The sequence below is a fragment of the Oncorhynchus mykiss genome, chromosome 9 (genome assembly GCF_057628025.1).
Source record: "Oncorhynchus mykiss isolate SJ-2025 chromosome 9, ASM5762802v1, whole genome shotgun sequence".
Taxonomy (NCBI): domain Eukaryota; kingdom Metazoa; phylum Chordata; class Actinopteri; order Salmoniformes; family Salmonidae; genus Oncorhynchus; species Oncorhynchus mykiss.
Window position 1 is genome coordinate 18,991,400 of NC_143030.1, and position 121,896 is coordinate 19,113,295.

Below are 121,896 nucleotides of genomic sequence, written 5' to 3' on the forward strand. Positions count from 1 at the left end.
TAAATTCAGAATCTATTGTCTACTCTTGTTACTGCTAGAGCTTATTTTCATTTTCAGAAACCCCATTGTGATAAATCACTGTATATCATTATGTATAACTTTGAGAAAATTAAAATGAATATATTTTGTCTCGTTTAAAGTGTGCGCAGGACTTGTTTGTCGACACATGTTGGTATCGTGTTTGTTAGGGATGGGCATTTGAAATTATTTCACTCTTCGGATAATATGACATTATTTCTGCTATCAGGATAGTCGACATTGAAAAACGCAGTTAAAAAAAAACACTTGACAAGTCAGAATGACACAAACGTCAAAGGCAGGCTACCACAACGGACAGGCTGCAATTCTCCAGTAGTTTTTGGCTAACAGCAACGGTGAAAGAGAAGTCTGATTTTCGCCATGATTGATGAATTCTGTTTGAAATTACCTTTCTGGTCAGTGTTTTGCATTGCTCTGGGTCAGGTTTTGTGGAACCGTGGCTATGTACGCGACAGTAATTTCTATTTGAAGTGGAGAAAATAGGTTGTCAGAGTTTACTGGAGGACTAAATGCGCTAGCTCCAAAAAATCAACAGTTCAACTGTTGTTTTATTAAATAAAGAATTTCAATTGTCACGGTGTATCCCTGTATGTAATAATGTCTCAATGATCATTTAATTTAGAAAAAAAAGGTCAAATGAACACGCACACAAGTAAAGGAATACTGAGGTTTGTTCGGATTTTTGAATATTCAAATAACCGTGATAGTCTGTTGTGTGTGTATGCGTGTCTAAATGTGTACTTTTACTGACAACGAAGGGGATGCTGTTGCTTTAACTGAAGTGATCTGTATAGGTAGGAATCCAGCATAGACTCAGTCCTCGTTAGTATAGTGGTCAGTATCCCCGCCTGTCACGCGGGAGACCGGGGTTCAATTCCCCGACGGGGAGGTAAGATTTTTATTTTCGTTTTACTTCTGCTTGTGAGAGAAGCCTCATTGTAAAATGACCTTCAGTACTTGTCTTTACTCCACTATAGCTACTCTACAGTGTCGTTTAACCCACTTGTAAAATGGATGGTGGTGGCAAAGGTCTGTTGTTTTATTACTGTAGATCTTGACCGTTCTGTTTTGAAAATATAAATCTCACTCAAAGGACCATGTCATTGTTATCGATCTGGCTAACGGACCTTCAATTAAGAATCTATAATAGATGACCACAGTATGAGTCATAATACCCATAAAACCTAGCAGTCAAACATGAAAATGGTTACAATTGTTTTTCGACCATACATTTTTCCCAATGGGGATTTTGGTAACACTTCAAATGAGGTGAGTGTTTTGCGTAAGCTTACCCCGGCGTGACATTTTTATAACCGTGTAAATTTCTCCCAGACAAGGTGACTTTCATGAATATATTCACTTGTATTTACCCATCCCAAAATGAAATAGAGGCGACACTACAGACACCCTGGTTTGAATCCAGGCTCTATCACAACTGGCTGTGATTTGTGAGTCCCATAGGGTGGCGCACAATTGGCCCAGCGTCGTCCGGGTTTGGCCCGTGTAGGCCTTCATTGTAAATAACAACTTGTTCTTAAGTGACTTGCCTAGTGTAATTTAAAAAATGAATATGGATGAGATACAACCAAGAGTGGTGCGGTCTGCACTAGCAATGGTCACAGCAAATTAACGCTCTTATTTCATCAACACATTACTATTAAGGTTATAATATTATAGAGAACAATCTAGATTCATTATATGTGATTTATAATGTAATAGGGCAAAGAAAACAACGTTTTGGCATTGCTTTCTTAGCACCCCTCTTGAATTGCCATGTTTTTCCCTAGATTCTAGAGTGGATAGCCGTATACTGTATAACTTTGTGAAATTTTGAATTAGTGTATAGAGTCAATTTAGCGACTTTGACGCTGAGTATTCAGACCCTTCCAGCGTCCGTCTTTTATTGGTAAGAGGCTAACGAAAAACTCTGCTACTTTTCAGGCTGCCTTGGGAAGTTTTGCCACGGGGAGTTTTTTGGTTTTGATAGCATTTAAAGATAACATATATCTTTAAGTTAAACCATGTAGTATATACGTCTGTTCAGATCTGGATGTTACCCCTCTGTTTTGCTATACAATTATGACCGAAAGCTGAATATTTCTCTGTCTGGATAAGATGATAGAATTCTTGCAACCATGTAACGGCGGAGTGATTGCCATGAAATGAACGTGATCCTTGTTCCACGTGTGTCCTCCTCCTAGCAGCTTAGTCTCTGTGGCGCAATTGGTTAGCGCGTTAGACTGTTAATCTAAAGGTTGGTGGTTCAAGCCCACCCAGGGACGAGTGTTTTCCATTCGTTGAGCTCTGTGATGTCAGAAGACTTTCCTCTAGTGTAAATTTGACTCCGTGTGTGACTGACTTGTCCTGTATTCTGTTTTTAGACGTGATTGGTGAGCTGTTAAATGTAAAAGAGGAGGAGTATGATATTTTCCATCCTAGTAAAATGGGTGTCAGTGGCCTTCACCATATATCTAAAATCCATATAGAATGAGATCACAGACAGCCAGGGGTCAAAGGTCAGCTTTCTACCAACTCCATGTTTGTGGCGCTATTGCTTTGAGCCTTAGACTGTTAATCTAAAGATTTGATTGATGTGTTTGAACATACAACATGAGAACAGTTGCATTGAAACCACTGGTAAAAATGGGAGACGGTGGCCCGATTGGGTATATAAATAACTACAGAGGGTAGGTAGTGCGTACGGCCCAGTACATCACTGGGGCTCAGCTGCCTGCCATCCAGGACCTCTACACCAGGTAGTGTCAGAGGAAGACCCTAAAAATGGTCAAAGACCCCAGCCACCCCAGTCAAAGACTGTTCTCTCTACTACCGCATGGCAAGCGGTACTGGAGTGCCAAGTCTAGGACAAAAAGGCTTCTACCTTGTTTTTACCCACAAGTCATAAGACTCCTGAACAATTGTTTCTAGCCTGTCTTTTTACTGTTGTTTTATTTCTTTATTTACCTATTGTTAACCTAATACCTTTTTTGCACTATTGGTTAAGAGCCTGTAAGTAAGCATTTCACTGTAAGGTCTACTAGATCTGTTGTATTCGGCGCACGTGACAAATAAACGTTGATTTGATTTGATTTGAAAGCAAAGGCCTGTGGTTTTATTACTGTATATCTTGACCGTTCTGTATGGAAAATCTGGCTCAAAGAAACATATTTTTGTATATAGATAAGCATCCTGCTCCAAGGACCATATCATCATTATATATTACCAGTGGTGGAAGAAGTACCCAATTGTCATACTTGAGTAAAAGTATAAATAACAGTAGTAGAAAAAGTACCCAATTTTCATACTTTAAAGTATTTTTACTTAAGTACTTTACACCACTGTATATTAATCTGGCTCGACAGACTATATCATTTAGTTATACATTTAGTTATATACATATATATATATATATATAAATTAATAACTAAATCTATTGTATATATATATATATTTATATATATATATATATATATATATGGACACACCTCCTCATTCAAGGGTTTTTCTTTATTTTGACAATTTTCATCATTTTAGAATAACAGTGAAGACATAAAAAACATGAAATAACACATATGGAATCATGTAGTAACCAAAAAAGTGTTAAACAAATTAAAATATATTGATGTTTGAGATTCTTCAAAGTAGCCACCCTTTGCCTTGATGACAGCTTTGCACACTCTTTGCATTCTCTCAACCAGCTTTATGAGGCAGTCACCTGGAATGCCTTTCAATTAACAGGTGTGCCTTGTTAAAAGTTAATTTGTGTAATTTCTTTCCTTCGTAATGCGTTTCAGCCAATCAGTTGTGTTGTGACAGGGTAGGGCTGGAATACAGAAGATAGCCCTATTTGGTAAAAGACCAAGTCAATATTATGGCAAGAACAGCTCAAATAAGCAAAGAGAAACGACGGTACATCATTACTTTAAGACACAAAGGTCAGTCAATCCAGAAAATTACAACAACTTTGAAAGTTTCTTCAAGCGCAGTCGCAAAAACCATCAAGCGCTATGATGAAACTGGCTCTCGTGAGGACCGCCACAGGAAAGGAAGACCCAGAGTTACCTCTGCTGTGGAGGATAAGTTCATGAGAATTACCAGCCTCAGAAATTGCAGCCCAAATAAATGCTTCACAGAGTTCAAGTAACAGACACATCTCAACATCAACTGTTCAGAGGAGACTATGTGAATCAGGCCTTCAATGTCAAACTGCTGTAAAAACAAAAACACTACTAAAGGACACCAATAATAAGAAGAGACTTGCTTGGGCCAAGAAACACAAGCAATGGCCATTAGACCGGTTGAAATCTGTCCTTTGGCCTGACTCCAAATTTGAGATTTTTGGTTCCAACCGCTCTGTCTTTGTGAGACGAGGAGTAGGTGAACGCATGATCTCCGCGTGTGTGTGGTTCCCACCGTGAAGCAAGGACAAGGTGTGATGGTGTGGGGATGCTTTGCTGGTGACACTGTTGGCGATTTATTTAGAATTCAAGGTACACTTAACCAGCATGGCTACGACAGCATTCTGCAGCGATACGCCATCCCATCTGGTGTGCGCTTAGTGGGACTATCATTTGTTTTTCAACAGGACAATGACCCACACACCTCCAGGCTGTGTAAGGGCTATTTGACCAAGAAGCAAAGTGATGGGAGTGCTGCATCAGATGACCTGGCCTCCACAATCACCCGACCTCAACTCAATTGAGAGAGTTTGGGATGAGTTAGACCGCAGAGGGAAGGAAAAGCAGCCAACAAGTGCTCAGCATTTGTGGGAACTCCTTCAAGACCGTTGGAAAGCATTCCAGGTGCAGCTGGTGGAGAGAATGCCAAGAGTGTGCAAAGCTGTCATCAAGGCAAAGGGTGGCTACTTTGAAGAATATAAAATATCTTTTGATTTGTTTAAGACTTTTTTGGTTACTACAAGATTCCATGTGTTTTTTCATAGTTTTGATGTCTTCACTTTTATTCTACAATGTAGAAAATAGTAAAACAAATGTAGAAAAACCCTTGAATGAGGAGGTGTGTCCCAACTTTTAAATGGTACTGTATATGTGTATGTATGTATATATTAATCTGGTTTGAGGAACAATAAATTCAGAATCTATTGTCTACTCTTGTTACTGCTAGAGCTTATTTTCATTTTCAGAAACCCCATTGTGATAAATCACTGTATATCATTATGTATAACTTTGAGAAAATTAAAATGAATATATTTTGTCTCGTTGTTTAAAGTGTGCGCAGGACTTGTTTGTCGACACATGTTGGTATCGTGTTTGTTAGGGATGGGCATTTGAAATTATTTCACTCTTCGGATAATATGACATTATTTCTGCTATCAGGATAGTCGACATTGAAAAACGCAGTTAAAAAAAAACACTTGACAAGTCAGAATGACACAAACGTCAAAGGCAGGCTACCACAACGGACAGGCTGCAATTCTCCAGTAGTTTTTGGCTAACAGCAACGGTGAAAGAGAAGTCTGATTTTCGCCATGATTGATGAATTCTGTTTGAAATTACCTTTCTGGTGAGTGTTTTGCATTGCTCTGGGTCAGGTTTTGTGGAACCGTGGCTATGTACGCGACAGTAATTTCTATTTGAAGTGGAGAAAATAGGTTGTCAGAGTTTACTGGAGGACTAAATGCGCTAGCTCCAAAAAATCAACAGTTCAACTGTTGTTTTATTAAATAAAGAATTTCAATTGTCACGGTGTATCCCTGTATGTAATAATGTCTCAATGATCATTTAATTTAGAAAAAAAAGGTCAAATGAACACGCACACAAGTAAAGGAATACTGAGGTTTGTTCGGATTTTTGAATATTCAAATAACCGTGATAGTCTGTTGTGTGTGTATGCGTGTCTAAATGTGTACTTTTACTGACAACGAAGGGGATGCTGTTGCTTTAACTGAAGTGATCTGTATAGGTAGGAATCCAGCATACACTCAGTCCTCGTTAGTATAGTGGTCAGTATCCCCGCCTGTCACGCGGGAGACCGGGGTTCAATTCCCCGACGGGGAGGTAAGATTTTTATTTTCGTTTTACTTCTGCTTGTGAGAGAAGCCTCATTGTAAAATGACCTTCAGTACTTGTCTTTACTCCACTATAGCTACTCTACAGTGTCGTTTAACCCACTTGTAAAATGGATGGTGGTGGCAAAGGTCTGTTGTTTTATTACTGTAGATCTTGACCGTTCTGTTTTGAAAATATAAATCTCACTCAAAGGACCATGTCATTGTTATCGATCTGGCTAACGGACCTTCAATTAAGAATCTATAATAGATGACCACAGTATGAGTCATAATACCCATAAAACCTAGCAGTCAAACATGAAAATGGTTACAATTGTTTTTCGACCATACATTTTTCCCAATGGGGATTTTGGTAACACTTCAAATGAGGTGAGTGTTTTGCGTAAGCTTACCCCGGCGTGACATTTTTATAACCGTGTAAATTTCTCCCAGACAAGGTGACTTTCATGAATATATTCACTTGTATTTACCCATCCCAAAATGAAATAGAGGCGACACTACAGACACCCTGGTTTGAATCCAGGCTCTATCACAACTGGCTGTGATTTGTGAGTCCCATAGGGTGGCGCACAATTGGCCCAGCGTCGTCCGGGTTTGGCCCGTGTAGGCCTTCATTGTAAATAACAACTTGTTCTTAAGTGACTTGCCTAGTGTAATTTAAAAAATGAATATGGATGAGATACAACCAAGAGTGGTGCGGTCTGCACTAGCAATGGTCACAGCAAATTAACGCTCTTATTTCATCAACACATTACTATTAAGGTTATAATATTATAGAGAACAATCTAGATTCATTATATGTGATTTATAATGTAATAGGGCAAAGAAAACAACGTTTTGGCATTGCTTTCTTAGCACCCCTCTTGAATTGCCATGTTTTTCCCTAGATTCTAGAGTGGATAGCCGTATACTGTATAACTTTGTGAAATTTTGAATTAGTGTATAGAGTCAATTTAGCGACTTTGACGCTGAGTATTCAGACCCTTCCAGCGTCCGTCTTTTATTGGTAAGAGGCTAACGAAAAACTCTGCTACTTTTCAGGCTGCCTTGGGAAGTTTTGCCACGGGGAGTTTTTTGGTTTTGATAGCATTTAAAGATAACATATATCTTTAAGTTAAACCATGTAGTATATACGTCTGTTCAGATCTGGATGTTACCCCTCTGTTTTGCTATACAATTATGACCGAAAGCTGAATATTTCTCTGTCTGGATAAGATGATAGAATTCTTGCAACCATGTAACGGCGGAGTGATTGCCATGAAATGAACGTGATCCTTGTTCCACGTGTGTCCTCCTCCTAGCAGCTTAGTCTCTGTGGCGCAATTGGTTAGCGCGTTAGACTGTTAATCTAAAGGTTGGTGGTTCAAGCCCACCCAGGGACGAGTGTTTTCCATTCGTTGAGCTCTGTGATGTCAGAAGACTTTCCTCTAGTGTAAATTTGACTCCGTGTGTGACTGACTTGTCCTGTATTCTGTTTTTAGACGTGATTGGTGAGCTGTTAAATGTAAAAGAGGAGGAGTATGATATTTTCCATCCTAGTAAAATGGGTGTCAGTGGCCTTCACCATATATCTAAAATCCATATAGAATGAGATCACAGACAGCCAGGGGTCAAAGGTCAGCTTTCTACCAACTCCATGTTTGTGGCGCTATTGCTTTGAGCCTTAGACTGTTAATCTAAAGATTTGATTGATGTGTTTGAACATACAACATGAGAACAGTTGCATTGAAACCACTGGTAAAAATGGGAGACGGTGGCCCGATTGGGTATATAAATAACTACAGAGGGTAGGTAGTGCGTACGGCCCAGTACATCACTGGGGCTCAGCTGCCTGCCATCCAGGACCTCTACACCAGGTAGTGTCAGAGGAAGACCCTAAAAATGGTCAAAGACCCCAGCCACCCCAGTCAAAGACTGTTCTCTCTACTACCGCATGGCAAGCGGTACTGGAGTGCCAAGTCTAGGACAAAAAGGCTTCTACCTTGTTTTTACCCACAAGCCATAAGACTCCTGAACAATTGTTTCTAGCCTGTCTTTTTACTGTTGTTTTATTTCTTTATTTACCTATTGTTAACCTAATACCTTTTTTGCACTATTGGTTAAGAGCCTGTAAGTAAGCATTTCACTGTAAGGTCTACTAGATCTGTTGTATTCGGCGCACGTGACAAATAAACGTTGATTTGATTTGATTTGAAAGCAAAGGCCTGTGGTTTTATTACTGTATATCTTGACCGTTCTGTATGGAAAATCTGGCTCAAAGAAACATATTTTTGTATATAGATAAGCATCCTGCTCCAAGGACCATATCATCATTATATATTACCAGTGGTGGAAGAAGTACCCAATTGTCATACTTGAGTAAAAGTATAAATAACAGTAGTAGAAAAAGTACCCAATTTTCATACTTTAAAGTATTTTTACTTAAGTACTTTACACCACTGTATATTAATCTGGCTCGACAGACTATATCATTTAGTTATACATTTAGTTATATACATATATATATATATATATAAATTAATAACTAAATCTATTGTATATATATATATATTTATATATATATATATATATATATGGACACACCTCCTCATTCAAGGGTTTTTCTTTATTTTGACAATTTTCATCATTTTAGAATAACAGTGAAGACATAAAAAACATGAAATAACACATATGGAATCATGTAGTAACCAAAAAAGTGTTAAACAAATTAAAATATATTGATGTTTGAGATTCTTCAAAGTAGCCACCCTTTGCCTTGATGACAGCTTTGCACACTCTTTGCATTCTCTCAACCAGCTTTATGAGGCAGTCACCTGGAATGCCTTTCAATTAACAGGTGTGCCTTGTTAAAAGTTAATTTGTGTAATTTCTTTCCTTCGTAATGCGTTTCAGCCAATCAGTTGTGTTGTGACAGGGTAGGGCTGGAATACAGAAGATAGCCCTATTTGGTAAAAGACCAAGTCAATATTATGGCAAGAACAGCTCAAATAAGCAAAGAGAAACGACGGTACATCATTACTTTAAGACACAAAGGTCAGTCAATCCAGAAAATTACAACAACTTTGAAAGTTTCTTCAAGCGCAGTCGCAAAAACCATCAAGCGCTATGATGAAACTGGCTCTCGTGAGGACCGCCACAGGAAAGGAAGACCCAGAGTTACCTCTGCTGTGGAGGATAAGTTCATGAGAATTACCAGCCTCAGAAATTGCAGCCCAAATAAATGCTTCACAGAGTTCAAGTAACAGACACATCTCAACATCAACTGTTCAGAGGAGACTATGTGAATCAGGCCTTCAATGTCAAACTGCTGTAAAAACAAAAACACTACTAAAGGACACCAATAATAAGAAGAGACTTGCTTGGGCCAAGAAACACAAGCAATGGCCATTAGACCGGTTGAAATCTGTCCTTTGGCCTGACTCCAAATTTGAGATTTTTGGTTCCAACCGCTCTGTCTTTGTGAGACGAGGAGTAGGTGAACGCATGATCTCCGCGTGTGTGTGGTTCCCACCGTGAAGCAAGGACAAGGTGTGATGGTGTGGGGATGCTTTGCTGGTGACACTGTTGGCGATTTATTTAGAATTCAAGGTACACTTAACCAGCATGGCTACGACAGCATTCTGCAGCGATACGCCATCCCATCTGGTGTGCGCTTAGTGGGACTATCATTTGTTTTTCAACAGGACAATGACCCACACACCTCCAGGCTGTGTAAGGGCTATTTGACCAAGAAGCAAAGTGATGGGAGTGCTGCATCAGATGACCTGGCCTCCACAATCACCCGACCTCAACTCAATTGAGAGAGTTTGGGATGAGTTAGACCGCAGAGGGAAGGAAAAGCAGCCAACAAGTGCTCAGCATTTGTGGGAACTCCTTCAAGACCGTTGGAAAGCATTCCAGGTGCAGCTGGTGGAGAGAATGCCAAGAGTGTGCAAAGCTGTCATCAAGGCAAAGGGTGGCTACTTTGAAGAATATAAAATATCTTTTGATTTGTTTAAGACTTTTTTGGTTACTACAAGATTCCATGTGTTTTTTCATAGTTTTGATGTCTTCACTTTTATTCTACAATGTAGAAAATAGTAAAACAAATGTAGAAAAACCCTTGAATGAGGAGGTGTGTCCCAACTTTTAAATGGTACTGTATATGTGTATGTATGTATATATTAATCTGGTTTGAGGAACAATAAATTCAGAATCTATTGTCTACTCTTGTTACTGCTAGAGCTTATTTTCATTTTCAGAAACCCCATTGTGATAAATCACTGTATATCATTATGTATAACTTTGAGAAAATTAAAATGAATATATTTTGTCTCGTTGTTTAAAGTGTGCGCAGGACTTGTTTGTCGACACATGTTGGTATCGTGTTTGTTAGGGATGGGCATTTGAAATTATTTCACTCTTCGGATAATATGACATTATTTCTGCTATCAGGATAGTCGACATTGAAAAACGCAGTTAAAAAAAAACACTTGACAAGTCAGAATGACACAAACGTCAAAGGCAGGCTACCACAACGGACAGGCTGCAATTCTCCAGTAGTTTTTGGCTAACAGCAACGGTGAAAGAGAAGTCTGATTTTCGCCATGATTGATGAATTCTGTTTGAAATTACCTTTCTGGTCAGTGTTTTGCATTGCTCTGGGTCAGGTTTTGTGGAACCGTGGCTATGTACGCGACAGTAATTTCTATTTGAAGTGGAGAAAATAGGTTGTCAGAGTTTACTGGAGGACTAAATGCGCTAGCTCCAAAAAATCAACAGTTCAACTGTTGTTTTATTAAATAAAGAATTTCAATTGTCACGGTGTATCCCTGTATGTAATAATGTCTCAATGATCATTTAATTTAGAAAAAAAAGGTCAAATGAACACGCACACAAGTAAAGGAATACTGAGGTTTGTTCGGATTTTTGAATATTCAAATAACCGTGATAGTCTGTTGTGTGTGTATGCGTGTCTAAATGTGTACTTTTACTGACAACGAAGGGGATGCTGTTGCTTTAACTGAAGTGATCTGTATAGGTAGGAATCCAGCATAGACTCAGTCCTCGTTAGTATAGTGGTCAGTATCCCCGCCTGTCACGCGGGAGACCGGGGTTCAATTCCCCGACGGGGAGGTAAGATTTTTATTTTCGTTTTACTTCTGCTTGTGAGAGAAGCCTCATTGTAAAATGACCTTCAGTACTTGTCTTTACTCCACTATAGCTACTCTACAGTGTCGTTTAACCCACTTGTAAAATGGATGGTGGTGGCAAAGGTCTGTTGTTTTATTACTGTAGATCTTGACCGTTCTGTTTTGAAAATATAAATCTCACTCAAAGGACCATGTCATTGTTATCGATCTGGCTAACGGACCTTCAATTAAGAATCTATAATAGATGACCACAGTATGAGTCATAATACCCATAAAACCTAGCAGTCAAACATGAAAATGGTTACAATTGTTTTTCGACCATACATTTTTCCCAATGGGGATTTTGGTAACACTTCAAATGAGGTGAGTGTTTTGCGTAAGCTTACCCCGGCGTGACATTTTTATAACCGTGTAAATTTCTCCCAGACAAGGTGACTTTCATGAATATATTCACTTGTATTTACCCATCCCAAAATGAAATAGAGGCGACACTACAGACACCCTGGTTTGAATCCAGGCTCTATCACAACTGGCTGTGATTTGTGAGTCCCATAGGGTGGCGCACAATTGGCCCAGCGTCGTCCGGGTTTGGCCCGTGTAGGCCTTCATTGTAAATAACAACTTGTTCTTAAGTGACTTGCCTAGTGTAATTTAAAAAATGAATATGGATGAGATACAACCAAGAGTGGTGCGGTCTGCACTAGCAATGGTCACAGCAAATTAACGCTCTTATTTCATCAACACATTACTATTAAGGTTATAATATTATAGAGAACAATCTAGATTCATTATATGTGATTTATAATGTAATAGGGCAAAGAAAACAACGTTTTGGCATTGCTTTCTTAGCACCCCTCTTGAATTGCCATGTTTTTCCCTAGATTCTAGAGTGGATAGCCGTATACTGTATAACTTTGTGAAATTTTGAATTAGTGTATAGAGTCAATTTAGCGACTTTGACGCTGAGTATTCAGACCCTTCCAGCGTCCGTCTTTTATTGGTAAGAGGCTAACGAAAAACTCTGCTACTTTTCAGGCTGCCTTGGGAAGTTTTGCCACGGGGAGTTTTTTGGTTTTGATAGCATTTAAAGATAACATATATCTTTAAGTTAAACCATGTAGTATATACGTCTGTTCAGATCTGGATGTTACCCCTCTGTTTTGCTATACAATTATGACCGAAAGCTGAATATTTCTCTGTCTGGATAAGATGATAGAATTCTTGCAACCATGTAACGGCGGAGTGATTGCCATGAAATGAACGTGATCCTTGTTCCACGTGTGTCCTCCTCCTAGCAGCTTAGTCTCTGTGGCGCAATTGGTTAGCGCGTTAGACTGTTAATCTAAAGGTTGGTGGTTCAAGCCCACCCAGGGACGAGTGTTTTCCATTCGTTGAGCTCTGTGATGTCAGAAGACTTTCCTCTAGTGTAAATTTGACTCCGTGTGTGACTGACTTGTCCTGTATTCTGTTTTTAGACGTGATTGGTGAGCTGTTAAATGTAAAAGAGGAGGAGTATGATATTTTCCATCCTAGTAAAATGGGTGTCAGTGGCCTTCACCATATATCTAAAATCCATATAGAATGAGATCACAGACAGCCAGGGGTCAAAGGTCAGCTTTCTACCAACTCCATGTTTGTGGCGCTATTGCTTTGAGCCTTAGACTGTTAATCTAAAGATTTGATTGATGTGTTTGAACATACAACATGAGAACAGTTGCATTGAAACCACTGGTAAAAATGGGAGACGGTGGCCCGATTGGGTATATAAATAACTACAGAGGGTAGGTAGTGCGTACGGCCCAGTACATCACTGGGGCTCAGCTGCCTGCCATCCAGGACCTCTACACCAGGTAGTGTCAGAGGAAGACCCTAAAAATGGTCAAAGACCCCAGCCACCCCAGTCAAAGACTGTTCTCTCTACTACCGCATGGCAAGCGGTACTGGAGTGCCAAGTCTAGGACAAAAAGGCTTCTACCTTGTTTTTACCCACAAGCCATAAGACTCCTGAACAATTGTTTCTAGCCTGTCTTTTTACTGTTGTTTTATTTCTTTATTTACCTATTGTTAACCTAATACCTTTTTTGCACTATTGGTTAAGAGCCTGTAAGTAAGCATTTCACTGTAAGGTCTACTAGATCTGTTGTATTCGGCGCACGTGACAAATAAACGTTGATTTGATTTGATTTGAAAGCAAAGGCCTGTGGTTTTATTACTGTATATCTTGACCGTTCTGTATGGAAAATCTGGCTCAAAGAAACATATTTTTGTATATAGATAAGCATCCTGCTCCAAGGACCATATCATCATTATATATTACCAGTGGTGGAAGAAGTACCCAATTGTCATACTTGAGTAAAAGTATAAATAACAGTAGTAGAAAAAGTACCCAATTTTCATACTTTAAAGTATTTTTACTTAAGTACTTTACACCACTGTATATTAATCTGGCTCGACAGACTATATCATTTAGTTATACATTTAGTTATATACATATATATATATATATATATATAAATTAATAACTAAATCTATTGTATATATATATATATTTATATATATATATATATATATATGGACACACCTCCTCATTCAAGGGTTTTTCTTTATTTTGACAATTTTCATCATTTTAGAATAACAGTGAAGACATAAAAAACATGAAATAACACATATGGAATCATGTAGTAACCAAAAAAGTGTTAAACAAATTAAAATATATTGATGTTTGAGATTCTTCAAAGTAGCCACCCTTTGCCTTGATGACAGCTTTGCACACTCTTTGCATTCTCTCAACCAGCTTTATGAGGCAGTCACCTGGAATGCCTTTCAATTAACAGGTGTGCCTTGTTAAAAGTTAATTTGTGTAGTTTCTTTCCTTCGTAATGCGTTTCAGCCAATCAGTTGTGTTGTGACAGGGTAGGGCTGGAATACAGAAGATTGGTAAGAGGCTAACGAAAAACTCTTCTACTTTTCAGGCTGCCTTGGGGAGTTTTGCCACGGGGAGTTTTTTGGTTTTGATAGCATTTAAAGATAACATATATCTTTAAGTTAAACCATGTAGTATATACGTCTGTTCAGATCTGGATGTTACCCCTCTGTTTTGCTATACAATCATGACCGAAAGCTGAATATTTCTCTGTCTGGATAAGATGATAGAATTCTTGCAACCATGTAACGGCGGAGTGATTGCCATGAAATGAACGTGATCCTTGTTCCACGTGTGTCCTCCTCCTAGCAGCTTAGTCTCTGTGGCGCAATTGGTTAGCGCGTTAGACTGTTAATCTAAAGGTTGGTGGTTCAAGCCCACCCAGGGACGAGTGTTTTCCATTCGTTGAGCTCTGTGATGTCAGAAGACTTTCCTCTAGTGTAAATTTGACTCCGTGTGTGACTGACTTGTCCTGTATTCTGTTTTTAGACGTGATTGGTGAGCTGTTAAATGTAAAAGAGGAGGAGTATGATATTTTCCATCCTAGTAAAATGGGTGTCAGTGGCCTTCACCATATATCTAAAATCCATATAGAATGAGATCACAGACAGCCAGGGGTCAAAGGTCAGCTTTCTACCAACTCCATGTTTGTGGCGCTATTGCTTTGAGCCTTAGACTGTTAATCTAAAGATTTGATTGATGTGTTTGAACATACAACATGAGAACAGTTGCATTGAAACCACTGGTAAAAATGGGAGACGGTGGCCCGATTGGGTATATAAATAACTACAGAGGGTAGGTAGTGCGTACGGCCCAGTACATCACTGGGGCTCAGCTGCCTGCCATCCAGGACCTCTACACCAGGTAGTGTCAGAGGAAGACCCTAAAAATGGTCAAAGACCCCAGCCACCCCAGTCAAAGACTGTTCTCTCTACTACCGCATGGCAAGCGGTACTGGAGTGCCAAGTCTAGGACAAAAAGGCTTCTACCTTGTTTTTACCCACAAGCCATAAGACTCCTGAACAATTGTTTCTAGCCTGTCTTTTTACTGTTGTTTTATTTCTTTATTTACCTATTGTTAACCTAATACCTTTTTTGCACTATTGGTTAAGAGCCTGTAAGTAAGCATTTCACTGTAAGGTCTACTAGATCTGTTGTATTCGGCGCACGTGACAAATAAACGTTGATTTGATTTGATTTGAAAGCAAAGGCCTGTGGTTTTATTACTGTATATCTTGACCGTTCTGTATGGAAAATCTGGCTCAAAGAAACATATTTTTGTATATAGATAAGCATCCTGCTCCAAGGACCATATCATCATTATATATTACCAGTGGTGGAAGAAGTACCCAATTGTCATACTTGAGTAAAAGTATAAATAACAGTAGTAGAAAAAGTACCCAATTTTCATACTTTAAAGTATTTTTACTTAAGTACTTTACACCACTGTATATTAATCTGGCTCGACAGACTATATCATTTAGTTATACATTTAGTTATATACATATATATATATATATATAAATTAATAACTAAATCTATTGTATATATATATATATTTATATATATATATATATATATATGGACACACCTCCTCATTCAAGGGTTTTTCTTTATTTTGACAATTTTCATCATTTTAGAATAACAGTGAAGACATAAAAAACATGAAATAACACATATGGAATCATGTAGTAACCAAAAAAGTGTTAAACAAATTAAAATATATTGATGTTTGAGATTCTTCAAAGTAGCCACCCTTTGCCTTGATGACAGCTTTGCACACTCTTTGCATTCTCTCAACCAGCTTTATGAGGCAGTCACCTGGAATGCCTTTCAATTAACAGGTGTGCCTTGTTAAAAGTTAATTTGTGTAGTTTCTTTCCTTCGTAATGCGTTTCAGCCAATCAGTTGTGTTGTGACAGGGTAGGGCTGGAATACAGAAGATTGGTAAGAGGCTAACGAAAAACTCTTCTACTTTTCAGGCTGCCTTGGGGAGTTTTGCCACGGGGAGTTTTTTGGTTTTGATAGCATTTAAAGATAACATATATCTTTAAGTTAAACCATGTAGTATATACGTCTGTTCAGATCTGGATGTTACCCCTCTGTTTTGCTATACAATCATGACCGAAAGCTGAATATTTCTCTGTCTGGATAAGATGATAGAATTCTTGCAACCATGTAACGGCGGAGTGATTGCCATGAAATGAACGTGATCCTTGTTCCACGTGTGTCCTCCTCCTAGCAGCTTAGTCTCTGTGGCGCAATTGGTTAGCGCGTTAGACTGTTAATCTAAAGGTTGGTGGTTCAAGCCCACCCAGGGACGAGTGTTTTCCATTCGTTGAGCTCTGTGATGTCAGAAGACTTTCCTCTAGTGTAAATTTGACTCCGTGTGTGACTGACTTGTCCTGTATTCTGTTTTTAGACGTGATTGGTGAGCTGTTAAATGTAAAAGAGGAGGAGTATGATATTTTCCATCCTAGTAAAATGGGTGTCAGTGGCCTTCACCATATATCTAAAATCCATATAGAATGAGATCACAGACAGCCAGGGGTCAAAGGTCAGCTTTCTACCAACTCCATGTTTGTGGCGCTATTGCTTTGAGCCTTAGACTGTTAATCTAAAGATTTGATTGATGTGTTTGAACATACAACATGAGAACAGTTGCATTGAAACCACTGGTAAAAATGGGAGACGGTGGCCCGATTGGGTATATAAATAACTACAGAGGGTAGGTAGTGCGTACGGCCCAGTACATCACTGGGGCTCAGCTGCCTGCCATCCAGGACCTCTACACCAGGTAGTGTCAGAGGAAGACCCTAAAAATGGTCAAAGACCCCAGCCACCCCAGTCAAAGACTGTTCTCTCTACTACCGCATGGCAAGCGGTACTGGAGTGCCAAGTCTAGGACAAAAAGGCTTCTACCTTGTTTTTACCCACAAGCCATAAGACTCCTGAACAATTGTTTCTAGCCTGTCTTTTTACTGTTGTTTTATTTCTTTATTTACCTATTGTTAACCTAATACCTTTTTTGCACTATTGGTTAAGAGCCTGTAAGTAAGCATTTCACTGTAAGGTCTACTAGATCTGTTGTATTCGGCGCACGTGACAAATAAACGTTGATTTGATTTGATTTGAAAGCAAAGGCCTGTGGTTTTATTACTGTATATCTTGACCGTTCTGTATGGAAAATCTGGCTCAAAGAAACATATTTTTGTATATAGATAAGCATCCTGCTCCAAGGACCATATCATCATTATATATTACCAGTGGTGGAAGAAGTACCCAATTGTCATACTTGAGTAAAAGTATAAATAACAGTAGTAGAAAAAGTACCCAATTTTCATACTTTAAAGTATTTTTACTTAAGTACTTTACACCACTGTATATTAATCTGGCTCGACAGACTATATCATTTAGTTATACATTTAGTTATATACATATATATATATATATATAAATTAATAACTAAATCTATTGTATATATATATATATATTTATATATATATATATATATATATATGGACACACCTCCTCATTCAAGGGTTTTTCTTTATTTTGACAATTTTCATCATTTTAGAATAACAGTGAAGACATAAAAAACATGAAATAACACATATGGAATCATGTAGTAACCAAAAAAGTGTTAAACAAATTAAAATATATTGATGTTTGAGATTCTTCAAAGTAGCCACCCTTTGCCTTGATGACAGCTTTGCACACTCTTTGCATTCTCTCAACCAGCTTTATGAGGCAGTCACCTGGAATGCCTTTCAATTAACAGGTGTGCCTTGTTAAAAGTTAATTTGTGTAATTTCTTTCCTTCGTAATGCGTTTCAGCCAATCAGTTGTGTTGTGACAGGGTAGGGCTGGAATACAGAAGATAGCCCTATTTGGTAAAAGACCAAGTCAATATTATGGCAAGAACAGCTCAAATAAGCAAAGAGAAACGACGGTACATCATTACTTTAAGACACAAAGGTCAGTCAATCCAGAAAATTACAACAACTTTGAAAGTTTCTTCAAGCGCAGTCGCAAAAACCATCAAGCGCTATGATGAAACTGGCTCTCGTGAGGACCGCCACAGGAAAGGAAGACCCAGAGTTACCTCTGCTGTGGAGGATAAGTTCATGAGAATTACCAGCCTCAGAAATTGCAGCCCAAATAAATGCTTCACAGAGTTCAAGTAACAGACACATCTCAACATCAACTGTTCAGAGGAGACTATGTGAATCAGGCCTTCAATGTCAAACTGCTGTAAAAACAAAAACACTACTAAAGGACACCAATAATAAGAAGAGACTTGCTTGGGCCAAGAAACACAAGCAATGGCCATTAGACCGGTTGAAATCTGTCCTTTGGCCTGACTCCAAATTTGAGATTTTTGGTTCCAACCGCTCTGTCTTTGTGAGACGAGGAGTAGGTGAACGCATGATCTCCGCGTGTGTGTGGTTCCCACCGTGAAGCAAGGACAAGGTGTGATGGTGTGGGGATGCTTTGCTGGTGACACTGTTGGCGATTTATTTAGAATTCAAGGTACACTTAACCAGCATGGCTACGACAGCATTCTGCAGCGATACGCCATCCCATCTGGTGTGCGCTTAGTGGGACTATCATTTGTTTTTCAACAGGACAATGACCCACACACCTCCAGGCTGTGTAAGGGCTATTTGACCAAGAAGCAAAGTGATGGGAGTGCTGCATCAGATGACCTGGCCTCCACAATCACCCGACCTCAACTCAATTGAGAGAGTTTGGGATGAGTTAGACCGCAGAGGGAAGGAAAAGCAGCCAACAAGTGCTCAGCATTTGTGGGAACTCCTTCAAGACCGTTGGAAAGCATTCCAGGTGCAGCTGGTGGAGAGAATGCCAAGAGTGTGCAAAGCTGTCATCAAGGCAAAGGGTGGCTACTTTGAAGAATATAAAATATCTTTTGATTTGTTTAAGACTTTTTTGGTTACTACAAGATTCCATGTGTTTTTTCATAGTTTTGATGTCTTCACTTTTATTCTACAATGTAGAAAATAGTAAAACAAATGTAGAAAAACCCTTGAATGAGGAGGTGTGTCCCAACTTTTAAATGGTACTGTATATGTGTATGTATGTATATATTAATCTGGTTTGAGGAACAATAAATTCAGAATCTATTGTCTACTCTTGTTACTGCTAGAGCTTATTTTCATTTTCAGAAACCCCATTGTGATAAATCACTGTATATCATTATGTATAACTTTGAGAAAATTAAAATGAATATATTTTGTCTCGTTGTTTAAAGTGTGCGCAGGACTTGTTTGTCGACACATGTTGGTATCGTGTTTGTTAGGGATGGGCATTTGAAATTATTTCACTCTTCGGATAATATGACATTATTTCTGCTATCAGGATAGTCGACATTGAAAAACGCAGTTAAAAAAAAACACTTGACAAGTCAGAATGACACAAACGTCAAAGGCAGGCTACCACAACGGACAGGCTGCAATTCTCCAGTAGTTTTTGGCTAACAGCAACGGTGAAAGAGAAGTCTGATTTTCGCCATGATTGATGAATTCTGTTTGAAATTACCTTTCTGGTGAGTGTTTTGCATTGCTCTGGGTCAGGTTTTGTGGAACCGTGGCTATGTACGCGACAGTAATTTCTATTTGAAGTGGAGAAAATAGGTTGTCAGAGTTTACTGGAGGACTAAATGCGCTAGCTCCAAAAAATCAACAGTTCAACTGTTGTTTTATTAAATAAAGAATTTCAATTGTCACGGTGTATCCCTGTATGTAATAATGTCTCAATGATCATTTAATTTAGAAAAAAAAGGTCAAATGAACACGCACACAAGTAAAGGAATACTGAGGTTTGTTCGGATTTTTGAATATTCAAATAACCGTGATAGTCTATTGTGTGTGTATGCGTGTCTAAATGTGTACTTTTGTTGACAACGAAGGGGATGCTGTTGCTTTAACTGAAGTGATCTGCATAGGTAGGAATCCAGCATAGACTCAGTCCTCGTTAGTATAGTGGTCAGTATCCCCGCCTGTCACGCGGGAGACCGGGGTTCAATTCCCCGACGGGGAGGTAAGATTTTTATTTTCGTTTTACTTCTGCTTGTGAGAGAAGCCTCATTGTAAAATGACCTTCAGTACTTGTCTTTACTCCACTATAGCTACTCTACAGTGTCGTTTAACCCACTTGTAAAATGGATGGTGGTGGCAAAGGTCTGTTGTTTTATTACTGTAGATCTTGACCGTTCTGTTTTGAAAATATAAATCTCACTCAAAGGACCATGTCATTGTTATCGATCTGGCTAACGGACCTTCAATTAAGAATCTATAATAGATGACCACAGTATGAGTCATAATACCCATAAAACCTAGCAGTCAAACATGAAAATGGTTACAATTGTTTTTCGACCATACATTTTTCCCAATGGGGATTTTGGTAACACTTCAAATGAGGTGAGTGTTTTGCGTAAGCTTACCCCGGCGTGACATTTTTATAACCGTGTAAATTTCTCCCAGACAAGGTGACTTTCATGAATATATTCACTTGTATTTACCCATCCCAAAATGAAATAGAGGCGACACTACAGACACCCTGGTTTGAATCCAGGCTCTATCACAACTGGCTGTGATTTGTGAGTCCCTTAGGGTGGCGCACAATTGGCCCAGCGTCGTCCGGGTTTGGCCCGTGTAGGCCTTCATTGTAAATAACAACTTGTTCTTAAGTGACTTGCCTAGTGTAATTTAAAAAATGAATATGGATGAGATACAACCAAGAGTGGTGCGGTCTGCACTAGCAATGGTCACAGCAAATTAACGCTCTTATTTCATCAACACATTACTATTAAGGTTATAATATTATAGAGAACAATCTACATTCATTATATGTGATTTATAATGTAATAGGGCAAAGAAAACAACGTTTTGGCATTGCTTTCTTAGCACCCCTCTTGAATTGCCATGTTTTTCCCTAGATTCTAGAGCAGTGAGTGGATAGCCGTATACTGTATAACTTTGTGAAATTTTGAATTAGTGTATAGAGTCAATTTAGCGACTTTGACGCTGAGTATTCAGACCCGTCCAGCGTCTTTTATTGGTAAGAGGCTAACGAAAAACTCTGCTACTTTTCAGGCTGCCTTGGGGAGTTTTGCCACGGGGAGTTTTTTTGTTTTGATAGCGTTTAAAGATAAAATATATCTTTAAGTTAAACCATGTAGTATATACGTCTGTTCAGATCTGGATGTTACCCCTCTGTTTTGCTATACAATTATGACTGCAAGCTGAATATTTCTCTGTCTGGATAAGATGATAGAACCCAGGTTAAGAACCACTGCCGTATACTGTATAACTTTGTGTATATAATTAGTGTATAGAGTCAATTTAGCGACTTTGACGCTATATTTAGCGAGTATTCAGACCCTTCCAGCAAAATGAGAAGTCTCACTCTCTCCAAAATCGGTCCAGGATAAGCCCAATGCGTTTCTATTCAAATAACGAATATTCAAATAATAGTGATCATCCCTAGTGTGTGTATGTGTACTAATATGGACAACCAGTGGAACAAGGGATGCTCTGACATCTTTAACTTATGTGCATGGGTAGAATTCCAGCACACACAGTCCTCGTAAGTATTGTTGTCAGTATCCCCGCCTGTCAGCGGGAGACAGGGGTTGGGAAGGACATGGAAAATCTATTTTTTTAAACGCCTGTCTTTGAGATAAGCCACGTATTAAACATCTGTTCAGATCTGGATGTTACCCCTCTGTTTTGCCATACAATTATGACTGAAAGCTGAATATTTCTCTGTCTGGATAAGATAGTAGAATTTTTGCAGCCATGTAACGGAGGAGTGATTTCCATCAAATGACCGTGGTCCTTGTTCCACGTGTGTCCGAGCCCTATCAGCTTAGTCTCTGTGGCGCAATTGGTTAGCGCATTAGACTCTTAACACAGGTGCATCCTGTTTAAGTTTCTGCCTGTAGGAAGGGAGGAGCAAAATGGAGTGGTGGTCAGATTTGTAAAAAGGACGGGGGAGGGCCTTGTATGCATTGTGGAAGTTAGAGTAGCGGGGATCCAGAGTTTTGCCAGCAGGAGTACTACAGTCAATATTCTGATAGAATTTAGGTAGCCTTGTTCTCAAATTTGCTTTGTAAAAATCCCCAGCTGTAATAAATGCAGCCTCAGGATATGTGGTTTCCAGTTTGCTTAAAGTCCAGTGAAGTTCTTTGAGGGCCATCGTATATGACGTATATGAATCCGGCTCGAAGGACCAGATCATCAATATGTAATAATCTGGCTTGACGGCCAGAAATAGGCATGGGCAAAAATTTGCTTTGTGGAACAATACATTCAGAAAGTTCAAATGAATGTATTTGTCTCATTGGATGTGTGTTTAAAGTGTGCGCTGGACTGGTTTATTGGAAAATGTTGGTATTGTGTGTGTTTGTTAGGGATGGGCATTTTTAATTATTTAACGATTCAGATTACTTTTTTTCCCCTCCTGGTATCCGGCTAGTCAACGTTCAAAAAACGTAAATAATAAAAATAAAAAACACTTTACCAGTCATCAAAACTAATTTCAAAAGTTTGTTTTATTAAATAATTTCAATTGTCATGGTATATCCCTGTATGTAATGTCTCAATGATAATGTCATTTAGAAAAAAACTTGAATAAACTCAAATACCCATGACAGTCCCTAGTGTGTACTTAAATGGACAACCAGGCGGAACAGGATGATGTTGTGTGATTAACTGATGCGCATTGGTTGAATTCCAGGACACGCTCAGTCCTCATTAGTAATGGGCAGTATCCCCTCCTTGAACTGTATGTATTTTCCCCCCTATCACTTCAAAACTCAGTAAAAAAAAAAAAAAGATTCAGACAACTTTTGTTTTTTTCAACAATTTATACAGCATTCAAACATAGAAATAAAGAATAACAATCTTCAAATACCGATTTTTATCAAGTCTTCATTCTAAGTCTTCTAGACTCTGTCTACCATTGGTTAAACCTGCCAGTCGAAGTCTGAAATAATAAACATATTCATTCTCATTCAAATTAAGACTAATTTGATTATAGCTGCTACAGTGATATACAGTGTCATTGTCACACTTTGCATATGAGCTTGTTTTGTTCTGTAGATGTAAGCTTGAGTATTTATGGTTGTGTGTGTGTGTGTCTACAGAGACAACCAGTGGAACAGGATGTTGCATTGTAAACTCCATGTAGAATGAGATGACAGACAGCCAGAGGGCAAGGTTCAGTCATTAGATTCTGGAACTTGAAATCTTTAGAGAATCAAATGTTGTTGTACTTCAGTTCAACTGCCTCAGTTCTGGGACAACCCTTTTTTTGGGGTCTCTATTCATCCACACCAGTCTGGTCCAGGGACGTGTTCAGCAGGGCACAACATTGTGGCATTTTCTGATATAAATATGTTACGTAGAACTAACACCCCTCTCTGACGTAGAATAATTAATCTCGGGTCCATTCATAACAGTTCTATATGCATCTTTCAACAACATTTAGGCTTCTGAACATAGTCCTGATCCAGACTCTCCTCTCATTGGGAAGATTTCAATTGTAATCTCATGTCCTCTCTCATCCCCTCCTTCTCAAAACCCATTGGGAGAAGGTCAGAGGGAAGGGACCTCTGGTTTTCTCATCCAATGGGTTTTGAGAAAGAGAATTGTATACTCCTCATGTCCTCTCTCGCCTTGAGATCTTCCTCTGGTATCCCCTCTGTCCCTGTCCCAGCAACTCAGTCTCTGTGGTGCAATCAGCTACTTTCGATAACGTTTAGACTACGGAATGTGACCCTGGTCCTGACTCTCCTTCTGTCCGGGTTCTCCCTCCGTCTCAGTTTGTATAGTGGTGGTGGTCTGGGGGGCCTGGTCAGTAGGTGTGGTGGTGGTCTTGGGGGCCTGGTCTCGTGGTTGTGAGGTATCCAGGGCTAGCTGCATGGCCCAGATGCTGAGAGGCCTCATGTAGGCCAGGGAGCGGTAGATGCCCTTCTCACAGTAGGCCTCCGGGGTCTGAAAGGCCATGCCCAGACGCTCCCACACCGTCCGGTAGCAGCCCTCTGCTGTACGTAGACCCTCCTCCAACATACCCTGACACAGAGAGAGGGGTTCAGAGGTGTGATATTGGTTTTCCATGATTGGTAAATTGATAAATCGATTGGATTGACATAGTACATAGAGGTGGGTTTAGAGGTAAGATATTTTGGTTTGAAATGTGTAAGATGGGAGAGGATTGGATGTCATATCTGAAAATGTTAAATTTTGTATTATTTGTTGATTTTACTGATATGACAGACTGAGCAAAAAGAAGTTTGTAATAACGTGAACTAACTCACTTGTATATCGCGCTGGTCCGTAAAATTGACCTTATTTTAGCACACAAAAAACATAATACTTCCAGATCAACTGTAATTATCAATACCATTGTAAAGCACAATTTCTCCCCTTTCCAACAAAATCAATGACGAGACCTCCATGATGGAGGTCGACCGATTAATCAGAATGGACTGTTAAATAGGGCCGATTAAGTTTATTTCAATCGGTAATCTGCATTTTTGGACACCGATTATAGCCGATTACATTGCACTCCACAAGGAGACTGCGTGGCAGGCTGACTACCTGTTATGCGAGTGCAGCAAGGGGCCAAGATACGTTTAATGCTAGCTAGCACCTTATCTTATAAAAAACAATCAAAACCATCACTAGTTAAACTAGTAATATCAACCATGTGTAGTTATCTAGCTTGTCCTGCGTTGTATATAATCGATGCCTGTTAATTTATCGTTGAATCACTGCTAACATGAATTTATTTTAACTAGGGAAATTGTGTTACTTCTCTTGCGTTCTGTGCAAGCAGAGTCAGGGTATATGCAGCAGCACCTGGCTCATTGCGAACTGTGTGAAGACCATTTCTTCCTAACAAAGACCGTAATTAATTTGCCAGAATTGTACATAATTATGACATAACATTGATGGTTGTGCAATGTAACAGCAATATTTAGACTTAAGGATGCCACCCATTAGATAAAATACGGAACGGTTCCATATTTCACTGAAAGAATAAACGTTTTGTTTTCGAAATGATAGTTTCTGGATTTGACCATATTAATGATCTATGGCTCGTATTTCTGTGTTATTATATTATAATTAAGTATATTATTTGGTAGATCAGTCTGACTGAGCGGTGGTAGGCAGCAGCAGGCTCGTAAGCATTCATTCAAACAGCACTTTCCTGCATTTGCTAGCAGCTCTTCGCTGTGCTTCAAACACTGCGCTGTTTATGACTTCAAGCCTATCAACTCTCGAGATTAGGCTGGCAATACTAAAGTACCTATTAGAACATCCAATAGTCAAAGGTATATGAAATACAAATGGTATAGAGAGAAATAGTCCTATAATAACTACAACCTAAAACTTCTTACCTGGGAATATTGAAGACTCATGTTAAAAGGAACCACCAGCTTTCATATGTTCTGAGCAAGGAACTTAAACGTTAGCTTTCTTACATGGCACATATTGCACTTTTACTTTCTTCTCCAACACTTTGTTTTTGCATTATTTAAACAGGTTTCATTATTTATTTGAGACTAAATTGATTTTATTTATGAATTATATTAAGTGAAAATAAAAAAGTGTTCATTGTTAATTCAGTATTGTTGTAATTGTCATTATTATTATTATTATTATATATATATATATATATATATATATATATATATATATATATATATATATATATATATATATATATATATATATATATATATATATATATATATATATATATATATATATATATATATATATATATATATATATATATATATATATAAAAAATCGGCATCGGCTTTTTTTGGTCCTCCAATAATCGGTATCGGCGTTGAAAAATCATAATCGGTTGACCTCCACTACATGATGCCCGTCACTGCATGATTCAAGAAGGCAATGAGCTCCGTCGGGTCTTTTTAAAAATGGCAGGTGGGGAAGCGAAACTAATGCGTGATAGTGAGAAGGAGAGATGTCGTGTGGGGAAACGAAACTAATGCGTGATAGTGAGAAGGAGAGATGTCGTGTGGGGAAACAAAACTAATGCGTGATAGTGAGAAGGAGAGATGTCGTGTGGGGAAACGAAACTAATGCGTGATAGTGAGAAGGAGAGATGTCGTGTGGGGAAACGAAACTAATGCGTGATAGTGAGAAGGAGAGATGTCGTGTGGGGAAACAAAACTAATGCGTGATAGTGAGAAGGAGAGATGTCGTGTGGGGAAACAAAACTAATGCGTGATAGTGAGAAGGAGAGGTGTCGTGTGGGGAAACAAAACTAATGCGTGATAGTGAGAAGGAGAGATGTCGTGTGGGGAAACAAAACTAATGCGTGATAGTGAGAAGGAGAGATGTCGTGTGGGGAAACAAAACTAATGCGTGATAGTGAGAAGGAGAGATGTCGTGTGGGGAAACAAAACTAATGCGTGATAGTGAGAAGGAGAGATGTCATGTGGGGAAACGAAACTAATGCGTGATAGTGAGAAGGAGAGATGTCGTGTGGGGAAACGAAACTAATGCGTGATAGTGAGAAGGAGAGATGTCGTGTGGGGAAACAAAACTAATGCGTGATAGTGAGAAGGAGAGATGTCGTGTGGGGAAACGATACTAATGCGTGATAGTGAGAAGGAGAGATGTCGTGTGGGGAAACGATACTAATGCGTGATAGTGAGAAGGAGAGATGTCGTGTGGGGAAACAAAACTAATGCGTGATAGTGAGAAGGAGAGATGTCGTGTGGGGAAACGAAACTAATGCGTGATAGTGAGAAGGAGAGATGTCGTGTGGGGAAACGAAACTAATGCCTGATAGTGAGAAGGAGAGATGTCGTGTGGGGAAACGATACTAATGCGTGATAGTGAGAAGGAGAGATGTCGTGTGGGGAAACAAAACTAATGCGTGATAGTGAGAAGGAGAAATGTCGTGTGGGGAAACGATACTAATGCGTGATAGTGAGAAGGAGAGATGTCGTGTGGGGAAACAAAACTAATGCGTGATAGTGAGAAGGAGAGATGTCGTGTGGGGAAACTTTTTTTTTCACTCGATCTGTCCAACTTATCCCCTCTAAAATGTAAATAAAACATAAGACTTTATAAAGACTACTATAAATATATATTTATAAAGACTACTATATTTGGAGGTTTGAATTGGGTTTTTAGGGTGGTGCTAAAATGATCTTCAGAAGTAAACAGCGGCTTTTGAGAGTCATGACAGCTTGCAGTGATGACGCAAAAAATGACTACCCTGTCCCCTTCTTGTTTTTAAATGGTGAGAGAAGTGCTTCACCTGGTGGAGAGAGGCTGTAAGACAGAATTAGTTGCTTTATGCGTGCTATACGTTACGCCATGACACGTTACATTGTGACGTACAGCGTCAGAGGGGTCAGTTTTTTTCAACTTTTCTCCAATACTATAGTGCCATTACCATGTCAATCAACGCTTAAATAGTTCACACACCAGATTTTGATGTCAACACAGTCCCATTAGTTTTCATTGCAGCCTCGTTACTTAAAAAAGGTTTGTTGAAAAGGTCAGGAGGCTTCCCTCCCCTCTCCCCATACTGACTTTCTCACTCACTCACCTCATGGATCATAATAGCAGCCAGTCCGTACACCACTCCGATCCACACCTCGTCTGACTGGACACTGGAGTGGTCAGGTACCCCCTCCGGCCTCATACCGTTGACCGCACCCATTTGACCCCCAGCGAAACTCATCACGTTCAGGTCAAACACAGACTTCAGTGCACTGCAAATCTTCTCCTTAGGAAAGGCCTGGGGGAGAAGTAGTTCATTGTTTTGTTTGTGTAGTTAGATTCAATCAGTGTGGTCAGAATGCTATGTTGAGTCAGGATGTCATTAACAGTAATAATATTTCAAGTCATTTTAAGCACTTTAAGGCATTGTCACTTTACATAATCAGCCAGATAAAAAAGGAATGCGCGATAATGTAAGCAACAAAGTCACATTCCAATCAGTAAGAGAAATCTGATAAAAATCCTAGTACAATCATTACTAGACCAATGGAGGTTGAAACATCAGTCTGATCAGGATCAAAATGTTCCTCTGTTTGCCCAGTTTGTGGCGCTTGTTTGGTCAATCGTTTTTTATTAGGGTTTTAGTAGTCAACAATAGTATTACTATTTATGTCTTGGCTTTGTGTCTGACCTGAAACTGGCCATCTCCCAATCCAGATGCCCGCAGGAACCACTGGCCAGCACACTGGTCTGACATCACACTGTTGGAGAGATCCTGCCCACTACTGTCGTAGTTGTAGTACTGGCCTGAAGAGACAGCGACATAGTCAGCTTTTAGTCTTAATTATACAGCTAAATTAAAGCCAGGCTCTGAATGGTGTTTTTACTACGAGGCTTATCTCAAATACAGAAACAAAAACTGTTTTCCAATCCGTCAGGGAATTGAAGCCCGGTCTCCCTGGCTCCCGCATGACAGGCGGGGATACTGACCACTATACTAAACGAGGACTGAAGTCATTTATTAAGAACACTAACTATAACATATCTGACACAGATCCCAAGCATATAAAACTCTGGTATAATGACCATAAATGTATGGTTGTCTATGATTCAAGTACAATATAATTAATTAGTAAGTTGTATTCCAGAAGTTTAGTTGCTTACTACAGAATTGTGGCTTAATTTCAAACTATAAAAACACATCACAAGAACACACTTCTTAGCAAATGTGTGACATTGCTGAAGAACGTGTAACACAAAACAATAATTGCAGCATTACTCCATATTCATTACTGAACGTGCGCCCCCTACAGGCAGAAATAAGGTACCGACCATTCCACAGCAGCTTGTCGAAGGCGGCGCTCCCCCGGTCTAGTATGTCTCTGAAGCGCTGGAAGGCAGCCTCATTGTTCACCAGCCTGGCCATCTTACACATCACACACACAGAGGCCAGCCACAGACCCCCACAGTACGCACTGAGAGAGGGAGAGAGCAGATTAGAATTCCTATAAACGAACACTAAAAAAGTAACACGTGGAAATCTTTAAATTACAAAGTGTGACCTCGCCTCATACATTAAAACACGCATGCAGTATAATTCCTGGTCGAAAACAGGAAGTTGAATTCTTTGATGTGACCTTAGAACACAGTCTCACCTCCCTGGGGTGGGTCCGGAAAGCAGCTAAAAATACAACTCCGTCAACGGACTTAGTCTTTTCCTGTTCGCCATCAGTGGGAACCTCTAGTACAAGTTATGTCACGCCATTTACCAGCTCCCTCCCTTTTCCTTAGCTCTCACCTAGGTCCTGTTGCGGTCCATCCGTCGTAGGTCTGGTCGGCGTAGCCCGAGTTCTCTATCAGACCGTCTCCATCCGTATCAAACTTCATCTCTGACTCCATCACGGCCTGAAGGGGGATATAATAACATTTATTAAATAATACAATCCTTATTATTGTAAGTGATCCTATCAGCACTCATCCCGTGAGACTCCTTCCTACCTGGCAGATGGGCCACATGTCCTGGAGGTACTGTGTGTCCTGGGTCAGGTGGAAGTCTCTGTAGACCTGCAGGACAAACTTCAGGTTCAGGTCCTTCCAGTCAGCCGTGTCGTGGATTAGGTAGGCGTTGACACGCTGCCACGGCTCATCATCTAGATCAAATCAAAACTTGATTTATATAGCAGATATGACTAAATAATGGTTTGAATAACCTTATTTACTATTAAGTATTGATTTTTATACTCTATGCAATGCTCACTGCACAGAACACAGGAACACAAATTATCAGTGAATTATTGTAATGTTTGTTTGTGTCAATTAATCCCATAATTGATGGGTTGCCAACTGGCGATTTGACACAAATTCATTCATGCAGTGCTTCACATACATATACAATAAGTGAGAAAGAAAAACAATATTAGATAAATAAGTTAGATAGACAAGATACATAAATCTCCCTGGAGAACACAACTGATGCGCTCATTCTTATCCAATGGCTACCTCTGTACAGAAGGCAGACATGTTATTTAACGTAAGACAATGCAGATTCACTAAGACACAAATCACAAAAGCCGAAAGGGTCCAATTCTTAAATAACATGAAATCTGAACTCATAACTCACTGTGGTCATAACTCAATGTATGTCTCAAAATCCAAGTTACATGCACATATCTGAATTCAGTGCCAGTATTAAACCCAATGTCTAATTGAACAAACAAATTCAACATGTAAAGTGTTTGTCCCATGTTTCATGAGCTGAAATAAAAGATCCCAGAAATTTCCATACGGACAAAAAGCTTATTTCTCTCATGTTTTGCAAACAAATTTCGTTACAACCCTGTTAGTGAGCTCCTTTGCCAAGATAATCCATCTACCTGATAGGTGTGGCATATCAAGAAGCTGATTAAAAAGCATGATCATTACACAGGTGCACCTCGTGATGGTGAAAATAAAAGGCCACTCTAAAATGTGCAGTTTTGTCACAACACAAAGCCACAGATGTCTCATGTTTTGAGGGGGCGTGCAATTGGCTTGCTGACTGCAGGAATGTCCAAGAGCTGTTGCCAGAGCTGTTCCCAATTGAATGTTAATTTCTCTACCATTAGCTGCCTCCGTTGTTTTAAAGAATTTGGCACTACATCCAACCAGCCTCACAACCGCAGACCACGTGCATGGCGATGTGTGGGCGAGCGCTTTGATGATGTCAAAGTTGTGAACAGAGTGCCCCATGGTGGTGGTGGGGTTATGGTATGGGCAGGCATAAGCTACGGACAACAAACACAATTGCATTTTATCGATGGCAATTGAATGCACAGATATACAGTGACGAAATCCTGAGGCCCATTGTCGTGCCATTCATCCTCCGCCATAATGTTTCAGCATGAAAGCTGAAAATGTCCCCGTTCTTCCATGGCCTGCAAACTCAGACAAATCACCCATTGAGCATGTGTGGGATGCTCTGGATCGACGTGTACGACAGCGTGTTGCAGTTCCCACCAATATCCAGCAACTTTGCAGTCATTGAAGAGGGACAACATTCCATAGACCATAATCAGCCTGATCGACTCTGAGAAGGAGACGTGAAGCACTGCATGAGGCAAATGGTGGTCACACCAGATACTTTAAGGTTCTGATCTACGCAACATTTTTTAAAAAGGTATCTGTGACCAACAGATGCAGATCTGTATTCCCAGTCATGTGAAATCCATAGAGTAGGGCCTAATTAATTTATTTTAAAACATTTACTTATTTTCTTTAACTCCGTAAAAACTTTGAAATTGTTGTATGTTGCATTTATGTTTTGGATCAGCACACACACACACGCCCTTTAAAAAGTTGCAACGTACTGCAGCACAGTTTGTGTGATGCCTCAGAATTCTATGGCATGTTATTTAAGTGCCAATCGCAGGTACTATTAATGCTAGTTTGACCACAAGAGGGCATCGTTGAGCAGCATTTAATAGCCTTCAATAGTGACTGTACCAGAGAATTTAAAACCTTTTATTGTAAGAACATAATGGGACTGAATAAGACATTTTGCTTAGTTAATTTGATTAATATTATGGCGTTTCTATTCCAAGAAAAACAAAAACCTCTGGGTTTCCATTAGGATGGAACGGAAAATATGGCGCTGTGCGTGACAGTCAGGAGTAAGCTGGGCTATTTAGCTAAAGAATCCCCGTGTCACGCGGGAGACCGGGGTTAAATTTCCAGACTGGGAGGAAGGAGTAGGCTGTCCTTGTAAATAAGAAATTGTTCTTAACCTCTTGAAACTAGGGGGCACTATTTTAATTTTTGGAAAATAACGTTCCCAAAGTAAACAGGCTATTTTGTCAGGACAAGATGCTAGAATATGCATATAATTGACAGCTAAGGATAGAAAACTCTAAAGTTTCCAAAACTGTCAAAATAGTCTATTGAATATAACAGAACTGATATTGCAGGCGAAACCGAGGAAAATCCAATCAGGAAGTGCCTCTTATTTTGAAACCTCTGCGTTCCTATGCACCCCTACTGGCCATTGAAAGGGATATCAACGAGATTCCTTTTTATACGTATTCCCTAAGGTGTCTACAGCATTTTGACATAGTTTCACGCCTTTATGTTGAAGAATGAGCGTAAACGACTACATTGCGTAAGGGGCCAGCTGAGGGCTCAGAGTGATTCTTGCGTAAAAAACACAAAGGTAGTAATTTTCTCTCGCTCCTACTGAAAAGCCAATTATCCCGATTGATATATTATCGAATAGATATTTGAAAAACACCTTGAGGATTGATTATAAAAAACGTTTGCCATGTTTCTGTCGATATTACGGATCTAATTTGGAATATTTTTCGGCGTTGTCGTGACAGCAGTTTCCGGTGGATTTCTCAACCAAACGTGAAGAACAAACGGAGGTATTTCGGCTATAAAAATAATCTTTATGGAACAAAATGAACATTTGCTGTCTAACTGGGAGTCTCGTGAGTGAAAACATCCGAAGCTAATCAAAGGTAAACAATTTAATTTGATTGATTTTCAGATTTGTGACCAAGTTGTCTGCTGCTAGCTGTACATAATGCTATGCTAGGCTATCGATAAACTTACAAATGCTTGTCTTGCTTTGGCTGTAAAGCATCATTTCAAAATCTGAGATGACAGGGTGATTAACAAAAGGCTAAGCTGTGTTTCGCTATATTTTGGCTAAAGAAACAGAGGATACTACAATGATCACCTCAGCAAGGTTTTATCCGTGGTCGTGGAGCAGGGTGGAAGTACATCTAAAATGTAGTTTAAATAATAAAATACATAAATGCAGATGGTTAACAAAAGCATAAAGAAATACTATACCACTGTTTTGAGTTAGAAATGTAACACTTCAGCGTACTTAAGCATTGAATACATTACAGGTTGTTCACAGGATGTTCACACCTACAGTAGCCAGGCTATAAAGAGTCGATTGTACTGATAACCAGTGTGTTTGAAAACCTGTTTTCAAAATGTCCCCAGCTGTCCGTCACTACTGTAAATAAAAACAGTATCTTATTTACATTCTTTATTGTAACTACAATGTCACAAATGTGTATCTACCTTTCCAATTACTTTTAGAGAGTTTGGGATTAATTTGATTAATATTATGGTGTTTATATTCCAAGAAAAAGTGAAAAACCCTCGGTTTCCGTTAGAATGGAACGGAAAATATGGCGTTGTACAACGTGACGGTCAGGAGTAGGCTACACAGTACTGGGCTATTTAGCTAAAGAATCCCTGTGTTGTGCGCGGACACACGGGAGACCGGGGTTCAATTCCTCAACTGGGAGGAAGAAGTTGGCTATGTTTGTAAATAAGAATTTGTTCTTAACTGACTTGCCTAGTTAAATAAAAGGTTACACACTAAGAGGATAACATTTCTACACCATCATTTTAGTCTAACCAATACCCAAACAGAGACAGAGTCAAAATGAAAATCTCATTGATTTATCAAGACCAGTCCCCATGCTTGTCTCAGAGCAGTACGAAACGGTGCCAAAATAGTTGTAGGCTAATGCTTCAAATCCTATTGCGTCGAACTTCAATATGCTCTTACACAACACTAGACACAGCACATTACACAACACTAGTGAGACTCATACTGTAGGCGACATATCGAAAAATATGGCGCGACTCTCCGCCAATAATTACATATAGAGGATTCTAAATTAAAACCCAAAAGCCGCTTTATGAGTCTCCCGGTGGAGGCCAGCACGGGTATCTGTAGCAACGCATTTTGCATTGCGGTGACTTAGACAGCTGCGCCACTGGGGAGGCCCCATCCACAAAGTATGAAAATACAGAGAGGTGTTGGTAAAGGTATATTGTCCTGCAAACAGCCATAATGGGCTATTATAATACTGTACATGGTGTCCAGGTCAGGATAACCAAAACATTTCTTTATTAAAGACTATCAGAAAGAAGGTTGGTACTTAATTATTTTGATGAATGAGTGACTCAGCTTTATGTAGGTGCCAGCTATACGACTGTGCAATCAAGTTGATAATATATATAACGATATTTGGGAGGTTATTTAGTTTTCAAATAAAACAAAAAGCGATTGTAATCTGAAAAGGCCAAAATAATATTTGTAAAGGCCAAAACATTTATTTCTGTTTTTATTTGTTTTTAGAGGGAGAGAGGTACCTGCTAGAACAGCGGGAATGTTTCCCTAGTCAGCGCCATTATTAGTGCAATGCCCCTTAAAGTGTTGCTCTGTACTACCCAGGGGTCCACCCTGTCACACTGAACCAGCATCTGTAGCAACACAGCTTGCACAGCAATGCAGTGTCTTAGACCGTTGCGCCACTCAGGCGCTGTACAACATGACCGGTCGGGAGTGGGCTACAGTACTACAGTAAGAGCAAAATAAAATAACAAAAACCTTAGTGTAACAGTTTTAGTAAGTAATACTGAAGTCGTGCACAATTATCAGTTTCTATTTAGGTTTATATCCAACATTCATTTTCAGTTAGAGATACAGTAGGACCCAAAAGTAAGTCCCCCTTGCGCTGGTCTGGAGCAATGAAGTGGTGACACAGTACCGTACCAAACCACAAATGACCTCTAAGTACCGCAGCATAATCACAAAACATTCAGTGGAGCAACCACTGTATGGGATAATATAATTTATATGAATCCGTCTCGAAGGATCACAATTTATGAATATGAATCCGGGCTCAAAGGACCATATCTTTATGAATTGTTGGTAAATATTGGTACAGTATGTGTGTGTTTCCTCTATACCTGGGTCTCCTATGTCGTGAGGGACTACGTTCTTAACCTTCACAGGAGAATTTCTGCCACTCATCAGATGTAGTCTTTCAGTCGGGTCACACGAAACAACACTGCCAGCTGAAAAAGAATACATAAATAATGAACACGCACAAGCACATATGCTCCAGGACAGGAGCGAGCTACCACACACACACAATAACATTCAGACCCTGAATTACTCACCAATGTCATATTGCAGGCTGAGGGCTAGTTTGGGCCATAGCATGATAAGTGCAAAGGAAGCGTAGAAGTGCACGTCGTACGTGTTATACATCCTGTACTCCTGACCTATGAGAAGAAAAGAGAACATTCAACATGATTGAACTCACACACTTCAGAGAGGAGTAAAGACAAGTGTACTTCACAATGAGTCTTCTAACAGACAAGTGTTTCCTCCCAGTCGGGGAATTGAACCCCGGTCTCCTAGCCCCCGTGTCATAGGCGGGGGATACTGACCACTATACGAACGAGGACAGTGTCATTTTGGAGTCTACCTATTTATAAAGACCCCCCTCCAGCCACCTCGTTGATTACAAAATTTGCCTAACAAAAAAAAAAAGTCAAATTTAATAGGCGGTGCAGTCATCTACATTACATGGCACAAGTGTGTGTGTGTGTGTGTGTGTGTTTGTTGGGCTATTCTCTATGGTCTACCACAGTATGAGTCATAATACCCATAAAACCTAGCGGTCAAACACAGAAATGGTTCCAATAATTTTCTCACCATACATTTTATCCATTGTGGATTTTAAAAACACTTCAAATAGGAGCTGTGTTTCATGTGGGCTCACCCTGGTGTGACGTTTTGATAACCATGTAAAATGTCTCTCGGACAAGGTGACAATTCCAATATATCCGACTGCATTTATCCCCCAAAAATGAAATGCTAATTAGCAATAATACAGATCTATAAATGCCTGTCTCTTAAGCTTTACGTCACTCACCAGGGACATGATTATCTGGATGAGACTGCTTAAAAATTGAGGCAAAAGGTAAGAATCTCTGGATGAACTATAGACTAATTAATAAATTGGTTGAAGTTATTTAAATGAACAATTCAGTGAACAGTCTTGGGAATGTTTAATTGAAAATGCCTGTTGTTATCTAGCAACATTAGCCTGGATAGAGGACTACATTAGCAGTTTGTCTAGCCATTTAAATACTTGAGAAAATCCTAAAAACGAGTTTACCTTTAATAAACCAACAGTCTAGCTTGCTAGGTAACTAGCTAGCTAACTTATATGGTGAAGCCAGGGCCAGGCATTCTTGATAGTTTGTTTGCGTCTGTGGGTGAGGTGTGGGTAGCCTACTTCAAGTACTAAACTTGTAGCTACCCTAGCTAACTGTATTATTTTAGTCTGGCTTTTTGAGAGGTCTCAGATGGACTGATTAGCATCCTCGAGTCAACACTGTATTTTATATACTGATACTATACTGTATAAACGCATGCTCCACTCAAGTTGAAGTTGTTGACTGATTCCATGGAGGCGGCTAAGGAGAGAGTAGCTGCGAACTAAGACTGCAGCCAAGGCAGCACCTGCCCATCGGGGTGAGTATTATTGGTTGGTACTGGATGTGCCTTTTAGGTTCCTCTCCGTGTGTAGTCTGTACCACACAGGCCAGTGCAATAGTCTTTCATATGTGTAGTAGTGTGTTGCATCACATTTATCATTTGTGTCAACTTTGAATTCAATCTAAGCCACAGATGATTAATTCCTCCATTGTGTACTTGACCTTTATAGATGCAGACTCGAGACTCAAAGACATTCAAGCAGCACTTTGAGAGCAAGCATCCCAAGTCTCCACTGGTCCCAGTACTGGTTGATGTGCAGGTCTAAGTGACCCCACAGACTCAAATGGACCTACAGCCTAGGTAAGATTCTTCTATCATTCGCACCCAGTAGACATGGGGTAAATCACCATGTTGTCAACCAAATGCTATCCTCAATACTTAAGTTGTATTGCTCATGGTCAATGTGATCACTCAGTCTTTAATGTTGTGATTCAGACACGATGACCTCGATTTGAATGCTGCAACTGACAAAATGATGTTGGGGGACCCACGCTGAGAACCCAGGGCATGGGCCAGATATGTGACAATTACCTAAAAAAAAGGGGGTAAATAAGCACACCATTTTATGTTTATTCCATGGCCAACCATCCCTCTAGCTACCGCCTATTCCAAACAGTATTTTATGCCCCCCATGGTCCCTCAACTTCGGACACGTCGGACCTCTCCATATTATCTCGTTTATAAACCCACGTCCCCTTTGCTGCTTCCTTCACTTGTTCTTCTCCTGATTTGATGACATCTAGACTCAGAAACACGTTCAAGTGTTTTAGCTACCTTTTTTCACCCACCGGTGTAATGCTGTCCTCCTGCTTATTCTGGGGTTCAAACTGAATGCAGTAGTAAATGTGCTGCTCACAGTTGACAGCAGCAACACGGACCAGAAGGGTGTTGATATAGCTGTGTTTAGGCATGGCTTCCTTGTTCAGTGTGTTTATCATTCTGGTCACCTAGTATTTTTATACACAACCTACCTTACACAACCAGTTTTTTCATTTGTAACTCACCCACCAAAATTACAATATGCCGTTTACATTTTGTTCTATTTCTGCCGGTCTAATTCCTAAAGTGGAAAAGCAGAAGATCTGTGCACTCTCTGATAATAATTGTGAATGTAGTGCTCATCAATGTCCCAGATTTGTGGCATTGATTTTAAAAAATCATTTAAATCTTTACTTCAAAGTCAGATGTTTACATGTTATGTATTAAAAGGTATATGTATGCATTGTTATCCATTTTGACTTCTTCATAATAATGTAATCACTGGAGTTCAGGTGTTGATGGGTGACTAGGTGCATTCTTGTCAAATAAATATGCTTACTCATTCATGATAAATATATTCTGCAATGAATTCATCTGGTCTTTGAATCTGCAACAGAACATGTCAACGAGTTAGTTCTGAATTGCTTTAATACAGCAGTGCATTCAGACATTATTTATTGAAGTAGATTTCACCTTGTTCATATATACTGAACAAAAGTATAAAACGCAACATGTAGTGTTGGTCCCATGTTTCATGAGCTGAAATAAAAAAAGATCCCAGAAATGTTCCATATGCACAAAAAGCTTATTTCTCAAAAATGTGCAAAAAAACTCCTACTTTAAAAATAAATCAATTTAGGTATCTGTGACCCAACAATTGCACATATGTATGCCCAGTCATGTGAAATCCATAGTTGTGTCAAATTTCTTTCTTTCAATTGACTGATTTCCTTATATGAACTGTAACCCAGTAAAATCTTTGAAATGGTTGCATTTATATTTTTGTTCAGTGTAGTTGGCAGAAATAAGGGGTTAAATAGACTTCTACCAGTTGATGGAGAAGATGACCTGCTAAAATAAGTATATGTTGGTAATACCATTTCGCTAGCTAGCTATATGACTTCTTTGCAAAATACTAGCCTAGTATTCATGGCACATTATAAATATCTGATTCCTACTAGGATAGTATTCTGTACATGACAAGACCAAATGCATAAATAAAACAAATTAGTTAAATTATATTTACTGTTCCAAAATTTTTTTCAATATATATTTCATTTTGGATCAAGGTAGTGTCATGACGTTGGCCTGGGGGTAGGTTTATGACAGTCATAAATACCTCTCCCCCCTTTTTCCCCTCTCTACCCTACTGATGTGACATTTGAAAATCCCTTGGTTAACAGAGATTCTGGGAACATCAGAAGGTGGGGGGGGAAATGAACCATATTCTGGTTATCCGACCAGTTGAACATATGCGGTGGTACTTAATGAATATGATGTCAGTTTGGTTGTCATCTGAGACATTCTCATCAATGATAGGATGACAAACTCTACAGTGGAAAGTCTGCACATTGTAGTTATCGGATTCACATAGAATTGTTGTTCAATTTAAATGTTTGAATATAAAGTTATTGGTGAAAAGATTAAATGTAATTTTAGCTTCCAAATGAGATGTGTTTTTATAAGGTTAGGGCTCTGCTTAATCAGTGACCCGCCCCTGTGAAGAGACATGGGCTGTAAACTATGAAAACACACCACTATTTAAAGCCTTGACGAAAATGTAACCTCCTGTTCCGAGGATGTGAGGACGACGGTCCATACGTTAAAAGGACTAACATGTCAACTGTTCCGGGTACATTAGGATGACGATCCAATGTCAGAATGGTTCAGATGTCAACTACAGAACGAAGCCAACATCAGCGTGAGCTTTGGCTGCGAATGGTATGAACTTTGAACTCTTATTCACTACAGAAGTGATACCTCCTAGCCGTTGAGTTAGCAAGAGCAGCTGCAAACGTGGGCTAGGAAAGAACAGACAGAGTATGCCGTCTACCACACAACAATGTTACTACAACGTATCCAATTTACAAGCAGAGACATCCTTCAAAGGACAAAGGACTCTGTTGGGCAACATGGCCTTCCATCTACCACCAACCTACCGAAGCGCAGCTCTGAGTAAATATTTATTGCATTTTCCTTTTCCAAATGGGTGGTAATTTAGAATGCATAAGATTCTGTATTTACGATAGACACAATTGCTTCTCCCTTCGTTCTTCAGTCTTCTGGCTCTTTCACTCAAAGCCAGCCCCCTTTTCTTTTGTGTAACCAGCTGTCATATCTGTTCCGTCCACTAGGGAAGTTTTCCTTTATGATATAATTTGTAATCAAGGTATGATTCATTCTGTGTATATGTAATTAGTTAGGTATTTAGTAAATAAATCATTAAACCCAATTTTGTATTGCTGATTCAACTTGTTAGCCAGGGTTCGTGAAGATAACCAAGAATTTACAACTTTCAGATGAGACTGAAATAAGGTGACGATTGCTATTGATGTAAAATATTACTAGGTCATTAAGAGTTTATTCGGAAGATAACAGCTCTATAAATATTATTTTGTGGTGCCCCGACTTTCTAGTTAATTGCATTTACATGATTAGCTCAATCAGGTAATATTAATTACATAGAATAGCATGTCATATCACTTAATCCGGCATAGCCCAAGGCACGACAGTAGCTAGTAGCTAGTTGATGGCAGAAGTGTCAGCTAGAGATGTGCAGGAACTTGCAGGGATTTGTAGTCTTTCACTCTGTCTACTTTTATGTTAATTAGGATTTTTAGAATCAGAGTAAATAGAGATAAATATTTTGATAAGTCTCCTTGTCCAAGAGAGATCTACACTGTTATAAAAATGTCACGCCAGGGTAAGCCTACAGGAAACACAGCCCCTATTTCTAAAAATCCACAATTGATAAAATGAATGGTGAAAAAAAAAAAAAAATGATTGGAACCATTTCCATGTTTGACCGTTAGGTTTTATGGGTATTATGACACGTCCACTGTGAGGCTCAATGATTCTCACAAACATGCAGGGGGATGCAGAGTGCCAACTGCTTGAACTTCAGTTGTCTAAAAACACTCAAACACCTTAAGTGTGTGTGTGTGTGTGTACACAATACTGTATTTATTCCTTTGTATATAATTTCTCAACAGGAAAAGTTAACAGAATAGCTGGAGGGGGACTTTAAAATTTGGCCCAAAACCCACAACTTCACCAACAGTAACACACACACACTATTACTGTCAGTTAAATTATTACCCCTTACCCTCTAAGTAGGCAAAGCGACCGTACTCCTTGATGATGGCAGGCTGGGCGGGTAGCCCCCCGTCTTCACTCCGCAGCCCCCCACTGACATCGCTGTCCTCAGGCAGCTCCGTCCACACCGTCCCCCCGTCCACCACGAAGTATAGCTCGTTGAACAGAGCCGATTTGTACCAGGGCGGGAGAGAGCTACCACACAGACAGATAGTTGACTACCATTGCAGATGTTGCGACTTTTCACATGTAAAAACACACATTCATTGTTCAAGTTGAACATGTGAAGAAAGCTATATGTTTGTTATTGAACATATATTACAAGGTCTTCAGAAAATGTACAGTTCCTTCAGAGAGTATTCATACTCCCTTGACTTATTCCACATTGTCTTGAGTTACAGCCTGAATTCAAATTGGATAAAAAAAAAATTTAAAAAAATAATCTCACCATATACACCTGAACAAAGTGAAAACATTAAATATTTGCTCATTTACTGCAAATTAAATATAAAAATCTCTATTTTACATAAGTTGTCACACCCCTGAGCCAAAACATGGTAGAATCACCTTTGGTAGTGATTACAGCTGTGAGTCTTTCTGGGTAAGTCTCTAAGTGCTTTGCACACCTGGATTATACAATATTGCACATTATTATTTTTTTAATTCTTCAAGCTCTATCAAGTTGGTTCTTAATCATTGCTAGACAGCCATTTTCAAAGACGATTTAAGTCCAAACTGTAACTAGGCCACTCGAACATTCAATGTCGTCTTGGTAAGCAATGGTTGACCTTGTGTATGAGGTTATTGACCTGCTAAAAGGTGAATTTGTCTCCCAGTGAAAGCAGACAACCAGGTTTTCCTCTAGGATTTTGCCTGTGCTTAGCTATATTTGCCCCCCAAAAACTCCATTGTCCTTGCCGATGACAAGCATAACATGATGCAGCCACCACAATGCTTGAAAATATGACGAGCGGTACTCAGGGATGTGTTGGATTTACCTCAAACATAATGCTTTGTGTTCAGGACAAAGTTAATTTCTTTGTCAAATGTTTTGCTCTTTTAATTTAGTGCCTTAGTGCAAACTGAATGCATGTTTTGGAATATTTGTATTCTGTACAGGCTTCCTTCTATTCACTTGTCATTAAGGTTAGTATTGGGGAGTAACTACAATGTTTCTGGTCCATCCTCAGTTTTCTCCTATCACAGCCATTAAACTAACTGTTTTAAAGTCACCATTGGCCGGCCTCATGTTCAAATCCCTGAGCGGTTTCCTTCCTCTCCAGCAACTGAGTTTGGAAGGACGCCTGTAACTTTGAAGTCACTGGGTGTATTAATACACCATCCAAAGTGTAATTAATAACGTCACCATGCTCAAAGAGATATTCAATGTCTGCTTCTTTTTTTTTTTTTTACCCATCAACCAATAGGTGCCCTTCTTTGCAAGGCACTGGAAATCCTCTCTGGTCTTTGTAGTTGAATCGGTTTGAAATCGGTTTGAAATTCACTACTCAAACATTTTCTAAACATAATTACACTTTGACATTATGGGGTACTGTATGTAGGCAGGTGACACAATCTCAACTGAATACATTTTAAATTCAGGCTGTAACAACAAAATGTGGAAACAGTCAAGAGGTGTGAATAATTTGAAGGTACCTGTCCTGCAGTATGGGTCTCTGCCACTCCTCGATACTCCTCTCCCACAGTCTGTAGTGTGTCAGCGCGTGGTGGCTGAGAGAGGGAGCCGCGTCCGCCTTGGTACCAAAGAAACGCGTGTACCTCCTAGAACACATACACAAAAGACATTGGCTGTGTGCAAAATGGTACCCTATTCTCTCTACAATAGTGCACTACTTTTAACCAGGACCCATGGGCAGCCATCAAATATATTACATTACTTATCCAGAGCAGACTTAAAATAACAGCATTTAAATAAGGAATGCGAGACAACATTCCATGATCACTCATTTAAAAATAGCTGTTACCAAGTAGCAGGAGAATACAGTAGTCTACAAGGCCCATAATAACACAGTGATGACGCATTGTCATGATTAAGTGCACACAGAAGTAGTCTTCGTAGGGAGTAACATTAAGCGGTAGTGAACATAAGATATGCACGTATCCTCGTGATGTTCTTTTATTCCTTAAAGACCCCAGGTTCAAGTGTACCTAGACTGACGTACACAAGACCCAGTATGTACAGTTGAAGTCGGAAGTTTACATAAACTAGTTTTAATGACTCCAACCTAAGTGTTTCAACCACTCCACAAATTTCTTGTTAACAAACTATTGTTCTGGCAAGTCAGACAGGATATCTACTTTGTGCATGACAAGTAACTTTTCCAACAATCGTTTACAGATATTATTTCACTGTATCATAATTCCAGTGGGTCAGAAGTTTACATACACTAAGTTGACTGTGCCTTTAAAACTCTTGGGAAATTCCAGAAAATGATATCATGGCTTTAGAAGCTTCTGATAAATTATGTCAATTAGAGTGTGTCAATTGGAGGTGTACCTGTGGATGTATTTCAAGGCCTACCTTCAAACTCAGTGCCTCTTTGCTTGACATCAAGGGAAAATCAAAAGAAATCAGCCAAGACCTCAGAAAATAAATTGTAGACCTCCACAAGTCTGGCAATTGCTCCCAAGGATGAACCAAACACCAGAAGGTACCATGTTCATCTGTACAAACAATAGTACGCAAGTATAAACACCATGGGACCACACAGCCGCCATACCGCTCAGGAAGGAGATGCTTTCTGTCTCCTAGAGATGAACGTACTTTGGTGCGAAAAGTGCTAATCAATCCCAGAAAAACAGCAAAGGCCCTTGTGAAGATGCTGGAGGACACCGGTACGAAAGTATCTTTATCCACAGTAAAACAAGTCCTATATCGACATAACCTGAAAGGCCGCTCAGCAACGAAGAAGCCACTGCTCCAAAACCGCCATAAAAAAAGCCAGACTACGTTTGCAACTGCACATGGGGACAAAGATGGTACTTTTTGGAGAAATGTCCTCTGCTCTGATGAAAAAAAAATAGAACTGTTTGTCCATAATGACAATCATCATGTTTGGAGGAAAAGGGAGGAGGCTTGCAAGCCGAAGAATATCATCCCAACCGTGAGGCACGGGGGTGGCAGCTTCATGTTGTGGTTGTGCTTTGCTGCAGGAGGGACTGGTGCACTTCACAAAATAGATGGCAGCATGAGGAAGGAAAATTATGTGGATATATTAAAACAACATCTCAAGACATCAGTCAGGAAGTTAAAGCTTGGTCACAAATGGGTCTTCCAAATGGACAATGACCCCAAGCATACTTCCAAAGTTGAGGCAAAATGGCTTAAGGACAACGAAGTCGAGGTATTGGAGTGGCCATCACAAAGTCCTGACCTCAATCCTACAGAATATTTGTGGACAGAACTGAAAAAGTGTGCGAGCAAGGAGGCATACAAGCCTGAGTCAGTTACACCAGCTCTGTCAGGAGGAATGGGCCAAAATTCACCCAACTTATTGTGGGAAGCTTGTGGAAGGCTATCCGAAACATTTGAACCAAGTTAAACAATTTAAAGGCAATGATACCAAATACTAATTGAGTGTATGTAAACTTCTGACCCACTGGGAATGTGATGAAAAATAAAAGCTGAAATAAATGATTCCCTCTACTATTATTCTGACATTTCACATTCTTAAAATAAAGTAGTGATCCTAACTGACCTAAAACAGGGAATATTCACTACGATTAAATGTCAGGAATTGTGAAAAACTGAGTTTAAACGTATTTGGCTAAGGTGTATGTAAAATTCTGACTTCAACTGTAATTATACCCCACAGGAAGAGCTGAAGAGCAGGTAGAACAACTTCCAGTGGACCTCTTCATCCATTAAATATCTTGGTGTAAATCTACTGAAAGACACAACCAGACTTTATGACATGAAATACGTTCCCATCAAAATATGATGACCTGGACAGGTGGAATTCATTTCCTTTGGCTCTTAGTAGAAGTGAAACAAATCTAAATGTATATGCTGCCGAGGTTAACGTATTTGTTCCAATCACTGCCCATAGAAATCCCACCTAAACAGTTGGGGGGTGGGGGTTTGGTGCAATTCAGAATACGAATCCAAGTGGAAAGCCATCGAGACTACTTTGACAGATGCCTATACAGTCAGTTTTGGGTAATAGAAATATACAATATACAAAATAAGTGGATACATTTATCTTTTAATATATGGTTTAGGATAGTAAAGCAACTTCATTTAGACAGAGGTCAAACTGCTGCGTTGGCTCACATAAGACCCCTACAACAGTGGAGGCAGAGAGGGATCACATCATTAAGGACAATTAAGGAATGGGGATCTAGAGTTTCATTGACCTAAGTAAAAAAAAATATATATATGGCTTGAATAAACTAGATTTTTTACAGGTACCTGCAGGTTCAACACGTTTGCTTTTTTTTTTATTCCCCAATTTCGTGATATCCAATTATAATCCTGTCTCCTTGCTACCACTCCGACAGGCTTAACAACCGCTCGTTTAACCCGGAAGCCAGCCGCACCAATGTGTTGGGAGGAAACACTGTTCAACTGACGGCCGAAGTCAGCTTGCAGGCGCTAGAGAGCGATGAGCCAAGTAAATCCCTTGTGGCCAAACCCTCCCCTAACCCGGACGACGCTGGGCCAAACCCTCCCCTAACCCGGACGACGCTGGGCCAATTGTGCACCACCCTATGGGACTCGCAGTCACAGCCGGTTGTGACACAGCCTGGCTGTAGTGACACTGCAACACTGCGATCCAGTGCCTTAGACCGCTGTGCCACTCGGGAGGCACCTTCGACTACTTTTTTAAATAAATAAAAAGTGATTGACACTTGGGCACCTCAGAAATTGATCCAAGTATTCACTAACACATAACTTGGGGAGTATAATTATTATGATTTTTTTCTATAAAAAAAAAAAAAAAAAAAAAAAAAAAATCTAATCTTTACCTGAGTATTCTATCATCAAAGAAACACTCTACAAACTATATTAAACAGAAATGGGAGGAGGAACGTAACACTGAAATAACTGGGCAGATCAGTCTCATATATTTTGGTCTTGCCCCGCAATTAAAACTTACTATATGGGTTTTGACATTCATTTCTTTGTATTTGGATGAAATGCCTGATAACTTACAATAGACAAGTACCTGTTGAAGGTCCTACTGGCAGCCCCCCCCCTGTGAAAATGAACTCAAGCTTACGGACAACGTCAAATGTGATATAGCGAAGCACCTGAGCGAGTTGGGTACGCAATTATGCATGTAATTTCCTGAAATGGATGACAAACTGGATTCGTTATCCCTTTCATGCCCTGCCTACAATCCACTTACTGATATCTGAACAAGAGAGCCTCGTCAAAATTGCAACAAGCAGTTCTGTGAAAATTGAATTTCAAAATCAGAAGCAACTGCCAGATTTCTGGATAGGGCTGCACTCAGAGTATCCTGCCTTGGAAAATCGTGCTGTTAAGACACTGATGCCCTTGGCAACCACGTACCTATGTGAGAGTGGATTCTCGGCCCTCACTAGCAAGAACACTAAATACAGGTACAGGCTGTGTGTGGAAAATGATTTAAGACAGACTCTCTCCAATACAACATTGCAGTTATGTGCATCCTTTCAAGCACACCCTTCTCATTAAGCTGTGGTGAGTTATTCCCAATTTGCCCAGTGTCGTCCGGGTTAGGGGTGGGTTTGGCCGGCAGGGGTGGCCTTGTCCCATCGCACACCAGCGACTCCTGGGGCGGGCCGGGTGCAGTGCACACTGACACTGTCGCCAGGTGTACTGTGTTTCCTCCGTCACATTGGTGCGGCTGGCTTCTAGGTTAAGTGGGCACAATGCTAAGAAGTAGTGCGGCTTGGTTGGGTCTCCCGAGTCTGTACGGGAGTTGCAGCGATGAGACAAGACTAACTACCAATTGGATAATACGAAATTGGGAAAAAAAAAAAAAAAAAAAAAAAAGAGGTAATTAATTTGTATTTTTTAAAGACCTGACTAACTTGAGGTGTAGCATGCAGTGTACGTTGTTGAAAATTGAGCTGAGACACAGAGGAAAGTAGAACAGATTGAGAGGAATGGGGGAAAGCAACGGATGAGGAAATAAATTCAGTCCATTAGTCCAATTTACAATAAGGCTCATCTCACTGACATGTCATAAAAACAAGTTGTTCCTCCCAGTCGGTGAATTGAAACCCGGTCTCTGTCGGGACAGCTTTTAGTCATATTGCATAGAAACAGAGAGCGGTAAATTCAAGATCAGAATGGCCTTTTAATATAAAGCTTATTAAATTAAAACATTAAGTTGTTCCTCCCAGTCTGGAGATACGGACCACTATAATAAACAAGGACAGATTGTCAATTTGAATTCTACCTATTTTTTTTAAATGTTACCTGACGTGTTCCCTCTCCCTGGAGCCAAATGTGATGTTAGGCATGTCCCACGCCAAGCTAAACTCCAGATCGTTGTGGCCCTGAGCCGGCACTGGACAGCCCACTGCCAGGGCTGCTGCCACCTTCTCTCCCTTCTGGGTGGGAGGACTGGAACCTGGGGCACGAGGCGGAGGGGTGGGGAAGAAGGAGTAGAGTGAATGTCAAGGCATTGTTAGGTTCTTCTTTTTCAGAGTAAATAACCCACGGACACTAGAGAAGCTTTAACCATGTTTCATCCTTCCCAAAGGTTCGGTACAGCTGAAAATCAGACAGCTAAAGATTTCAGACATCACAGTTTAAATACATCCTACTTAAACTGTAAGGAAGAGGAGTGTCTTATGGCTCCACAGGAAAGGTGGTAACCAGATAGCAACCCTGATTACTCCCCTAAGACTCACCCCTCACCTCCTGACCCACAGATATCCACTGGACTTCCCTATATCTAAACAATTATTTTCTCCATTAAACACATTCCAAAGGTTTATGGCTTTTTATAAACTCTTTCTATTCAAGGCTTTGTCTCTGTCTTTATTTAATATCTCAATGTTCAAAGTTTAGCCGATCCCAACAATGTCAATAAAAGACTTGACTATGACCTGGAAAAGGAATCATGTGGGTGCTGTCATTCAAACCCTACGACCCTTACAGAGGGTTGTCTAACAATTACTAATATATCCCTTCTTTTCCTGTACCCAAGGATGTTACATTATATGACAATCTATAAGAATATTTGAACTGCATAGGTTTAGTAAAAAGTGCCTAATTTCTAGATTTCGCTGACTACAGATCGTTGGTTCAACGCACGGTCGGCTCCAGCTAGCCGTTTTAACAGAGCTTTAAAAAGATTTGTGGGGGGGGGGATAATGTACAAAAAAAATGTGATGTGATCGCCAGTTGATACCACTGACCAGTGGGGGAGTCCAGCCGTCCATCAGCGATGAGGTCACCCCACAGCACCCCACAGGTTCCCTTTGGGCTGAACGCTGTCTGGTGACTGATCTCCCTGTCAGACTTCTCACACACACATTTCACACAGTTAACAAGGTGATAATGGTTCTGCCATCTTCAAATGGCCAGTGTTTTTTAATTGAAAGGAAAGTGTCAATAGCAATGAAAACAAATGATAAATCATAAACAGAAACATTACCAGTGCACAACTGCAAAAACATATTGTGAATTTATGACGTCTACCTGTTCGCGCGCTGCCATGCACAGAGTGTAGGGGTTCACTGTGGTGCAGTGATGAAGCAAAACTCCAGACACGGACTCCCCCGCCTTCTCCAGGTGGAATGGTTCGTTCCAGTGGCCCCCACTCTTGTCGTCCTTGTGGCCTGACCCATTGACCAAGGTGAGCATGATTGAGACGTCCAGCGGGTAGTCATTCTTGTTCTCTATGTCCCACACAAACACCGCCACTGGGAGACTGGAATCCTGGAGGACGACAGAGAGAGGAGTCAGAAACTGACACATAAAACTTAGGTTTTCAAATCAAATTGTATTAGTCACATGCGCCGAATACAACCTTACAGTGAAATGCTTACTCATGAGCCCCTAACCAACAAGGCAGTTTCAAAATACAGATAAGAATAAAAGATCGGTTAGGGTTAAAAAAAGGTACATTTATGACAAGGCTGCATGACACGCTGGCGTAGGCATCATGTACCCTATTCCCTATATAGTGCACTACTTTTGGCCAGAGCCCTAGTCAAAAGTAGTGCACTACATTGGGAATAGGGTGCCATTTGGGGGGGACACTGTCTCTGCTTCAGCCACATTGGATGAAGTAGAAACGACATGACTGAAACCCAATGCTAAGTCAAGTCATTGGGGGACATTCCCAGCTACCTGGTAGTCGTGGGGGATGACGGGTGACACCTGTCTACAGGTGAGGGTGACGTTCTGCCCAGGGAGGGGGTAGACTGTCCAGGCCCGGGGGTACAAGGCGTGGTAGAAGGCGTACTCTCCACAGTAGCCCCAGTTCCAGCCCTGCAGCGTGGGGGGGCGCTCCACTGACAACACCTGCTGGTACACCGTCTGACCGCCCCGACGCAGGCACACCGTGAACTAGGAGACAGAGAGGAGGGATATGGGAAGACAAAAGGACAGGAAGAGATCTGAATATATAGTATAATGCATGTGCCACAAAGTGAACTTCATATTCACCATACTCCCACTAGACTAAATAGAGTGGACTTTAAATATGAACTAGGAGCGGTAGAGGTGGAGTCCTCAACAGGTCCTGTCGACACAGTGGATTGGGAAGGAGGTCTGTTATTAACCAACAGTTAAGAACTGGAGCTAAGAGGCTTTTTCCCTATTTGAAAATATTATTTGTTAAAGGCATAACCCGTTTAGAAAACTAAGATAATTAGTAGTCCATGTGTACAGGACTTATAAACTGGACATTCTCACAGTTAATTTCTTCCATAGCGTGTTACTAGGTGCTAGGCAGTCTTTTCCCAAGCATACCTGGTTAGCGATTACAGTTTTGTAGTGGTACATCCCAGGGTTGAGTTGCCACCTGCAGAACTCCCCCCGCCAGCCTCGCGTGATGGTACCTCCTCCAATACCGCCAAGAGGAGCACCTGCAAAGGAGGGTGTTTCAGTACAGCAAATGTGTTTACAAATGTTTCAATACTCATGAGTTTTAGTGATATTCATTAATACAGCTATTGATACTAGTTCATTGGAACATTGTGGTGTGCCCACCTACCATAGATCTGTCTCAGGGGAATGGCTCGGAACATATCAATGAAAGGAGCCTTCTTCTCTATTTGAGTCTTCTTATACCACCACTTGAGATACCTACACACACACACAGTTAATAATAAGCTAACATTGTTTGAGAATCCACATGAAAATGGGGACATTAACATGCACAAGCAGGTAGAGTAGGTGTAATCAGTAAACAAACTTTTATTTTTAAATACCTCATTCCAAAGAATCTATCACTGAATAACATCCTGAGAGGGAGGGGGGTGCATAGCAGAAAGAGGACATTGCACGAATGGCATGTTCAAACACAAGTTCAACCCCTACATCAATGAACAGTGAGCAGCTGGCTGTATTGTGTTGTTTTATGGGACTGTTCAGGAAGAGTCCTACAGTATGTAGCCATGTAGATGGTATGATTAAGAATGATTCTTATTGGTTAGGCCGAGATGAAGCGGGTCACTGTGCAGAGCAAGTGTCACTTCATTAACAAATACACAGCAACAGCAGACTGAGGAAAAATGACATTTCTCCTTATCTCGATTTCGCTCCCTCTCTTACTCCCTCACTGTACTTCTCTCCCTCTCTTACTCACTCTCTCACTCCCTCTGTCCATTTCCCTATTGATCTTTGTCCATATTCCTCCCTCTGTCTATTTCTCTCGTTCATGACCTGTTTTGAATACAGGCCCAGCTGCTTACAAGCATTCAGCACTCTGAACAAAGGCTGGGTCAAAACAGAACACGCCCCACACACGGAATTGTGGGGGATTGGCCGGATAAATGGAGGAATTGTCTGTCGTGGGCTCAGAGACTGGCAGGACAGAGTGGTGGGGGTCAGATATGTTTGATGTTGGGAGAGGCCGGATGGAAGTGCTCATTTCAGAAGTGGGTTGCTCTTTTGACTCATACATGGAGCAGGCCTTTGCTCACAAGTTGCTGAAATACCAGCCCTTTGTGTCACACCTGAACAGCCTTGGTTATCAGGGAAAACTTGTAATGCTGGAGTCTCTACCATGTATAGAGGCTGACAGTAGGTGGCCTTCAGTTTGCAGGCCTGCATAGGACAAAGGCAAAGCAGCTAGAAAGGTACTACTCTGTGTCACCTGTCATAGGCAGGCAGCCTTTCTGTATGGAGAATGTGCTTTCTGTATCCACATATCCATGACCTATGAAATGTTTGAATATTTGACGAAAATGTAATTTGTGGATTCAAATAAAGTATTTCAAATGTGTGTGTGGGGTGTCACACAGAGGCACAGTGTTGGTAATTGATTAGACGATCGACCTAAGGCCGTTAAACCATTGGGCCTTAGGCCTAAACCTGCAATTAACGCTAAAGACGACAGGGTGCACATGCTAGATTAGAACACACAGACTGCCACAAATCAAATACAGAATAGCCGATTAGCTCAACACGGTCTTAAAATCAGGGGTCAAAGAAAATAAGTTGCCACCATAACAGCCAGTTCAGAAATACTGACAACTTTACTGTAGACATTGGCATTTGGCCTGCTGAATTTAGTCACAAAATGGATACAAATGGGCAGAGTTACAGGTCTGCTCGACTTCAAATAGGATCTGAATAGGACTTGTTGTAGTTGTGGGAAAATGATGGCCACAGACACAGGTAATCAAAGAGGAGACCCTCTTCAATGGATCCTTGTGAAAAATGTCAGTCAGTCCTGCTTTAACTCTATTGAGCGACAGACAGACCTCTGAATCAGGGCTGGAGACAAATCGAATTGAAGGCAGTCAACTCAGGAAGTGATTTTAATTGTAAAATGTAAAAACTTGTGAAATAACTTCTACGCCTCAGTTTATTGAGAAGTCATTGAAAATAGACGGTGTTTTTTCAAATTTGGAATAGTTACTTCAGTTTACATCCTGAATACCTATCCTTCAACTCGAATTGACCCCAGCTCTGAATATAGGGCAGGTTTAGACTACCTGATAGTAGCCTTCTTACCTGCAAACTGTTCAAAGAATATAGGCTAAACAGTCAATGATTAACTGACGTTGCCACGGTGACCGACTGTGGGGGGAGACAACGTAAAATAGACTGGCAGCCCACACCTTTAAGGATAACACCCTCATTTTACTGTTGTTAGGCCTATAGGCTAAGCCATCTTGTTTTGTTAAGACAGCTCAAGGAAGAGGCAAAGTCCATGAATGTGAGGTTGAGTAGAGTTCGTTTATCATTTCTTTGCTGTTTGCCTAGCTCATTCACTTTAGGCACCAGAAGACTGTTTAATGTGAAAGAGAGCTCAACAGCATTCAAAACATACACACCACACCAGTAAATGGCCAGCCTCCACCCAGTACCCTGACCTGAACCTTAGAGACTGCTGCCCTATGTACATTGTCATTAAACACGGGTCACTTTAATAAAATGTTTACATACTGTTTTACCCACTTCATATGTACATACTCTATCCCAGTCAAAGCTCATCCTATATAACTACTGGTGTACAGACCTTTTCTATTCACACGCTGTCTACACACACTGGACACTGACATTTTTCTTGACATGTTGGGGATTTGTGTGTATTGCTAGGTACTGTAAACACAAGCATTTCACTGTACCTGCAGCAACATCTGCAAATACACTACCTTTCAAAGGTTTGGGTCACATAGAAATGTCCTTGTTCTTGAAAGAAAAGTACATTTATCATTTTTTATCCATTAAAATGACATTAAATTGATCAGAAATACAGTGTAGACATTGTTAATGTTGTAAATGACTATTGTAGCTAGAAAGTGCTGATTTCCAATGGAATATCTACATAGGCATACAGAGGCCCATTATCAGCAACCATCACTCCTGTGTTGCAATGGTTGCTATTCCAAGTTGATCATTTTAAAAGGCGAATTGATCATTAGAAAACCCTTTTGCAATTATGTTAGCACAGCTGAAAACTGTTGTTCTGGTTAAAGAAGCAATAAAACTGTCCTTCTTTAGACATGTTGAGTATCTGGAGCATCAGCATTTGGGGGTTCGATTAAGGCAACAAAAAAATATATATATATAATTTTTTTTTAAATTCGCCAGATACAAAGACCTTTCTTCAGAAACGTGTCAGTCTATTCTTGTTCTGGGAAATTAAGTCTATTCCATGCGAGAAATTGCCAAGAAACTGAAGATCTCGTACAACACTGTACTACTCCCTTCACAGAACAGCGCAAACTGGCTTTAACCATAATTGAAGGAGTGGGAGGACCCGGTGCATAGCTGAGCAAGAGGACAAGTACATTAGAGTGTCTAGTTTGAGAAAGACGCCTCACAAGTCCTCAACTGGCAGCTTCATTAGATGAGACTGGTGTTTTGCAGGTACTATCTAATGAAGCTGCCAGTTGAGTACTTGTGAGGCGTCCGTTTCTCAAATTAGACACTAATGTACTTGTCCTCTTGCTCAGCTATGCACCGGGGCCTCCCACTCCTTCAATTATGGTTAAAGCCAGTTTGCGCTGTTCAGGAGGCTGAAGAAATTTGGCTTGTCACCAAAAGCACTCAAACTTCTACAGATGCACAATCGAGAGCATCCTGTTGGGCTATATCACCGCCTGGTACGGCAACTGCTCGACCCACAACCCTAAGGCTCTCCAGAGGGTAGTGAGGTCTGCACAACGCATCACTGGGGGCAAACTACCTGCCCTCCAGGACACCTACACCACCCGATGTCACAGGAAGGCCATAAAGATCAAGGACAACAACCACCCGAACCACTGCCTGTTCACCCCGCTATCATCCAGAAGGAGAGGTCAGTACAGGTGCATCAAAGCAGGGACCGAGAGACTGAAAAACAGCTTCTCTCTCAAGGCCATCAGACTGTTACACAGCCACCACTAACATTGAGTGGCTGCTGCCAACATACTGACTCAGCTCACTTTAATAATGGAAATTGATGGAAACTGATGTAAAAAATGTATCTCTAGCCACTTTAAACTACACCACTTATGTTTACATACCCTACATTACTCATCTCATATGTATATACTGTACGCGATACCATCTACTGCATCTTGCCTATGCCGTTCTGTACCATCACTCATATGTCACCATCATTCATATATCTTTATGTACATATTCTTTATTCCTTTACACTTGTGTATAAGGTAGTAGTTGTGGAATTGTTAGGTTAGATTACTCATTGGTTATTACTGCATTGTCAGAACTTGAAGCACAAGCATTTTGCTACACTCGCATTAACATCTGCTAACCATGTGTATGTGATAAATAACATTTGATTTGATTTGACATCATGGGAAAAAAAATCAAGAAATCAGCCATGACCTCCACAAGTCTGGTTCTTCCTTGGGAGCAATTTCCAAATGTACCACGTTCATCTGTACAAACAATAGTACGCAAGTATAAATACCATGGGAACACGCAGCCGTCATACCGCTCTGGAAGGAGACACGCTCTGTCTCCTAGAGATGAGGGTACTTTGGTGCAAAAAGTGCAAATCAATCCCTGAACTACAGCAAAGGACATTGTGAAAATGGAGGAAACAGGTACAAAAGTATCTATATCCATAGAAAAATGAGTCCTATAATCGAAAGGCCGCACAGCAAGGAAGAAGCCACTGCACCAAAACCACCATAAAAAAGCCAGATCACGGTTTGCAACTACACATGGGACAAAGATCATACTTTTTGGAGAAATGCTCTGCTCTGATGAAACAAAAATAGAACTGTTTGGCCATAATGACCATCGTTATGTTTGGAGGAAAAAGGGGGATGCTTGCAAGCCTGACTCAGTTACACCAGCTCTGTCAGGAGGAATGTGCCAAAAATTCTCCCATCTTATTGTGGGAAGCTCGTGGAAGGCTACTCAGAACATTTGACCCAAGTTAAACAATTTAAAGGCAATGCTATCAAATACTAATTGAGTGTATGTAAACTTCTGACCCACTGGGAATGTGATGAAAGAAATAAAAGCTGAAATAAATCACTCTACTATTATTCTGACATTTCACATTCTTAAAGTAAAGTGGTGATCCTAACTGACCTAAGACAGGGAATTTTTACTAGGATTAAATGTCAGGAATTGTGAAAAACTGAGTTTAAAATGTATTTGGCTAAGGTGTATATAAACTTCCAACTTCAACTGTAGTGCTGTTGGCATATTATTTAAAGCATTATTGTATTACTTTGTTATTTAAAGCTAACAGATGTTCATTTTCCAGTTGATCTAGTTGCAGTCGGTCTGCAGTAGTTGTCATGTTAATACACCCACCAGCCAGGTCAAACCAAACAGTGACATCACCTCTCTGTACCACTCTGAGGATATCTTTTCACATGTGATTAATCTAAAACACTGTGTGTGTGTGTGTGTGTGTGTGTTCTCCGCATGATTCCCAACTCCAATAGCACAGCTGAAAACAACCCAGGTCCAACAGGCTGTTTTTATCTTCTGCTGGTAATCCTTACTTTCATTGTTTTGTTACCAGAAGCACTCCAGGCCTACAGTAGATCAATATCAGCTTTGTATCAAGCAAGCCACCCACACCTGATTAGCCTACTCTCAGGAATGCAGGATTCTGGGCTGGCAGCAGTACAAGGTCTAAGCTGGCATGTCCTGAATGTAATATTATGAGTCTCAAATGGTTTCAGAGGGGGAGCAACAACAACAACCAATCAGTCCACAGATGTTAGAAAACCATGCAGGATAGAATTAGGCCTTGGTGTCAAACACAGACTGAGGCAAGTCATTTCCACAACAAAGCTAGCTTTTGTGTTTCTATGTCAAGTAAGTGAAGGATTGAGGTGTGAGAGACCAGTGTGGAGAAGAAGCTGGGTTGTGTGTTTCTTTACCCACTACCAGTCACAGCACCTGCATATGTACATGTCTCACACACACCTGCCCTTTTGGACAAGCAAAGAAACATGAGACTACACCTGGCACCCTGGCAGGTAGGCTGCTCTGCTGCACCATAGGGACCCATGCCAGAGAAAAGTGATAGGCTACATACCCTTGCACTGAAAAATGCCTCCCCTTGCCACTATGTAGAATAAAGATACATTGTGCTCAACCATAGAACACAAATCTCTCTCCTTTAAGTATAAATACTATGAATAACACAGTTTGGCTATAGTAACTGGCTGGCTTGACACGATGAGAGGTGGTGTTCAGGGGGCTCACCTGACTCCAAGGCCAATGTGTTCAACGATGTTGGAGAGGGACACATCTTTGGCTTGAAAGGGCTTCCTTTTCTCCTTGAACTCATGCGCCAAGCAGATCCGCCAGCCGTCCTTCGGTACCCCATAGCCGAGTTCCAAAGACACATACCGACTCATGAGCTCGGCTGTTGAGCTGTTGTCACCCGACTCCATGTTCAGCCGGTAGTCAGATAGAAACGAAAGGGAGCTCTTCTTGCGAACGGGAACCTGCCCGGTGTCTATTCCGCTGAGTTGGAACAACCCCTGTTAAACCTGTTGGAAACAAGATAATTGTCTGGGTTGTGCAAGAAGAATCCATTTGTCAAGTGCCCTAGAGCCATTTGAGTGACAGTAAAACAAATACATTTCTCAACTGAACTTATTTTTATTCACGTGTGAGGATTCCTAAATGACAACTTCAGATACCTGGGCAACAGGTCCATCAGGTGAGGACAGGTATGTAGTTCTCAGATAATTATTCCTCCATCTTCATCAAGTGGGAGGACAACTTTCCATAATAATATTAAATAATAATAAGAGATTCAATTTACCACAAACTATGATCTGTTGAATAATGTATATGCCTTCAAGAGCGATAATTTATCTGAGATGATATAAGGTCTCAAGCCAGCTCTCTAACGAAAAGTGATGTTTGGAAATGTCAAAGATAGTAGAGGCATCAGTAAGGAAGGTAAACTTCAACTTGCTCTCACCGTTGTTGACGCAGGTATCTATCCGAGACCCTGATAGCCCAGTGTGGTAGAACGGACACTGGCACCTATCGAGGCGTGTGTGCGCAGGTGGTTTAGCCAGTGGTGTCTACTGTCGCCAGTTAATGTGTCCAAGTAAACAAAAACGAGCTATTGAAATACCTGCATTATGCAGAGCATGCACAGGTAGCTAGCTACGCATGCAATGAAGGACAATGGATACCGGTCGCCCTGTTAGCTAGCTATAGGTTTTCAACGAATATTGAAGCTAACTAACGTTAGCATCTCAATATACGTGGGTTTGTCGTCAGACAGAGAGCTTCTGCAAATCCGTAGACACCCGGTTTTGATTTCAGAGTCAGATTCTTGGTCACGTAGGCTGTATCATTCTGTTCAAAATACAGTAGCAATGTCAGATTAACGCTTTCGCACGGCTACTCTCTGGTAGATGTCCAAATGCAATTCTAAACGGACAGCCGACCTGAGTGACAAGTTGAAATAGTGCTAGGAGAGCGCCCAATATGCAAAGTCTTACAGTAGGCTACACTATTGAAGTTCATTTTGTGAGACTGGGCCAACTCACCAGAAAAGGGGGGGGTTATTTATACCGTTCCTCCAATTTGTGCAAAACGAACTATATTTTTCCTCTATATGCAGTAAGGTTGATTGCATAAAGTATGTGAGTGTCATATTATGGCTGTTATTAAATATATTAGCACTGTTATGTCCAATAAATGTTCCCGAACACACTATAAACCCACACTAGCTACTTACAATATAAATAGCTCCTCCCATATGCCACGGAGCTCCTTTAGATGGCCAACAAAATGTTATTCCTGAAAAATGCACATTTGAGACAATGCTTGTCAAATTGGAATTGAACTGATCATTTGTAAAATTGGAATTGAACTGATCATTTGTAAGTATAACACACATTTATTTATTAATTGGGTTCAATAGTTGTGTCCAATACCGGGAAAATAGTACGTTGAACGCCTTTTCAATTTTACCCCGCGATACGGTATGTTCGTGCAGTTGCGAGATGGAACGCTTTATTAATGCTATGTTGTTGTGTTGCTGAATTTGTCTCAAAGCATTTACAAATACTTATAGTGGGTATTTCATATCGATTTGACAGTTTGATTTGGCTGACCTGAATTTGAGTCGTAACTCATTGGCTAGCTGGTGCCACATCTGAGGCCAAGGTATGGTTTTCGAAACATTATTCTACTTCAATGGTTAGCCTAACTTGGTAGCTAGCTAATTGACTGATTTGGAGACAGCAGTCAGTAGATAACCCTAGCTAGTTAACATATTCTTATCTCGCTGCAATTTAATTTAGCAAGGTCTCGCTCAAAATAACCAAACTACCGAGCTAACACAACACGTTTTTTAAAAACATAGCTAGCTGCCGTTCCAAATAACGTGTGTTATAACGTTACTGTTTACATTTTTTTTCTACTGTATTATTGACTGTATGTTTGTTTATGCCATGTGTAACTCTGTTGCATGTGTCGAACTGCTTTGCTTTATCTTGGCCAGGTCGCAGTTGTAAATGAGAACTTGTTCTCAACTAGCCTACCTGGTTAAATAAAGGTGTTATTTATATATATATATATATATATATATATACATACACACACACACACACATACATATATATGTATGTATGTATGTATGTATGTATGTATGTATGTATGTATGTATGTATGTATGTATGTATGTATGTATGTATGTATGTATGTATGTATGTATGTGTGTGTGTGTGTGTGTGTGTGTGTGTGTGTGTGTGTGTGTATGTATGTGTATATATATATGTATATGTGTGTGTGTGTTCCTCAAGTACAGATGATCGAGGTGGTGGCCTCAATGGCCCGAGGCCCGGTGTTCCTGGCCGGGGAGGTGATGGAGTGTCTCATCACCTTCACCAACCCCATATCCCATCTCTCCACCTCCGCCAGCAGGTCTGTTATCTTTCTCTCACTCACACATCACCCATTCTTCAGTAGTGCTCAATTGTGATTATATGCATGTACATTTTAGTTAGCTATACTGTATGTAAGGTTACATGGGGTAAAAAGTCTCAAAACATGACTAAAAAGTGTGTGTGTCAGTGAGATGCTGGCGTGGGCCAGTGCACAGATCCACTGCCAGTTCCATGCCAGTGAGAGCAGAGTGGCGCTGCCAGCCCAGGGCACCAAGCAGGATGTCCAGGCAGAGAGCGACACTGTCCTCATCCCCAGCAGAGGTGAGTGGCTAAACATAATAAAGAATGCACACACACATGTTGAGGGAGGTGGAAAGTGTCAAAATGCAACTATAATATCTTTATTTTAGTTACAGTACCAGTCAAAAGGGTCTTACTTTATTTTTACTATTTTCTATATTGTATAATAGTGAAGACATCAAAACTATAAAATAACACATGGAATCATGTAGTAACCAAAAAAGTGTTAAACAAAATATATATTTGAGATTCTTCAAAGTAGCCACTCTTTTCCTTGACGACAGCTTTGCACACGCTTGGCATTCAGCTTTACCGGGAGGGGAGAGAGTCTGATACAAAATGACCTTTTCTTTCCCTCTACCTGCTTTCTTCACCAGGAGAAGGAGGGCAGTGCATGTTGGACACACCTCCCAAGATACTATTCTGTGACCTGCGCCTAGACCCCGGAGAGAGCAGAACTTGTAAGAGCACCACAATCAGTTCAAAGGGGATTCACTCAATCATCTCCTTTCTCCATCTCCCCCCCTCAATATTTTTTTATATGTGTGCTATTTAGCAGATGCATTTATCCACAGCAACTTAGTCAAGCAAGCATGCATTTAAAAATTAAAAATACATCTTAAATATGGGTGGTCCCAGGAATGTAACCCACTTTCCTGGCTTTATAGGAGCCATGCTTTACCGTTTGAGCTACAGTTTCTCTTGCTCTCTCACTACTTTTTCCTCCCTCAGACTCATACAGTGAGGTGGTTCCCAACGACGGGCCTCCTAGTTTTCGAGGCCAGTCAGTGAAGTATGTTTACAAGCTGACCATCGGCTGCCAGAGGGTCAGCTCTCCAATCAAACTACTGAGGGTCCCCTTCAGAGTCCTCGTCCTGCATGGTGAGCTGTCCTCCTGACCCTCTTACTCAGTCTAATCAACAGAAGTACATCTCACATCAGTTGTGTTCAGAAAGGAGATATATATATATATATCACACACACACACCGTAGCCAAAGGCATTTTAACTCAGTTTTTCACAATTCCTGACATTTAATCCTAGTAAAAATTCCCTGTCTTAGGTCAGTTAGGATCACCACTTTATTTTAAGAATATGAAATGTCAGAATAATGGTAGATTTATTTTAGCTTTTATTTCTTCCATCACATTCCCAGTGGGTCAGAAGTTTACATACACTCAATTAGTATTTGGTAGCATTGACTTTAAATTGTTTAACTTGGGTCAAACGTTTCGGGTAGCCTTCCACAAGCTTCCCACAATAAGTTGGGTGAATTATGGCCCATTCCTCCTGACCGAGCTGATGTAACTGAGTCAGGTTTGTAGGCCTACTTGCTCACACACACTTTTTCAGTTCTGCCCACAAATTGTCTATAGGACTGAGGTCAGGGCTTTGTGATGGCCACTCCAATACCTCAACTTTGTTGTCCTTAAGCCATTTTCCAACAAATTTGGAAGTATGCTTGGGGTCATTGTCCATTTGGAAGACCCTCTTATGATGTCGTGTCTTTACTATCATTAACTGTAGACTGATAGTTTTTATCAAAGATTCTCTGTAATTAGTATTACGCGATTAGACTGATTAATCATGTAACCGTAATTACTAGGAAGTCGGGGCACCAAGGAAAAATATTCAGATTACGAAGTTATCATTTCCTAAAATAACTTTTAAGATATTTTATCTGATCGATTAGTCTTTGAATTAATGAATTATTTACATTACCTCACGTTAGTCTCATTCCAAACGTCGTAAATTGTTGGTTATCTGCACGAACCCAGTCTTCACTGAGTCATCCATACATCAATTGTCTTAAATAATTTATTTATTACTAAGTAATTCACAGGAATGCATAAGCAAACAAGGTAAATGTGGTTAGAAGAAATGATAGGAGAATGTGCCCTAGTGGGCTAAACCGGCATCGCGGCTTGTTAGACAAAAGTGGAAGTGGGGGGTCGACTAAAGTCACTACAGAGTGATAATTCTAACAATTGAAATGCTAATCCTTTACACATGAACACTCACTCATTCGGGAACAATTGCAATCAATATATACATATTTACGCTCAGTGTGTTGTCTTGATTGCTGGTGAAAAGTTTGTTTCTGTTGGAGAGTTTCGTCCTCGCTCTCTTTCGTGGTTATTGTGGTTAGTTCAGAGTGACATTGTTATAGAATGGATGTTTCGGAGGTTGTTGTTCTTCACGGTATCGATAGTCTAAGAGTTTAACCACGTGGTATGGTTAAAAGATTCAGCAATGGTCTACAACCTTTCTCTCCTCTTAGTGGAGAAAAGCATGGTCTGCAACCGTCTTGTAATTGAGGTAAGCTCGGTCTGGTGATAATTTCTCAAAGTTGGGTTTTATTCGGAATGGCAGAAAAGGGCTGTCCCAGGACGCCTGACCCTAACTGTGCTCAGGGGCGGGTCCTCTGATTTAGTTCAAATCAAAAGGGAATTGTATTTTTCTTCATTAAACAGTCCCAAATCATATTACACCATTATACAAACAGTATCATACTCACTCATTCATCTTATACAACAATTAGATGTAAACCTCATATCTGAGGCTATTATATAAACAGTGTTATGGTAATGTGGCCACAGTCTCCCATGAGCTTCCCCAAGTTGTGACAAACGGACCAGTTCGTAGCTGGATTCTTCACTGACCTTTTATACTTTCTCCGGAACATGACATTTGTTTGTACCTCAAGTTCTGTGAGGTGGAAGGAATTGCTTTGTTCTCTATGAAAATGTACTCTCTCTATACTGTGTCCATGAGGAGATCCTCAGGAATTTACGACGTCTCTCTGACCATAGCAACCTAGTTGGAGGCAGGGAGATGGGGCTTGCTATACCCAAAGAGGCCAACGTCATGACAGCGACCAAGCTTTAACTTAATGTCTAATGTTAATGTTTAACTGATGTCTTGAGATGTTGCTTCAATATATCCACACACATTTCCCTCCTCATGATGTCATCTATTTTGTGAAGTGCACCAGTCCCTCCTGCAGCAAAGTACCCCCACAACATGATGCTGCCACCCCCGTGCTTCACGGTTGGGATGGTGTTCTTCGGCTTGCAAGCCTCCCCCTTTTTCCTCCAAACATAACGATGGTCATTATGGCCAAACTGTTCTATTTTTGTTTCATTAGACCAGAGGACATTTTTCCAATAAGTATGATCTTTGTCCACATGTGCAGTTGCAAACCATAGTCTGGCTTTTTATGGTGGTTTTGGAGAGGTTGCTCAGCAGCCTTTCAGGTTATGTCGATATATGGCTTGTTTTACTGTGGATATAGTTACTTTTGTACCGGTTTCCTCCAGCATCTTCACAAGGTCCTTTGCTGCTGTTCTGGGATAGATTTTCACTTTTTGCACCAAAGTAGGTTCTGTCTCCTAGAGATGAACGTGTCTCCTTCCTGAGCGGTATGGTGGCTGCATGGTCCCATGGTGTTTATACTTGCGTACTATTGTTTGTACTGATGAACGTGGTACCTTCAGGCGTTTAGAAATTGCTCCCAAGGATGAACCAGGCTTGTGCAGATCTACACATTTGTTTTCTGAGGTCTTGGCTGATTTTCTTTTGCTTTTCCCATGATGTCAAGCAAAGAGGCACTGCGTTTGAAGGTAGGCCTTGAAATTAGAGGTCGACCGATTATGATTTAATACCCATACTGAATGAACACTTTTTAAAAAAAAATTTCACTTAATATAATTCATCAATAAAATCTATTTAGTCTCAAATAAATAATGAAACATGTTCAATTTGGTTTAAATAATGCAAAAACAAAGTGTTGGAGAAGAAAGTAAAAGTGTAATATGTGCCATGCAAAAAAGCTAACGTTTAAGTTCCTTGCTCAGAACATGAGAACATATGAAAGCTGGTGGTTCCTTTTAACATGAGTCTTAAATATTCCCAGGTAAGATGTTTTATGTTGTAGTTATTATAGGACTGTTTATCTCTATATCATTTGTATTTCATATACCTTTGACTATTGGATGTTCTAATAAGTACTCGAGTATTGCCAGCCTAATCTCAGGAGTTGATAGGCTTGAAGTCATAAACAGCGCAATGCTTGAAACATTGCGAAGAGCTGCTGGTAAACGCAGTAAAGTGCTGTTTGAATTAATGCTTACGAGCCTGCTGCTGACTACCACTGCTCAGTCAGACTGCTCTATCAAACCATAGACTTAATTATAACATAACACACGGAAATACGAGCCTTAGGTCATTAATATGGTCAAATCCAGAAACTATCATTTTGAAAACTTTATTCTTTCAGTGAAATACGGAACCGTTCTATTTTATCTAACGGGTGGCATCTCTAAATCTAAATATTGCTGTTACATTGCACAACCTTCAATGTTATGTCATAATAATTAATTACGTAAAATTCTGGCAAAATAGTTCGCAACGAGCCAAGCGGCCCAAACTGTTACCTATACCCTGACACTGCGTGCAATGAACGCAAGAGAAGTGACACAATTTCCCTACTTTAATATTGCCTGCTAAATTAATTTATTTTATCTAAATATGCAGTTTAAAAATATTTACTTCTGTGTATTGATTTTAAGAAAGGCATTGATGTTTATGGTTAAGTACATTCGTGCAACGATTGTGCTTTTTTCGCAAATGCACTTTTGTTAAATCATCCCCGTTTGGCAAAGTTGGCTGTCTTCGTTAGGAAGAAATGGTCTTCACACAGTTTGCAACGAGCCAGGCGGCCCAAACTGCTGCATATACCCTGACTCTGTTGCACAGAACGCAAGAAGTGACTCAATTTCCCTAGTTAAAAGAAATTCATGTTAGCCAGCAATATTAACTAAATATGTAGGTTTAAAAATATTGATTTTAAGAAAGGCGTTGATGTTTATGGTTGGGTACATTGGTGCAACGACAGTGCTTTTTTCGTGAATGTGTTCGTCAAATCACCCGTTTGGCGAAGTAGGCTGTGATTCAATGCTAAATTAACAGGCACTGCATCGATAATATGCAACGCAGGACAAGCTAGATAAACTAGTAATATCATCAACCATGAGTAGTTATGTTAAGATTGATAGTTTTTTATAAGATAAGTTTAATGCTAGCTAGTACCTTGCCTTGGATCCTTGCTGCACTCGCATAACAGGTAGTCAGCCTGCCACGCAGTCTCCTCGTGGAGTGCAATGTCTTTGGCCATGATCGGTGTCCAAAAATGCCGATTTACTGATTGTAATGAAAACTTGAAATCGGCCCTAATACATCCAGTTACACCTCCAATTGATTCAAATGATGCCAATTAGCCTTTCAGAAGCTTCTAAAGCCATGACATAATTTTCTGGAATTTTCAAGCTGTTTAAAGGCACAGTCAACTTAGTGTATGTAAACGTCTGACCCACTGGAATTGTGATACAGTGAAATAAGCGGTCTGTAAACAATTGTTGGAAAAATTACGTGTCATGCACAAAGTAGATGTCCTAACAGACTTGCCAAAACCATAGTTTGTTAACAAGAAATGTGTGGCGTGGTTGAAAAATGAGTTTTAATGACTCCAACCTAAGTGTATGTAAACTTCCGACTTCCAACAGTATGTATGTATTTACAGACAGATACTACCTGAATTTGTGAAATAAGAACACTTCCGTTGCAACATGTTTTGGGAACAAACTACAGTGCCTTCAGAAAGTGACTGGGTGTATTGTTACACCATCCAAAGTGTAATTAATAACTTCACCATGTTCAAAGGTAATGTTCCCTCTGAGCACAAACTTGAATGTTGTGAAAATTCTGTGCCACTTCCAGCATGTGCACACCAATGTACCAGCTTTAAGTTTCAGAAAGTGGAAAAGTAGGTTACTGTGGATGATCATATTGTGGGCCTACCAGACAGGCCTATCATCAAAAACAATGGCGCAAATGCATCTCAGAACATGGAATGCGTTAGCAGCCAATGTGTGGTGTTCAATGTAGGCCTACATTCCATGAGACTTTTGATGAAAACATGCAGGGCTTGACATTAACCTGTTTGTACAGTGTTGTTTGATGGAAGACACCACTTTTCAAGATAGAATGCATTATTCCCCATACCATAATGTTACCCTCTGCCTATTGGCTACTTAGCTTATTCAAGCCTGTCTCAAAATACAACACTTCCTCTGCACGTGGCTACATGCAGCTCTCGCTTTAATCTCAAAACAAGTGCATCTACTCACAACCACTCATGCTGTAAACACAGTCCAGTTCAAAGTGAATGGCACAGTTGCATTTATGGCATCTATTTACATATAGGTCTACTGCAGCTCTGATTGGTTATGGCGCTCCATTCTGTGTAGGATACAGGCTGTCAATGTAATAGAATCCTACTCCGATGCGTTTTGCCTATAACAAAATATCTTGCATAGTTAGTTTAGCATACTAAGTCTTCAAATCATACTTTATTTGCTACATGTGCCAAATACAACAAGTGTAGACTTTACCGTGAAATGCTTACTTACAAGCCCTTAACTAACACTGCAGTTCAAGAAGAAAATATTTACCAAGTAGGCTAAAATAATAAAAGTAACACAATAATGAGGCTATATTAAGGGGGCACCGGTACCGAGTCAGTGTGAAGGGGTACAGGCTAGTTGAAGTCTTGCGTAGTTAATTTTTGTTTCGGTGTGTTGCATTGAAATGGCTAATATTGTATTTATTCGATCAGAATTCCCACAGTAAAAGGGATATGGTGATAACTAAGGGGATATTCAATCTTGTGCTTCTCTCCGCAGTTTAGAGGGATATTCTTTAAGCTGCGGAGATATTCCATCCTTTTTTTTTTTTTTTTTCTTTTTACCCATCTACCAATAGGTGCCCTTCTTTGTGAGCCATTGAAAAACCTCCCTGGTCTTTTGGATGAATCTATGCTTGAAATTCACAACTTGATTTAAGGGATCTTACAGATAATTGTATTTGTGGTTTACAGAGATGAGAGAGTCATTCAAAAATCATTTTAACCACTATTAATAACATAGTATGGAACTGATTATGTGACTTGTTAATCACATTTTTAGTTCTGAACTGATTTGGCATGCCATAACAAAGGGGTTGAAGTACTTATTGACTCAACATTTCAGCTTTACATTTTATTTTTTAAACAAATTCTACTGACATTATGGACTACTGTGTATAGATAGATAGATCAGTGACACAATCTCAATTTAATCCCTTTGAAATTCAGACTGCAACATAAATGTAAAAGGGTGCACTGTATGTATGAAATGCCTGTTGTGGACATGTTTTTCTCCTATAAAATGACATTGTTCAAAATGAGTGACATGATGTCCCTGTCGTAGGCATGCCGGAGCCCCCGTTCCCCCAGGATGAGGAGGTGGCCCCCTCTAACCCCTTCCTGGAGGAGGAGGAGGGTGGGCGGAGAGACGATCGCCCCCTGGAGAGAGCCCTGGACATGCTGACGATCACATCACGCCGCTGTCCCCGTCAGTCTCTTATTCTCCTAGGCTAATTCTCCAATGACAACCTATTCCCTTTATAGTGCACTACTTTTGACCAGTGCTATGTGGCAGCTCTTATGAGCCTCCTTTAATGTTATTTGTGTTCCACATCAGCTAGATGTACTGAGGGTTTTTTGCAGACTCCAATCCATTGATCTCTAATCTCAGTTTGTTTCTGATTAGATTTATTAGGTTCTCCATGGCGACAGCTAGTCTTACTGGGGTCTGACACAACAAAAGACATTGCAGACATTGTGTGTGTGTGTTTAGCAGCAATGTGGAATGCGTGTGACCTTTGACCCCTGTCTCCCACAGATCTGTTCAACATCACCAACATGCGGGGGAAGGTGGCCAAGTTCTGCATCTTCAAGACCGTCTACAGACTAGGGGAGGACATCATCGGAACCTTCGACTTCTCAGAAGGGGATATTCCCTGTATACAGGTGTGTGTGTGTGTGTCAGGGCCTGTCATATTTTTACTTGAATGAGGATATTAAAAGTGTGTGTTTGTGTCAGTACTCAGTCAGCCTGCAGAGTGAGGAGGAGATCCAGCAGGGGTACCAGCGGCGTCCCGGTCAGTCGATCAATGTGACGGGTCACGGTCGTCACTTAGAATCCTGCCTCCACACGGCTTCCACCCACTTCTCCCTCCCCGTCCCCCTCAACGTCACCCCCGGCTTCAGCACAGACATCGGTACGTAGCTAAGTCAAATTTCCATCAAATGTATCTCATTAAGCCAGTTTTATGTCACAAGTGGCACGAAGTGATATACAGATACCCAGCCTAAAATCCCAAAGAGCTAGCAATGCAGGCAGGAGCACAGTGACCAGGAAACATAGGAGATGGGGAACCTAGAGAGGAACCAGGCTCAGAGGTGGCCAAGGGGCATCAGGAATTCACCACTCATCTCTCTGCCCTATGTTTATTAATAGCAAGTAGCTTGCCCTGCTTGAGTCTGTCTGTTAGTTTTTTGTTTATTATCTGGCTTAGCAGAGCGGGCACTTGACAAGAGAAACCATTGTTCTCAAAGATGACTGAGGATGTTGGTCATGATCCGGGCTAGTCATTGTACCGTCACAATAAAATGGTTTCCCTAGACAGGTTATACCAAGTCTTGGAAGCACTTTTGATTGTAAATCTCCATTTTAATTTTTTTTATGTAGTCGAAGACTTGTTTTTAATCTATCCGATGACGCGCTTCTCAACCTTTTTGTCTTTGTCTCTAAAGCTTCCCTGTGTATTTAACCCTCTGTCTACTCCTAGACAGCTTCATGACATTCTCAACTCATTCCTCAGTGACCCTGCGATGGCGTCTGCACTTTGAGTTCGTCACGTCCCGAGAGCCTATGGAATCGCACAACGTGTTGCAAAACCAACCAGAAGTCACCGTGTGGACTGGGGCGGAGCATGTTGATGTGGATACCTTCAGTTGGGACCTGCCAATCAAAGTGCTCCCCACCAATCCAGCCCTGACGTCTTACGTCTCCCAGTTTACAGGGACCAACAGCATCAACATTTAACTGTGTGTGAGGAAGGAAGAATGTATTCCAGATATAAAGCAGGCAACTTCTTTTGCCGTTTTTAATATTTTAACATTTTGCAGTGCATCCTATATTTTTCTTTGAATGCTCACCTTCCTGTTTTTCTAGCTGAAACATGATGATGACCAGTGTTTAATGCTACTATCTTTGGGGTCATTCACAGTATTTCATTGTTTACCCCTTTATTCAAAACCCCCCAAAAGAGTCCATTGCTTTGTCACATGAATAGTGTGTTTTATTTTCAAAGGCTATATGCTGTACAACTGTATTTTTGAAATTGTTAATGAAACACTGTTCAATGTGAATCAGGAATTAAAATGTCAAATTCAAATCCACATGAATCTGAAAGGAGTCCTTTTATCCACACAATCAACAAATGACTTTCACGCAACAAGAATTTTATTTAGAGGATAACTGCAAGACGGGACAGAAGAAATACAACAATAGTTATATATTACTATAAAAGCTTTACAGTAGTGCATTACAGGGTGGTAAATGAGGGATTCCATTATGTGGGCTCACCTCTGCTTTCCAACTGAGTATCATTTACTGCTTAAGGTATTGTAATATTCATGCGGTTTAAATGTTAACTGATCACTGATCTGCAACTGAAATGAGAATGGACCGTTAGGATTACACTGACATGGATGGAGATGGTCGGCGGTGGAGGGAGTTGATCTTCCCGACTCCAGTGGAGGCTGTTGCCACTTTAAATCGGAGTACGGGCTCATTGTAATGGCGACATTCATTCCAATGAGGCCGTCCCTCCACTGTCTGACCGGGGTCCCTGTCTACTCCACCATCTGCAGGTAGTTGTTGTCCCGTGAGCTGTGGCTGGGGCCCAGGTTGTGTCCATTCCCAGGGAGGCAGGGCAGGCGAGGGTCAGCGCTCTGCACCAGGGTCACTTTACAGGCTAGAGCGTCCACCCGAACCTCACACCAAGCTGGGAAGTCTACCGGGCGATGCACCCTGTGCGGAGAGAGGGGTGTAGGTTTTCAAAGTCCATATGTATGTATGTGCTCTGAAAGGGCATGATGCTCCCTGTACGGAGAGAGGGGGAATGTAATTGACAGCCGAGCATGAGCACTGTCATATGTGTTCTGAAAGGACATAATGACTATCCTGACAGAACAATGCTATGTTGAAGTTGCCTGTCCCAATTCTACACATCACAATCGAATCCAGACCCAACCCGGTTTCCCTTACTTGACTCTGGGCACAATGTACATGGCTGTTGAATGGCAAACTCATCCCAACTATGGAAATGACATTCCTATTACTGCTAATGCTAACACAACTACCCAGAAAGGCACATTGATTACAGGTGTGTGGACTCACGTCTCACAGCAGCCGACGCCCATGGGGTGCAGACAGGTACACTGCAGACAGCCGTCCTCCATCCAGGACTCCCCCAGGGAGTAGTGTCTCCCCTCGTACACACACAGGCCTGGGACAGACCACCAGGAGTGTTAACCCAAGTCCCACACATATTATACAAATCAACCTATATTCATCCGCAGGACGTCCACATGAACTTTGTCCTCAACTTCAGATGGATTCATCCATCCAAGATATTCAGAATTTAAAAAAAGTCTACTCTGGCCTAAATGTACAATGGATGAGTTTTCGACAGGTCCCCAAAACGTTTCTGCTTTACCAAATACTCTCTGAACAGAATCGGAATCTTCAACCTAAAGAAATTTGTTGAATGAAAAACACCCTTCAGTATGATATTCTCACCTTTAGAGTTGAAGTGACACTGCATGGGAGCAGCTAGGCAGCGGGTGGTCCAGAGCAGAGTCCCAGCCAGGAAGGTCAGTGTCCAGTTTCTCCCAACAATGGAGTCCATCATCTTCATGTTCTTTAGTTCTAGTTGTGTAGTTCTAGATCTGGTTCTTAGAGTTTTCTGAGTCCTCTCCTCCACCTCGCACCTCCATTTATACCCCACAATCTTTACGACAGCAACGGACGGGGGGAGGTGGGGTAAGTTAGCCTCATCAGGAGGACCGGCCGGGGAATGGGGTGTGAGGCGCAGAGGGGGCCTGAGGGGTGTCACAGGGTTGGGGGGGCAAGAGGAAAAAGTCTGTGTCTTGGCACCACCTTGGCACTCTGGAGATCAGCTCCTCTTCGCTCCAGTGGGCATGACCTCTAAAATGATAGAAACATTGACACATCCTATGATGACTAAGACAGGGAGGGAAAGAGAGAGGTGAGAGAGAGGGAGGAGGTGAGAGGGAGGAAAGAGAGTGAGGTGAGAGGGAGGATAGAGAGGGAGAGCAGATGAGAGTGAGAAGGGGAGAGAGGTGAGATAAGAGAGGAGATGAGAGAGGGAGGGAGGGGAGAGATGAGAGAGGTCGAAGGGGAGAGAGGTGAAAGGGGGGAGAAGGAGAGAAAGAGGTAAGAGGGAGCAGAGAGGAGAGGGAGAAGGGGAGAGAGGTGAAAGGGAGGAGAGAGAGCTGTGGGGTGGAGGAGAGAGAGCTGTGGGGTAGAAGAGAGAGAGAGAGAAAGGAGAAATGAATGGCTAACATGATTTAAATGCTGGTTGATCTATTGATTGAAATTTGAACTCTTTCTGTATTCATTCACATATAGTTTCCATATTGGGGATGAAGTAGATATCTCCAATCTTCATTACGGTCTCACTTAGGATTCCACCTGAGAAATAAAGTGACAGTGGCAGTGTCTCCTTTGATTTTTTCCTACCAGATGTGTTACTATGTGGTTACTAAGACGTTCTGACATGCAAACACAGATGCATATTGTATATGAAGTCAGTGGCCTACTGCCTCCACTGACCCCTGTCTGCCTTGTTGGGATGAGCTCATAGTGATGTCATGGCGTGCCTGCCGTGTCTCCAGTCTGTGACCTCATGCGGGCCCTGTCCAGCAGCAGCAGTCAGTTGCCCCCCAGAGGAGACAGAGACAGAGAGGGAGATGGAGAGTGAACTGCTGGATTTTTGGGAAGAGGAAGCTCATAAAGGACAAGATTAGTTTTATGACTTTTATAGTGGCCGCTGCTATGGCTGCTGCATGCAGGTGGCAGGCGTGTGTGTTTTGTGTGTGTGTGGACCATAGAGATGAAAAAAGGTCTCAACTTTGTATCTGTGCAATTATAATGTATTTGATAGCATGGGTGGCACCATTGAAGCTATCTACAAAAATAATATATATATGTATATTATTTTAATGTTTTAAAAAAGTGTAAAGCTAATAGTGGTATTTTACCGCCACCTGCAGTGCTGGAGATATAGCTCAAAGCCATTTACAAACTAGGCAAAACAATTTCAAGAAAAGACAATGATCCCAACCTGTAGGAATCCCCACCCAGTTGACTACTTTAAAATGGTGGAAGCCCTCAATGGCAAAGTCCATGCAAAACCGTTTATTACCAAGTAGAGATCGTTATACATCTCTATGGTGTGAACCAACAACCTGTTGTGAGAGGTAGGGACACAGCGTCCCCAGCCTTCAATGACCCACTAACAGAATAGACGTCTCAGATTTACATAATGTCTACCACGAACGAGAGATTGAAACATCATTCAAATGTACTTGCTCAGAGGGCCTCAAAAGAACTATTGCCTACTGTATAAAAATGTATCTTAGCAAGTATCGCTTTCAGAGTTTGGTGTTTCGTGATATTCTGAATTTCAGAGTGGTAGAATTATCAACATTTCTCACAAATGCATTTGTAGGCTTTTGTACACCCAAAATTCAATTTAGGAAGAAATGTGCAATGAAATGTCAAATGGGAAAAGGAGAGAGACAGTCTCACTGCTCGTCCATGAAGGTAACAATGGGTGTGACACTAATTCATTTATTTTTAAGAGGGCTATCCTACACAACACCTTGTCAATCAAATAGTGTGAATCCGTCATAAACCATCGTCATCCTATTGTATAGGATCCATAGGTTCTAGGAGGGGAGAATATTAGTGCCAATGACATGGACGTTGATTTAGGCAGACCCCCGCACCTCTCTGATCCAGAGGGGTTGGGTTACATGTGGAAGACACATTTTGGTTCAATGCATTTAGTTGTGCATCTGACTAGGTAAACCCTTTCCCCTTCCTTACTTTTGAGCAGGACCCATATTGCTCTGGTACAAAAGTAATGCACTATATAGGGAATGTGGTGCGTTAGTGGTGACAAGGCCCCAGAGTCAGGATATGTTCCTCCTCAGACTGTGACAAGTTGAGCTGTGGATCTGTAGAGACAGGGGCAACTCTGAGTCACACACACATCCACACGCACACGCACACACACCAATACAGGACCAAGACACGTCAAGGCCCTGTGGTCAGTGGCACCCCTGGCTGGCGAGGGAGAACCTATCAACACCCTCCAGACTTCTGTGGGGGTATGAGGGAACACGGGCGTAAAACACAAATTGTGAGGCCCCCGGGGTGCCTTGTGAAAAACTTGTTCCTCATCGCAGGTTTTTCCTATGATCTCTGTCTGTCTGCAGACTTGATAGAGAAAGTGGAAGGAGATGAGCTAATGTTTTGTTCTGGCTCAGGGAGCGTTACCGCGCTTCCTCGGATAGGACGACTCTACCCGACCAATCACATGTCCCGAACAAACCCTCCTTTTTTAGGCTTGACACTGCGGACACAGAAGGAGCGGTTGAGTTGGGTATGAACTCTCTTTCTGACTCAAACACTTACACACACACACACACACACACACGAACACTGCACTGGGGAGGCAATGGGCCTTGCCTTCTTAAACACCTCTTTAATTATGAGTGGAGCGTGTCGCTGCAGAGCAGAGGACACAGCTACCTCTACTCTGTGTCTCAAAAGGCACCATATTCCCTATAAAGTGCAGTACTTTTGACCATCAAGGGAATAGGGTTCCATTTGGGACGCAGTCCTGCTGTTGTGGAGACTGACTCATCAGCTTGGGTTATGTAACCAGGGGTGTGTTCATTAGGCTGTGCTGGGCAAGATACTCTGAAAATATAGTTTACCAAGCTACCAATTACTTCACACTGGAAGAAGTTAAGCTACTCTGAAGCTACCCTTAACTGCCGAAAACACTACCAAGATTTGAATTTAGTTCAGCTACCACCAAGCTACAACCAAATGTAATTAAATGATAAGTTAAACTACATTTAATTTTTACATTTAAATGCTTTCTGTTGTGAAACATTTTGCTACGGTGTACATAATGAATACACTTCTGGTAAGGTGGTTGGAGTTCCTGGACTTCAGTAAAGCAGAGAACATTACACTGAGGAAGCCTGGCCAGTACATTATAATCTGGTTTCTTGATGCCCATAGCTACCAAAACAACAACCATAGTCAAGTCTACCCTACAAAGATGTGCTAGTTCTTAACATATGAACTCTGGCCAATGAACTGTAGCCACCTTGAATTGAAAACACAGTTGAAAGTAAAACATTTAATTTCCACATAGGTATATATAAAAAAGACACTTGTTGCAAATGTTTTTATTGAAATCGAATGCCATATATTTACTTATGTTGGCTATGCCTTTAAGCTTATATCAGGTAAACCAGCCCCCAAATTCCCTTTCTTTAGGAAGTAAGTGAACCATCAGACCAGCTAAATCAACCTTAAAAAACAACGATTGACAACACACGGCAGAGGATTAGATATCGATTACTTTTCCCTGACGTCAGTTTTATATGCCTTTGCGGTGCTCACAAAAAAATATAATAATGTCCGAAAAGTCATCTGTCGCTATAATGTCATTCCCGTGAATCGAGACGATTAAAGTTCACATTTCGATTGGACTGCTCGTTTATAAACTGACTGTATTTCAGTAAAAAAATGTGCCAAGAAAATGTTTTACATAACGTTGTCAAGCAAACAGTGGCAGTCAGTTTAGCTACTACTAGCTTTCTAACTGCATACGATTGATAACATGTTGACAGCAATGACATCATGGACCTCGAGTCTCCAATGTTGACCAGCTAATGCCACTTTGCATGGATGAAGAATGATTGCACCGCTTGCCCAAAAGTCGCATCATTTCTACCTAGTTGTTTGTCTTCTATTTACCTAAGCGAGCATGGCAACATCATGACTCAACCGATATCACGGCACCATAACGTGCCCGGTGAGGGTTCTTATTTTGGAGCACAATTCGCTTGTTGTTGACATCATGCGCATTCCGACGGCTCATCGGTTTAGTGCTCCTCTCGTGACTTCTATTAACGAGCTGGGCTCTGCTGTGGTGGCCCGTAAATAATGGCCATAATTCTCAACAAACCATGTAGTGTAGCGCTTCCAGCTCGGCCGTTATGTACTGGAATAATATTGTGATGCATTTTGTCACAATTTGTCAGGGGATTGTTAACCGTTGTCTCAACACAGCAGCATGCACACATATAATCACGAGTGACAATGAAAGTAAGTAAGCCAAATGTGAATATTCTTGCATGCGATCATTCATAGATATATCGTAAATCGACACCCGCCGTGTTAGATCTAACATTGATCTACTACTTTTGTCTAGATTCTAGAACCTCAGCTAAGCAGAGGGTAATAAATAACCAGGGACAACTGTGGTGGTGGTGTCAAACTACTCCCCTCCCTCATCTGTCTCTAATCTCACATGATCTCCCTCCCCTTTTCCCTCTCTCCCCCTCCCTCCTCTCCCTTTCTCCCTCTTGTCCCTCTCCGCTCCCTCTTTTCCCTCTCTCCCCATCTCTCTTGTCCCTCTCTCCCTATCTCTCCCCTCCCTCTTGTCCCTCTCTCCTCATCTCTCTTGTCCCTCTCGCCCCCTCCCTCTTGTCCCTCTCTCTCTCGCCTCCCTCCTGTCCCCTTCTATCCCTTTCGCCCCTCCACAGAGGCAGCTTGGAGGGCAAGAGGGAGCAGAAGAGCTACAAGGCGCTGCTGCAGGATCCCATGCTCCGGTTCTCTGGCCTTTACCAGGAGAGCTGCTCAGACCTCTATGTTACCTGTCAAGTGTTTGCAGAGGGCAAGCCTCTGGCGCTGCCCGTACGCACCTCCTACAAGACCTTCAGCACCCGCTGGAAGTGAGTGACACCCTTTTTAGGATATAGTGTCCCAAATTGACATAATCTCTTAAAAGACTGAAGGAGATAGTTGAATGATGCTCTGAGACACTCTTTGACCTGGTCGGGCTTTGTATTTCACATTGTAGTCCAATCTCACTATAATAGATACAAAATAATATAGTCCTTGTGAACTGTTCTGTAATCTTTCTCTTTCTCACTCTCGCACTTAACTTCTCCCCTCCCCCAGCTGGAATGAGTGGTTGAGGCTGCCAGTAGGGTACCCAGACCTGCCCCAGAGTGCCCAGGTGGCCCTAACGGTGTGGGATGTGTACGGGCCGGGCTGAGCCACCCCTGTGGGGGGAACCACCGTCACCCTCTTCGGCAAATATGGGTGAGTCCCAAGTCCATCTCAACAAACAGGACAAATACTTTATATTACTGTACTGTGTCGGCAAAATCAAAATGAACGTTTTGTGTTGTCTGTTTGTAATTTATCTATTCTATTTTTACATTGGATCCTTTGCGTATGAATAGGAAGTTACAGCAAAGCCAGACTGAATACTGCTGACTGTACACTACCGGTCGAATGTTTTAGCACACCTACTCATTCAAGGGTTTTTCTTTATTTTTACTATTTTCTACATTGTAAATGAATAGCGAAGACATCAACACTATGAAATAACACATATGGAATCATGTAGTAACCAAAAAAGTGTTAAACAAATGAAAATATATTTTATATTTGAGATTCTTCAAATAGCCACCCTTTGCCTTGATGACAGCTTTGCACACTCTTGTCATTCTCTGAACCAGCTTCATGAGATAGTCACCTAGAATGCATTTTAACTAACAGGTGTGCCTTCTTAAAATAACATTTGTGGAATTTCTTTCCTTGTTAATGCATTTGAGCCAATCAGTTGTGTTGTGCCAAGGTAGGGGTGGTATACAGAAGACAGCCCTATTTGGTAAAAGACCAAGTCCATATTATGTTAAGAACAGCTCAAATAAGCAAAAAGAAACAACAGTCCATCATTACTTTAAGACATGAAGGTCAGTCAATACGAAACATTTCAAGAACTTTGAAAGTTTCTTCAGCGTTATGATGAAACTGGCTCTTATGAGGACCTCCACAGGAATGGAAGACCCAGAGTTACCTCTGCTGCAGGGGATACATTCATTAGAGTTACCAGTATCAGAAATTGCAGCCAAAATTTCATATACCTTTGACTATTGTATCTTCTTATAGGCACTATAGTATTGCTAGCCTAATCTCGGGAGTTGATAGGCTTGAAGTCCTAAACAGCGCTGTGCTTCAAGCATTGCGAAGAGCTGCTGGCAAACGCAGGAAAGTGCTGTTTGAATGAATGCTTACGAGCCTGCTGCTGCCTACCACCGCTCAGTCACTGCTCTATCAAATATCAAATCATAGACTTAATTATAATAAACACACGAGCCTTAGGTCATTAATATGGTCAAATCCGGAAACTATCATTTCGAAAACGAAACGTTTATTCTTTCAGTGAAATAAGGAACCATTCCGTATTTTATCGAACGGGTGGCAACCATAAGTCTAAATACTGCTGTTACATTGCACAACCATCAATGTTATGTCATAATTATGTAAAATTCTGGCAAATTAATTATGGTTTTTGTCTTCACACAGTTCGCAACGAGCCAGGGGTCCCAAACTGCTGCATATACCCTGACTCTGCTTGCACTGAACGCAAGAGAAGTGACACAATTTCCCTAGTTAATATTGCCTGCTAACATGAATTTCTTTTAACTAAATATGCAGGTTTTTAAAAAATATACATATTTATGTATTTTTTCAAAATTAAATATCTAATTTACATAAGTATTCACAGCCACATGTTAGAATCACCATTGGCAGCCATTACAGTTGTGAGTCTTTCTGGGTAAGTCTCTAAGAGCTTTGCACACCTGGATTGTACAATTTTTGGTATTGTTATTAAAAAAGTATTCAAGCTTTATCCGATTGGTTCTTAATCATTGCTAGAAAGACATTTTCAAGCCGATTTAAGTCAAAACTATAACTAAGCCACTCAGGAATATTCAATGTCATCTTGGTATGTAACTCCAGAGTATATTTGGCCTTGTGTTTTAGGTTATTGTCCTGCTGAAAGGTGAATTTGTCTCCCAGTGTCTGTTGGAAGCAGACTGAACCAGCTTTTCCTCTAGGATTTTGCCTGTGTTTAGCTATTCCATTTCTATTTAACCTAAAAAATCTCCCTAGACCTTGACGATGACAAGCATACCCATAACATGGATCAGCCACCACCATGCTTGAAAATATGGGTCGTGTTGGATTTTCCCTGAACATAACGCTTTGTATTCAGGACTTAAAGCACATTTCTTTGCCTTTTTTTCAGTTTTATTTTAGTGCGTTATTGCAAACAGGAATATTTTCATTCTGTACAGGCTTCCTTCTTTTCATTCTGTCGTTTAGATTAGTATTGTGGAGTAACTACAATGTTGTTGATCCACAGTTTTCTCCTATAACAGCCATTAAACTCTGTCACCATTGGCCTCATGGTGAAATTCCGTGAGCGGTTTCCTTCCTCTCCGGCAACTGAGGAAGGACGCCTGTATTTTTGTAGGGATACACCATCCAAAATGTAATTAATAACTTCACCATGCTCATTCATTGTCTGCTTTTTTATTTTTACTTTACCCATCTACGAATAGGTGCCCTACTTTGTGAGGCATAGGTCCATTTCCGTGGTCTTTGTGGTCGAATTTGTGTTTGAAATTCGCTGCTCGACTGAGGGACCTTACAGATTTGTGTGTGGGGTACAGAAATCATGTTAAATACTATTATTGAACACAGAGTGAGTCCATACAACTTATTGTGACTTGTTAAGCACATTTTTACTCCTGAACTTATGTAGGCTTGCCATAACAAAAGTGTTAACTTATTGACTGCATACTTTACATTTGTTTAAAAAAATCCACTTTGACATTATAGGGTGTTGTGTGTAGACCGGTGACATTCTCAATTGAATCCATTTTAATTTTAGGCTGTAACACAACAACAAGTCAAGGGGTGTTAATACTTTTGGAAGGCACTGTCGACCCACGAGTGTGTAGACTGATTGTAAATAGTGAAAATAAACTGTACCAAGTTCCGGGTGAGTTCTAACAGCCCTGGTGGATGGTGTTCTTGTGTGCCCCGGACACACACTGACGCTGAGCGGATTGGCTGCTGAGTTTCTGTTCCATACTTCCGTTGCGCTGGATTGGCCGCTGGCACCCAAACTGCGCTCTGATTGGCCCGAGCTAGCTCTCTGCGCATCTCTGCTACACCTCTGTTGCATCCTCTATTCCTAACCTCACTACATCTTTCCTCCACTGCTCCGTCTTTCTTTTCCTCCGTTCCTCTCCCTCTACCTCTCTTCATTCTCTCCTTCTAGCTGACCAAGGCTCACCGGCAGGGTCACATGGTGAAGGTAGACTGGTTGGACCGCCTCACCTTTAGAGAAATAGAGATGATCAATGAGGTGAGTTAGAGGATCTGGGGTCAGTTCTTTCAGTCACTATAAATCATAAATTGCGTCATACACTTACAATCATTTGGGTCAGACCCCATCCATCACAAATGCTTTTGCGTGTGAATATGTAAAGATGTTCATCTCTCCTTTCTCTACACCGTTGTGTTATCTTCCCCTATCAAAAGTCAGTCGTATGTTTGTGTTCCCACAGAGGGAGAAACGCAGTTCCAACTTCATGTACCTAATGGTGGAGTTTCCTCGTGTCAAAACTGGTGAAAAGCCAGAGTACAGTATTGTCTATTATGAGAAGGTAGGTACTGTATAGACACAGACACACACACACACGGTTGGTATTACGTTTTTGTGGCATTAAAATACTGTGGTAGTTCTAAAAGGGATTATTGATTGGTTGATGGCCATGATGACGTGGTTGCTGATTGACTTAAACTCCTCCCCTTCCAGGATGGAGATGACACTTCACCTGTGCTCACCAGCGCTGACATCGTCAAAGTCCCCGACCCTCAGATGTGCATGGTGAGAAACACACACACCCAAAGGGAGACGTTCAGTTGTCGACATATTGATCATGTATTGAGTTGAATGCATTGTATTGATTCTTTTCCTGCTATAGGAGAACCTTGTGGAGAGCAAGCACCATAAGCTAGCCCGTAGCCTACGGTGCGGACCGTCAGACCACGACCTAAAGCCTAACGCTGCCACACGAGACCAGCTCAACGTCAGTACCGTCACTCGACAACAACCGCGCGCGCGCGTGTGTGTTCGCGATGTGAATGTGTCTGATGTTAGCAGTATACTCAACCGTGTGTGTCTGTCTACAGGTCATAGTGAATTACCCCCCAACGAAGCAGCTGAGCTCTGAGGACCAGGACCTGGTGTGGAAGTTCCGTTACTACCTCACCACTCAGGAGAAGGTGTATATCCTGCTATGCTTCAGCACCATTTACTGTCCCATGGGCCATTTCTTTGAGTGTAAAGTGTGCGGACACATGGACAGTGTTTGTGTGTTTACAGCAGAATATATTTCTATATATTTCCCTACAAAAATGGAAACAAAGTAGGACAGCATCTAGGGCCCTGAGTTTCCCTGACCAGGAAACAATCCTAGTTTAAGCATGGTCCCAGTAAAACTAGGGCCCAGAGTTGTTCCTAGTCAAGTCACGTGGTCAGGAAACAATCCTAGTTTAACCATGGTCCCAGTAAAACTAGGGCCCAGAGTTGTTCCTAGTCAAGTCACGTGGTCAGGAAACAATCCTAGTTTAAGCATGGTCCCAGTAAAACTAGGGCCCAGAGTTTTTCCTAGTCAAGTCACGTGGTCAGGAAAAACCCAGAGCCCTATTTTCACCACAACACTCAAGGACGTTCCATCTCTGTTAAAGCACTGGTCTAAGAAGCTAATTAGCGAAGCACTCCTCCCCTCATCTCTCTCCTCTCTCCTGTCCCCCTACAGGCGCTGACTAAGTTCCTGAAGTGTGTGAACTGGGCACTGCCCCGGGAGGCTAAGCAGGCCCTTGAGCTGCTGGGGAAATGGAGGCCCATGGACGTAGAGGACTCCCTGGAGCTGCTCTCCTCCCAGTTCACCAACCCCACCGTACGGCGCTACGCTGTGACCAGGCTGCAGCAGGCCGACGACGAGGTAGGTGGAGTTGGGGGAGTGTGTTGAGGTGTTTGGAGGTGGGGTGGGGTGTGTGTGTGTTTGTAGAGTGACACAGCAGAGCCATAAATATGCAGTATGTACAAACACTAACACCAACGTCTCTCCCCCTGTGCTCCAGGATCTGCTGATGTACCTTCTCCAGCTCTGAAATACGAGAACTTCACTGACATCCAGGGAGGGCTGGAGCCAGGCAGCAAGAGGGACAGCCAAGGCTTGGGAGAGAGCTCCAACCTGGGGGACCTGGACAGGTGAGAGGGGGGTCTGTAAGGGTGGACGACTGGCTTTGTAGAGTAGACCTTTAGGCACGAAAACAGGAAATATTTTAAAACATGAAACAGAAATGTGTCTGTTCTTTCAAAAAAGGTCAGGTAAACATTCCAGTTCAGAATTTGTTGACCTTCTGCATTTAGATCATTTTTAATATATAGAATTGTTTATCGTTACTGTGTTCTAACAGTGTAATATGAACTGGTTGTGTGTGTCCAGTCCCCAGATCTTGACTGCTCCAGCGGTACCCTCACCTGTCCAGAAAGGAAAAGAAGGGGCGGCCAGCGAGAACCTCGAGGTAAGAGATGAAAATAATTGAAGTTGGAATGAAAAGTATTTTCTGTTATGTTTAGTAGGGTATATAACTAATATGTTTAGTAGGGTATATAACTAATATGTTTAGTAGGGTATATAACTAGTATGTTTAGTAGGGTATATAACTAATATGTTTAGTAGGGTATATAACTAATATGTTTAGTAGGGTATATAACTAATATGTTTAGTAGGGTATATAACTAATATGTTTAGTACAGTATATAACTAATATGTTTAGTACAGTATATAACTAATATGTTTAGTAGGGTATATAACTAATATGTTTAGTAGGGTATATAACTAATGTGTTTAGTAGGGTATATAACTAATATGTTTAGTAGGGTATATAACTAATATGTTTAGTACGGTATATAACTAATATGTTTAGTAGGGTATATAACTAATATGTTTAGTACAGTATATAACTAATATGTTTAGTAGGGTATATAACTAATATGTTTAGTAGGGTATATAACTAATATGTTTAGTAGGGTATATAACTAATATGTTTAGTACAGTATGTAACTAATGTGTTTAGTAGGGTATGTAACTAATATGTTTAGTAGGGTATATAACTAATATGTTTAGTACGGTATATAACTAATATGTTTAGTACGGTATATAACTAATATGTTTAGTAGGGTATATAACTAATATGTTTAGTAGGGTATATAACTAATATGTTTAGTACAGTATATAACTAATATGTTTAGTAGGGTATATAACTAATATGTTTAGTAGGGTATATAACTAATATGTTTAGTACGGTATATAACTAATATGTTTAGTACAGTATATAACTAATATGTTTAGTACAGTATATAACTAATATGTTTAGTAGGGTATATAACTAATATGTTTAGTAGGGTATATAACTAATATGTTTAGTAGGGTATATAACAGGAAAACAAAGTGGAGCGTGCTTTTCAGGTCACGCGCCTCTAACAAACAGTACACTTCTCTCTACCCTCGTTCTGAACAGTGCTACTTCTTCATTTATCAAAGGAAAAACCTCAACCAATTTCTAAAGACTGTTGACATCCAGTGGAAGCAATAGGAACAGCAAGCAAGCCCCTTGGAAATCTGGATTCCCAATGAAAGTCCATTGAAAAGAGAGTGACCTCAAAAAAATAAAATTCTGAATGGTTTGTCCTCTGGGTTTCGCCTGCCAAATAAGTTCTGTTATACTCACAGACATCATTCAAACCGTTTTAGAAACTTCAGAGTGTTTTCTATCCAAATCCAAATAATTATCCAACTAATATGCATATCTTAGCTTCTGGGCCTGAGTAGCAGGCAGTTTACTTTGGACACGCTTTTCATCTGGAGGTGAAAATACTGCCCCCTTTCCCAATGAAGTTAAATGCACCAGTCCCTCCTGCAGCAAAGCACCCCCACAACATGATGCTGCCACCCCTGTGCTTCATGGTTGGGATGGTCTTCTTCGGCTTGCAAGCATCCCTCTTTTTCCTCCAAACATAACGATGGTCATTATAGCCAAACAGTTCCCTTTTTGTTTCATCAGACCAGAGGATATTTCTCCAAAAAGTACGATCTTTGTCCCCATGTGCAGTTGCAAACCGTAGTATGGCTTTTTTATGGCGGTTTTGGAGCAGTTGCTTCTTCCTTGCTGAGCGACCAGGTTATGTTGACATAGGACTCGTTTCACTGTGGATATAGATACTTTTGTACCTGTTTCCTCCAGCATCTTCACAAGGTCCTTTGCTGTTGTTCTGGGATTGATTTACACTTTTCGCACCAAAGTACGTTCATCTCTAGGACACAGAATGTGTCTCCTTCCTGAGCGGTATGATGGCTGTGTGGTCCCATAGTGTTTATACTTGCGTACTATTGTTTGTACAGATGAACGTGGTACCTTCAGGCGTTTGTAAATTGCTCCCAAGGATGAACCAGACTCGTGGAGGTCTACAATTATTTTTCTGAGGTCGTGGCTGATTTCTTTTGATTTCCCATGATGTCAAGCAAAGAGGCACTGCATTTGAAGGTAGGCTTTGAAATACATCCACAGGTAAACCTCCAGTTGACTCAAATTATGTCAATTAGCCTATCAGAAGCTTCTAAAGCCATGATATCATTTTCTGGAATTTCCCAAGAGTTTTAAAGGCACAGTCAACTTAGTGTATGTAAACTTCTGACCCACTGCAATTGTGATACAGTGAAATAATGTGTCTGTAAACAATTGTTGGAAAAATGACTTGTGTCATGCACAAAGTAGATGTCCTAACCGACTTGCCAAAACTATAGTTTGTTAACAAGAAATTTGTGGAGTGGTTGAAAAACGAGTTTTAATGACTCCAACCTAAGTGTATGTAAACTTCCGACTTCAACTGTATGTAGCCTACGTGTTTGTGTGTGCTAAATATGTGTGTACCCTTTCAGGTATGTAATAGTGGAGTGTGAAGACCAGGACACCCAGCAGAGAGACCTGAAGACCCACAATATGTACCTCAACGTCATCGGGAGGTTCAGCCAAGCACTGCTCAAGGTCTGTCTTTCACAACTCCTATCTTACCTCATCTTGCAGTTTGTAATGTGAAAGTTCAGCACTATGAATTTGCATGTGCAGTAAGTGATACAGCACAGCATGTTGAAGAAACACTGGTTGGTTACCATGAGTATAACTCATTTCCTCCTCTCTTTCATTTGACCCCTTCCCCCTCTCTCTCCAGGGTGATAAGAGTGTGAGGGTGATGCGGTCTCTCCTGGCGTCCCAGCAGACGTTTGTGGACAGACTGGTACAGCTGATGAAGGCCGTGCAGAAAGAGAGCGGCAACCGCAAGAAGAAGGTATGGGAGATTACACACACTTTCTTCCTCTTCCTTTCTTGCTCTTCTCCTTTTCTCCTCCCTCTCAGCCTCTTCTTTCTCCTCCCTCTCATCTTTTATTCCTGCTCCACCTCTACCTCTCCCCTGGATTAGTGTGTAGTAGCAGTGTTTGGGCCATACATAGACAATGCTTGCTGTGTGATAGTGTAAATGGGTACGTGGTAATGTACCGTTATGTGTTTGTGTAATCTCGTCACTGTATCTCTGTGTATTATAGAGTGCTCTGATGCCAGCCAAGCTGCTCTTCAAGGCTGAGGAAGGGAATGTGTATCCTGTCATCTTTAAACACGGAGACGACCTGAGACAAGACCAGCTCATCCTACAGATCATCTCTCTCATGGACAAGGTCAGAAAGTCAGGTATTATTACCATATCAACCTATTATTACAATATCATCAACATATTATTATCATATCATATAAACATAATACTGTATTATTATGGACATTACTGCCAAACAGACTGCTGTTTATTTTATCCTGACTCAGAAGGTTAAGTGGCTGTGTATTGTTCATGGAAATCTGATGGACATTCTCTCAGCTGCTGAGGAAAGAGAATCTAGACCTGAAGTTGACGCCTTACAAAGTGCTGGCCACAAGCACCAAGCATGGTGAGCACCAATGATGTAAGATCGAATACTGTCTCAGGAAGTGATTTCTGACCTTTAACCTCTGATCTGGGTGCTGTTGTTCCTTTAGGGTTCATGCAGTTTGTCCAGTCGGTGCCTGTGGCTGAAGTCCTGGCCACTGAAGGAAACATCCAGGTAGGAGATCAAGATATTTCTGTCTAAGAGCCTATTTGCCATTGTATCGTATACTAGATGTTTGTCTACCATCTTCACTCTGTGCACGTCTGTGTCTGTAGACCTGTCTTAATATGTTATGTCTATCGGTAGACCTGTCTTAATATGTTATGTCTATCGGTAGGCCTGTCTTAATATGTCATGTCTATCGGTAGGCCTGTCTTAATATGTCATGTCTATCGGTAGGCCTGTCTTAATATGTCATGTCTATCGGTAGGCCTGTCTTAATATGTCATGTCTATCGGTAGGCCTGTCTTGTGATATCATGTCTCTGTCTATAGACCTGTCTTAATATGTTATGTCTATCGGTAGACCTGTCTTAATATGTCATGTCTATCGGTAGGCTTGTCTTGTGATATCATGTCTGTGTCTGTAGGCCTGTCTTGTGATATCATGTCTGTGTCGGTAGGCCTGTCTTGTGATATCATGTCTGTGTCTGTAGACCTGTCTTAATATGTCATGTCTATCGGTAGGCCTGTCTTGTGATATCATGTCTGTGTCGGTAGGCCTGTCTTGTGATATCATGTCTGTGTCGGTAGGCCTGTCTTGTGATATCATGTCTGTGTCGGTAGACCTGTCTTGTGATATCATGTCTGTGTCGGTAGGCCTGTCTTGTGATATCATGTCTGTGTCAGTAGACCTGTCTTGTAATATCATGTCTGCCGTAGGTTCTTATAAGTGATAGTGTGTAAGACTCTATCTTTTCTCTCCTTTTGTACTGTGTCTCTCTAGAGTTTCTTCAGAAAACACGCCCCCAGTGATAAGGGGCCCTATGGCATCAGCGCTGAGGTGATGGACACCTACGTCAAGAGCTGTGGTGAGTCTACTGCTACTAACACCCTCCCACCTCACTGTCTCGGACCAATCCCAGGCCTTGGTGTGGGTGACATTAAAGACGCACTCCAACAATTGTTTTTACTTTTCCTGTTGACAAACAATATCCCACGTTTAAATGCAGTAATGTACACACACTCAAAGATACAGTATGCAGAAATCGCTCCACCATTTCCTGGTTGCAAAAATGTGAATGTTTAGCTTAATTTCAGTTGGTGTCAAAACAAGCATAGTGTAGAGAATCATTGTACCATCTAAACCTCTGTGAAATATATTTTTAATAACCCAACATTTTTGCAGCTTTTTGAAGCTGGTGTACAAAGCCGACAGAAAAACAAAAATTAAGAGAAGCATAGAAATAGTTCACATAGAACGGATATTCCGCTTCTGACTTGCTGTCAATGAGAATGACAGATTAAGAACTCACATTTCTATGTGAATTTGGTGGGTCGCACAAAAAGCTGCCTACTGCGCCTTTAAGGGTAAAAAAATATATATTTCCAAAATAGAACTTCAAGAACTAGGCCATTCAATGAGTTGGCATGGTGCCCTCTGTTTTCATCATCCTAATGTGTGTTTTTGGATGACTACAGAGATGTCGTTTTCTCGTTCTTTTTCCAGCTGGTTACTGTGTCATCACATACATCCTGGGAGTGGGAGACAGACACTTGGACAACCTGCTCCTCACAAAGACTGGTGAGTCTATAGGAATTATGTGCCGTGTACCTCCAACACGCGGTGGTTGGATTTGTAACATACATTGTCTGATCACTAGTTCTTTCATTCAAAAGATACTCTACTCTGTTCTGCATGACTGAATATACACGTGATAACTCCTGTTGTAAAAAAGGATTTATGAATACATTTCATTGATAGAATACTTTCCCATCTTCTTATTTCAGGAAAGTTATTCCACATAGACTTTGGCTACATCCTGGGTCGTGACCCCAAGCCTCTGCCTCCCCCCATGAAGCTGAGTAAGGAGATGGTGGAGGGGATGGGCGGCATGCAGAGTGAACAGTACCAGGAGTTCAGGAAACAGTGTTACACTGCCTTCCTTCACCTCAGGAGGTAGGACACACACGGTAGGACACACACAGTATACACACACACAATTATATCAGCTGTGATGACCCTTTTTCATTTCTCTCTCTCCAGGTACTCTAACCTCATCCTGAATTTGTTCTCTCTCATGGTGGACGCCAACATTCCTGACATTGCCCTGGAGCCTGACAAGACTGTTAAGAAGGTGGGTGGGAAATACGGTCTGTTTTTCACTCTGCAGACGAACTGTAATGTACAGTTGTGTGTGGATTTTACATATAATTTTTTTTTTTTTTTTACATTTTTACATGAAAGAACAAACCCAATGAATGTGTTTAACCAGGATTTATCTCTCCCCTGAACATTCTGTCTCCTCCCCCTCCAGGTGCAGGTCAAGTTCCGATTGGACCTGTCGGACGAGGAGGCCGTTCACTACATGCAGAGTCTGATTGATGAGAGCGTCTCTGTTTGCTGCCGCGGTAGAGCAGATACACAAGTTTGCCCAGGTGTGTTTGTGTGTGTGTCACAACCAAAGTTCATTGTGTATCAAAACTGGGACAAATATACTGACCTTTCCTGTAGCAGTGTTTTATAGCCTTTAAGAACAAATTCTGTTTTTACAACAATGACTACCTGGTTTGAGGTACTTTTACAAGTTTAGGTGTTATGGGTTGGTAAATATATATTTGTGTTTACATGTGTTAAGCGTCTACGTGCGTCGGTGTGAGGGTCGGCTAACGGTGTTGTCTGTCTCCCATCTCTCCTCAGTACTGGCGCAGATGAGAAGGACGGAAAGATCATCTGACTTGGACAGTGGATGGATGGACAGAGGGAGGGGGGAGCTGTTGCCACAGTAACACCAGGTCACCCAACCCTCCCCTGCAGGTGGTGTGTGTGTGTGTGTGTGTGTGTGTGTGTGTGTGTGTGTGTGTGTGTGTGTGTGTGTGTGTGTGAGAGAGAGAGAGAGATTGACAGGATCCATCCATGACACTACTGAACAGAGGCCAATGATGCACTGCCAACCTCTGCTCACTGCAAGAATGGAGAAAACTAAACCCGGACTGTGCGTTAGCATTTTGTATATATTCTGTATATTATTGACCAAATAAAACCCTGTTGCTACGGTATAACCCTGGTGTTGCCTTGTCTCTGTGTATAATACCAGGCTGTGTGTGAGGCTTGCGTGTTTCGGGGCGTTTACACCTGGAATCCATAAGTATCCTATGATTGTGTCCATATATTGATTCTGCAGACAGGTGTAGATGGTTAAAAGACGCAGCGCTGCGATCTAATGATGATCAGATCCACCGACACAGTTGATGGTAAGCGACTCATTTTAATACCAGGTAGATGCAATGAGCCATGAAGTTTGGTCTGTAAGCGTTTTGTGCATACAGATTCCCATAAGAATCCATTGTGCAACAACCGCTGGGATAGCTCTGATACAAATGCAGAAGAATCAGTGTAAACGGAGCCTTGTGAGTCTCACTGTGGAGTATCAAGCCACAGAGGACTGTACCGGTACCTCCTGTATATAGCCTCGTTATTATTTTATTGATGCTTTTTTAATTTTGTTTATTTGGTAAATATTTTCTTAAAACTGCGTTGTTGGTTAAGGGCTTGTAAGTAAGCGTTTCATGGGTAAAGTCTACTACACGTTTGTATTCGGTGACAAATACAATTTGATGTGACGGGAGTGTCTTAGTCAGTGATGCCGTACACTAAATACAATCTTTATTACCTTCATGTCTGGCGTGATGAATATTTATATGACTGGCAATGGCCATTGAGCATCACCACACATCAGGGGACGGTTATGTCTATGCTGGGGGTTAAGCCTGTGTGTCAGTGAGCGAGTGACTCAGGGTTTCCTGCACGAGAGAGAGCGTGATGGACCACAACTTCCTCTCCTTCATATAGGGCACATGTAGTTCTGAATATGGCCTTTTCCTTAGTCAAATGCATTTTCTGAAATGAATTAAGGCATTCCTAGTGAGGACCATAAAGGCGTTACTTTTAAAACTCCACCATTAAAAGCTATGTTTTATCTTTAGAAATGTAAGGTAAATGTATTTTTGAAAGATTTATCATGCATTTAAAAAAAAAAAATTGTATGTATCATCTATTGTGGACATAAGATCACATTTTGTAAGTAAGTAGAGCATGCAACTTGCTTTATGAATTAAAGGGTAAACGTGTTTGATTTCATTCTCACACTATAGAGTCGTAACTTTAACCGCTCGTCATCTGAATTGGTCGGTGTGGTCATGCCTGTGTGCTTCTGTCACTTGAGCTATGTCTCAAATTGTACCTTGTTCCCTTTATAGGGTGTATACTTCCTGGTCAAAGGTTGTGCACTATAAAATGACAACACCGCCATTTGGGATGTAAACTGGGTCCGTGTGTCAGCTCAAACACGAGGAACACAACGTCAACTGGTTTGAAGGAAATTGTAAAGCCGATCATAGGTGCAACTAACATTTGTAAATTGCTTTTTAGTTGAGATTATTTTTGATATTTTTTGTATGAAAGTACAAGAAAGGACACTACTACACATTGCATTTACACTTCTGTATTTTTTGAAGGTACCAGGACTTTGACTTGACCCTCAGTTGTTATTGTAACCTTTAAGTTGCTTTTTATTTATGCAGAAATGAACAGCAGTACCCACTTCTTTCATTATTCAACCAGTTAGGAAAACAAAAACAGAAAGCAAGATAAATATGTAACAAGTTTGTTCAAATACTGTATCACACACAAAAGCACTTCAAATTACTCTGAAATATTTCTTATCTAATTTTACACTAACTCATGGTGTTAGAAAGTGAATTATACAGAAAAGGAATCCATCAATTACACTTATCTAGCACTGTGCAAACAGTTTCATAAGCCGATCTGAAACATGTGCCCTCATCTGCACTGACTGTTACCTCATTTCAAGCTGTTTTTATGAGGCTTGTGAGTTGTGTTTTTTTCTTCAAGCTCCGCTGTACTCTCGCATATGCATTTGTCTCTTTTTCCCCCTCTCCTCTTTGGTTAATTTACATTTACATATGAGCAAACTTGACATTCAAAGACCGGCATGCACTGAATGGAAAGTAAAAATGCAAAATGTATTTCATTTCAGATACTCTAGCAGAGACGGCTTCAGCTGACACATAAATTAGACCTTTTCGAGAAAGGTCACCATGTTGAACACCACATAAATCACTAATCCAACTTCACCTCAGTGGCAGAGCAAGCCAGCATACACCAGTGGGGAGCCGAGCTACAAAGCGTCCATCTTGGATCAAGTTTCTACTCAATTGACTGCAAATATAGCAGGACCCATAAAAAGCTCATCCAAAAACCTCAGTTCAAGGTTAGATGTGAATTCTCAGTTGGACGCCTGTGGAATAACGTTACAGCTATGTGATTGGCAGGCAGACACACACTGCTTAGTTTGGATTCACTGACGGTCCAACATTAACCTAACATCAATCAAAATCCCCGACACAGTTCTATGAATATGAGTGTTCCAGAACTGAGGAGGATTTGAATGGGGCCACTGTTTTCATGCCTCTCCTCCGTCTCCTCTCACTCTTTCTCCCACCCCCCTGGGTTTCCTAATGTACCAGAAAAAGTGCACCACCAGCAAAAGTGATGTGTAACCCCCCCCCCCCCACCTCCCCCCCAGGAATGAGGTGTCAGACACGGGTAAAAGACAGCGGGTCAGGCCAGAGGTAGGATGGGGCAACAGTGAGTCAGAAGCAAGGCAGAGAGAGAGCCAGAGAGGGGGGGGAAACGAACTCCTGTTATCACATAGAGAAAACAGGAGAAACACGGAGGTAGAGGCTTGATAAGGAAATGTGTTTTAATAAATGATTAGAATGTTACAGTCCTGAAACCATAGGTCTGATACCATGTGATTGTATGAAATGAATTTGAATCAATAGATTGTTATAATATATGTGTGTAAGTGTTAGACTCATTCAATGATTATATTATAATACGGTGTGTGGTTTTAGTCAGAATCAACATTTTGGGAACAATGTGTCTAGTGTTTTGAGAACAGACTATCTGTCTGTGCCAGATCCGAGGAGACCTTGGCTGGGACACTTCCCAGTCCCAGGTCTCTCCCTATCTTAGGGGAGGGTAGGAAGACACTATTCTTTCGTTCTCCCCTAGGCTCTAATGGCGGGCGGATTTGATGGTTGGTGTGGAAGTATGTGTGTCGCTATAAATTGAAGGTCCTGTACTGTACACGTCAGAACGTTCCCGTGAATAAACATTTAACTTTGGTAGACTGGGCCTCTCTCCGTTTCCTTTTCTATCAGTATCTTACAAATCCTGATATAACAGACTAAGGGTAACTTAATTGAATTGGTAAATGAACAGGAGTATAGAATTCTCCTGACAAGACTTCACACAGTACAGTAGGTAGAGGAAATAAAAGGTGTGGTCAGAATAATAAACCCCCCTTGGTATATGTTTATGATAGTCCAGTTTTGTCCATACGTAGTGGAGACCCCACCTGTTTTGAGCCCCACATTTTTAGCAAAAAAAAATGTATTAATGCCAAAGTAACATGCACATGTCAGTTTGAAAACACTGTAAAAAATAATATATAATTGAGTTAATAAAGCCGCATTCAAACATGGTCTCTTTTTGTTTTCTTGAGTAAGGCAGCTCCAAAATGCAGGTGTTTCAGCCTAGCTCAGTGCTTTCTGTGGTGGTGGGGCTGCCAGCAGAAAATACTCAAGCCCCTTGGGTGCTGCCATAGAGTTACATTAGAAGTGCCCATCCAAGAAGGCTCAAGGTCATTGGCCACAGAAATGACATCAAATCACATATCTACAGTAGCTTTGCTTGGACTGATCATGTCAACATCATACTTTCAAAATCTTAGCTAGCAGACATCATCATGAATGAAGTTGACAATCTACTGGCAAATCCTTTTTAATCCTTGTCATATGAAGAGAAATAATGAAGATAAATTATAGATAAAATGTATTGGTGCTCATCGGCCATTGGACATAAACATTACACAACAAGTTGGAAACTGCAAATTCAACAATGAGTGGTTTAGAAGGAATCAGTGGCTAACTGCAAGCATTGCAAAGCAATCATTAGCCTGCTATTCAGTGGAGTGGCTGTGTGGTCCCAAGTCCAAGATTAAGGGTGTCTTTTCCTAGTTTAAAATGATAAACATTCAACATTGGCCATGCTGTCAATGAAGCATGATTTGTGTCGCACTCAAAACAACTTAACTCGGAACTGCAAATTCAAGACAACTGGGACCTCGGGGAAAAACGAGGACCACCTTCCTGTTCAAGTGAACACAGCACAACAAGGGGAGTCCAAAAATGTATTGTATGCTGCTACATAAATTATGTAATATGCCAGGGAGATTTGTATACTGTAGCTAAGAAAGTAATACTAAGTGCATGTTGTGTAGTAAGCAGTTAGTAGCCCATGTGCCTCACCCTAATAATTTGGTCTATTTTCACCTTTACATTTTTTGGGTGGTGCACATGTAGCTTATAACCTGTTTTTGAGAAATGTAATCATTGAATATTGTAAGAGCTTTCATTGTATACTTACATGCCCCCTTTATTTATCCTATGGTTCTGACTTGGTGTACAGGAAGAACACTAAGAATGGCTCATGTTCTGAATTATGTTGCTGTACATTTCAAAAGTGCTGAACAAATAGTTGCATTGACTATGTCTGTCCTAGCTTGCTCATTAATGTCTTAATCAAAATTACAGATTGCCTCTTATCCTCTTGTTGTTCCCTTATGCCATAGGTCATACATTTCAATTCAGCCATATCAGCTATGTTTTCTTTTAAAGGCAGTAAATGAGGCTGAATGAACTGTTTCTCTGCCAGACAAGGCTCTACTGATAGCCAGGTGTAGCAGTGGTAAGATGCTGTTGTGACTGATGTTGGGACAGGTTGATGTCGGCCCTAACAGTTTGTGGGCACCGTTTGTCACCATTATAGTGCAATTACGGTATTGTTTAGTGTTGTGTTGTGGCTTTGCTGCCCACATTTTTTTGGGCCACACCAAAATGTACATGCTAAAATCGCCATTATCCATATCACAGTCCAGTGAAGGGTGGGGGGAGGGGATCGCATGAAACAAATATTGCTCTCCATAGTCCTCTGAAAGAACCCCCCCCCCTTGCCGGCTGTAACTGAAAATGTATGCCCGTAAGCCAAAGATAAATTCCCATTTTAAACAAACATGGACAATAACGTTTTTGAACTTGACACACTACTCTCAGCACCCCTCAAGCAAACCCTCCCAAACACCCAGCTGTACCTGTGAATCAGAGGCTCTGCTCGCTCCAACAGGGGCCCTCTGCGGATGACAGAAGTGCTCCATATTGTGAACCCTACTAAACAAACGGCGTAAAACAAAGCTGTGGTTGTCAGTGTTGTTGTTCAAACTGAGCTTGGCGCTTCAGTTCCCAGCCATGTCTCCTTCGACAGCTATATACGACAGAACCAGGTTCCCAATGACACTCAGCAGACGTTCAACTTGTATCCATAGCGACCTACACTACAGTGAGTGCATACATTTTTAGTATGTGATTCTGGTGAGAATCTAATCCACAACCCTGCCGTTTGATAGTGCCATTGCTTTTTAACAGCAGAGCTACATAGGACCACCATTACTCTTCATTGGTCCAGTTCTGTCCCATCTCATCTCCTCCAAAATCAACTGCACTGTGGAGTTCATCAGAATATGTTGTACATAGCATTATGGGTACTGCAGTTCAACATGCTACCGGTTACACCACTGTAGTCCCTCCAGGTTCTCACCCCCTTCACTCGCCCCCCCCAAACCTCACTGAGCACAGCGGGACCCCCTGGCCCTCCCCAGCCTCTGACAGAGAAAGAGAATCAAGGTAGGGTAGTGTTGGCACCGTGGGCCCTGGATGTGGTCGTAGAGGTGAATCGAAGTTGCACTGGGTCATATGTAGCCCTATAGGCACAGTGGAGCATGGCAGGGACAGGGTGCTGCCAGAGTTCAGGCCCAGCTCAGTGTCTCCCCCAGTGTGCCAGTCCATGTTGCCTGACCTGTAGTCACCGGGGAAGGGTTTGCTGCTGTACCCGTCACCCAAGCTTGGGGCCTGGGCGTTGGTGAAGACACAGCCGGACAAGGAAGACATGATGGAGAGGTGGTCGTCCACAACCTCCACATGGATGTCACTGGGGTCAACAGGGTCTGAAGAGGACTCTGGGGGGTGCTGGAGGGATGCCTGGAGAGTTGCCTGCGTGAAAACACAGAAACACTGCATTGCATTCCCAATTACATACCCAAGGACTATGGACTATATGTACTGTAATATATAGAACTATACACTTGGTTGAAATCAAATATAGACACTGCATACTGTGAGTGAGTGTGTGTGTGCCTGTCAAGAGAACAAGGACAGTTTACTAGAGTCTTGGGGAGTCTGTTAATGCGAGGTGCATCTCGTTTCTGTTTCAGCCGATACAGAGCCAGAGCAAAGAGAGCAGAGAAGAGCACAGCACACACTCCTATCCCCAACAACACTGGCTGCAACCCTGGTGAACACAGACACACATTTAATTGTGAAATCACAGTTGTATACATTAGCTCAAACCCTAGCTTAACGTCCACAACCTGGATCAACCCTAACCCTAGCTTAACATCCACACCCTGGATCAACCCTAACCCTAGCTTAACGTCCACACCTTGGATCAACCCTAGCTTAATGTCCACATCCTGGATCAACCCTAACCCTAGCTTAATGTCCACACCCTGGATCAACCCTAACCCTAGCTTAATGTCCACACCTTGAATCAACCCTAACCCTAGCTTAATGTCCACACCTTTGATCAACCCTAACCATGACCTCTCACCCGGTCCTGGGGCAGCCTGGTGGACACAGTGTGGATGGGAGGGGGGAGAGGAGGCCAGGGGGAAGGTGGGGGGTCCAAAGGAGAAGTTAGCCAAGGCACAGTAGTCCTGTCCTGGGACCAGGTCTGAGAACTCAGCCCTGAACACCACCTCCTGGGCCCAACCAGTACGCCTCTGAAACAAGATCAGGGAATTGGGAAGGAACATGTGAACATGAGAGAGAGAGAGAGCACTTGTGGAGCTTGTACTAACCGGATGCACACAAACAACACACAGCAGACCATAGACTGGACAACATGACCGTATATGGTTGGAGCACTTTAAGAAGTGTACTCCACAGATTCACTTACATAGCAGCAGGGGAAAGGGAGGGACCATGAGTGTGAGAGAGAGACAGAGACAGAAAGAAAGAGAGAAGGTGGAGGGTGAACAAAAGGTGGTATTGTAGATGGCACAAGCAGGGGGATACCTTGTAGTCAGAGTGGTTATGTTGGTTATATACGGTCACTGTGACCCAGGGGTCAATCAGTTCTGACAGTGGACAGCAGCTCTGCAGAGGAAAGCACCCTCTGTTGGTAGAACAGGGGAAGTGCACCTCCACTACCAGCCTCTCTCTAGACAGAGACACAGAGATGGAGGGGCTGTTGAAGGCTGAGGAGAGGAGAGGGGAAGGGAAGAAGCCACTTTGTCATTTCAATCACACCAACCTACTCATGTCAGCAGCTTTAGCCACATCCATTTGAATTCTGCAGTGTAATGAGATTTTTAAATGCTCTCTACGTGACATTTGATTTGATTGGAACAACAAACCAGCATTTTAGATATGTGATTGGTCTTGAGAGCAGAGAGGTAGGTTACTGACTGAAATCACTTGGGTCAAACTTGCGTGGTTTTGTCCAGACTGGGCTCCCAGGGCCCTGGTGGAGGCCCAGGCGGATCATGTTGTAGAGTTCAAAGTCAGAGAAGGCCTGGGACACGTCACAGTGCTGGGCGGAGATCCGCACACACCCCTCCACGTCCTGCCACGGATCTCTGTAACACACACACACACACACTCCAATCTATTAATGGGTTTCACCTTAGTCACTCACTTGAAATGTATGTGGAAATTTCGGAAAATACCCATACAAGATAACACACATCCCCTGGTTGTTATGACTGAAACCAGTTGAGAGGAGAGGAGCAGGCAGAGAGTGCGACGGGCTTGATTTCACAGCTGTGGTACAAAACAGTAGTGCCCCTCTATCAGTTCCTATCTACTTTTAAGGCCAATAAACCATAGACTGGAGTGACTGATTCATCTCTCTGATTAAAACCCTTCTGAGGTTTCTCTGCCAAAACCACACATGATCAATTCTCACACTACCTCCCTCTACCTCTTTCCTGCTCTTCTCCCCTTCATCAGAGCCAGTTGTTCTATCAACAATCATGTACTTTCCCTTTCCATTCTAGGCTAGCTTTCCCTTAAACTCCAAACCGTTTCGCAATTCAAATTAACTTTCATTGTTCAGTAAATGAGTATCAGGATCCCGGTGCTTGTTAGAACCCTCAACCAAGCAATGACTTGACTTAAACTATGATATTTAAATGACTAGATACTAATTACACACAGAGGAAACATTACACTGAAAAATAAAACGTCACATTAACTTATGGATTTTTTCCCAGTAAAATAATGAGTTACTAATTCTAGAGAGTAGGGCCACAGTAATATAGCATTCCACAGAGCTAGATACTGGTCGATTAGATCAGTCAGTATAGTGAGCACAGACAGAGACAGACAGACCCACCCCTGAGTCTTAGTTTGGACGGTGTAGGTGGTGGTGTTAGCGTTGGCCTGAGGACAATCCCACCGCAGGAGGCATCCTAAATCCAGGGAAGCCACACTGGTGGTACAGAAGGTCCCAGATGATCCTGAGAGTTCACACGAAACAGTTCACAGTCAACACACACACACACACACACACACAGGAATAGATCACACACACTTCCGACATAGGCTACACTTTCATATTCACGAGCTCACAGTAACAACGATGGCTATGCCTAAAGACGCAACTCATACATACTTAACATAATTGACTTAACTGTTCCTGAATGGATTACTACAGTTCATCACACTTTATACTATTTGAACCTTTAGTTGGCCATTTAAGCCATTGAGATCAAACCCTATATATAGAGAATCCCTGTGGTGAGCCCCCCATAGACAGTGTGAGAGGACAGTGAATTGGATCAGTTACTGCACCCAAAATGGATGGACAGAGAGCAAGTCAGACTCACCTGTGATGAGAAGAGCGACACACAATCCTGTTAACACAAGGGTCGCCGGTACATCTGGCACCGTCACCATGGTGACACAGGGAAGCTAGTAAACTGGACCACCGGGTGAGAAGGACAAAAGGACAGACTGAGGAGGACTCAGACGAAATATTTTTCCAAAACAAAATCCCCTTTGGGGAGGGATACCACATCCATGCAAGTCCACTGATGCACACAATGTAGCGGTCTATAAAATGCTTGACAAATCATTTGTAAAAGTTGAAAAGGAGAGCGGTAGAGTAAGCTGTCACTTACCTACATCCAGAGACAGTAGTGAGAGAGAGAGAGAGAGAGAGAGATGATAGAAAGAGAGAGAGAGCGAGGGTGGAGGAATCAGGACGTGATACAGTACTTGTGTGTTCAAGAGGAAATGACATAATCTGAAGCTTAAAGGTCCAATGCAGCAGATTTTATCTCAATATTAAACCATTTCATTTAAGTAACTTACTGTGACTGTTTTCAATTCAAATGGGAAAAAATAAGCAAAAATAGCTTCTTAGCAATGAGTAATTTCTCAAACAATAATTTTGGTAGGACTGTCTGGGAGTGGTCTGAGTGGGGAGGGGAAAACTGAAAACTAGCTGTTAACAGCTGAGAGGTTTGGAACTCTCTTATTGCTCTAGTAAAGACATGCTGTGGAACTTTGGCAACTACTAAGTATTTCTTTTTAAATAACCCCGCTTTGGGCTGGATGTGTCAATGTGTAGTTCATACATTTAAAAAATATATATATTTTTTACCTTTATTTAACTAGGCAAGTCAGTTAAGAACAAATTCTTATTTTCAATGACGGCCTAGGAACAGTGGGTTAATTGCCTGTTCAGGGGCAGAACGGCAGATTTTGTACCTTGTCAGCTCGGGGATTTGAACTTGCAACCTTCTGGTTACTAGTCCAACACTAACCACTAGGCTACCCTGTCTCCCCATACATGCATAATCGATGAGCAGAATTATTATTTTACCTCGATTAGCCACAAAGTCCCTAGTTTGAAAGCGACCGTATTTCTGGAAGCTGCGCTATGACATTTCCCTCATGTGTGCCAGTCCCCCCAGCAATTCCAGTTCAACCAATGAGCTTCAGCCCTTCGCCATATGCGTGAAAGTTAAGAGGCACATCATGCATCCACAGCAGAGTGAGAGAGAGAGAAATGACAATGACGTGGTGCACATACGACGTAGTATGCAATTTTCGGGGACAACTTTTAGCTCGTGAATACTACTTTCAGAACTACTGGCTAAAAAGTATACAAAAAAACTGCGTCCCACCAAACAGGTTGAAATTTCTAAGGCGGCATTATTTGCACAATTTTCACAGTATTATTCTAACTTCAGTGTGGAAATATACTGTATACAGCACCTTCAGAAAGTATTCACAGCCCTACACTGTTTCCACATTTTGTTGTCTCACAAAGTGGGATTCAAATGTTGTCAATGATCTACACAAAATACACTGTCAAAATGGAAGTAAAATTCTAACTTAAAAAAAATGTATGTAAAAATAAAAACGACTATATTTTGATTGGACACGTATTCAACCTTGTGAGTCAATATGTTTAGAATCAACTTTGGCAGCAATTACAACTGTGAGTCTTTCTGGGTAAGTCTTTAAGAGCTTTGCAAACCTGGATTGTACAATATTTCCCATTATTCAAAAAAATAATAATTCAAGCTCTTTCAAGTTGGTTGTTGATCATTGCTAGACAGCCATTTTCATGTCCTGCCATAGATTTCCAAACCCATTTAAGTCAAAACTAACTAGGCCACTCAGGAACATACAATGTCTTGGTATGGAACTGGTGTATAATTGCACTTGCGTTTTAATTTATTGTCCCGCTGAAAGCTGGATTTCTTTGCCATATTTATGGTATTGCTTTAGTGCCTTTTTACAAACAGGATGCATGTTTGAAATTGTATTATTCTGTACAGATTCCCTTTTCACTGTCAATTAGGTTAGTATTGTGGAGTAACTCAAATCTGGAAGTTGTCTCATATCATAGCAATTTAACTCAAACAGGTCACCATTGACCTGAAAACTGTAGGACGCCTGTATCTTCGTAGCGACTGGGTGTATTGTTACACCATCCAAAGTGTAATTGCTAAGGTCACCATGTTCAAAGGGATATTCAATGTCTGCTTCTATATTTTGACACATCTACCAATAGGTGCCCTTCTTTGCGAGGCATTGGAAAACCTCTCTAGTGTTTGTTGTTGAATCTGTCCTTGAAATTCATTGCTTGGCTGAGGGACCTTACAGATAATTTTATGTGTGGGGTAAAGAGATGAGGTAGTCATTCAAAAATCATGTTTAACACCATTATTGCACACAGAGTTAGTCCATGCAACATAGCATGACTTGTTAAGCAAAGTTTTACTCTAAGTTCAGGCTTGCCATAAAAGGGCTTGAACACTAATTTACAAGACATTTCAGCTTTAACATTTTAGTAATTCGAACAAATGTCTAAAACATTTGGGGGGTATTGTGTGACAAATCCTAATGGAATCCATTTTAAATTCAGGCTGTAACAAAACGTGGAAAAAGTCAAGGGTTTGAACACCACAGTGCGTGAGACAGGAGAGAAGACTGAAGGTATAGAGATGAGTAGCAAGACCGACAGAAAAAGACAACCACTACACTTGCAATAACATCTGCTAACCCCGTGTATGTGACCGATAAAACTTGATTTAAACCACCTTGCAAGCTTTGTGTAAGAATAAATGTTTGTTTTCTGTACAAGTGCCTAGTTGAGTCACTATTTTCTTAGTAATGTTGGTACAGTACAATGTTGGATCTTAATTTGGGTCTCTGCTCCAGCAGGAAAATAATCACACAGCAACAGCATATTATCATTTAGACATGTGTAGGGTTTGATATCACTTTTCATCACAGAAAATCAAGTCAAATTTCAGAAAGGGGGAAATTAAACTTCAAAAGCCTTTTTAAACCTCAAATACACAACTTTTAAAAGTCCTGCATTGCAGGAAAGTTCCCCTGCAACAGGGTGATCAAATTAAGATCCTACATTTGTACACAGACCCACTACTACAAAATAAATGAACATGCATACATAATGCTTCTTAGATATTCATGACCATGTGGGCCAGCAGAGTTGGCGAGAAATCCTGCAACCCAGCTACAGAAAAATAAATCACACGGACAGTCTGTCCATTCTCTAGTTTTATTCAATGCCTTTTAAATAATATTCATCTATACTTTGTTGAAGTGGGTCTTTGACCATTCATTCTCAAATAATAACAAGTCACGATATAATACAAGTGCCGTTCGAGGATGAGACATCATACAGCGTCAGTCACATACTGTATCAGTCAACAGAACAGTGTATGGCTCACTGGTGCACACACACACACTGCCCTGCTCATGGCCTCTCCAGGGTGCACCATACAGCTGTCTGAACACAAAGGCAAACTGCTGAGCCTAAACCCATTGAGACAGTATCAAAACATACAAATCATAACACTTCAACATAAGTCAAAAATATGGTTTTTACAACTGACTGTCAGGGAAGGAGCCATGGACCCCCACGATAGGAGGATATCAGAACACACATAACCCAGGGGATTGGTCCAATACCAAAGCCGTGTATACATTTAAATATGGCTCTGACCAATACGTGTTGCCATGCTGAGGGAAAGTATTGCCATTGATTCTTTATGAATCAGTCAGTCTACAAGCCTGCATCTGCTGTAGGAAACAGTGGGATCGCCGCTCACTCCTTTACAGTCAGTACAGCGTTATTAGGTTCTAGGTGTTGACTATATTATTACGATCATTACCGCCTCAGTCCAGCAGAGGGCGCCATACCATCACTTATAGGCAACCAGCACAGCAGTGCATCCACACCAGCAGCTTTACCTCCCATGTCACCGTCTGAGTAAGAATGGAATGAAGTAGCCCCTTAGGCACTGATCTAAGGTCAGTTTAGAGTCTCTCTCCTAAGAAAAACAGTTGGGATTTGGTGTATCTGATCCTAGATCTGTGGTTAGGGGCATTCTGTATCTATGTTTGCGCCCCAGGCAGGGCTAGGCCAGGCTCTGGGTTGGTAGGCGAGGACGGTCGCCCCTTAGGACCTTTATAGAGCAGCCCTCGGTTGGCTCCCGTACTGTCCCTGTTCAGGTTCTTATAGGGGTTCCTGTGAGGGGGTGCGCGGAAACACAGCGAGGGGAACCGGAGCCCCGCCAGGCAACAACCAGAACACGAGATAACCTCCTCTTGCTCCAGAGAGGGAGCGGAACCGTTACCGGTGCCGTTACCGGAGCTGAACGGCGAGCCCCCTATGGGCCCCCCAGGAGTGGAGTGGTACCCATTGGTGCCCCCCCATCCTAGGTGGGGCAAGGGTGGGGGGGGCAAGCAGGGAGGGTCATTAGATATGGGGGGAACATTACCCCAGCCATTGGTGAATGTAGGGGGGGTGGGTGTGGAGGGTTTGGAATAAGGCAGGAGTGTAGGTTGAGTGCCATCTAGAGTGTCGGGGGAGCTGGTGCAGTCCATGGGTTCTTCCTCCAGGCTGCTTGTGTCCACTTCCTCCTCATCACATAGCAGGTCTAATGACAGCAGCTCTGGGTCGAGAGGAAGCCCGGAGTCATTGGCAGTGAGGCCCTCGCTGCTCTTCCTCCTCTCCACATCCTCTTCGACCACGAACTCAGACTCAAAGGTAAACCTCTCTCCTACGATTTCCCTCTCCTTCTCTCCATTCCTCTCATTACTATCAGTACCTAGGTCTGTTTTCTCTGCACTTTTGTCTTTGGTGGTGGGGGGCAGGAGATCTGGAGGAGGGGTGCAGGGTAGGGACAGGCAGCGTCTATGGAGCCTTCCTCGGGGCATACCCCCACCCCCCGCTCTGTCAGAGGGGGTGGTACAGGGGTCCAGAGGTTGGGGTAAGGTGAACGTTAAAGAGATGACTGACTTGCTGGGCGTGTCAAACAGTTTGATCTTGCCTCCGTTAAGGTCTTCTCGCAGGGAGAAGGGGTTGACACGGGTGGGAGGGGCCAGAGTGGGGAGCATGACTGGAGAGAGCATGTCTGATTTGCTGCGGCAGAGGCGGGGGTCACCAGGGAGACAGAGGGACCGTCTTCGCAGCAGGCTGAGATCTGGAGAAAGAGATGCTGAAAGAGAGATTCAAGAAAAAATATATATAATCACACATGGCTAGTAATGCGCCTTAGAAATGGCATATATAAAATTGAATAAATGTGTCCTACACCTATCGATTGCACTAAATGTAAAAGTCTTTCTATACTCAACAAAAATATACATGCAACAACTTCAATATTTTACTGAGTCACAGTGCAGTCAAATAAATTCATTAGGTCCTAATTTATGAATTTAATGCGACAGGGCAGGGGTGCAGGCAAGGGTAGCCTCAGAGGGCATAGGCCCAGCCACTGGGGAGCCGGGCCCAGCCAATCAATGTTTTCCCCCCAAAAAGTGCTTTATTACAGCCTGAAATAGTTATGTTTTATCAGATGCCTGGGTGGCTGGTCTCATAAAATCCCTCTGGTAAAGAAGTTTTGTTCAGTATATAGAACATTCCTAGACGTCCCTGTGCTAGTCCCCATCCCACCGTGCTGAATTGAAAAAAGTACCACTTTCTTATTCATTTTCATCATGACTGATGATAAATATTGAGCAGCATTTATTCTTAGACACCAGAAAAACAGACCCCCCCCCCCCCCCAGCTCATAACCAACAGCTGGGTCTTAATGACTCCTGTCTGAACACAGTTGTGTTTTGGAAAACCCTTTCAGACTGACCTCCCTGTGCTCCATACCCTCCAGGACAGACACACACACCCGTTGGTGCAGCTTCATCTTTCTGAGTCCTCTCCGTTGCTCTTCCCTCCAGCTCTTTTACGATCGCTGAGAACGATGGACGACGCTTTGGATCCATCTGAGAGCGAGAGATGGACAGACAGAGCAGATGAGCAAAATATATATATATATGTATATATATCGGCTGAATGTCAACTCTCGCGCTCTCCCTCGGCTGAATGTCAACTCTCGCGCTCTCCCTCTCCCCCGGCTGAATGTCAACTCTCTCAACTCAAGAGTCATAGTACGAAGGAGAAGGAAAAAGGGGTAACAATAAAATGAGAGAAAAGGTAGAAGATTTGCGTGTGTGTGTGCGAGTGTCTTGGTGCGCGCGTGTGAGAGAGAGCGAGTGTCTTGGTGCGCGCGTGTGTGTGAGAGCGAGTGTCTTGGTGCGCGCGTGTGTGTGAGAGCGAGTGTCTTGGTGCGCGCGTGTGTGTGAGAGCGAGTGTCTTGGTGCGCGCGTGTGTGTGAGAGCGAGTGTCTTGGTGCGCGTGTGTGTGAGAGCGAGTGTCTTGGTGCGCGTGTGTGTGAGAGCGAGTGTCTTGGTGCGCGTGTGTGTGAGAGCGAGTGTCTTGGTGCGCGTGTGTGTGAGAGCGAGTGTCTTGGTGCGCGTGTGTGTGAGAGCGAGTGTCTTGGTGCGCGTGTGTGTGAGAGCGAGTGTCTTGGTGCGCGTGTGTGTGAGAGCGAGTGTCTTGGTGCGCGTGTGTGTGAGAGCGAGTGTCTTGGTGCGCGTGTGTGTGAGAGCGAGTGTCTTGGTGCGCGTGTGTGTGAGAGCGAGTGTCTTGGTGCGCGTGTGTGTGAGAGCGAGTGTCTTGGTGCGCGTGTGTGTGAGAGCGAGTGTCTTGGTGCGCGTGTGTGTGAGAGCGAGTGTCTTGGTGCGCGTGTGTGTGAGAGCGAGTGTCTTGGTGCGCGTGTGTGTGAGAGCGAGTGTCTTGGTGCGCGTGTGTGTGAGAGCGAGTGTCTTGGTGCGCGTGTGTGTGAGAGCGAGTGTCTTGGTGCGCGTGTGTGTGAGAGCGAGTGTCTTGGTGCGCGTGTGTGTGAGAGCGAGTGTCTTGGTGCGCGTGTGTGTGAGAGCGAGTGTCTTGGTGCGCGTGTGTGTGAGAGCGAGTGTCTTGGTGCGCGTGTGTGTGAGAGCGAGTGTCTTGGTGCGCGTGTGTGTGAGAGCGAGTGTCTTGGTGCGCGTGTGTGTGAGAGCGAGTGTCTTGGTGCGCGTGTGTGTGAGAGCGAGTGTCTTGGTGCGCGTGTGTGTGAGAGCGAGTGTCTTGGTGCGCGTGTGTGTGAGAGCGAGTGTCTTGGTGCGCGTGTGTGTGAGAGCGAGTGTCTTGGTGCGCGTGTGTGTGAGAGCGAGTGTCTTGGTGCGCGTGTGTGTGAGAGCGAGTGTCTTGGTGCGCGTGTGTGTGAGAGCGAGTGTCTTGGTGCGCGTGTGTGTGAGAGCGAGTGTCTTGGTGCGCGTGTGTGTGAGAGCGAGTGTCTTGGTGCGCGTGTGTGTGAGAGCGAGTGTCTTGGTGCGCGTGTGTGTGAGAGCGAGTGTCTTGGTGCGCGTGTGTGTGAGAGCGAGTGTCTTGGTGCGCGTGTGTGTGAGAGCGAGTGTCTTGGTGCGCGTGTGTGTGAGAGCGAGTGTCTTGGTGCGCGTGTGTGTGAGAGCGAGTGTCTTGGTGCGCGTGTGTGTGAGAGCGAGTGTCTTGGTGCGCGTGTGTGTGAGAGCGAGTGTCTTGGTGCGCGTGTGTGTGAGAGCGAGTGTCTTGGTGCGCGTGTGTGTGTGTGTGAGAGCGAGTGTCTTGGTGCGCGTGTGTGTGAGAGCGAGTGTCTTGGTGCGCGTGTGTGTCTTACGTGGCAGCAGGTGACAGCCAGGTTCAGGAAGTCAGGGGGACAGTCTCCCACCATGTGCTGAAACGTCTCTATGTCCAGACCAAAGTCCTACAGAGGGAAAAGAGCGTCACACACTGATCAACGACATCACTCAGTGAAAGAGCCCTAGAGAGACTCCAACAGGAGCTCTGATTTGCTGTACTACCTTCAGTCCCTAATTTACACAATAGAACAGAAGAGGACCCCGTCTGCGACTTCAATGAAAGGACGGTGACTTACTGCCTGATGGGAGCTGTTAAACTGCAGCTTCATACAATGAAAGGACTGTGACTTACTGCCTGATGGGAGCTGTTAAACTGCAGCTTCATTCAATGAAAGGACTGTGACTTACTGCCTGGTTGGAGCTGTTAAACTGCAGCTTCATACAATGAAAGGACTGTGACTTACTGCCTGGTTGGAGCTGTTAAACTGCAGCTTCATACAATGAAAGGACTGTGACTTACTGCCTGGTTGGAGCTGTTAAACTGCAGCTTCATACAATGAAAGGACTGTGACTTACTGCCTGATGGGAGCTGTTAAACTGCAGCTTCATACAATGAAAGGACTGTGACTTACTGCCTGGTTGGAGCTGTTAAACTGCAGCTTCATACAATGAAAGGACTGTGACTTACTGCCTGGTTGGAGCTGTTAAACTGCAGCTTCATACAATGAAAGGACTGTGACTTACTGCCTGATGGGAGCTGTTAAACTGCAGTTTCATACAATGAAAGGACTGACTTACTGCCTGATGGGAGCTGTTAAACTGCAGCTTCATACAATGAAAGGACTGTGACTTACTGCCTGGTTGGAGCTGTTAAACTGCAGCTTCATACAATGAAATGACTGTGACTTACTGCCTGGTTGGAGCTGTTAAACTGCAGCTTCATACAATGAAAGGACTGTGACTTACTGCCTGGTTGGAGCTGTTAAACTGCTGCGGCCAGGAGGAGACGTTCAGTCTACGTCACATCATACCATATTGTGAACCCTGATTGTGTGCTAGTGTGTTGGGGTGTGTGCGCGTTGTGTTCAAACCTCTGTGCGGGGGAGGACATCAGGGTCGGCCTGTATCCTAGCGATGACCTCACACAGGATGATCCCATACGCAAAGACATCCACTTTCTCGTTGTAGACCTCTCCTCGCAGTACTTCCGGTGCCATCCAGTAGGGGGAGCCCACCACAGCCAGAGGCTCCTGGTCGGACTCTTCACTGTGGACAGAGAGAGGAAGACAGGCCTGGACATTATTACAGGCGGTGAAGTTGCCTTTAGATGTTGGTCTAGGGTCGGCTTTGCATTTTCCCCACTAATGGGACTGGAGGGGGGGGGGGGGGGGGATCTGATCCTAGACCTGAACATAGGGGGAAACCCCAGAGCCATTATTTACAGCTCCAGCTCACAGACTTCAGCTCGCTTCATCGCGCTCTAGTTCAGTTACAACCATCCCAAAAGGAAAGTTTACATGGGGTAAATCTATTGTGTGTAAAGGCATAAAGGGGCAGACAAACACAAGTGACTGCAAGGCGCATGCTCTGAACATCACCCCCCGGCAGTCACTTCCTCTCTGTGCTATTTCCATCTCACTAAACCATGATATTGCATAAGTAGTGAGGGAAGTGATGGGAGCTGAGAAAGAGGAGAGCTCCCAGTGTAAACCCTATTTGGGGAAGTGGAGGGAGAAAGGGAGGGAGAGCACGAGAGAGAGTTGACATTCAGCCGGGGAGAGGGAGAGCGAGGAGAGAGAGTTGACATTCAGCCGGGGAGAGGGAGAGCGCGAGAGAGAGTTGACATTCAGCCGGGGAGAGGGAGAGCACGAGAGAGAGTTGACATTCAGCCGGGGAGAGGGGGAGCGAGGAGAGAGAGTTGACATTCAGCCGGGGAGAGGGAGAGCACGAGAGAGAGAGATGACATTCAGCCGGGGAGAGGGGGAGCGAGGAGAGACTAAGTGTGCTTGAATAGTTTGACCATATTTGGAAAGCTTTCCTAAACTCCATCTCTGTTTCTCTCCCACTCTCTGACAAACAGAGCTAGAGTGCACATACACACGTTGACAAATTCAGAATTAGAGGAAGGTCATCAACATACAGCAGACATTGCATTCTCTGGTTCGTAATTTTACTGTTTTGTCAAGTCAGTTTCCTTCGACCTAAAAGCACCGTAAATAAACAAAAACATGTTGTGATGCATCAACGTGGCTGTACAAAAACAAATACACAAGGTAAACACTGGGGTGACTGTAGACAAACGACAGGAAGTGATGCGCGCACACACACACACAGGTTAACGCGACAGCTGCTTCCTCTCAGACAGTGTTTACAAAAAGGATACAGACCCATTTACCAGACCAGGGGGGGAATGTGTGTGTCCAGCTGATATTTAATCTGTGCCCACTATGGGCAACTTCTAAATAATTAGCAGGACACCAACTTGTCAACAGGAAGAAGCCGAGAGGATTAAAACAGGCTGGAGCGATGAATACAACACATGAGGTGTCAATGTTAGAATTATAAACCAGTTATATCTGGAGTTGGTGTATGTGTGCCTCTCGCTCTCAATCCGGCCAGATTAAATATTGACACCATCGCAGTAAGTCAACGAACGATGTACCCCCCCCCCCCCTGAAACAGGGGCTTAAATCACACATAGTTCCACATAGCTGGAAAACCACAACTTCTTCAGGGGGAAGTGTGTCTCACATTCTTTGGAAAATGGGACTCTGCTTTAGTGTGATGAATGATTCATTTTTTAGACCCAAGACAGTGATAAGGTCAGTTTGTGTTTTTTATGTACACATTATAGTGAGGAATGGGGAAAAGGAAGCTGAGCATAGAGCCTACAGGCAACTTCTATCTGGGGTTTCAGTGACTGACTGAAAGATTGATGGGCAGAGCCAAAGAGAGCGAGCGAGCGTGAGCTATCAAGATAGAGAGCGTGAGAAAGAAAGAGGAAGGTAGAGCAACCATTCAGGTGTGTTATCTAATCAGTTTGTGTTGATAGACGGATGATGAATAAACTCCACTGACCTGTACTCTGGTATTTTCTCTGCCAGGCCAAAGTCCCCCACCACGGCCGTACACTGGCCACTGGCCCAACGCACCAGGCAGTTCTACAGGACAGAACCAGAAAGACGGCGGTCAGGACCCGTATTCACAAAGAGTCTCAGAGTAAGAGTGCTGATCTAGGATCAGGTCACTCCTGTCCATGTAGTCTTATTCATTATGATCCAGAAGGTAAAAATGATCCTAGATAAGCACTCTTACTCCGACAAGCTTTATGAATATGGGCCCTGATAAATCCATTTATAGTTAACTGTGTACTTGAGTACGCACTATTTAGTGTTAAGGAGTGTATGCATGTGTAGCGTGCCACCTGTGTGCCTGCCAAAGTATGTACAATTACCGACAGGTGTGTATCCGTATAAGTGAGTGTACCTTCGCGTGCGTGCGTGCGTGTGTGTGTGTACCTTGGATGTGAGGTCTCTATGGAAGATGCCTCTGCTGTGGAGGTACTGCAGGCCCCTAGCGATGTCTAGAGACAGGCCCATCCTGACTGACCACGACAGGTACTGGTCACTGTCCAGCAGCTGCTCAAGGTTACCCCCGTTGATGTACTGGAAGTAACCATGACAACCACAGACAAGCGTCAATCAAAAAGAGGCGACTGTGCTGTAACCATGACGAACGACAGGTTTCCCTAACCTTTACCACAGGTGACTCTCCACTGAGATAAAATAGATATTTTTTGCAAGACAGGTACAGGTCACTGTGCGTCAACCTAGACGACATCGAATCAAACCCTTGTTTAAAAGAGGAGATCTTACCTCTGTTAATGCATGGAGCTGTCCCTCATTAACACATACCCCTACAAACCTGGGACAGGAGACAGGAAGATGATTAGGTAAACATAATAGGTGGGGGGGGGGGGGGGGGGGGGGTTTAAAATGTATATACTGAGGGATTTCCCCTGCAGACCAAAGCATTGATGGATATGGACAGAGTGTGTGTTTTCATAAAAGCAGAACACAGACCTGAGTATGTTGGGGTGAGACAGGCGGTTCATCAGTTGGACCTCCCTCAGCATGTTAGCTCTGTTACTGGCCATGGTGTTCATCTTCAGAGCCATCACCCGCCCACTGATACGGTGCTGCACCTGCACAGAGAGAACCATCACTAAGGTCAGACACCGGCCTGTTACGGACTTGACAACCAGCGTTAGAGAAAGGAAACCATTGGACAAGCAGTGAACATCAACTGTACTGTGTGTGTCTAGCCCCCCCACCAAGGGTCCTAGACTGGCATGTCTAGCTAAGCTGGGTGCTTTGGTGGAGAGTGTCTGGTGGTCACCATGGTGACGTGGCGTCTCATCCCCTATATCCTTGAGTGTGTTCGGAGGGGCTTGGACTCCTGCCCATCTCCCTCTAACTAAGACCATATACCCACTAATACCCACTAAGTAGTCCAACAGTCCAATTAGTACTGGGAGGGTGTACATGTCATGTTTGTAGGTATGAGAGAGTGAGTGTGACACATCTAGTGGTGGTGTGTGAAGAGAACAGAGAGCGTGGTTACATCAGTGCGACAGTGGCCTAGTAGATATGAGTTGGCCAGCAGATCAGTGGAGTGATGGGAAATCTAGAGTTTATTAATGGATCTATTAAAACAGACAGTCTGGCCTCGATCTTAAATCAAGGCTACAGCATACAGTCAACCAGTGACCATTAGGTCCATCCTACTCTGAACTGCAGTCCGAGATGGGGCGTGGGTACACACACACATACAGAGTGGCCGCTGCTGTATTGAGGCAATCAGTGCCTTTACACATTTATGACCACACTTCCAGTAAGAGCTAGTGCCGTCTAACGATTAGCTCTATGGTTCGTTCCCCGATCTAATTTATTAGATCTGGCTATAGGATTTAACGACATTAGTATTGCTGTACTACAGGCCAGGCCGCCCCTCTACCAGGTAGAGGCTGTGCCGCCGCCCCTCTACCAGGTAGAGGCTGTGCCGCCGCCCCTCTACCAGGTAGAGGCTGTGCCGCCGCCCCTCTACCAGGTAGAGGCTGTGCCGCCGCCCCTCTACCAGGTAGAGGCTGTGCCGCCGCCCCTCTACCAGGTAGAGGCTGTGCCGCCGCCCCTCTACCAGGTAGAGGCTGTGCCGCCGCCCCTCTAGGTTTAGGCCAGGGATGGGCAACTCCAGATCTCGAGGGCCTGATTGGTGTCACAGTTTTGCCCCTGCTAACAAACCAGAGTCCAATAAATCACCAAATCCCGATCTTCAGTTTAGAATCCAGTTTGATTAACTTATGGCTGCAGGGGCAGTATTGAGTAGCTTGGATGAAAGGTGCCCAGAGTAAACGATCTGCTCCTCAGTCCCAGTTGCTAATATAATGCATATTATTATTAGTATTGGCTAGAAAACACTCTGGAGTTTCTAAAACTGTTTGAATGATGTCTGAGTATAACAGAACTCATATGGCAGGCAAAAACCTGAGAAGAAATCCAAACAGGAAGTGGGAAATCTGAGGTTGGTCGATTTTCAACCCAACCCCTACTGAATACAGAGTGGGATATGGATAAAGTTGCACTTCCTAGGGCTTCCACTAGATGTCAACTGTCTTTAGAAACTTGAATAAGGCTTCTACTGTGTTGTGGAGCCAGATGGGAGTGCTTTGAGTCAGTGGTCTGGCAGAGAGCCAGGTCATGCACATTTCACATGATAGTGACCTGCGTTCCATGGCTTCTCTAAAGACATAGAAATTCTCCAGATGGAACTTTATTGAATATTTATGATAACATCCTAAAGATTGATTCTATACTTAGTTTGACAAGTTTCTTCGATCTGTAATACAACTTTTTGAAGTTTTCGTCTGACGTTCGGATGGACCTGCACGAGCTTTTGGATTTGTGTACTAAACGCGCTAACAAAAGTAGCTACTTGGACATAAATAAATGGACATTATCAAACAAATCAAGCATTTATTGTGGAACTAGGATTCCTGGGAGTGCATTCTGATGAAGATCGTCAAAGGTAAGGGAATATTTATGTGATTTCTGTTGATTCCAACATGGCGGGTAATTTTATTTATTTTCTGAGATTGCATGGTTTGCTTTTTCCGTAAAGTTTTTTCAAAATCTGACACAGCAGTTGCATTAAGGAGAGGTATATCTATATTTCCATGTCTAACAATTGTATTTATCGACATTTATAATGAGTATTTCTGTATGATGTGGCTCTCTGCAATATCACCAGATGTTTTTGGAACTAGTGAACGTTCCAATGTATACTGAGATTTTTTAAATATAAATATGAACTTTATCAAACAAAACACACATGTATTTTGTAACATGAAGTCCTATGAGTGTCATCTGTTGAATATCAAAGGTTAGTGATTAATTGTATCTCTATTTGTGCATTTTGTGACTCCTCTCTTTGGCTGGAAAAATGGCTGAATTCTGTGACTCGGCAGTGACCTAACAATCATTTGTGGTGCTTTCGCTGTAAAGCCTATTTGAAATCGGACACTGTGATGGGATTAACAACAAGATTATCTTTAAAACTGTATAAAATGCATGTATGTTTGAGGAATTTTAATTATGAGATTTGTTTTGAATTTGGCGCCCTGCACTTTCACTGGCTGTTGTCATATCGATCCCATTAACGGGATTGTAGCCCTAAGAAGTTTAATCAGCTGTGGTTACTAGGGATGGAGAAAAAGTGAGACACAATCAAGCCCTCGAGGACTGGAGTTTCCCACCCCTTGTCTAGGCCATCTGCTTTGTCCCGTCCACATGCAGAATTTCAGCTCAAATAAACAAGTGCACAGTAATCATGGATACAGGCCGTTGCCCAGTGGCCACAAGCAAAAATAGTCCTGCCATGGCAATGTGGTGTGAGAGTCTACCTCAGGTAGGTAGGTAGGTAGGTAGGTAGGTAGGTAGGTAGGGGTGTGTGTGGTGTCAGTGCTCCAGTCACAGCTAAACAGTGAGTAGCTGTGATATCAGCATTCTAGTGACAGGAACATGGAGATGCCCAATAAATCTTACTCTGAGATCTATTTGGCTAAAATCAACATTTTCTTGGTGACCTGGAGATAAGACCAGGGGATTCATGTGGGGTTGGTTGCTGAACAAAGTCTGCAATAAACAGGCAGGGAGGACCTGTCTGTCTTCCTGTGTCGTCTTTAACTTGTTGAGTGTAGGGGGCAGTATTTTCATTTTTGGTTAAAAAACGTACCCATTTGAAACGGCCTATTTCTCAGCCCCAGAAACTAAGATATGCATACAATTGTCAGATTAGGATAGAAAACACTCAAAAGTTTCCAAAAATGTAAAAATATTGTCTGAGTATAACATAACTAATATTGCAGGTGAAAGAAAGCCTGAGGAAAATCCAATCAGGAAGTGCCTCTTATTTTGAAACCTCTGTGTTCCTATGCATGCCTATCCTCCATTTAAAGGGATATCCACTAGATTCCTTTTTCTATAGCTTCCCTAAGGTGTCACCAGACTTTAGACATAGTTTCAGGCTTTTATGTTGAAAAATGAGCGTGAAGGATCACATTGCGTAAGTGGATAGGTGGGGGCTCTCAGAGTGAGTTTTGCGCAACTGAGTAAAGCGGCCATTGTTTCTCCCGCTGTTATTGAAAAACCTACAAACCCGGTTGATATATTATCGAATATATATTTTAAAAACAACTTGAGGATTGATTATAAAAAACGTTTGACATGTTTCTGTGGACATTCTGGATATTATTTGGAATATACTGCGTCTGCGTTGTTGTGACCGCTCTTTCCTGTGGATTTCTGAACATAATGCGACAAACAAACGTAGGTATTTTGGGTATAAAAATAATCTTCATGGAACAAAAGGAACATTTGTTGTGTAACTGGGAGTCTCGTGAGTGAAAACATCCGAAGAACAAAAGGTCAACGATTTTTTGATTGCTTTTCGTGACCTAGCTACTAAATGCTTAGTGTACATAATGTTATGTTATGCTATTGATAAACTTAAACGCTTGGATTGCTTTCGCTGTAAAACATAATTTCAAAATCTGAGACGACAGGTGGATTAACAAAAGGCTAAGCTGTGTTTTGCAATATTGCACTTGTGATTTAATGAATATTTTTTGTAATATTATTTGACTGTGGCGCTATGCTATTCAGCGGTTGCTGATGACAATTATCCCAGTACCGGGATGGGTAGCATCATGAAGTTAAATAGAACACGATCCACTGTCTAAACCAGGAGCTGACTGTCTTCCTGGGTAGTCTTTAAATAGAACACGATCCACTGTCTAAACCAGGAGCTGACTGTCTTCCTGGGTAGTCTTTAAATAGAACACGATCCACTGTCTAAACCAGGAGCTGACTGTCTTCCTGGGTAGTCTTTAAATAGAACACGATCCACTGTCTAAACCAGGAGCTGACTGTCTTCCTGGGTAGTCTTTAAATAGAACACGATCCACTGTCTAAACCAGGAGCTGACTGTCTTCCTGGGTAGTCTTTAAATAGAACACGATCCACTGTCTAAACCAGGAGCTGACTGTCTTCCTGGGTAGTCTTTAAATAGAACATGATCCACTGTCTAAACTCTAGACCAGGACCTGATACACTCCGCACCATTTAGTGTTTTGCACAACATTGGTAGTGAGTGCCTCACACACACCGCAACTCCAGTATCTAATGCTATGACAGCCCTTCCCCACTCTTGCGGTGTGTGTGTGGTAAGCCTAGCAGGAGCAAGTAAGAGCATGCAGCTTCAGGACATCAAAAGAAGCCCCCTCTCTCTTCTGCTCCCCAGTAGAAACATTTCCCTCTATGCCTTTCCTCCTCCCCCTCTCTGGGCTGACTCACTGGACCTTCAGTCACACCTCCACAACCACCTGGATCGTGTTCATTAGGGCGCACCATAGCAAAATGTTTTGGAACAGAAGATTTGTCCAGGTAGTCACTCACTCCCTGTTGAAGTCAGTTGTGTCCCAGTTTGGTACGAAATGAACACATCCCTAGTCCGTTTATTTACCTACTGTAATGCCGAGGGTGGGGCCAGGGTGCTGGGGCGTAGCAGGGACAACAGAACGTGGAGACACAGAGCACAGGGAAATGGAAAGAACAGTCAAATATGTGCGAGTGCATTTAAATACCAAGTAGGTGCACATGCATTTAAATACCAAGTAGGTGCGCATGCATTTAAATACCAAGCAGGTGCGCATGCATTTAAATACCAAGCTGGTGCATGTGAGCTCATGTGGAACATAAACAAAGGAACACACACACACACACACACACACATCTTGATTGACAGGAACACAAGCTTTGACTAGAGGGGAGAAATAATAGAAGCAGGGAAAAGTGCTAGCTAAGTCACACCTCCTCCTCCAAACCCCAGCCAATGAACAGCCTGACTGACTCATGTCACTCATTGTAACAGATCACAAACACATGGGTGACAGTCGAGGATGGATAGGTGTGTGATGCTAGGTCTGTCTGGGTAAAATAAATCACTGCTGAGTTTGCACAGAGGAGATTACCGACTCAGACAGAGGAGGGTGTGAGTGAGTGTGGGTATGTGCATGTCACATAGAATGTGTTTATGTGAGCGAGTATATATATATATATAGAGTAGTTTCTCAGGACGGCTGTTTTGGAAAAGGGCAAACTTTCCACAACTGAACTCTCCTCTGATAAAACTCTGTTCAGTTTTGACAACAGGACCCTGGAGGAGAGCACTTAATCCAGCCTGTCAATCAAACACACAGATTTCCTCACATGAGCGCACAGACGCACATTCATTCAAACGCTGTCCGAGTGAGTCATCTCCTCTGTGCAAATGCAGTAGTGATTTTGCCCCGACAGTTCTAGCATCATCAGTGACCTCAGGGGTTGAAAGAAGGCGAGTGAGAGAAATGTATCAAGAATGAAGATATACAACACAGAATGTACCACAGAAGGCTTGCAAAGAGAATGTGAAGCAAGAAAATAAATAGGCCAAAAAATTCAAGAGATAAGAATGAACTGTTGTTGCAGATCAATCTGTGGCAGTAAATGGAGAGCAGATATATATATATATATATAATATTACCAATATGATCATGTTGACATTTGAAGCATTTAGCTAAGAAAACTTCATTAAAACAGTAATGTAATTACTATTAATTGTATTATATTTCCGTGGCCAAAACAATGATGATCTGAACAAGGAAGTACCAGGACTCCTGCCTGCCTGTACAGGAAGTAACAGGCAGGTCGGTCTAGGGAGCTCTCAAGAAGATAAAAAGCAGAACCTGAAGGATTAGTCTTGACACGCGCACCCCTCCTCATATTGCACAATGGCAGCGTTGAGGTATGAATACCTGCCTGACGGCTGTGAGGAAAGCATCCATTGATCCAGAGTGTGTGTGTGTGTGACAAAGAAGGTGCTGAATAACACTAGAGATGGCAGGATGCCAAGAGTTTTGTGCAGCTCTGTTTATAATCCAGCATCAAGACTCAACGCTTCAGAGGGTGTGTGAACAGAGTGGCGAGGATCATTTATGGCTCTATTACCACACAGTCTGTCATGTCATCTGAACATTATAACAGTTAGATTGGAACTCCATGTAATTGCTGCGGTAAAAAGAATTTGCATTCATATGCAGTTATCAAAGGGCAGGTTGCTCAATCAAGAGGCATCTTTACAGCTGGCACTTTTAAACCCCAAGTCATTTGCATGCTCACTGCCCAGTCAAAAGGGCAACATGGCTGGGAGGAGTGATCCGAGTGTGTGATACAGTAGGACCTTGACTCAACCTCCTAGTCTAATGAGAGGTCTAGGATAACATTTTCCTTAACTTAACTATATGGTTAACTGTGCTAACAAAGTCCCAGAACAGGGGCCCGAGTGTGAGATTCCAGACCTCGTTACCTTAACCATGATTCTTATGGTCATGGTTAACTGGACTCAGTTGTTGACAGTATACCTAGGGCCCAGAGTTTTTCCTGACCAGGAAATACTACAGGAACCTAGTTTATATGCTATAATGTACACTGGGAGTTTTCCCAGGTCAGGACACGTTTAAGAAAAACTCCTGGCCCAATCTTATGAACATTACAATGCTCTGTGAAACAGGAGCAGGACTAGATGAAGTTGACACTATTGCTTGTTGCTCATAGAGCTCTGAGCTATGTAGGGAATGGGGCAGTGGTTCCCAAACTTGGGGTTGGGACCCCATGTGCGGTCCCCTCAAATTGAAATGGGGTTACCTAAGAAAATGTGTAATCTTATCAAACAAAATGTTTCCCTTCAAATGGGTACGGCATACAACCTTTAAGTATCAACTAATGACCCCTTACACTAGTAGAATGGGGTCTAACCCCATGAAGTTCTGGAAAACGACCTGGAAGACCTGGAGAATAAACCCTCCTCACAGCTGCCCATGGCCCTTAATGGTGATGTGGTTGTTACTGACAAGAAGCACATGGCTGAGCTCTTTAAATCACCACATTAAGTCAGGATTCCCATTTGACTCAGCCATGCCTCCTTGCCCGTCCTACATTTCCTCATCTCCCACCCCTTCTAATGCGACTATTCTTGATGCTTCTCCCTCTTTTTCCCCTGCCCTTCAACACAGTTTCTCCCTGCAGGCAGTCACTGAGTCAGAGGTGCTAAAGGAGCTCCTGAAACTTGACCACCAAAAAACATCTGGGTCAGATGGTTTAGACCCTTTCTTCTTTAAGGTTGCTGTCCCCATCATCGCAAAGCCTGTCTGTCCTTTCTGGGGAGATTCCCATTGCTTGGAAGGCAGCCACAGTTTGTCCTTTATTTAAAAGGGGGAGATCAAGCTGAACCGAATTGTTACAAGCCAATTTCTATTTTGCCCTGTTTATCAAAAGTGTTGGAAAAACTTGTCAATAATTAACTGACTGGCTTTCTTGATGTCTATAGTATTCTCCCAGGTATGCAATCTGGTTTCCGCTCAGGTTATGGATGTGTCACTGCAACCTTAAAAAGGTCCTCAATGTCACCATTGCCCTTGACTCTAAGCAATGTTGTGCTGCTATTTGTATTGCCTTGGCCAAAGCTTTAGATACAGTCTGGTTTGCTAACAACGTCTCTCAAAGAGTGCAGTGTATAAAGTCAGAAAATCTGCTGTCTCAGCCACTGCCTGTCACCAAGGGAGTACCCCAAGGCTCAATCCTAGGCCCCACGCTCTTCTCAATTTACGTCAACATAGCTCAGGCAGTAGGAAGCTCTCATCCATTTATATGCAGATACAGTCTTATACTCAGCTGGCCCCTCCACAGATGTTGTGTTAAATACTCTACAACAAAGCTTTGTCCAACAAGCTTTCTCTACCTGGAACCTTGTTCTGAACACCACCAAAACAAAGGTCATGTGGTTTGGTACGAAGAATGCCCCTCTCCCCACAGGTGTTATTACTACCTCTGAGGGTTTAGAGCTTGAGGTAGTCATCTCATACAAGTACTTGGGAGTATGGCTAGACAGTACACTGTCCTCTCAGCACATATCAAAGCTGCAGGCTAAAGTTAAATCTAGACTTGGTTTCCTCTATCATAATCACTCCTCTTTCACCCCAGCTGCCAAACTAACCCTGATTCAGATGGCCATCCTACCCATGCTAGATTACAGAGACGTCATTTATAGATCGGCAGGTAAGGGCGCTCTCGTACGGCTAGATGTTCTTTCCCATTTGGCCATCAGATTTGCCACCAATGCTCCTTATAGGACAGATCACTGCACTCTATACTCATCTGTAAACTGGTCATCTCTGTATACCTGTCAAAAGACCCACTGGTTGATGCTTATTTATAAAACCCTCATAGGTCTCACTCCCCCCTATCTGAGATATCTACTGCAGCCCTCATTCTCCACATACAACACCTGTTCTGCCAGTCACATTCTGTTAAAGGTCCCCAAAGCACACACATCACTGGGTCGCTCCTCTTTTCAGTTCGCTGCAGCTAGTGACTGGAACGAGCTGCAACAAACACTCAAACTGGACAGTTTTATCTTAATCTCTTCATTTAAAGACTCAATCATGGACACTTACAGACACTTGTGGCTGCTTTGTATGATGTGTTGTCTGTGATGTATTGTTAACAGCCCTGTGTGCTGTTGTCTGTGCCCAATAATGTTTGTACCATGTTTTTGTGCTGCTACCATGTTGTGTTGTCATGTGTTGCTGCCTTGCTATGTTGTCGTCTTAGGTCTCTATTTAGTGTCGTCTCTTCTTGTGATGTGTTTTGTCCTATATTTATATTGTATTTATTTTTTTAATCCCAGGCCCCCCGTCCCCACAGGAGGCCTTTTGCCTTCTGGTAGGCCATCATCGTAAATAAGAATGTTCTTAACTGACTGGCCTAGTTAAATAAAATAGAATGCGGGTTCATGTCATTGTGTCTGGACAGCCGGCGGGACCTAAAATTGAGTGAATATGAGCACAGCAACCAGGGGATATAATTTCTCCAAGTTATGTCCCCTGCATATTCTAGTGTCAATTTAGGGTTGTGTAAAGTAAAAAGATTGGGAACCCCTGGAACAGGGTGTCATTTTGGGACACAGACCAGGCTGAACCCCCTGGACTTTCTCCTCATGCAGTTCAGGGGCAATTTCACATTAACGGAATGAGGCGGAGACTCAGATTTTGCACTTAGAAAATAGGTCAAACAAAGAAATTGCAAAGTTAAAAACCATACAACTACGCAAAAGGACGACTTCATTGTCACATTTAGTTTGAAATAAAACACATTTACTTCTACAGTGCAGATTCAAAGTTTAGGAACTGAATGATTGACTGCTTTGCTGTTTGCAATCTGTTAACAAACTTTGCATATGCTCAAGTAATGGAGAATTGCTCAGTGGAAATGGTTAAATTAGCAGTCCCTCCTGGATTTGACAGGGATTTGTGATATTTTTAGGCTTAAATGCTTGATTTTGCTGCAGCAATTCCGTACTTTTTTTTTATGGCAATATGCAATGACTGTCACATTTTTTACATGTGGGTTGATTTAACCATATTACGCAGCTAATGTGCAAGTGATAGGTTGAAAATGTGAGCCCTCTTTGTAACGCAGTGATGGATCAGTTTTAAGCAATAATATTGCGTTGATTTGACCGTTTAATGCAGAAACCGTGTGGTGATTGGTCAAATTTGTAAACCAGCCTTCGCATAACATGTAGGGAATGGACGTGAAGTAGTCCTTGTGCATAGAGTCATAACGTTTGTTTTAAAGTCATTGGCTTTTGTTTGACAGATTTTGAAGTGCAAAATCAGCATCCTTCTGTTCTCGTGAAATTGCCCTTTGAGTAGGGCTAACATCTATCTCTGCCTACAGACCGACAGGCCAGGAACCGGTATCACTTTCACACCAAAACACTGTCCCTTCCCTGTAATGTGGGCTATAGGGTTGGGGTCAATTCAATTTTAATGCAAGTGAATTCACAAAAAAAAACAAATTCCTTTTCCGAATTGTCCTCCTTGAAAAGCATTGGATCTTCAGTGTAATTCCTGAATTGACTGGAATGGAAATGAACCCAAACCTGGTGAGCCACAGACACAGTTCTGGTGCGGGTCAATGTGGTGTTGTGGTCACCAGCAGCAAAATCATCATCAAGCCCATCACCATGTAAGCGTAAGCCTACCTTATCTAACTCCTTGAGTGTCAGGTATTTAGAAGCTTCTTGTTTTCTACATAAGATTATTTTATTTAAAAAATATATTTAAAAAAAAACGTTTCTGGAAAATGTCCTTCCAAAGAAGGTCCCTAAACTTAAGCCACCTCCACACACACACACACAGTAAAGGCCAACTAGCCACTAGTTTACAAGACCTAGATTATGTCCCAAATGGCACCCCATTCCTTATTTAGTAAACTACTTCTGACCAAAGCCTTATGGGGGCCCTGGTCAAAGGTAATACACTAAATAGGATGCCATTTGGTACCAAGATATTGTTACCCGATGCATCAGGTAAGAATGCATGGTCATCATGTTTCATGCTTGGTGCCAATGATGACCTTAACAGGGATGCTCAGATGCCCAAACGGAGTTAGGTTGGCCATCTCATCCCACACTGTTTTGCATAAAACCTAGACTTGCTAAAACAAGTCAATATGCCGAGTTAGTCTGGACACGTATTTAAAGTGTCTCACAGTAGGAATGCTGATCTATGATTTAAAGTGTCTCACAGTAGGAGTGCTGATCTAGGATCAGGACCTTTTCTCCATATTAATTACGATCAAGTAAAAACGGATCCTTAATCAGCACTCTTACTCTAAGACGCTTTATGAATAGGCTACAGGACAGGCCCTGAGTTCCAAACTCTTACATGTAATTTATAGGTAATTTACCTTGAACACTTCTGAGAAGAAGCCCGAGCCAATCTTCTCGCAGATGAAGTCATCTATCCGGGCCAGGCTGGACACAGCGCTGCGCAGTGCCCGGTAGGACGAGGGCCTGATCCGGTTCGGCCCGTGTACCGCGTGGATGGGTGGCTCCGCCGCCTCCTGACACCGGTCCGGCTCGACTCGCTCCATCTCGGTTATCCCGGGACTGCGACCTGCACGCAGTTTAAAATCCAACGTTTCTGTTTACATTTCTCATGTCCTCCGCAGCAGCGCGACGGTCCCGTGAAACGGATGAGCTTCACACTGGATGCTGAATTTCAGAACGAGGGTGAAAGACCGATTAATATCGCTGCCGAAATCCCATCGAACTCTAACGCAAAACACTGCCGTCTGTGTCCTCAAGTTCGGGTATTTCTTCCTCAGACTTTAGTTTCTACACAGCTTCCTTCCATCATGCCGCATCCGGCAGAGGTTGTGCGCGGTGTGTTTGATTCCGTGACTGTAAATATTTAGGCAGGCTATCCCCTCGTTCTCTCCCTCTACCCAATGCTGTAACTGCGCACTCAGGCTGCAGCAGTCAAAATCAGCTTCCTCTGGTCTGCATACGTATGCAGCGAAAAGGGCTCCTATTCTGCACCAATTGAAACCGGGTTTCCAGTGCGTATTTGTTGACAGAACGCGAAGCAGACAGACTCGCCGTTCGATGAGGAAATGAGAACAGAATTCCCTGTAAAATAGAAAACGAGGGTGTTATCTGTGGCTAACCGGTTATATGTGTAGCATAGACCTACTTATCGGTGACTGGTCTGTCCTGATACAGGTCATGGAAGCAGTTAGCCCTTGACCATGACTCGGTTTCATTACACTACACATAAGGGTCGTTGGACAAAGGAGTATTCTGTACGGGGAGGTCTGTTATGAGCCCCGACCCTTGGTCTGAACATTAACACGCATCGCTTGCGGTAAGGTTTTTGGAAACATAAGGACCATGTGTCATATTAGTGAGAAATAATTTGGAAAAAACAAAAGAGTAGATTGATATACACCTTCCTAAGGATAGGGTAAAGGTTCCCACACGGCCACATTTCCATGTTACAGCGCTTGTTTACGGATAACTGACAGAAGACAGAGTGGACAACCTGTGCCAATTTGCCATCTGCGCCGCTGAACACCTGTGTGTCAAGGGAAGACAGATGCCAAACTGTTGACAGGGAAAAATACTGTCAGCTGCAACTGTTAAAACAGTGTACAGTAAAAGTGTGTATTTTGCATTTATGGAATTATTTGTGTTATGTGAAAGAGGGCTGTGTGTTTCTAAAACCGTACCGCAATTGAGACTCAATTCACGTTTATATGGAGTATTTGTCTGTTTTGTCTTTCAGAGCCAATTCGCCTTTAAACAAAACATTTAAGGTCCTTGGACTATATGAAGTAACATTAGGCTACTTTAGTCCATTATTGGGATAGAAAGTAGTGCGATATCGCATCATCATTGTAGACACTTTACATAGACTACAGAACTGATCTAGGCCTAACCTGAGCCAATCGCACAGGCGATTAAAGGCTAGGAGCCTATTCAAATGTACAGTATTTTGATTAATCACTCGATAGAAACGAGACTGACAGGCTGTACAAACACAAGCAAATATTCAGGTTGAAAACAAACAACCGATAGACGGGGCGGCGGGAGCTTGATGCTGTCGGTAAACAGTGAGCGAGCATATTCGTGAGAGACCTTCGGCCACCGTCAGTTTGACTGCGAGTCGTAAATTATAAATGCTGGGCTGAGTTGTGGGGGTTTGCCAGTCTCCCACACAATTCGTTATACACTAAATATAAGCCTACACTATTTCAAAATTGAAAATAATGACAAAAACACTATATAGGGGAGGAATCATGCGCAACTTCGCAAAAATCATGGACGCGACTTACCTGCAATTGATCAAATCTACAGGTAGCCTAGCCTACTGTAACCTCAGCCTCAAGTGCCCTTAACCGACCGAGGTGTTTGGTTACCGGGCCTCTTATTTGACTAATTAATCAGCCTTGTCTACCGTCCCGCTGCAGCACGGTTCTCGTTTTACGTCCCCTTGCCTCCATTTGTCTTAGCTCTGCAGTGCACCGAGGAAAAAAAGTGCGACTTTTAGTGTGGATTCTTATTGGAGGAGAAGATACTGGGCGGGGCCCTACGTCATCACCTTCAGAAACTTCACTTGCCGGGGCTTTCAAATTCAAAAAATAAAAAATTCAGCAAGTCAAAGTAAACACACTTTGCCTGTCATAGTGCGCAGTATATCCTACAGTAGTCTATGCAATCAAATTAAATAAAACAAATGTATTTCATTAAGACCATGTTACATCTGCAGTTGTCACAGAGTGGTTTACAGATAGCCAACCTACCCAGCCAAAAATCCCAAAGAACAAGCAATGCAGAGGCAGAAGCACAGTGGCCAGGGAAAAACTCCACAGAAGACAGAAACTTAGGAAAGATACCTAGAGAGGAACCAGGCTCAGAGGGGTGGCCAGTCCTCTGTAG

At 42.1% G+C, this 121,896-nt stretch overlaps 5 protein-coding genes and 1 pseudogene across 16 annotated transcripts; 2 read left to right on the forward strand and 4 right to left on the reverse strand.

The window, feature by feature from the left end:
* Nucleotides 1-22,992: 22,992 nt before the first annotated feature.
* Nucleotides 22,993-57,438, reverse strand: gba2 (glucosylceramidase beta 2). 3 transcript variants are annotated; one of them, XM_021614906.3, is made up of 19 exons: nt 56,632-57,428; nt 56,345-56,426; nt 55,902-56,191; nt 49,759-49,850; nt 49,515-49,630; nt 48,891-49,109; nt 48,237-48,476; nt 47,954-48,056; nt 47,007-47,160; nt 42,230-42,355; nt 40,584-40,768; nt 35,110-35,214; nt 34,897-35,004; nt 29,641-29,792; nt 29,441-29,547; nt 28,975-29,117; nt 28,334-28,449; nt 27,749-27,940; nt 22,993-24,219 (listed from the first exon to the last, which is right to left on the reverse strand). In XM_021614906.3, exons 3-19 carry the CDS (start codon nt 56,090-56,092, stop codon nt 23,911-23,913), a joined length of 2,658 nt encoding a protein of 885 aa, XP_021470581.3. In that variant the 5' UTR covers nt 56,093-56,191; nt 56,345-56,426; nt 56,632-57,428; the 3' UTR covers nt 22,993-23,910. The 3 variants fall into 3 exon arrangements, with proteins under 3 accessions (XP_021470581.3, XP_021470580.3, XP_021470582.3); XM_021614905.3 differs by lacking the exon at nt 56,345-56,426 and having other exon boundaries at nt 56,632-57,438; XM_021614907.3 differs by lacking the exon at nt 56,345-56,426 and having other exon boundaries at nt 57,212-57,428.
* rgp1 (GP1 homolog, RAB6A GEF complex partner 1) lies at nt 57,390-68,197 on the forward strand. Of its 6 annotated transcripts, none has more exons than XM_021614910.3 (10): nt 57,406-57,547; nt 57,767-57,833; nt 58,477-58,592; nt 58,743-58,876; nt 59,233-59,316; nt 59,588-59,737; nt 66,162-66,305; nt 66,636-66,763; nt 66,837-67,014; nt 67,618-68,197. In XM_021614910.3, exons 3-10 carry the CDS (start codon nt 58,477-58,479, stop codon nt 67,839-67,841), a joined length of 1,158 nt encoding a protein of 385 aa, XP_021470585.1. In that variant the 5' UTR covers nt 57,406-57,547; nt 57,767-57,833; the 3' UTR covers nt 67,842-68,197. The 6 variants fall into 6 exon arrangements, with proteins under 6 accessions (XP_021470589.1, XP_021470585.1, XP_021470587.1 ...); XM_021614913.3 differs by having other exon boundaries at nt 57,422-57,547; nt 58,472-58,592; XM_021614914.3 differs by lacking the exon at nt 57,767-57,833 and having other exon boundaries at nt 57,390-57,547.
* Nucleotides 68,198-68,247: 50 nt separating this feature from the next.
* On the reverse strand, nt 68,248-69,797 carry LOC118966005 (prostate-associated microseminoprotein). Its single transcript, XM_036987440.2, has 3 exons — nt 69,603-69,797; nt 69,201-69,309; nt 68,248-68,831 (listed from the first exon to the last, which is right to left on the reverse strand). The coding sequence occupies exons 1-3, from the start codon at nt 69,718-69,720 to the stop codon at nt 68,654-68,656; spliced, it is 405 nt and encodes a 134-aa protein (XP_036843335.1). The 5' UTR covers nt 69,721-69,797; the 3' UTR covers nt 68,248-68,653.
* A 4,437-nt stretch (nt 69,798-74,234) lies between these two features.
* LOC110532936 (phosphatidylinositol 3-kinase catalytic subunit type 3-like) lies at nt 74,235-87,267 on the forward strand (annotated as a pseudogene). Its single transcript, XR_016483489.1, has 24 exons — nt 74,235-74,240; nt 74,286-74,869; nt 75,099-75,242; nt 77,852-77,855; nt 78,283-78,369; nt 78,572-78,670; nt 78,823-78,894; nt 78,992-79,096; nt 79,200-79,292; nt 79,829-80,014; nt 80,154-80,283; nt 80,522-80,600; nt 81,600-81,667; nt 82,997-83,123; nt 83,308-83,424; nt 83,681-83,809; nt 84,004-84,073; nt 84,162-84,226; nt 84,998-85,082; nt 85,721-85,795; nt 86,002-86,170; nt 86,258-86,348; nt 86,529-86,649; nt 86,912-87,267. The product of XR_016483489.1 is annotated as a phosphatidylinositol 3-kinase catalytic subunit type 3-like (transcript).
* Nucleotides 87,268-89,984: 2,717 nt separating this feature from the next.
* LOC149980808 (uncharacterized) lies at nt 89,985-96,504 on the reverse strand. The gene is made up of 7 exons (XM_090185730.1): nt 96,303-96,504; nt 95,810-95,933; nt 94,882-95,051; nt 94,489-94,670; nt 94,022-94,193; nt 93,576-93,703; nt 89,985-93,405 (listed from the first exon to the last, which is right to left on the reverse strand). Exons 1-7 carry the CDS (start codon nt 96,370-96,372, stop codon nt 92,959-92,961), a joined length of 1,293 nt encoding a protein of 430 aa, XP_090041856.1. The 5' UTR covers nt 96,373-96,504; the 3' UTR covers nt 89,985-92,958.
* A 2,999-nt stretch (nt 96,505-99,503) lies between these two features.
* Nucleotides 99,504-121,521, reverse strand: LOC110531616 (testis associated actin remodelling kinase 1). Of its 4 annotated transcripts, none has more exons than XM_036987441.2 (10): nt 121,293-121,521; nt 119,364-120,087; nt 108,042-108,163; nt 107,835-107,883; nt 107,478-107,624; nt 107,038-107,120; nt 105,051-105,225; nt 103,998-104,084; nt 102,111-102,246; nt 99,504-101,462 (listed from the first exon to the last, which is right to left on the reverse strand). In XM_036987441.2, exons 2-10 carry the CDS (start codon nt 119,547-119,549, stop codon nt 100,357-100,359), a joined length of 2,091 nt encoding a protein of 696 aa, XP_036843336.2. In that variant the 5' UTR covers nt 119,550-120,087; nt 121,293-121,521; the 3' UTR covers nt 99,504-100,356. The 4 variants fall into 4 exon arrangements, with proteins under 4 accessions (XP_036843336.2, XP_036843338.2, XP_036843337.2 ...); XM_036987443.2 differs by having other exon boundaries at nt 119,364-119,572; nt 121,293-121,498; XM_036987442.2 differs by having other exon boundaries at nt 119,364-119,670; nt 121,293-121,498.
* Between the last annotated feature and the right edge of the window lie 375 nt (nt 121,522-121,896).

Bases quoted from the DNA above. Each gene is read 5' to 3' on its own strand.
- gba2 (XM_021614905.3), bottom strand. From the start codon at position 56,092: ATGGAGTCGGGTGACAACAGCTCAACAGCCGAGCTCATGAGTCGGTAT. The intron at 29,548-29,640 runs GTAGGAAGGAGT...ATCCCCCTTCAG, and splicing joins ACATGTGGCCCATCTGCCAG to GCCGTGATGGAGTCAGAGAT. The intron at 29,118-29,440 runs GTGAGAGCTAAG...TCCCTCTCTCAG, and splicing joins TGGACCGCAACAGGACCTAG to TGCGTACTGTGGGGGTCTGT.
- rgp1 (XM_021614914.3), top strand. From the start codon at position 58,477: ATGATCGAGGTGGTGGCCTCAATGGCCCGAGGCCCGGTGTTCCTGGCC. The intron at 66,764-66,836 runs GTGTGTGTGTGT...TGTTTGTGTCAG, and splicing joins GGGATATTCCCTGTATACAG to TACTCAGTCAGCCTGCAGAG. The intron at 67,015-67,617 runs GTACGTAGCTAA...CTCATTCCTCAG, and splicing joins CGGCTTCAGCACAGACATCG to TGACCCTGCGATGGCGTCTG.
- LOC118966005 (XM_036987440.2), bottom strand. From the start codon at position 69,720: ATGAAGATGATGGACTCCATTGTTGGGAGAAACTGGACACTGACCTTC. The intron at 69,310-69,602 runs GTGAGAATATCA...GGTCTGTCCCAG, and splicing joins GTGTCACTTCAACTCTAAAG to GCCTGTGTGTGTACGAGGGG. The intron at 68,832-69,200 runs GTGAGTCCACAC...CTCTCCGCACAG, and splicing joins GGCGTCGGCTGCTGTGAGAC to GGTGCATCGCCCGGTAGACT.
- LOC149980808 (XM_090185730.1), bottom strand. From the start codon at position 96,372: ATGGTGACGGTGCCAGATGTACCGGCGACCCTTGTGTTAACAGGATTG. The intron at 95,052-95,809 runs GTGGGTCTGTCT...TGTGTGTTACAG, and splicing joins GTCCAAACTAAGACTCAGGG to AGATCCGTGGCAGGACGTGG. The intron at 93,406-93,575 runs GTAAACTGTCCT...GTTTTCACGCAG, and splicing joins ACAGACTCCCCAAGACTCTA to GCAACTCTCCAGGCATCCCT.
- LOC110531616 (XM_036987441.2), bottom strand. From the start codon at position 119,549: ATGGAGCGAGTCGAGCCGGACCGGTGTCAGGAGGCGGCGGAGCCACCC. The intron at 108,164-119,363 runs GTAAATTACCTA...CTCTCTGTGCAG, and splicing joins TCTTCTCAGAAGTGTTCAAG to GTGCAGCACCGTATCAGTGG. The intron at 102,247-103,997 runs GTAAGACACACA...TCTCGCTCTCAG, and splicing joins TGGCTGTCACCTGCTGCCAC to ATGGATCCAAAGCGTCGTCC.